General features: G+C 44.3%; 3 protein-coding genes across 4 annotated transcripts; 2 read left to right on the top strand and 1 right to left on the bottom strand.

Annotated features, from left to right (window-relative positions):
- The first annotated feature begins 61,583 nt into the window (after positions 1-61,583).
- Positions 61,584-63,305, top strand: LOC134748571 (uncharacterized). 2 transcript variants are annotated; one of them, XM_063683362.1, is made up of 3 exons: positions 61,584-61,668; positions 61,848-62,028; positions 63,154-63,305. In XM_063683362.1, exons 2-3 carry the CDS (start codon positions 61,863-61,865, stop codon positions 63,219-63,221), a joined length of 234 nt encoding a protein of 77 aa, XP_063539432.1. In that variant the 5' UTR covers positions 61,584-61,668; positions 61,848-61,862; the 3' UTR covers positions 63,222-63,305. The 2 variants fall into 2 exon arrangements, with proteins under 2 accessions (XP_063539432.1, XP_063539433.1); XM_063683363.1 differs by having other exon boundaries at positions 61,632-61,741.
- Positions 63,306-70,999: 7,694 nt separating this feature from the next.
- On the bottom strand, positions 71,000-104,267 carry LOC134748147 (bromodomain adjacent to zinc finger domain protein 1A). Its single transcript, XM_063682854.1, has 26 exons — positions 103,850-104,267; positions 103,312-103,641; positions 101,066-101,258; positions 97,575-97,800; positions 97,052-97,233; positions 96,627-96,734; positions 96,005-96,182; positions 95,357-95,492; positions 94,902-95,071; positions 91,420-91,544; positions 90,992-91,226; positions 90,752-90,874; positions 88,764-88,942; positions 88,360-88,545; positions 87,581-87,742; positions 85,628-85,760; positions 85,238-85,423; positions 84,498-84,772; positions 82,497-82,609; positions 82,076-82,291; positions 75,937-76,019; positions 74,713-74,836; positions 74,201-74,268; positions 73,629-73,765; positions 72,851-73,014; positions 71,000-71,635 (listed from the first exon to the last, which is right to left on the bottom strand). Exons 1-26 carry the CDS (start codon positions 103,960-103,962, stop codon positions 71,497-71,499), a joined length of 4,284 nt encoding a protein of 1,427 aa, XP_063538924.1. The 5' UTR covers positions 103,963-104,267; the 3' UTR covers positions 71,000-71,496.
- A 901-nt stretch (positions 104,268-105,168) lies between these two features.
- Positions 105,169-138,017, top strand: LOC134748146 (DNA-directed RNA polymerase III subunit RPC1). Its single transcript, XM_063682853.1, has 27 exons — positions 105,169-105,336; positions 105,725-105,860; positions 107,030-107,179; positions 108,181-108,522; positions 109,074-109,228; positions 109,558-109,735; positions 110,215-110,352; positions 111,607-111,804; positions 112,625-112,749; positions 113,923-114,034; positions 114,168-114,400; positions 115,469-115,569; positions 116,833-116,968; positions 117,435-117,668; positions 117,873-117,952; positions 118,662-118,775; positions 120,010-120,167; positions 126,028-126,200; positions 127,430-127,534; positions 128,467-128,656; positions 129,758-129,976; positions 130,214-130,332; positions 131,169-131,334; positions 136,271-136,317; positions 136,568-136,661; positions 137,095-137,295; positions 137,778-138,017. The coding sequence occupies exons 1-27, from the start codon at positions 105,293-105,295 to the stop codon at positions 137,988-137,990; spliced, it is 4,161 nt and encodes a 1,386-aa protein (XP_063538923.1). The 5' UTR covers positions 105,169-105,292; the 3' UTR covers positions 137,991-138,017.
- The last annotated feature ends 282 nt before the right edge of the window (positions 138,018-138,299 follow it).

Below are 138,299 nucleotides of genomic sequence, written 5' to 3'. Positions count from 1 at the left end.
ATATTTCACCGACAAAATCGCATTTTGCGGTGAGATCGCGTAATTTTTATCCATTATTAGTATTTGATTGTGTGTTGCAAGAAAGTATGTCCGATATTAGAAATCTTATAATACCTAATTAACAGATTTAATTTGATATAAGTTCTTAGTAGAACGCTAAAAGCTCTTCCGCGCGAAGCAGCGGGAAAAGCCTTGTCTTATATAAAATTGACATGGAACTAAACTAATTCATGGTCAAAACTAATAGAAATTATTATCACATTAACAATACTATCCTATACATTAACAAACCGATTAGAGACTTGTAAGTGAATTAGTACAAATGCATTAAGGTTTCAAACCTAAATATTCAACATAAATTAAAGTCAAGTCAACATAATATGTATTTTGGGGTTTTCAGAAAAAATGATACCATTAACTTTTTTCGAAAAACAAAACTTTTGTGTTATTTCGACTCAGTCACGGGGACTACTGATTGAAACAATTATTTTCCCCAGTTTTTCATACAAATTTTGAGTGTCAGTTTTGTGACGGCCCATGCAAAATGTACGTGAAAATGCGTCACAAAACTGTTTTTTTTTTAATGGGACAATTTTTTTTTTGCTTTTTAAATTGATAGTCCTCGTGATTTTGAGTAGAAATGGTTTTTCGAAAAAAAGTAAATGGTACAATTTTAAGTAAAAATTCTCATTTGTATCTTATTGTGGTTAAAATTGGCATGCGTTTTGAGGTAACTCGGTAACTGGATGGTTCATGGTAAAACGTGCAATCGTTTGACAACCAAGTTACCTCATATACTTTAAGCGGGGGCATATACTTTGACTTTGAAGTCGACGTTAAAAACAATATACGGGAAGAGACTTAAAACGGGTTTATTTCAATTGAATGGACTAGCTTGAAATTACTTAGTCAGATTTTGTATGAACATAATGCCATCTGTACTAAACCCTCTCAATCGGTTCAAACAAACAATATTAACTAACTACATTTATTACTTACTTAACAATAATTGTTCTCTGCGACCAGAGATCAAACATTTACGGAACTCGCCACGTGCAAAAATATACTTCTCCAACTTTGGGTGCTTTATACAATAAAGTCTAATGTCTGAGTCATAAGATCGAATTTACATTGAGAATGTCCTCAAATGAAAAGATAAGAAGAGTTGAGTATTATTTAGTAACTTTGACAACGTTAAGTTACAATTGGTGGCGTGAAGAGGATTTTTAACAATACTTTACATGTCTTAGAAAACAATGGAAAACCAAATCTAACAGAATTGTAATAGGGTCGTGTTTCGCTTACATATAACAACAAACACAAAGGAAGACTTGCATACGCCTTAAAGTAAATTGCACAAAATATACAGACACAACATTATATGCCTAACGAGTCTAAGAATAAAATGGAAAATATAAGTAAAATGTAATTTGGAATCAGTTTAAGGACAATCCCGGAATGATACGAAGTACGCGGTAAAGTATGCTTTGTTACTCACGCCATAAGGTCGATATCTTAACAACGGCGACCATAAAACATTTTGAATATAGAAAAACTAAGAATCTCTGTTAAATTTTACTAAAGTTAAATACGTGATTTTCTTGCGATTTTATCGATTTTACTAATTACAAAGCATACAATACCATGTCCGATCGTTCTAACATAAAACATAAAGAACACAATTCCAAATCTGACCAATCGTCATAGTGGCCTGCACATTCAAAAGTAAACCTTAACAACAGCAGCACAGATCGCATATTGGTTCAGACTTGGATACTTGGACAACAAAGTATAAATAGGAAGGCACCCGTGGTCCGCGCCATCACTGCGTCGCGCTTGCTGCTTATAATTTTCATTCGACAAAGGGGATTAATATGTCTAGTTTCAAGAACATTGGAAACGGATCATGTATGGGAATTTCTTTTCTAATTCGTTTTCATTGCTTTTGAGCGGTCATTCATGGGAGATAACGCTATCTCTATTTAAATTAATGGTGCTCGCATGGCGTATGTAACCCGCGTATGTTGAGGCATTTTTGAGATTTATTTGTATCGCATGCGCGGTCGCATCGCGGGCTACTATAAATAACATGCATAACAAGTAGTCCGCGCCAGTTAAATGCGTGATTGTACAGTCAAGGGCATAAATATATATACATTCCCAAAGTTTCAAAAATATGTGTACGCTCTTACACCTTAGACAATAAAGTCGTGTTCACATATTTTTGAGCCATTTGTCTGGATCGATATTTTTGCTTTCGACTGTATTTTCAGCCGCAAAATTATTTACTTCATGATTAAATTCGTTAGTTGAGTACGTTCGCATATGTAGCCCGCGCCGCAACATGCGCAAGTTACATGTGCAGTGTGCAAGAACCATGAACTCAGTGCTAGTCGTTACCTTGCGCAGTAAACTTTGAATAATCCCCTGTCACCTGCCGCTACCTGAGGCGGCGGTAGAGCATGTAGAGCAGCAGCAGCAGTAGCGCTAGCGCGTGCGCGAGGAGTAGCGCGAGCGCGGCGGCCCCGCGCAGCGCGCACGTGAGTAGCGCGCGCGCACAGGCGAGCTCCGCGCGCCGTCAGCCCGTGCCGCACTTGCCCGACTCGAACACGCCCTGTTCACACATTATTTATATCAGCGATTTGAAAACTTTTTTGGCGACGGAACCGTTTTGGAAAGCGAAATATTTGTTGGATCCCCAAATAAAAAATTTCGTTCGTCACTATTTAACTGCAGACCAGAGATATAAAAGAGCTGGTTATTGATTTGTTTTTGGTTTTTCTCGCGGAGCCCCCGCAGAGGCTTTGCGGAGTCCTAGGGGTCCGCGGAGCACACTTTGAGAATGGCCGATTTATATCAATGCCCCCGCCGGGCACAAATGGGAACAGGTGCGTTCGTATGGCGGTCCCGTGGGGCGAGTACAAATGGAAATACACCACATCATTACCTATGCTATGCAGTTCACATGAATACTAGCAAACTCCGGGGTACAACGCTCAAAATCCTGGCGGCACACCCCGAGCCAGGAAGAAACTCGGCTACTCATTTCTTCTCGAGTAAACCATTTAGAGGAGATATTGTATTACAAAGGCTGCGGCTTCGTTGATGTAACAAAGAACACGTCATGTAGACCACGTATACTAAAGACATAGCATAGTCCCGCTACCCCGTCTGCCACGCATAGGGTAGCTTTACTCGATAAATTTTCGAATTTCGAATCACGCCACCAATCCTACTTCAGTCGACGGACCACATGTCTTTGAACGGACCAATCACGGCACGGGACTCGCTCAGTATCGGTTTCATGAAATAATTGCTCTATACGAGTTCTTTAGAGATAGGTGTTCTGTGTGATAAAGTTACTCACCCGTCGGAAGAAGGGCGAGAAGGAGACGAGCGCATGCGGCGTGAGCGGCGCGCAGTGCAGCGGGCAGCGGCGGTCCTCCGCGCACACCGTCAGCAGCCGCCGCAGGAAGGACATGAAGTTACTCACCCGTCGGAAGAAGGGCGAGAAAGAGACGAGCGCATGCGGCGTGAGCGGCGCGCAGTGCAGCGGGCAGCGGCGGTCCTCCGCGCACACCGTCAGCAGCCGCCGCAGGAAGGACATGAAGTTACTCACCCGTCGGAAGAAGGGCGAGAAGGAGACGAGCGCATGCGGCGTGAGCGGCGCGCAGTGCAGCGGGCAGCGGCGGTCCTCCGCGCACACCGTCAGCAGCCGCCGCAGGAAGGACATGAAGTTACTCACCCGTCGGAAGAAGGGCGAGAAGGAGACGAGCGCATGCGGCGTGAGCGGCGCGCAGTGCAGCGGGCAGCGGCGGTCCTCCGCGCACACCGTCAGCAGCCGCCGCAGGAAGGACATGAAGTTACTCACCCGTCGGAAGAAGGGCGAGAAGGAGACGAGCGCATGCGGCGTGAGCGGCGCGCAGTGCAGCGGGCAGCGGCGGTCCTCCGCGCACACCGTCAGCAGCCGCCGCAGGAAGGACATGAAGTTACTCACCCGTCGGAAGAAGGGCGAGAAGGAGACGAGCGCATGCGGCGTGAGCGGCGCGCAGTGCAGCGGGCAGCGGCGGTCCTCCGCGCACACCGTCAGCAGCCGCCGCAGGAAGGACATGAAGTTACTCACCCGTCGGAAGAAGGGCGAGAAGGAGACGAGCGCATGCAGCGTGAGCGGCGCGCAGTGCAGCGGGCAGCGGCGGTCCTCCGCGCACACCGTCAGCAGCCGCCGCAGGAAGGACATGAAGTTACTCACCCGTCGGAAGAAGGGCGAGAAGGAGACGAGCGCATGCGGCGTGAGCGGCGCGCAGTGCAGCGGGCAGCGGCGGTCCTCCGCGCACACCGTCAGCAGCCGCCGCAGGAAGGACATGAAGTTACTCACCCGTCGGAAGAAGGGCGAGAAGGAGACGAGCGCATGCGGCGTGAGCGGCGCGCAGTGCAGCGGGCAGCGGCGGTCCTCCGCGCACACCGTCAGCAGCCGCCGCAGGAAGGACATGAAGTTACTCACCCGTCGGAAGAAGGGCGAGAAGGAGACGAGCGCATGCGGCGTGAGCGGCGCGCAGTGCAGCGGGCAGCGGCGGTCCTCCGCGCACACCGTCAGCAGCCGCCGCAGGAAGGACATGAAGTTACTCACCCGTCGGAAGAAGGGCGAGAAGGAGACGAGCGCATGCGGCGTGAGCGGCGCGCAGTGCAGCGGGCAGCGGCGGTCCTCCGCGCACACCGTCAGCAGCCGCCGCAGGAAGGACATGAAGTTACTCACCCGTCGGAAGAAGGGCGAGAAGGAGACGAGCGCATGCGGCGTGAGCGGCGCGCAGTGCAGCGGGCAGCGGCGGTCCTCCGCGCACACCGTCAGCAGCCGCCGCAGGAAGGACATGAAGTTACTCACCCGTCGGAAGAAGGGCGAGAAGGAGACGAGCGCATGCGGCGTGAGCGGCGCGCAGTGCAGCGGGCAGCGGCGGTCCTCCGCGCACACCGTCAGCAGCCGCCGCAGGAAGGACATGAAGTTACTCACCCGTCGGAAGAAGGGCGAGAAGGAGACGAGCGCATGCGGCGTGAGCGGCGCGCAGTGCAGCGGGCAGCGGCGGTCCTCCGCGCACACCGTCAGCAGCCGCCGCAGGAAGGACATGAAGTTACTCACCCGTCGGAAGAAGGGCGAGAAGGAGACGAGCGCATGCGGCGTGAGCGGCGCGCAGTGCAGCGGGCAGCGGCGGTCCTCCGCGCACACCGTCAGCAGCCGCCGCAGGAAGGACATGAAGTTACTCACCCGTCGGAAGAAGGGCGAGAAGGAGACGAGCGCATGCGGCGTGAGCGGCGCGCAGTGCAGCGGGCAGCGGCGGTCCTCCGCGCACACCGTCAGCAGCCGCCGCAGGAAGGACATGAAGTTACTCACCCGTCGGAAGAAGGGCGAGAAGGAGACGAGCGCATGCGGCGTGAGCGGCGCGCAGTGCAGCGGGCAGCGGCGGTCCTCCGCGCACACCGTCAGCAGCCGCCGCAGGAAGGACATGAAGTTACTCACCCGTCGGAAGAAGGGCGAGAAGGAGACGAGCGCATGCGGCGTGAGCGGCGCGCAGTGCAGCGGGCAGCGGCGGTCCTCCGCGCACACCGTCAGCAGCCGCCGCAGGAAGGACATGAAGTTACTCACCCGTCGGAAGAAGGGCGAGAAGGAGACGAGCGCATGCGGCGTGAGCGGCGCGCAGTGCAGCGGGCAGCGGCGGTCCTCCGCGCACACCGTCAGCAGCCGCCGCAGGAAGGACATGAAGTTACTCACCCGTCGGAAGAAGGGCGAGAAGGAGACGAGCGCATGCGGCGTGAGCGGCGCGCAGTGCAGCGGGCAGCGGCGGTCCTCCGCGCACACCGTCAGCAGCCGCCGCAGGAAGGACATGAAGTTACTCACCCGTCGGAAGAAGGGCGAGAAGGAGACGAGCGCATGCGGCGTGAGCGGCGCGCAGTGCAGCGGGCAGCGGCGGTCCTCCGCGCACACCGTCAGCAGCCGCCGCAGGAAGGACATGAAGTTACTCACCCGTCGGAAGAAGGGCGAGAAGGAGACGAGCGCATGCGGCGTGAGCGGCGCGCAGTGCAGCGGGCAGCGGCGGTCCTCCGCGCACACCGTCAGCAGCCGCCGCAGGGAAGGACATGAAGTTACTCACCCGTCGGAAGAAGGGCGAGAAGGAGACGAGCGCATGCGGCGTGAGCGGCGCGCAGTGCAGCGGGCAGCGGCGGTCCTCTGCGCACACCGTCAGCAGCCGCCGCAGGAAGGACATGAAGTTACTCACCCGTCGGAAGAAGGGCGAGAAGGAGACGAGCGCATGCGGCGTGAGCGGCGCGCAGTGCAGCGGGCAGCGGCGGTCCTCCGCGCACACCGTCAGCAGCCGCCGCAGGAAGGACATGAAGTTACTCACCCGTCGGAAGAAGGGCGAGAAGGAGACGAGCGCATGCGGCGTGAGCGGCGCGCAGTGCAGCGGGCAGCGGCGGTCCTCCGCGCACACCGTCAGCAGCCGCCGCAGGGAGGACATGAAGTTACTCACCCGTCGGAAGAAGGGCGAGAAGGAGACGAGCGCATGCGGCGTGAGCGGCGCGCAGTGCAGCGGGCAGCGGCGGTCCTCCGCGCACACCGTCAGCAGCCGCCGCAGGAAGGACATGAAGTTACTCACCCGTCGGAAGAAGGGCGAGAAGGAGACGAGCGCATGCGGCGTGAGCGGCGCGCAGTGCAGCGGGCAGCGGCGGTCCTCCGCGCACACCGTCAGCAGCCGCCGCAGGAAGGACATGAAGTTACTCACCCGTCGGAAGAAGGGCGAGAAGGAGACGAGCGCATGCGGCGTGAGCGGCGCGCAGTGCAGCGGGCAGCGGCGGTCCTCCGCGCACACCGTCAGCAGCCGCCGCAGGAAGGACATGAAGTTACTCACCCGTCGGAAGAAGGGCGAGAAGGAGACGAGCGCATGCGGCGTGAGCGGCGCGCAGTGCAGCGGGCAGCGGCGGTCCTCCGCGCACACCGTCAGCAGCCGCCGCAGGAAGGACATGAAGTTACTCACCCGTCGGAAGAAGGGCGAGAAGGAGACGAGCGCATGCGGCGTGAGCGGCGCGCAGTGCAGCGGGCAGCGGCGGTCCTCCGCGCACACCGTCAGCAGCCGCCGCAGGAAGGACATGAAGTTACTCACCCGTCGGAAGAAGGGCGAGAAGGAGACGAGCGCATGCGGCGTGAGCGGCGCGCAGTGCAGCGGGCAGCGGCGGTCCTCCGCGCACACCGTCAGCAGCCGCCGCAGGAAGGACATGAAGTTACTCACCCGTCGGAAGAAGGGCGAGAAGGAGACGAGCGCATGCGGCGTGAGCGGCGCGCAGTGCAGCGGGCAGCGGCGGTCCTCCGCGCACACCGTCAGCAGCCGCCGCAGGAAGGACATGAAGTTACTCACCCGTCGGAAGAAGGGCGAGAAGGAGACGAGCGCATGCGGCGTGAGCGGCGCGCAGTGCAGCGGGCAGCGGCGGTCCTCCGCGCACACCGTCAGCAGCCGCCGCAGGAAGGACATGAAGTTACTCACCCGTCGGAAGAAGGGCGAGAAGGAGACGAGCGCATGCGGCGTGAGCGGCGCGCAGTGCAGCGGGCAGCGGCGGTCCTCCGCGCACACCGTCAGCAGCCGCCGCAGGAAGGACATGAAGTTACTCACCCGTCGGAAGAAGGGCGAGAAGGAGACGAGCGCATGCGGCGTGAGCGGCGCGCAGTGCAGCGGGCAGCGGCGGTCCTCCGCGCACACCGTCAGCAGCCGCCGCAGGAAGGACATGAAGTTACTCACCCGTCGGAAGAAGGGCGAGAAGGAGACGAGCGCATGCGGCGTGAGCGGCGCGCAGTGCAGCGGGCAGCGGCGGTCCTCCGCGCACACCGTCAGCAGCCGCCGCAGGAAGGACATGAAGTTACTCACCCGTCGGAAGAAGGGCGAGAAGGAGACGAGCGCATGCGGCGTGAGCGGCGCGCAGTGCAGCGGGCAGCGGCGGTCCTCCGCGCACACCGTCAGCAGCCGCCGCAGGAAGGACATGAAGTTACTCACCCGTCGGAAGAAGGGCGAGAAGGAGACGAGCGCATGCGGCGTGAGCGGCGCGCAGTGCAGCGGGCAGCGGCGGTCCTCCGCGCACACCGTCAGCAGCCGCCGCAGGAAGGACATGAAGTTACTCACCCGTCGGAAGAAGGGCGAGAAGGAGACGAGCGCATGCGGCGTGAGCGGCGCGCAGTGCAGCGGGCAGCGGCGGTCCTCCGCGCACACCGTCAGCAGCCGCCGCAGGAAGGACATGAAGTTACTCACCCGTCGGAAGAAGGGCGAGAAGGAGACGAGCGCATGCGGCGTGAGCGGCGCGCAGTGCAGCGGGCAGCGGCGGTCCTCCGCGCACACCGTCAGCAGCCGCCGCAGGAAGGACATGAAGTTACTCACCCGTCGGAAGAAGGGCGAGAAGGAGACGAGCGCATGCGGCGTGAGCGGCGCGCAGTGCAGCGGGCAGCGGCGGTCCTCCGCGCACACCGTCAGCAGCCGCCGCAGGAAGGACATGAAGTTACTCACCCGTCGGAAGAAGGGCGAGAAGGAGACGAGCGCATGCGGCGTGAGCGGCGCGCAGTGCAGCGGGCAGCGGCGGTCCTCCGCGCACACCGTCAGCAGCCGCCGCAGGGAGGACATGAAGTTACTCACCCGTCGGAAGAAGGGCGAGAAGGAGACGAGCGCATGCGGCGTGAGCGGCGCGCAGTGCAGCGGGCAGCGGCGGTCCTCCGCGCACACCGTCAGCAGCCGCCGCAGGAAGGACATGAAGTTACTCACCCGTCGGAAGAAGGGCGAGAAGGAGACGAGCGCATGCGGCGTGAGCGGCGCGCAGTGCAGCGGGCAGCGGCGGTCCTCCGCGCACACCGTCAGCAGCCGCCGCAGGAAGGACATGAAGTTACTCACCCGTCGGAAGAAGGGCGAGAAGGAGACGAGCGCATGCGGCGTGAGCGGCGCGCAGTGCAGCGGGCAGCGGCGGTCCTCCGCGCACACCGTCAGCAGCCGCCGCAGGGAGGACATGAAGTTACTCACCCGTCGGAAGAAGGGCGAGAAGGAGACGAGCGCATGCGGCGTGAGCGGCGCGCAGTGCAGCGGGCAGCGGCGGTCCTCCGCGCACACCGTCAGCAGCCGCCGCAGGAAGGACATGAAGTTACTCACCCGTCGGAAGAAGGGCGAGAAGGAGACGAGCGCATGCGGCGTGAGCGGCGCGCAGTGCAGCGGGCAGCGGCGGTCCTCCGCGCACACCGTCAGCAGCCGCCGCAGGAAGGACATGAAGTTACTCACCCGTCGGAAGAAGGGCGAGAAGGAGACGAGCGCATGCGGCGTGAGCGGCGCGCAGTGCAGCGGGCAGCGGCGGTCCTCCGCGCACACCGTCAGCAGCCGCCGCAGGAAGGACATGAAGTTACTCACCCGTCGGAAGAAGGGCGAGAAGGAGACGAGCGCATGCGGCGTGAGCGGCGCGCAGTGCAGCGGGCAGCGGCGGTCCTCCGCGCACACCGTCAGCAGCCGCCGCAGGAAGGACTCCAGCGCCCCGCGGCGGGACCGCGCCACGGCCTCCGACTGCCACAGCTGGCGGGACGGGAACGGGATCGACGCCACCTGGACATTATGTATAAATCTCATCAGCTGAGCCACCTTCCCTTTCAATTAGTTTGTAAGCATTATCGTGTACTTTTTTTATGTACCTATGTTACAACTTCTTGAATAAACGTCTTTTATTATTATTATTATCATTACATCTGTAGTGAAACATGTTGTGATGAGTATGCAGGGGCGAGCGAGAGGAATCTAGCGTCCGGTTCAAAACCAGGGATCTTTGCCGGTATAACTTAAAATCAAAATATCACGTAGCATTCGAAATATTTCTTTGATATTGTAAAATGGTATTTAGATAAGGACGATGAGTTATCCGATCGCCTAAATGAAATGGAAAAATATACATAAATAACCGAGATACCAAAATTGAATACCGGTTTATTTGTATGAAAATTATACCGGTATTCGATCCCTGCTTAAAACGACATACAATTTACAACAAAAAAATCTAAAGCTGGTCAAGCGCGTGTCGAACGAAGAGGAGTCGAGAGAGGGAGAATACAAGCAAGCATCAGAAATTAAGCGTTTGCTCCGGTTAACGCTTTTAATGTGCCATTCTCAATCAAAAGGGTACTTATTGTCGGTTTTCAATAAGGCGCTATTTTCATATAGCTTCAATTTGAAATCAACCTTATTGAGGAGCGACACTGTGGTACCTTTTGGTTGGAAATGTCAAGTTTTCAACCGACAATAAGTACCCTTTTGGTTGAAAATGGCACAATTATTAAGAATTTCTTAACACCTAGGGTCGGGTGCACCAATCCGTCTATCACCGATAAGGCGTTCGCTAAATTTGTATGGGAAGATTCATAGTTAACTGCTGAGTGACGTCAGTCATTCCGCTAAATGTGGTTGGTGCATCTGGCCCTTAGACACAGGGCGGACACGCTATACATCAAAAATCACTTGCGTATCTATGTGTGAACGGCACGTCTGTACACGCGTCATGCGTCATAGTGTGAGTAAGTATTAAAAATAGTACTGAGCGGCCGGCAAACGGCCGTCAATCTGGTGTCGCGGGGCGAGGTCATTCGAGTCGGGGCGGGGCGGGGCGTGGCCGTTCTGTATGATAATACTATTAGTTATTCTGTGCCTTGGAGAAGGATAGCAAGCAAGTAAATGTACCTTGTGTCCGTATGTCCGGCGCATGGCCAGGTAGAGGTCCCGGAAGCGGCGGTAGCGCCGCAGCAGAGCCCAGCGGTGCGCGCCGAGGCGGATGCGCACCTCGTACTCGTGGTGCGTGGACATGTAAGCCTGTGTACGTGTGTACCTTGTGTCCGTATGTCCGGCGCATGGCCAGGTAGAGGTCCCGGAAGCGGCGGTAGCGCCGCAGCAGAGCCCAGCGGTGCGCGCCGAGGCGGATGCGCACCTCGTACTCGTGGTGCGTGGACATGTAAGCCTGTGTACGTGTGTACCTTGTGTCCGTATGTCCGGCGCATGGCCAGGTAGAGGTCCCGGAAGCGGCGGTAGCGCCGCAGCAGAGCCCAGCGGTGCGCGCCGAGGCGGATGCGCACCTCGTACTCGTGGTGCGTGGACATGTAAGCCTGTGTACGTGTGTACCTTGTGTCCGTATGTCCGGCGCATGGCCAGGTAGAGGTCCCGGAAGCGGCGGTAGCGCCGCAGCAGAGCCCAGCGGTGCGCGCCGAGGCGGATGCGCACCTCGTACTCGTGGTGCGTGGACATGTAAGCCTGTGTACGTGTGTACCTTGTGTCCGTATGTCCGGCGCATGGCCAGGTAGAGGTCCCGGAAGCGGCGGTAGCGCCGCAGCAGAGCCCAGCGGTGCGCGCCGAGGCGGATGCGCACCTCGTACTCGTGGTGCGTGGACATGTAAGCCTGTGTACGTGTGTACCTTGTGTCCGTATGTCCGGCGCATGGCCAGGTAGAGGTCCCGGAAGCGGCGGTAGCGCCGCAGCAGAGCCCAGCGGTGCGCGCCGAGGCGGATGCGCACCTCGTACTCGTGGTGCGTGGACATGTAAGCCTGTGTACGTGTGTACCTTGTGTCCGTATGTCCGGCGCATGGCCAGATAGAGGTCCCGGAAGCGGCGGTAGCGCCGCAGCAGAGCCCAGCGGTGCGCGCCGAGGCGGATGCGCACCTCGTACTCGTGGTGCGTGGACATGTAAGCCTGTGTACGTGTGTACCTTGTGTCCGTATGTCCGGCGCATGGCCAGGTAGAGGTCCCGGAAGCGGCGGTAGCGCCGCAGCAGAGCCCAGCGGTGCGCGCCGAGGCGGATGCGCACCTCGTACTCGTGGTGCGTGGACATGTAAGCCTGTGTACGTGTGTACCTTGTGTCCGTATGTCCGGCGCATGGCCAGGTAGAGGTCCCGGAAGCGGCGGTAGCGCCGCAGCAGAGCCCAGCGGTGCGCGCCGAGGCGGATGCGCACCTCGTACTCGTGGTGCGTGGACATGTAAGCCTGTGTACGTGTGTACCTTGTGTCCGTATGTCCGGCGCATGGCCAGGTAGAGGTCCCGGAAGCGGCGGTAGCGCCGCAGCAGAGCCCAGCGGTGCGCGCCGAGGCGGATGCGCACCTCGTACTCGTGGTGCGTGGACATGTAAGCCTGTGTACGTGTGTACCTTGTGTCCGTATGTCCGGCGCATGGCCAGGTAGAGGTCCCGGAAGCGGCGGTAGCGCCGCAGCAGAGCCCAGCGGTGCGCGCCGAGGCGGATGCGCACCTCGTACTCGTGGTGCGTGGACATGTAAGCCTGTGTACGTGTGTACCTTGTGTCCGTATGTCCGGCGCATGGCCAGGTAGAGGTCCCGGAAGCGGCGGTAGCGCCGCAGCAGAGCCCAGCGGTGCGCGCCGAGGCGGATGCGCACCTCGTACTCGTGGTGCGTGGACATGTAAGCCTGTGTACGTGTGTACCTTGTGTCCGTATGTCCGGCGCATGGCCAGGTAGAGGTCCCGGAAGCGGCGGTAGCGCCGCAGCAGAGCCCAGCGGTGCGCGCCGAGGCGGATGCGCACCTCGTACTCGTGGTGCGTGGACATGTAAGCCTGTGTACGTGTGTACCTTGTGTCCGTATGTCCGGCGCATGGCCAGGTAGAGGTCCCGGAAGCGGCGGTAGCGCCGCAGCAGAGCCCAGCGGTGCGCGCCGAGGCGGATGCGCACCTCGTACTCGTGGTGCGTGGACATGTAAGCCTGTGTACGTGTGTACCTTGTGTCCGTATGTCCGGCGCATGGCCAGGTAGAGGTCCCGGAAGCGGCGGTAGCGCCGCAGCAGAGCCCAGCGGTGCGCGCCGAGGCGGATGCGCACCTCGTACTCGTGGTGCGTGGACATGTAAGCCTGTGTACGTGTGTACCTTGTGTCCGTATGTCCGGCGCATGGCCAGGTAGAGGTCCCGGAAGCGGCGGTAGCGCCGCAGCAGAGCCCAGCGGTGCGCGCCGAGGCGGATGCGCACCTCGTACTCGTGGTGCGTGGACATGTAAGCCTGTGTACGTGTGTACCTTGTGTCCGTATGTCCGGCGCATGGCCAGGTAGAGGTCCCGGAAGCGGCGGTAGCGCCGCAGCAGAGCCCAGCGGTGCGCGCCGAGGCGGATGCGCACCTCGTACTCGTGGTGCGTGGACATGTAAGCCTGTGTACGTGTGTACCTTGTGTCCGTATGTCCGGCGCATGGCCAGGTAGAGGTCCCGGAAGCGGCGGTAGCGCCGCAGCAGAGCCCAGCGGTGCGCGCCGAGGCGGATGCGCACCTCGTACTCGTGGTGCGTGGACATGTAAGCCTGTGTACGTGTGTACCTTGTGTCCGTATGTCCGGCGCATGGCCAGGTAGAGGTCCCGGAAGCGGCGGTAGCGCCGCAGCAGAGCCCAGCGGTGCGCGCCGAGGCGGATGCGCACCTCGTACTCGTGGTGCGTGGACATGTAAGCCTGTGTACGTGTGTACCTTGTGTCCGTATGTCCGGCGCATGGCCAGGTAGAGGTCCCGGAAGCGGCGGTAGCGCCGCAGCAGAGCCCAGCGGTGCGCGCCGAGGCGGATGCGCACCTCGTACTCGTGGTGCGTGGACATGTAAGCCTGTGTACGTGTGTACCTTGTGTCCGTATGTCCGGCGCATGGCCAGGTAGAGGTCCCGGAAGCGGCGGTAGCGCCGCAGCAGAGCCCAGCGGTGCGCGCCGAGGCGGATGCGCACCTCGTACTCGTGGTGCGTGGACATGTAAGCCTGTGTACGTGTGTACCTTGTGTCCGTATGTCCGGCGCATGGCCAGGTAGAGGTCCCGGAAGCGGCGGTAGCGCCGCAGCAGAGCCCAGCGGTGCGCGCCGAGGCGGATGCGCACCTCGTACTCGTGGTGCGTGGACATGTAAGCCTGTGTACGTGTGTACCTTGTGTCCGTATGTCCGGCGCATGGCCAGGTAGAGGTCCCGGAAGCGGCGGTAGCGCCGCAGCAGAGCCCAGCGGTGCGCGCCGAGGCGGATGCGCACCTCGTACTCGTGGTGCGTGGACATGTAAGCCTGTGTACGTGTGTACCTTGTGTCCGTATGTCCGGCGCATGGCCAGGTAGAGGTCCCGGAAGCGGCGGTAGCGCCGCAGCAGAGCCCAGCGGTGCGCGCCGAGGCGGATGCGCACCTCGTACTCGTGGTGCGTGGACGCGCCCGCGCCGCGGGTCACCCAGCCGGGGATGCTCACCACCGAGTCTGTTTAACAACAATTGTGACGTTTTCAACCAAAAGGTACCACATTGTCGCTTGTTGATAAGGTTGATTTCTAATTGAAGCTATATGGAAATTGCGCCTTACTGACAAGCGATAATAAGTACCCTTTTGGTTGAAAATGGCACATATCATTACAAACTGTACTTTTTTCGGAAGTATTGTTGCTAGAATGGATACCACCATTGCCGACATAAAGCCCCTTAAATAGATAATATTGTCTTCGGTTACCGCGATAGTTACTCATGAAATAAAACTATGAAAAAGGATGTTTTTTTTTTTATTATTATTTATAGGTGTACCTTTTTGTAAATTCTATTTAAGGGGACGGATTATATCGCGTATATTGAATTTATAATACATCTCGACGTTTCGAACCCTTCACAGCGTTCGTGATGTCGTGTGTGAAACGTCGGGATGTATTATAAATTCAATATACGCGATATAATCTGTCCCCTTAAATAGAACTTTACTTTTCTTTACTTATTAGTAAATGTGCTGGCACTTTGGTGGTTCCTGTCACCAAATTATTTCAGCAGTCTATCAAGGAGGGAAAGGTTCCGCAAATCTGGAAAACGGCGTGGATTACACCTATACCCAAGGGTTCTATAAGCCAGGACGTGGAAAAATATAGGCCTATCTCTAAGTTGTGCCAATTCGGTAAAATATTAGAAAAAATTGTCACTGATCAATTATCATACGCTGTACGGCGTCATATCAATCCGAGTCAGCACGGGTTTTACAGGGGTCGAAGTGTGAAGAGTAATCTTTCGTCCTTTAGTGAAGTCATACGAGATGCAATGGATAATAAGCATCAAGTCGATGCAGTCTACACAGACTTCGCCAAAGCGTTCGACAAAATTTCTTACAATACGCTTCTGGTGAAACTCTGGAACCTTGGCATCCATGGGGATCTTTTTCGATGGGTGAAATCTTATATTGAAAATAGGTCCCAAAGTGTTGTACTCGGAGGTTTTTCATCGGCTTTCAAAATAACCACCTCAGGTGTCCCTCAAGGGTCCCATTTGGGTCCATTATTATTTATATTACATATAAATGATATCACGGAGTGTCTGACAAATTCGAAAGCTCTTTTATATGCTGATGATACTAAAATATTTCGAGTCATTGAAACAGACGCTGACTGTTCCCTACTGCAGGATGATCTAACTAGTTTTGAAACATTTTGTATTGAAAATAATCTGTTTTTAAATAGTGATAAATGTTCAGTTATTACTTTCACTCGGAAAAGGGATCCCATTGTATTCAGTTACCGGCTGTGCGGCAGTACTCTAACACGACAACATATTATACGTGACCTAGGGGTGTTAATGGATGCAAAACTAACGTTTAACCCTCATATAGATCATATTTTAAACAAAGCATACAAACTACTGGGTTTCGTTCTTCGTGTAGCAAAACCTTTTCGAAGACCTCTCACTTATAAACTTCTTTATAATAGTTACGTTCGCAGTAGATTGGAATTTGCTTCTGTAGTGTGGAATCCTCTCTTTAATGTCCATAAGACCCGAATTGAAAGACTCCAGAAAAAATTCGTTAAAGCACTGGAATTTCGAGTGGGTCGTAACTATGTAAATTACGCTTCCTCGGCTACACATCATAATATCCAGCCACTTTCACTTAGACGGTCCTGTACAGATTTAGCATTTTTATTTAAAATTATTAATAATGTTGTAGATGCCCCCGATTTATTACATAAAATTTGCTTTCGTGTCCCCCGTAGGAATGAACGTAGTTGTCGCAGTAAGGCATTATTTAGCATTCCTAACAGCAGAACAAAACACGCACGGCATTCGTATATTGGGCGCGCGTGTAGGCAGTACAATGAAAAGTGTATGGACGCAGATTTGTTTAGCAGTTCATTAGGCTTGTTTAAAAGAACTGTATATTCTTTATTAAAATAAGGGTGAAATGTTGCAAGCAACCCGATAGTAAGTACTTGTAATCTTAGTAATTTAAGTCTAAGTAAGTGAAAAGTGTAAGTATAAGTCTTTTCTCTTGTTTATACATTTATATGCTATTGTATTAGTTGGTATACTATTGTTTTGATTATGTACAACTACTAGGTACTACAAGTTTGCACTATTTATCATTACTTTTTAATTGTACCTCGATATGTGAATAAGGAAACTATAGGTCTATAAAAAATCAATTTGTAGCTATTAGCTAAGTTGCTTATGTTTACTTTAAGACTGTTTGTTTCTCAATAAAAAAAAAAAAAAAAGGTGCAACATAGGTACTTCATTAATTAATACGGCAAAACCAAGACTGTTGACTGCTGTTTTTCCTAAAACTTAGATATCTTTTTACAAAAATAAATGTAAAAAAAACTTACTAAAATCGATGGGGTGCATAAGACCTACTGTGGCCGTAGGGTCCTGGAACAAATGAGAAAATATATAATCAAAAATGTTCCTAATTGTTTAAACAACGTCTCAGGCCCAGAATTCCGCCTTCTCATAGTTAGACGTACAGTCTTAACTAGTGGAAAGTGGACCTTATGTCTATACAGTAAGGTGTATAGTGTAACTCACCGGTAGAGAATCATCTACTATAAGCTCGTTGCCGTTAGGCTCGGGTTCTATATGCGTCCTCGCCGCACGCCGTAGAGGGTCGTCGATGCCGTCCCGGGACCCGGGACTCTGCCGTCTCGTTGGATGTACAGCCTTGAACCTTATGTCAATGCAGCAAGGTCTATAGTGTAACTCACCGGTAGAGAATCATCTACTATAAGCTCGTTGCCGTTAGGCTCGGGTTCTATATGCGTCCTCGCCGCACGCCGTAGAGGGTCGTCGATGCCGTCCCGGGACCCGGGACTCTGCCGTCTCGTTGGATGTACAGCCTTGAACCTTATGTCAATGCAGCAAGGTCTATAGTGTAACTCACCGGTAGAGAATCATCTACTATAAGCTCGTTGCCGTTAGGCTCGGGTTCTATATGCGTCCTCGCCGCACGCCGTAGAGGGTCGTCGATGCCGTCCCGGGACCCGGGACTCTGCCGTCTCGTTGGATGTACAGCCTTGAACCTTATGTCAATGCAGCAAGGTCTATAGTGTAACTCACCGGTAGAGAATCATCTACTATAAGCTCGTTGCCGTTAGGCTCGGGTTCTATATGCGTCCTCGCCGCACGCCGTAGAGGGTCGTCGATGCCGTCCCGGGACCCGGGACTCTGCCGTCTCGTTGGATGTACAGCCTTGAACCTTATGTCAATGCAGCAAGGTCTATAGTGTAACTCACCGGTAGAGAATCATCTACTATAAGCTCGTTGCCGTTAGGCTCGGGTTCTATATGCGTCCTCGCCGCACGCCGTAGAGGGTCGTCGATGCCGTCCCGGGACCCGGGACTCTGCCGTCTCGTTGGATGTACAGCCTTGAACCTTATGTCAATGCAGCAAGGTCTATAGTGTAACTCACCGGTAGAGAATCATCTACTATAAGCTCGTTGCCGTTAGGCTCGGGTTCTATATGCGTCCGCGCCGCACGCCGTAGAGGGTCGTCGATGCCGTCCCGGGACCCGGGACTCTGCCGTCTCGTTGGATGTACAGCCTTGAACCTTATGTCAATGCAGCAAGGTCTATAGTGTAACTCACCGGTAGAGAATCATCTACTATAAGCTCGTTGCCGTTAGGCTCGGGTTCTATATGCGTCCTCGCCGCACGCCGTAGAGGGTCGTCGATGCCGTCCCGGGACCCGGGACTCTGCCGTCTCGTTGGATGTACAGCCTTGAACCTTATGTCAATGCAGCAAGGTCTATAGTGTAACTCACCGGTAGAGAATCATCTACTATAAGCTCGTTGCCGTTAGGCTCGGGTTCTATATGCGTCCTCGCCGCACGCCGTAGAGGGTCGTCGATGCCGTCCCGGGACCCGGGACTCTGCCGTCTCGTTGGATGTACAGCCTTGAACCTTATGTCAATGCAGCAAGGTCTATAGTGTAACTCACCGGTAGAGAATCATCTACTATAAGCTCGTTGCCGTTAGGCTCGGGTTCTATATGCGTCCTCGCCGCACGCCGTAGAGGGTCGTCGATGCCGTCCCGGGACCCGGGACTCTGCCGTCTCGTTGGATGTACAGCCTTGAACCTTATGTCAATGCAGCAAGGTCTATAGTGTAACTCACCGGTAGAGAATCATCTACTATAAGCTCGTTGCCGTTAGGCTCGGGTTCTATATGCGTCCGCGCCGCACGCCGTAGAGGGTCGTCGATGCCGTCCCGGGACCCGGGACTCTGCCGTCTCGTTGGATGTACAGCCTTGAACCTTATGTCAATGCAGCAAGGTCTATAGTGTAACTCACCGGTAGAGAATCATCTACTATAAGCTCGTTGCCGTTAGGCTCGGGTTCTATATGCGTCCTCGCCGCACGCCGTAGAGGGTCGTCGATGCCGTCCCGGGACCCGGGACTCTGCCGTCTCGTTGGATGTACAGCCTTGAACCTTATGTCAATGCAGCAAGGTCTATAGTGTAACTCACCGGTAGAGAATCATCTACTATAAGCTCGTTGCCGTTAGGCTCGGGTTCTATATGCGTCCTCGCCGCACGCCGTAGAGGGTCGTCGATGCCGTCCCGGGACCCGGGACTCTGCCGTCTCGTTGGATGTACAGCCTTGAACCTTATGTCAATGCAGCAAGGTCTATAGTGTAACTCACCGGTAGAGAATCATCTACTATAAGCTCGTTGCCGTTAGGCTCGGGTTCTATATGCGTCCTCGCCGCACGCCGTAGAGGGTCGTCGATGCCGTCCCGGGACCCGGGACTCTGCCGTCTCGTTGGATGTACAGCCTTGAACCTTATGTCAATGCAGCAAGGTCTATAGTGTAACTCACCGGTAGAGAATCATCTACTATAAGCTCGTTGCCGTTAGGCTCGGGTTCTATATGCGTCCGCGCCGCACGCCGTAGAGGGTCGTCGATGCCGTCCCGGGACCCGGGACTCTGCCGTCTCGTTGGATGTACAGCCTTGAACCTTATGTCAATGCAGCAAGGTCTATAGTGTAACTCACCGGTAGAGAATCATCTACTATAAGCTCGTTGCCGTTAGGCTCGGGTTCTATATGCGTCCTCGCCGCACGCCGTAGAGGGTCGTCGATGCCGTCCCGGGATCCGGGACTCTGCCGTCTCGTTGGATGTACAGCCTTGAACCTTATGTCAATGCAGCAAGGTCTATAGTGTAACTCACCGGTAGAGAATCATCTACTATAAGCTCGTTGCCGTTAGGCTCGGGTTCTATATGCGTCCTCGCCGCACGCCGTAGAGGGTCGTCGATGCCGTCCCGGGACCCGGGACTCTGCCGTCTCGTTGGATGTACAGCCTTGAACCTTATGTCAATGCAGCAAGGTCTATAGTGTAACTCACCGGTAGAGAATCATCTACTATAAGCTCGTTGCCGTTAGGCTCGGGTTCTATATGCGTCCTCGCCGCACGCCGTAGAGGGTCGTCGATGCCGTCCCGGGACCCGGGACTCTGCCGTCTCGTTGGATGTACAGCCTTGAACCTTATGTCAATGCAGCAAGGTCTATAGTGTAACTCACCGGTAGAGAATCATCTACTATAAGCTCGTTGCCGTTAGGCTCGGGTTCTATATGCGTCCTCGCCGCACGCCGTAGAGGGTCGTCGATGCCGTCCCGGGACCCGGGACTCTGCCGTCTCGTTGGATGTACAGCCTTGAACCTTATGTCAATGCAGCAAGGTCTATAGTGTAACTCACCGGTAGAGAATCATCTACTATAAGCTCGTTGCCGTTAGGCTCGGGTTCTATATGCGTCCTCGCCGCACGCCGTAGAGGGTCGTCGATGCCGTCCCGGGACCCGGGACTCTGCCGTCTCGTTGGATGTACAGCCTTGAACCTTATGTCAATGCAGCAAGGTCTATAGTGTAACTCACCGGTAGAGAATCATCTACTATAAGCTCGTTGCCGTTAGGCTCGGGTTCTATATGCGTCCTCGCCGCACGCCGTAGAGGGTCGTCGATGCCGTCCCGGGACCCGGGACTCTGCCGTCTCGTTGGATGTACAGCCTTGAACCTTATGTCAATGCAGCAAGGTCTATAGTGTAACTCACCGGTAGAGAATCATCTACTATAAGCTCGTTGCCGTTAGGCTCGGGTTCTATATGCGTCCTCGCCGCACGCCGTAGAGGGTCGTCGATGCCGTCCCGGGACCCGGGACTCTGCCGTCTCGTTGGATGTACAGCCTTGAACCTTATGTCAATGCAGCAAGGTCTATAGTGTAACTCACCGGTAGAGAATCATCTACTATAAGCTCGTTGCCGTTAGGCTCGGGTTCTATATGCGTCCTCGCCGCACGCCGTAGAGGGTCGTCGATGCCGTCCCGGGACCCGGGACTCTGCCGTCTCGTTGGATGTACAGCCTTGAACCTTATGTCAATGCAGCAAGGTCTATAGTGTAACTCACCGGTAGAGAATCATCTACTATAAGCTCGTTGCCGTTAGGCTCGGGTTCTATATGCGTCCTCGCCGCACGCCGTAGAGGGTCGTCGATGCCGTCCCGGGACCCGGGACTCTGCCGTCTCGTTGGATGTACAGCCTTGAACCTTATGTCAATGCAGCAAGGTCTATAGTGTAACTCACCGGTAGAGAATCATCTACTATAAGCTCGTTGCCGTTAGGCTCGGGTTCTATATGCGTCCTCGCCGCACGCCGTAGAGGGTCGTCGATGCCGTCCCGGGACCCGGGACTCTGCCGTCTCGTTGGATGTACAGCCTTGAACCTTATGTCAATGCAGCAAGGTCTATAGTGTAACTCACCGGTAGAGAATCATCTACTATAAGCTCGTTGCCGTTAGGCTCGGGTTCTATATGCGTCCTCGCCGCACGCCGTAGAGGGTCGTCGATGCCGTCCCAGGACTCTGCCGTTTCGTCGTTGGATGTCGACACGTTGTCGGACGCTTCGATTTCTGTGTTCGTTAACCTGGAGATAAAACATTATGTCAAGTCATTTATACACATGAAAAAGTGCTACAAGAAAAAATCTATAGGGACCGTGCGCGTTGGAGGGTCTGCCATCTTGTGGCCTAAATCGGAAACATAAACACGGCACCATCTCTAGATGGACTTTACTACCGTAATATAGACTTTATTGCCAAGTAATAAAACATATTACCTGTCGTTGGGCAGGTCGGCGAGCACATCGCTCTCGCTGAGCGTGAGTGAAGGCATCTCATCAGTCATCAGTCACCGTGGACCCTTGCTCTTACATCAGTCGCACCATCTCTAGACGGACTTTACTACCGTAATATAGACTTTATTGCCATGTAATAAAGCACATTACCTGTCGTTGGGCGGGTCGGCGAGCACATCGCTCTCGCTGAGCGTGAGTGAAGGCATCTCTTGTATGGGAGTGACCGTGGACCGTTGCTTTTACTTACTACTGTACTGATTTTACTACCGTAATATAGACTTTATTACCATGTAATATAGCACATTACCTGTCGTTGGGTGGGTCGACGAGCACATCGCTCTCGCTGAGCGTGAGTGAAGGCATCTCTTGTATGGGAGTGACCGTGGACCGTTGCTTTTACTTACTACTGTACTGATTTTACTACCGTAATATAGACTTTATTACCATGTAATATAGCACATTACCTGTCGTTGGGCGGGTCGGCGAGCACATCGCTCTGGCTGAGCGTGAGTGAAGGCATCTCTTGTATGGGAGTGACCGTGGACCGTTGCTTTTACTTACTACTGTACTGATTTTACTACCGTAATATAGACTTTATTACCATGTAATATAGCACATTACCTGTCGTTGGGCGGGTCGGCGAGCACATCGCTCTCGCTGAGCGTGAGTGAAGGCATCTCTTGTATGGGAGTGACGGTGGACCGTCCGTTGCTCTTGCCGTTGTCGAAGAACGAGTATTGTAAAGCCATCTCTAGACGGACGTACTTCTTTTGCAGGTCTTGGAGCACCTGACACAGAAAAAAGAGATTCTGAAAACCACTCTTTAACAAATGAAACGAAGGCAACTAAGAAGTATACTGCAAAATAATTCGACTTTTGTAAACTATGTCGGGAGCAAGCTACACACAACAACTGAAAGCGAAAGCAAATGTCGTGTCTTACAGGGACCTAAAGAACCTGGCCGAGGACAGAGAAAACTGGCGCATACTCCACCGACAAGAGCCATGCTCTTAAATTATGATGATGAAACTATGTCGGTGGTAAATAACCATATTGCCCGCTTGATTATCAAAGACGCTTTGCAATGCAAATCCGATCCTTAGAATTCATTCTGAATCTTTTGAACGCCAGAAGTTTGATATTGGGCTGTAGCCGCGCGCGTCATTTGACGTCTTTGGCGGTCAAAGTGTAAGGCCTGAGTGGACCATCTGTCAGTATACTCACCGCTATCTGCCGGTTGAGCTCCTCCTTGGAGCAGTCGTTCTCGAGGGAGGAGATGACGAGCATCTTCTGGGACGCTATACGAGAACACAGTCTCTGCATCGCGCGCAACGCTTCTGCCTCGGTCACCTGCCGCCGACCGGATTTGCCATCCGTCGCTAAACAGACAGAAAATAAGGTAAGTATATTAAGGCCGTTCCATCGGTTTGCCGCTGTCACTGTCACATTTCGTAAGAAAGAACGGGAAAGACCATACGCGCCAAGTGTCAATTTTGATCGAATTTTGTCGATTTTTATTTATTTTAAAAACGTTACCTTACAATATCGAAATTCGAAAGCTATGAAATTACTATTTAAGTTAAGATTGTTTTTTCTTCTTTTTTTGTTTATAGTATCACATAATAAATAACCGAAGAAAGTAGGTTTAAAAGTCCGAGTTAGAGGTTACTTTGGGAATTAATTGTATCGAGCGAAATGTCATAATTCGTGTATCGGAAGCTATGATGTTAAAGATAATATAGTCAAGAACTACATATATTTTATGTAAAGTTCTTGCTTCAGGGGATGATTCAAGCTCTCAAGTTTCCGACGAAGAAGACTTTATTTATAAGAAAATGTTCCGATTGCCGCTCTGCATATAATAATATATGTTCCGATATAGTTTAGGCTATTTGTGACGTTATCAATCAAAAGGTACCACATTGTCGCTAGTCTATAAGGTTAATTTCAAATTGAAGCTATATGGACATAGCGCCTTATTGACAACCGAAAATAACTACCCTTTTGGTTGAGAATGGCACTTTATATTCGCAGTAAAACAACTTTTAGTTTACGGTTGAAAATGAGAGTTGTTTAAGATTCTTTGAATGCATTTGTTTCTTATTTCTGAAATAATCTTCGTAGTTCCTACGAACAAAACTAGCTCTATCTTTTATAGTCTTTGATTTCCCGATACTATATTTGAATAAATCATCCTGCAATAAATAAATATTATATGGACATTCTTACACAAATTTACTAAGTCCCACGGTAAGCTCCAGAAGGCTTGTGTTGTGGGTACTCAGGCAACGGTATATATAATACTTATACAAATACTTAAATACATAGAAAACACCCAAGACTCAGGAACAAGTATCTGTGCTCGTCACACAAACAAATGCCCTTACCGGGATTCGAAACCAGGACCATCGGCTTCACAGGCAGGGTCACTACCCACTAGGCCAGACCGGTCGTCAAATACAAAGTCACCATGTTCAAGAAGTAAATAATGTGTCACTCACCAATTTTCCTCCTAATCTTCGCTCTCTGATGCCTTTCCTCTGGCGATCGTTCCACTGAGCTTGAGGACTGCCCTTCCACTATTCTGGGCTGCAATGTTACAAACGTATTACAGGATGATATAACTTATGTTCCGAAATTTACGATAAAAACTTCAAACCAGGAGACGGATCTGCAATATCTGGATAACCATACTAATATTATAAATGCGAAAGTGTGTCTGTCTGTCTGTGTGTTACCTCTTCACGCTTAAACCGCTGAACCGATTTAGTTGAAATTTGGTTTGATTCCCGGGGAAGGACATAGGGTAGTTTTTAGGGTTCCGTACCCAATGGGTAAAAATGGGACCCTATTACTAAGACTCCGCTGTCCGTCTGTCTGTCTGTCACCAGGCCGTATCTCATGAACCGTGATAGCTAGACAGTTGAAATTTTCACAGATGATGTATTTCTGTTGCCGCTATAACAACAAATACTAAAAAGTACGGTACCCTCGGTGCGCGAGTCCGACTCGCGCTTGGCCAGTTATTATTGTATTTTGTAATAGTCACCGCGTAAAAGTCACCCACTGACTATCAGTCCGCCGGACGATACCGGCCTGTCAGTTAGAACAATAATTTTACAGTTCTGACAGGCTGATGTCGTCCGGCGGACTGATAGTCAGTGGGCCCCATAAGAGGTTTCGCCCTTGGAAAAAAAATCGTCATTAATTTATTAGGTAGAGGGTGTCACCTTATGGTAGTCCTCGGTGCTCGACATATCGTCGCTGTCGTCCGGCACGGGTCCGAGGCGGAAGTTGGGCGTGGGCTCGCTGGGCAGCGTGGACACCTCCTCCGTCGTGGGGGTGTTTAGAGAGGGGGGTGGGGATGACGTCGCCGTGTGGAAGGTTTCGTCTGCGGGGAGGGAGTTGGGAGATGCTAGAGGGTCCAGGCTGAGGCTTAAGCTGGAACAAGATAGGTATTTGTAGTTAAAAAGACACTTGAGGCCCTTTTCTTCGTTATTAGACTATAAATAAATAAATATTCGATTAATATCGTTCGAAAGATGGGCCCCTGATATATCAAATAAAATTTATTTATTTATTTATTTAAACTTTATTGCACATAAAATTATAAGTACGAATGGCGGACTTAATGCCATAAGGCATAATCTACCAGTCAACCACTGGGTTAAAAAGAGATGGTTGTTAGGTGCAGGATTAATACTCGAAAAATTAAAACGATAATCGCTACCTACTATTTACAAAATAAGTATTTACAAAGTAAATACTAATTAATATACTATGAATTCATAAACTTAAACATATACTTACATAAATATCTACATATATACATACATTATACATGTACCAACTTTGAAACATTATTTATATTTCGCAGATAAATGCTTACGCAGCATGCGCTTAAAGGTAAATTTACTCTGGGCTTTCCGGATGGTTAAAATCAAAAAGCATTTATTTCGTTAAATAGTACATCATAACACTCTCATGGGTCAATATATGGAAGTAATAACAACGGAAGAGTAGGATCTGTTGTCTTAGGCAAATTTAACCTTTATTTAATTAAAATGTATTCATTTTAACTTGAATGTAAGATTTCAATTTTAGACAGGAGGCACAAAAGTGTAGCTGTAGTCAGCTGCAGAGAAAAGGTACCCCACGTCCATACCAATTTACAGAATTTTGTATGCAGGGGGGGGGGTGCCTTTTCTCTGCAGCTGACTGACTGACAGACATATTTATTTGCTACATGCTGCGTGCTGCTCGCGTATTTATTGTGTTTGGGCACAGAATAAATAATAGTACTACCGTACAGAAATGAAACTTCCTACAAAACCGAAGTTTGACAGCGGTTCAGGGACAAATCATGCTGTACCTTTCTTATGTATGGTACTATCCCGGCTATTTAGGGTTGTCAAAATTCTAGTAATTATCTTACCTGTAGTCGTACACGCAAAGAGACGTCAAGTTGTGTCAACCCTAATAATTGCTCGGAGCAATGCTGAGCCGAACGGAGCCGGGAATACCCGAAAGGAAGAGTTTCGCACCCTTGGTTTGGGTAAATCAAAAGTGCGTGTTTTGAGTGCGCGTCACAACACACTAACTCACCTGAGCCGTTTGTTTCTGAACACTTCCCTCTCGTCCGCTGACAGTGGCTCTAGGGCCTCCTCCCGCGGCGTGTGTCGCAACACCAATTCTGATTTGCTTCTTTTCACACCTTCGCCAGGAAACAACTCGTTATCTCCTTCTAGAAGTATGAAAACCAAATTAATTATTGTACTCACTATAGCGCCATCTATTTCAACTCTCCATAACTGCTCAATCGATGTCGTTGCATTTAAATTACCAATCCTTTCTTTTTCTAAGTCCAATTTTACGTTTAGAAGTTACACTACAAATATAACAAATACTCGTATCGTATCGTATTGTCATCGTTAAAGAGTTCCCTAAATTTTATTGTATGGAAAGTTTCATAGTAAACCGCCGCGGCGCGCCGGGTGACGTTGATCAGTCTGTCAAGTGCCGATGGTGCAACTGGCACTTATAAAGCCAAAATTCACAAATAATACTATGTACAGTGCAATCTACAAATGATAACTGGCACACGACTTTTCTGGACATTGTCAGTCTCTATTTATTTTCTTGCCTTTTATAGAGCCAGCACCAGCTTGGCCAGTGACAGAGTGTGGAAGCGGGATCATAAACATCAAATTAATAGGAAAATAAAAAGTTTATCGCCAGACTTTGTCATTGCAGAGTTAGCTGAGATTTGATGACAATAGGGTATGCTACATTTTTTTATGAATGGTATCAGTCAATCAGGTTTGTTTTGAGGATCAAATGTCTGTATGGGACCCATTGTCTTAAAGCAATACAAGTCACAAATGATGGTCAAAGTCTGGCGCCCGCACTTTACTGACGAAACGCTTCATAAAAAGACATTACATCGTGACGTCAGCATGTAACGTCGCTATCGCTTATAAGAGTTAGAAGCCGTAGAAAACAAGGAAATTGTGATTTTGTCGGTGAAATATTGCGTTTATGTATATTGTTGCCATACAATTTTTTTTTAAATAAAATGTAAAGTATCTAATGGTAGAATTTTTTTCCTACTTGGAAGTTTAAATTTTTTTTTAAACTGATATTTATAAACTCACCTCTCCTGTCGGTAGGACTGAGATCTGACGCCAGCGCATGTCTGAGCCCCAAGTCTTGAGTCCCTAACAGCGCTAGTTCAGCCTGTAGTCTTTCTATCTTGACACGGTGCGAGGCTACTGAAGCCACTCGACTTTGTAGTTCACCCTCCAATTCTAGAAGCTCTTTTTTCTGTTAAAAACACAATTTTCTTTATTTCATATTATGAATGCCGTTATCGACATGATAATGACCAGTATTCTCACCATGAGTTTTACGCGGCCTTAAATGTCAGTACAAGGGAGATGCAATGTGAGTCAGTTTACGCAGTCGCTAGCGAATATGTGTGTCAAACTCGTGGTTAGGATACAGAAAAATAAAGCCTTCATCTTTTTCATCGAGCGGTGTTAAGGGGCCCACTGACTATCTGTCCGCCGGAAGATATCAGCCTGTCATTTGTTCGGAACCGTCAAATTTTTGTTCTAACCGACAGGCCGATATCGTCCGGCGGACTGATAGTCAGTGGACCCCTTTAGAAGCGAATTGCAACAAAACAGTAGGAGTATAATTTCATCTTTATTACGCGCAGTCATCTTTATGATAAGTAACAATCCTGTTGATGTTATCCGGCCTGTCAGTTAGAACAAAAATTTGACAGTACCGAACAACTGACAGGCCGATATCGTCAGGCGGACTGATAGTAAGTGGGCCCCTTAGCATAAAAAGATAACTAACATTCTAAGCTCCGATTAAAGAACTTTCACCCGCTACAAAGAAGCAATTCACGTAATTGAGTTATTTTTAACGATAAAAGGGCATTGTCTCGACTGATTAAGAGCGCAAACAAGGCGATGTATTATGTCACACAGATTACAACATAACTCGTTAACATTTGCCGCACGCAACGAACGCTCGTTGACTAGAATGTTGTGAATCAACTATTCCTTGTTCATGTTCTGTTCTAGTTAGAGTTTTGAATGATTCACGGTTAGTTTCACTAGACTTATATTGGTCATTATAAGTCTAATGTTCTGTTCCGTCAGCCAGGACGCAGTAAACCCATTTGTTACAAGAAATGTAATACATTGCACCATAGAGTAACTTATACTAGAGCGGTACTGTCATAGTAAATTTTGTAACCCCAGTAAATTCACTGCCATCTGTCGACACACTTTAAAACTAAAAATAAATATTTATAAAAATACGATAAATTGTATTTAAATATGGATAAATGATTTTTTATTTGCATTAATTATTTTTATATGATTTTGACCCATGTTCTTTCACTGGTATGCGTTAAAATTATAAACAACAAACGAAACAGTTAACGCCCTCTATACGAGTGTAGGCCAACACTAGTGGCGCCATCTGATCGAGAATCAAATTTTCGTGATTTTCGAGGCACGTTTTTTCCTTAGACTGTATCCATCTATTACGGAGTTATATCTATCTTTGATTGCACTAACTAGCGTGCTTAGTGCATTATGGAATAGGCTTATAACAGTTATAACTACCCAAAAGGCATGTTTGGTGAATCTAAATCCATAAATAGTTCCGTAAATTATAGGTTTAATAGTAACCGAGAATGTGTAGTCATGGCAATGACAAATAAAATTGATCCACGTATACCGATCGATAAAAACTGCTTATTCGTAGACCTTATAATCTTGTAGTGTGTGTACTACACCTTACCCTCACACACACATTCATTGCTACTTTAGTATTTAAGGCCTTATCATGGCAGGGTCGCCATGTGATGTGGGACGTAAAGTCAAACGATTAGCTTTTTTTTTATACTACGTCGGTGGCAAACAAGCATACGGCCCGCCTGATGTTAAGCAGTCTCCGTAACCTATGTACGCCTGCAACTCCAGAGGAGTTACATGCGCGTTGCCGACCCTAACACTCCTCTCCCTCGAGCTCTGGCAACCTTACTCACCGACAGGAACACAACACTATGAGTAGGGTCTAGTGTTATTTGGCTGCGGTTTTCTGTAAGGTGGAGGTACTTCCCCAGTTGGGCTCTGCTCTAGATCTGGAATGACATCCGCTGTCCTGTGCCCTACCACACAAAGCGAGATGTCATTCGCAGTGCCCATACCTCTCTTCGCTTCGAGTATATGCGTTTAATGCATTAAATGACACGGTACAAGGCTTTAAATCATGGAGACTATATAAAGGAGCCAAATCTCTATGTATGAAAAGTGTCCATTAAAACAGTAATTAGGCGGCGCCACCGTACACCGAAATACTACCAAAAACAACCTACTTAATTTGGTAGGGTTATTTGTTGCCTTATATGGTTCATGTTATACTCATGTCCCAGAGCCTAACTAGCGCCACCGGAGAGATTAGGAACTATTACTTAAAGCTGAAAGCGGTCACTTTTGCAACAATTCTGCCATAAGACATTGGCATCCTTTCTATACCATCCATACCTTAAGTATCAAAAATCCATACTTTAAATACTAAAGTAGGTATGCATGTGTGTGAGGGTAAGGTGTAGTACACACACTACAAGACTATATCCCTAAAGAACGATTTTCTGGAAACGGGGAAAAACGCAATTACACATTATGCTGAAACGTTCGAAGTTTTTGAGCATTTTTCCGTAGCCGACAATGTAGGTAACTAGGAATTACATGTCTACTATAACTAGTATCGGAAATGTCTCAAATTACACATACGGAAGTGTCCAGAGTTATTTAAATTCTATCTATTCTATTTTAAGTCTAGCTTCAGCAATGGGAGCATTCCACGGGCATGTCCCGTATAGACGCATTTTATATTTTTGTGTTGCGACTGTTTTTTCGGCATTTAAAGCAGGCGGTTATTTTCTGTGCATATTTTTGACTATTTGTCATAGAAAAGGAAACTCTTATACCTACAAATCTTCAGAAAATTCGTAAGGGACAACGGTAGACAATTTCATGAAATGTTCCAATGTAGGTTACTAGGAAAACTTACGTGTCTGTCGACGGTGTCGCGGATAGTAGCAGCGGTAGTAGGTTCGCACTGTTGCAGCAAATGCATCAGGCTCTCGGTCGACGTTTCAGAGTCGGGTGAGACGGGACTCGAGGGACTCGGAGTTTGGCTCTGTTGGTCCATTCAAAATAAGTCAGATACTTTATAATGCGCTTATAAATGTAGATGTAAGTAAAATACTTATGTGAAGCCTTTCTTATGTGTAAAGTGTTAGATAGACATTCCAAATTGGAAATTTGAAATTTGTAATAAATCGTATAGTTTGCAATACCATTATTGTCAATATCAATAAAAAAAAACCGGCCAAGTGCGAGTCGGACTCGCGCACCGAGGGTTCCGTACTTATTAGTATTTGTTGTTATAGCGGCAACAGAAATACATCATCTGTGAAAATTTCAACTGCCTAGCTATCACGGTTCATGAGATACAGCCTGGTGACGGACAGACGGACAGCGGAGTCCTAGTAATAGGGTCCCGTTTTTACCCTTAGGGTACGGAACCCTAAAAATCTACTAATGCGTTTTTGTTCTACACAACTAGGACAGCTAGTTAGCTACATGCAATAGAGGCCATATCAGACGCCGACAAGCGATGGACAATTTACATAGGTTCACAATGCAAAGTTAAAAATAGCTTATAATAATTAATATTCGACATGCAACGATTATGTATAAATTAATAATATAACACTTTAAACTGTCGCTTTTTGCACACATATTAAAAGGTAATATAATAGAATTTAATCGCGTTAAGGACATTAAATAAATCAACAATATAAAAAGTCGACATCTAAAAGATCCCAAATCTCCCAACAAAGCTGGTGGAGAGCAGGTTATTAGTGCAGTTTTGTGGGGACTGCACCGAATTTAAACAAGAACAGCTAGGCATATACGTACAGATGTTTCCGTCAGATCTGTCTGGTGACCCTTGTGCACAGATATGTCAATGTATGGTGTAAGTTATGATGTGTCTGCAGACAGATCTCTGGCAGCGACATCTATGTTAAATTCTCGCTACACATTGACAGATTAGAGACTGATACAAAGTGTTCTTTAACCTTTAGTCAAAATGTATGAAACAGTCCGTTTTTTCACGATTTAGAGCTTGATCCAATAGCAAAAGTTGCTCAGTATGGCTTACATATTCACCTCGCAAAATATGGCTAAGGGTTGAATCAACATTTTGTATATCTGTACATATATTCCAAGCTAATTACTTTATGCCCCTACCTCAGTGATGCCCTGTGCCGCAAGTTCCATCCGAAGTACGCCTTCAAGTTCGGCGCGTTTCTCTTCGACACGTGCGCGAAGATCCGCCACATGCGAGTCCTCCTGGTCCGCCTAATGCAAATTATAATGTAAAAACGTGGTTCCGAATCGTTCAGTGGTCAATAGTTTCAAACAACAAATTTTAAATCATAAATTGAGAGAGGAGAGGATTTGGATTTGGAGAGGTTTGACTGCCAGTACTTGAATCACTTCCATATGATTCACGTACTGGTGTCCAAGCCTCTCTAAAGCTCTTATTGTTTTAGAGTAGTTTTTAATTTAATTTATTTTAATGTAATTTTAGTCTAATTTAACTTTAATTTTAATCTTAACTGTAATATAATGATTTTATGTAATATTATCCTAAGTTGATTGAAATAATAGAATTTATTTATTATTATTATTATAAATTAATTTTCTGACATTGACAAAGTGAGGACAAGAGCAAGTTTTATATTTTCATTATTTTCTTCGGTTATCGCGATAATTATTCATGTTATAAATAAATTTAAACGGATTGTATTGCGTATAATGAACTTAAATATCTTCCGAACTTTCGAGTTATTTTAAGAATCAAAACGTCGGCATGTATTTTTACTTTATTATAAGCAATATATTAAGTTTAAAGTGTTTTATTTGATTAATATTTGACTTTTTTTGCTGAAAACCTAAATGATTTCGCTATTTTTATTTCGTTTAAAAAAAGAGAAAAATTTTGAACTATGATATAAGAACGGTTTGTATTTAGTGCTTTCAAAAAAGCGCTTCATTAATAATCTATAATATTTACCATAACTTTAAGAATAGATTCTTCCAGCCTCATTTGAATATGCAATCACATATACATAAGGTATAACTCACAACCACAAAACAATTCGGAATCCCACACAGAAACAAAAAATAAAATGCACAATTATTATTGAGGCAAGACCTAAATCTACAACAAGCGATATAAAAAGTAATAAAAAACACTATAAAATCATCTACGAGTCGGTAATTAAAATAATAAGTTAGTTAATTAAAAACTAATGCATGCGGCCGATTGGCACGGCGGGCGCGAAATAGTGAGAATAATATGTATAAAAACAATCATCTCATTGTTCGTGTTAATGCGATCGGCGTTACCACTGGCTCTCGAAAGTGAAACGTGTATACAGTGAGAGAATACCGACATAAGGATACAATTTAGAGTTCTGTACTGTAAAGGGGATTACGCCTATATGGAGGATGTGTAATGGAAAGACTGTATTATAGCACTGCTGTTATGGACATCTTCTTTTATTTTTCTTTATAGATTCGCTAATTTACAACTCCGTATGACTAGCCTAGATGGCTGCCTCCCAAGGAATGGAGAACACGCGCCCTCGTTCCATTTGACAGGGCGAAACGATTCTAAATTCAAAACGTGGCTGTTGCCAGTTACTAATAAAAAGGCTGTAAAGGTTACAAACCTTTACAGTACTCGGAAGGACCTTTTAAGAAAGACGCTCAATCATCCATTGTTTCGATTCGAAGTTTCGATATTATCAAAGTTCCTCCGGTACATTCCAAGTATTCTATGGAAATTATTTTAGGTACGTGTACCTATAAGTTAATCTTTTTTTGACAAAGGGACTCAAAAATGCACAGATTAAAAACAGTGCAGAAAGGCAGCAATGTAAAAATGTTACGTATTAAGTCATATGTGCCCTCTGTTACTTATAGGTATAAATAAAGACGAAATATAATGCGGTTGTATAGGCAAGTACAAGCCGTGGAATAGGGTTACCCTCATCTGGCATAATATTGTTAGTCAGAAATACACTTTGCATAACATGTATCGCAGAGAACAGTATGCCAAAATATGGTTCTGGACTATAAAACTCTGCGAAGTGATTGTACGAGTAGCTATGCTAAATGATACTATGCGAAAGGTAATTCTGCCAAACGACATTTCTGCTAAGTAACTTTATGCAATAAAAATACGTCAAAAAACTTTCTGCAACACATCAGTGAACGCGTGGAATGCTATCTTCGACCCACTTTACAGAAAATAAATAAATAAATAAATAGCCCAGTTACAGTATCAGACGTACAATCGTATATGACATTTATTCCGGTTTGAATTAATGAAATCTTATTTATTTAAGTTGCAATTTGTATGTCTATCTTTTTGTTTTTAGCAATTAATGCATGTTAGCCATTAAGTATTAATTGTAATGCCAATTAGCACGTAAAGTTTAGCTGTTAGTGCTTATTGAATGAAAAATAAATAAATGAAATGAAATCGTACATTTCTACATTAGAGAAACATTGGTACCGCCGCAGGACTGACACATCGATCGCATGCGGTGATGCAACGACGCGGGAAACCGCCAATAATTGCGATATCAAGTTTCGATACCGATTATACTCACTTTTCGCTTGGGTGCAGTTCATTTACCAATATTTATTAACCGGCGACTGAATAACTAGCTGGTTTGATAGTTGCACTTTGTGACTATGCGCTGAAACTGGCACTGTTGATTTTTAGCTGGTTTTGAGTAGATTTAGACCGGAAGCCATCGAGAGCCACCGCACATTTAGTGGGGGGAGGGGGAGAAGTTCGACGCTGTCGCACTTCAATTACAGCCTGGTGACAGACGGACAGACAGACAGCGGAGTCTTAGTAATAGGGTCCCGTTTTTAACCTTTAGGTGCGGAACCCTAAAAATAGCAAAGTAGGAAAAATTAACATAATTTCTACGCGCTACGCGCTCACCAAGTGTAACGAAATTAGTAGAAATTGTTTTTTTTATACGTTAAATTAATAATTGACCGAGGTTAGCGAAGATCTCCCTTTCAGCTTGGGGAAAAATCTTTCGTAATTCTCAACTGACTTTCGTGAAATTATGTGAGCAGATTCCATGATTAAATAAAAAAAATTGACGATTCAGGTTTCGGATTTCTTCCTAAAATGGCGCAGCCATACATTTATTCCTTTTCCAGTTATGCTCGGAAGGTCTACAGCTCACATAGTTACTAGTTAGTTAATTTATTAACAGAGTTCGTGACAGAATATACAACATTACTATAAAAATGGAATAACTCATGCATGAAATAAGAAAAAGTCTGGGAAAGTAATTCCTAATAGCAATTTATGCTCTTCGTTGACGGGCTATCCACTGTTTTACGATATGTTTGTATCGCATCAGCGATTTTCTGCAAGTTTCAAAATTAGTCGCGTATTTCAATAACTTAAATTACTCATTAATGATGAGTGAATGAACTTAGTTCTTTATTTAGAAGTACCTACAGTAAACCCGGTCAGTTATATTAAAAATAGCATTTTAAAATCCTTGTCAAAAAGTAAATTATCCTCGGCTCAAAGTATAATAATTTATTAGCAAAACGTTAGTTCTTTTTATTATTGAGCGTTAAAAAACGAAACAGTTATGTGACAACGAAACCGTATAGTAAATAGGGAATATTATGCGAAACTCTGCGTAGGGGCGCCACTACCACAATCTGAGGGTCTATAGCAAAACAAGAATATCGAATTTTTTTCTTAAATCTCTGTCACTCTTGCATATTCGAGCGATAAAGAGGCTGATAACGAAATTTCGGATTCCCGTTTCAAGGTAGGTCCTCTGTAAACAAACCGCCTTGACGCATCAATGTCATATTTTAATATCTCTAAAAACTTGACAAAAATCCGTTAAACGTACAGTATGTATAAGTTAATTTATGGTTTACTAAAAAGGCTAGTGCTGCACTCTGGTGGCAGAACATTGCAGTAATATCCCCTATTGTAAAAATAGGTAAAACATTTAATAAACGTAGAAAAAATGCCATTTTTATAATAAAAACTAAAACTTGCGTAAAACAGTGGATTCGGTCAACTATACGTTGAACACTACAGATACATATTTTTATTTAACACATGCTTGACGTTCATTTCACTTACCTTGGAGTTTTCCGACCATTATAGTTATCATTACTGACCAATCCGTTGATCACGCTTTACTGTTTTTTTTTCCGGCCCGCAAGCCTGTTAAACTGGCCCATGAAGAGAGAATTCCAAGTCAAGAAAAAGATGCGAAGGCCTGGCCGTGGCCCTTTGTCAAAAGTTTTGGTGACTCCTGGTCTCAACGAGCTTTAAAACTATACACTAATAAAATTCGGACTGCGAAAAGGAGGCTTGGCTGTGTTGGAACCTCCTGGTCTAAAAGAGCCTTAACTTAACACTACATACCGCTCGTGTATGTGTGTCAGCCAGTGCCCTTAACCGCTCGGATCTACCGGTAAGTTCTTGTCTTCGAGATCATAATGCTCGGTGCCGATGCGTCCAACCTCTTTCTAAAGCGCGCCAGTCGCCGGATAATGCCGCTCTGTCTCTTTCTACTTATTTATCTTACCACTCACTCTATAGTCTCTATCTTCACATTTGACAGTTGTAAACACTAACCACTCGTGTGTGTGTGTCAGCCAGTGCCCACAACCGCTCGGATCCCGCAGTAAGTTCTCGTCGTCGAGAACGTAATGCTCGGCGTCGATGCGTCCAACCTCTTTCTAAAGCGCGCGAGTCGCCGGATAATGGTCGACATGCCGCTCTGTCTCTTTCGACTCATTTATCTTACCACTCACTCTCTATACTCTTACTTCACACTAGACAGTTCTAAACACACTAACCGCTCGTGTATGTGTGTCAGCCAGCGTCCGTAACCGCTCGGATCTCGCCGTGAGTTCTCGTCGTCGTGACCGTAATACTCGGCGTCGATGCGTCCAACCTCTCTCTCTACTCATTGATCTTCCTACTCACTCTCTATCTTCACACTTGACAGTCGTAAACACTAACCGCTCGTGTATGTGTGTCGGCCAGCGCCCGTAACCGCTCGGATCTCGCCGTGAGTTCTCGTCGTCGTGACCGTAATACTCGGCGTCGATGCGTCCAACCTCTCTCTCTACTCATTGATCTTCCTACTCACTCTCTATCTTCACACTTGACAGTCGTAAACACTAACCGCTCGCGTGTGTGTGTCGGCCAGCGCCCGTAACCGCTCGGATCTCGCGGTGAGTTCTCGTCGGCGTGACCGCAGCGCTCGCCGCCGATGCGTCCAGCCTCTCTCTACTCGTTGACCTTCCTACTCACTCTCTATCTTCACACTTGACAGTTGTAAACACTAACCGCTCGCGTGTGTGTGTCGGCCAGCGCCCGTAACCGCTCGGATCTCGCGGTGAGTTCTCGTCGGCGTGACCGCAGCGCTCGCCGCCGATGCGTCCAGCCTCTCTCTACTCGTTGACCTTCCTACTCACTCTCTATCTTCACACTTGACAGTTGTAAACACTAACCGCTCGCGTGTGTGTGTCGGCCAGCGCCCGTAACCGCTCGGATCTCGCGGTGAGTTCTCGTCGGCGTGACCGCAGCGCTCGCCGCCGATGCGTCCAGCCTCTCTCTACTCGTTGACCTTCCTACTCACTCTCTATCTTCACACTTGACAGTTGTAAACACTAACCGCTCGCGTGTGTGTGTCGGCCAGCGCCCGTAACCGCTCGGATCTCGCGGTGAGTTCCCGTCGCCGTGACCGCAGCGCTCGCCGCCGATGCGTCCAGCCTCTCTCTACTCGTTGACCTTCCTACTCACTCTCTATCTTCACACTTGACAGTTGTAAACACTAACCGCTCGCGTGTGTGTGTCGGCCAGCGCCCGTAACCGCTCGGATCTCGCGGTGAGTTCCCGTCGCCGTGACCGCAGCGCTCGCCGCCGATGCGTCCAGCCTCTCTCTACTCGTTGACCTTCCTACTCACTCTCTATCTTCACACTTGACAGTTGTAAACACTAACCGCTCGCGTGTGTGTGTCGGCCAGCGCCCGTAACCGCTCGGATCTCGCGGTGAGTTCCCGTCGCCGTGACCGCAGCGCTCGCCGCCGATGCGTCCAGCCTCTCTCTACTCGTTGACCTTCCTACTCACTCTCTATCTTCACACTTGACAGTTGTAAACACTAACCGCTCGCGTGTGTGTGTCGGCCAGCGCCCGTAACCGCTCGGATCTCGCGGTGAGTTCCCGTCGCCGTGACCGCAGCGCTCGCCGCCGATGCGTCCAGCCTCTCTCTACTCGTTGACCTTCCTACTCACTCTCTATCTTCACACTTGACAGTTGTAAACACTAACCGCTCGCGTGTGTGTGTCGGCCAGCGCCCGTAACCGCTCGGATCTCGCGGTGAGTTCCCGTCGCCGTGACCGCAGCGCTCGCCGCCGATGCGTCCAGCCTCTCTCTACTCGTTGACCTTCCTACTCACTCTCTATCTTCACACTTGACAGTTGTAAACACTAACCGCTCGCGTGTGTGTGTCGGCCAGCGCCCGTAACCGCTCGGATCTCGCGGTGAGTTCCCGTCGGCGTGACCGCAGCGCTCGTCGCCGATGCGTCCAGCCTCTCTCTACTCGTTGATCTTCCTACTCACTCTCTATCTTCACACTTGACAGTTGTAAACACTAACCGCTCGCGTGTGTGTGTCGGCCAGCGCCCGTAACCGCTCGGATCTCGCGGTGAGTTCCCGTCGGCGTGACCGCAGCGCTCGCCGCCGATGCGTCCAGCCTCTCTCTACTCGTTGATCTTCCTACTCACTCTCTATCTTCACACTTGACAGTTGTAAACACTAACCGCTCGCGTGTGTGTGTCGGCCAGCGCCCGTAACCGCTCGGATCTCGCGGTGAGTTCCCGTCGGCGTGACCGCAGCGCTCGCCGCCGATGCGTCCAGCCTCTCTCTACTCGTTGATCTTCCTACTCACTCTCTATCTTCACACTTGACAGTTGTAAACACTAACCGCTCGCGTGTGTGTGTCGGCCAGCGCCCGTAACCGCTCGGATCTCGCGGTGAGTTCCCGTCGGCGTGACCGCAGCGCTCGCCGCCGATGCGTCCAGCCTCTCTCTACTCGTTGATCTTCCTACTCACTCTCTATCTTCACACTTGACAGTTGTAAACACTAACCGCTCGCGTGTGTGTGTCGGCCAGCGCCCGTAACCGCTCGGATCTCGCGGTGAGTTCCCGTCGGCGTGACCGCAGCGCTCGCCGCCGATGCGTCCAGCCTCTCTCTACTCGTTGACCTTCCTACTCACTCTCTATCTTCACACTTGACAGTTGTAAACACTAACCGCTCGTGTATGTGTGTCGGACAGCGCCCGTAACCGCTCGGATCTCGCGGTGAGTTCCCGTCGGCGTGACCGCAGCGCTCGTCGCCGATGCGTCCAGCCTCTCTCTAGCGCGCGCCAGTCGCCGGACAGCCGCCGGCACGCCGCTGCGTACTCGCGCTCCATCGCTACTCGCTCCTGTGGGAATATAACGATAGTCGTTCATATCAGGGATGTTGCAAATATTCGCATCCGCATCCGCATAAAATCGATGCGGAGCTTAATGCGGATGCGGATGTGGAACAGGTAGGTACAGGAACGTCTTAGCGGCGGCGTAAGTGCTAGGTAATTTCGTCATTAGCCAATAGGAATCTCGCTTCGTTTTTGTGATTCGTCGATCGAGCACTTTAGCCTGACGGACAGCGACAAGAAGTGAATAATTTGTTTTATTCGGACTTTAATATAGTAATGCGATTGTGGGGCACCTATATTCTTGTTCAAATACTAAGACTCGTTTTTTTTTAAATAAAAATTACGAAAGTGTAATATTTGACGTTTTTTATGTGCCTAATCTTGACATCCGCATCCGCGGATGTGTGTGCCTTTAAAAACCTATACCTACTATAATTAGTACGTATAGGTTTAATTATACTAAAACGGGATCCTGCAGAAAACCTGTAAAAAACTGGACGTCAGTGGGAAACAGCTCTTACGAAACAGAGAATCCGTTTAATGACCGACGTACGTGTACCCGGTGCCTTTAAAAAAAACCGCGGTTATACAACCTAAGGAATTGCCAACTGGATTTGATACAAAAGGGCGAGCAAGGCGAGGCCGTTCATTGCCAAAGGATATGTAATTCAGTTATCTCTTGACTTTTCTTCGAAAATATGTGCGGAAATAAGACTTAAAATGAACAACAAATGTATACACATGTCATATCGATAGCATACCTCATCCAACTTCTTTTGCGCTTGAAGCAACTCCTCCCTCTCTCTATGCCAGCGTCGTTGCCGTTCCTCTTGCTGCAGAATAAACTGTTGTCTCTCTCGCTCTAACTCCGCGCGTTGAGCTTCTATCCTCTCGCAGCGGATCTCGCCTTCCAAGTCTCTGCCAAAGAATATAGTTTAAGAATCATTCATTTTTAGTCATTAGTAAAGTTTACATTTCAAAATAAACCTTATTCAATATACGATAAGATCGTATTTTGGTTCTCAACGCTGGCAGCTAGACCAGTGTGGTTCATGAGAGCAGCGACAAGCAGGAGAGAATTATGACGGACGTGTAGCAATCTGAGCCTTATCTGCTTATGATAGGGTCGTTGTTAGATTGTCAGATTTCCGCAGGGAAAGGTACATTTAACCCTTAAATGCATAATGATGTATATATGCATCGTATATTTGATAGTCCGTGGCTCAATATGCAGCTATCCAAAATATTATTCCCTCAATCTATACAACATGACACATCTATTTCAATTTATTAAAAAGTTATACAAAAAATCATGCATTTAAGGGTTAAAAATAAGTCTTAACCACTTACGATAGGGCCGTATTTAAAACTAAGCCTTACTGCACTTACTATAGGGCAGTAGTAGGCGGGAGAAGTTCATGACAGAAGCGTTTCCTTCCTGTCTCAGTATACATTGGAAAATAAACCTTATCTACTTACGATAGGGTAGTGTTTAGGTTTTCAGTGCTAGCAGCCAAGTCGGTGGTGGACCAGGAGAGCAGAGACAGGCGGTAGAGGTTCATGACAGAAGCGTTTCCTTCCTGTCTCAGTTTACATTGGAAAATAAACCTTATCTACTTACGATAGGGTAGTGTTTAGGTTTTCAGTGCTAGCAGCCAAGTCGGTGGTGGACCAGGAGAGCAGAGACAGGCGGTAGAGGTTCATGACAGAAGCGTTTCCTTCCTGTCTCAGTTTACATTGGAAAATAAACCTTATCTACTTACGATAGGGTAGTGTTTAGGTTCTCAGTGCTAGCTGCCAAGTCGGTGGTGGACCAGGAGAGCAGAGACAGGCGGGAGAGGTTCATGACAGAAGCGTTTCCTTCCTGTCTCAGTTTAGCTGCTTCGGCGGGGTCGTTGTATCGGAACATGTTGGTTCGGCCGAGGAGTAAGATGCAACCTGGATACATAATAAGAAAATTAGTAAGTTTCATTACTAGGGGTGTGTAAATAAGCAAGCGAAAGAAAGCGCATGCGCAAGCGATGTACCGTCTGTCATAAGGGACCTGTATAATATAATGCGCACAGTCAGGTGCACGTGTACGCCAGGGATGTTGCGAATATTCGCATCCGCATCCGCAACCGCGGAACTTCCGCATTATTTTCAACATCCGCATCCGCATAAAATCGATGCGGAGCTTAATGCGGATGCGACTGTGGAACAGGTAGCTACAGGAACGTCTTAGCGGCGGCGTAAGTGCTAGGTAATTTCGTCATTAGCCAATAGGAATCTCGTTTCGTTTTTGTGATTCGTCGATCGAGCACTTTAGCCTATAATTTTTTTTGTGATTTAATAACAAAACTTCCGTGAGACACAGACATATTAAACATATTAATAACGGGTCACTTTCAACTTAAAATATGTGAGTGACCCGTTATTAATATGTTTAATATGTTTTTTATGTGCCTAATCTCGACAGCCTTTAAAAATCCGCATCTGCATCCGCGTTCGCGGATGTCAATGAGTTCGCATCCGCAACATCCCTGGTGTGCACAGGCGTTAAATGCTGGAGTAAAATGCTCGTGTTATTCACGTGCCAGAATGACAGTAGACAGAATGCTTTGTAAGGAAAACCCGGAAAGACCCGGCGAAGAACAACTCCGATGCCTGTACTGGAATGAACAATTCGGCAAAATACCGTTCTTTGGTGGTCTTCATAATTTTGGAGGGCCCTAAAACTTTGGTTCCAGAAACAACAACATGGGCAATAAAATCAATTTTGTATAAACGAGTACCCTGGCTAAGCTTGGCCGCCTTGTCCAGCAGCACCGTGTTGAGCCAGCAATGCGCCGACGGCGCGGGGTGGAGTGTGGCCACGCCCTCGTGTAGAGTGATCCTGCAGTGCAGTGGCAGTACTCCGGCTCCGGAGAGGACTATGTCTGGTGTTGGGAAGTATTCTTCTGTGCCGATTACCGTTTCACCTTCCTGGGAACAAAATATAACATTAGCACAAAATAGATTATAATAAAACTATGTCGAATGGCAAAGATCAGTTGGACTAAAAAGAAAACTAAATGAGAGAATGAGAATGAGAAATTTATTGATAAAATTATGAATAATTTTACACGTCACACAGCATACACATCATTATCACAATAATACATAATAGAGTAGATTATCACAATATTAAATTATTCAGTTACTTTACATTGTTTTAATTTATTTTTGAAATTACATCAGTTTGGGACATCAGCAGTTCTGAATATTAATTCGTTTATTGTGTAACAAACTAAACAAATTAGCATTTTCTTAAGTTTGCTTACAAATATTGCCTCACTAGCTGAGTCAATGATCTCTTTGGGAAGGGTGTTATAAATCCTTCCACCCATGACACCGAGTGACTTCCGAGCCTTGGCCAGACGGCAGAGGTTTTACGTATAGTAGGAGAAAAGAGATGAGAATCAAAAACATCATAGAAGGGAAAGTTGAAGCAAAGAGGAAGGAGGGAAGACCAAGGAGAGCGTACATGCATCGAATAAAGGAAAAACTCAACGTCGTGTCGTATCAGGCTGTCAAAGAGAAGGCAGAGGACCGCGAAACATGGAAATTGCTCCACCGACAAAAGTCTTACTCTTCAATATATGATGATGAGAACTACGTACAGAATTGTCAATGTCTAACATAATCGATGTTCAAAATATTTATCAGTACGGTTTTTACTCACTATTATTTTTAGTCGCTTTTGGCGACATGTTTCGGATTCTAAGTTTCTCATGTTTAAGTGCGATAATTGATGTTTGAAAGTGATGTGATCATGTCCCATGTAAAAATATGTACCTCGAAGCCAAACTTCATCATACTACATATTATACAACAAAGTCCCCCGCCGCGTCTTTCTGTCGGTATGTATTCGTTCGCGATAAACTCAAAAACTATTGAACGGATTTTAATGCGGTTTTCACCAATCAAGAGTGATTTTTGAGGAAGGTTTAGGTGTATAGGGAGCGTGCATAAACTGTAGGGGGCAGCACAGGAGACGTCAGATTTTTGGCGCGAGGCGTAAATTTGTAGTTTATGCTTCAAAAGTAGCCCACAAGATGGCAGCACTTGCTTTGGTTTTTGCTTTGTTTATGGTTCCGATTCAGGCCACAAGATGGCAGACCCTCCAACGCGCACGGTCCCTATCCTATAATTTGTTAACGTTTTATGTAACCGAAGACGGGGCGGTACGCTAGTAGCATTCATAAGAGTTTATACGTTTGATTACCTTAAGATGGTACAGAGTAACACCAGTAGACAGTAGATTGTCATCTATCCCCACTAGATGCGGCATATCAGAGTCCAAAACCACTCCCAATCCACTCTTCCTTAGCCCCAACGCCTTCTGTTCTTGTAATATCTGTTGCGTTTCCCGCCATTTCTCTGTCCACTTCTCTGTGAGGACTTTCTCTTGGGCTTCTTTGCGTTGGAGTGTAGCGAGGACTGCTGGTTCAGCCTCGATAGGATCCTGTAACAAATGAAGAGTTAGAAATCTGTAGGAAAATAATTAACCGCGATGCTGGTGGAGATAATCAACTCTTTGATCACCAAAAACGTTAACTGAGACTGACTGAATATGAATATCTATTGAAAATATCCCGCCCAAACGAAGTGCAGGCTTGTTGCTCTAGTGTCCACGGCAACGCTTGGTTAAATTCATTATAGTACACTAGAGTGTTGTATAATGAATTATAGTCGAGTCGGGAGTTTTGAGAAAATAATGCGAGTATAGTATGGTCTTTGAAGTCCTTATTCAGGACAAGTTGTTTTTAGGGTTCCGTACCCAAAGTGTAAAAAGGGACCCTATTACTAAGACTCCGCTGTCCGTCCGTCTGTCTGTTACCAGGCTGTATCTCATGAACCGTGATAGTTAGACAGTTGAAATTTTCACAGATGATGTATTTCTTGCCGCTATAACAACAAACACTAAAAAACGGAATAAAATAAATAATCAAGGGGGCTCCCATACAACAAACGTGTTTTTTTTTGCAGTTTTTATAGATAATGGTACGAAACCCTTCGTGCGCGTAAAAACGGGACCCTATTACTAAGACTCCTCTGTCTGTCTATCCGTCTGTTTGTCACCAGACTGTATCTCATCAACCATGATAACTAGAAAGTTGAAATTTTCACAGATGATGTATTTCTGTTGCCGCTTTAACAACAAATACTAAAAAAGTATGGAACCCTCGGTAGGTGAGTCCGACTTTTTTTTTCAATAATTACCGTGTCGTGTGATATCTGCGCCCGCAGTTTCTCGATCTCCTCGCGCAGCTCTCGTATAAGTTTGACGTTGGGGTCCTCGTTGATGGTGGGTTTGTTGATGATATTCTTCGCTCGGTTAGCGTAGCGGAGAGTTGAGAGCGTCTCGCCGTAGTTACAATCAGCGGGGGATATCTAAAAAAAAGGAATTAATAAAACATACCAAGAGTAAAACCCACTCCCCCACCCCCCCACCTGCCCACTCTCCCATTATTATTTATTATTCTCTTTATTTATTCATTTTCTTATGTTAGGTTTTTTATAATATGGATATAAAAGTAAAATATAAAAACACTTACAAAACAATACAAAATACATATAAACAAATTATAAAAAACCTAACCTAGGGTGCCGCCAGCAGCGGGGCAGGGCCCAAGCTGCCGGTGGTCAGGGCCGCAGAGAGAGGAACCGGCGGACTATCCGCGCCGTGTCCAAGATCACCGCCTTCTGCATCTGACCCTTGATCCAACCACCTAGCGAGAGTCTCTCAAGGTGTTGGTCGAGACTCTTCGCTATGAGACCGTTCACTGAAACGACTATCGGGACAATGATCGTCGAATCAACATCCCACATGGCGGTTATCTCGTGAGCCAAGTCTAGGTACTTACTGGACTTGTCCTTCTCGGCTTTCACGAGATTCTCATCATAGGGGATGGTGATGTCGACGAGCACGGCCCGGCGCTGCGATCGATCTATTATCACAATGTCAGGCTTATTGGCTACAATAGTCCTGTCAGTGATGATAACCATTTATTTATTATTATTATTACAGCTTTATTTTCCACTTAACAATGTATTTTTCAATTTATACTTCATCTATAACTGTCTTTGTTATGTGACCCCTCTGAGGGTAAAAGCCTCCTCCATTCTTTTCCACCTTTCCCTGTCCTTTGCCGTATACATCCAGCTTTTTCCTGCTGTGTTTATTATGTCATCGGCCCATCTTTTCTTTGGTCTTCCCCACTTTCTTTTGCCTTTTGGGCCTAGCCATATAGTTGTTTCACGCGTCCATCTCCTATCTTCATATCTTGCCAACACTTGGCACTCTCCCATATTAGTGCGATAAAGACAAATAGTGTTTCGTTTCCTTTTCTGCAAACGATTGTGTTCTTAAGGCCCCTTAGTGGCGCGTTGATGTCTTGTTTACACAAAGCTGTACTCCCTTTTTGGCGAAAATTGTATTGCCGAATTTCACTTGGCAACCAACTTTTCGCCAGTTTCATTTGACAAACCAATCGTTACCAAATAATTATTTCGCAACCATTTCATTACCCAACCCCATAGTTGGGAAATGAAAATGAAGTACTAGGTTGGGTTAGGTTAGGTTGGATTATGTAAAGTTGCGAAATGAAATTCGGTCAAATGAAACTTTGGAGAAAAGTTGGTTGCCAAGTGAAATTCTGAAATAAAATTTTCGGCGAAAAGTAGGTAAACCTTACACAATACACATGCATTTTTGTACAGTGAGTATTGTATTATTTTTAAAATTAATTTATACATTTAAAAAGTGATCAAGATTAAGTAGACGAGAAGAAAAACGTTGTTTTTATGAACGGTATTTGTTATACCATAGAGTAACTTATACTAGAGCGGTACTGTCATAGTAAATTTTGTAACCCCAGTAAATTCACTGCCATCTGTCGACACACTTTAAAACTAAAAATGAAGAATTATAAAAATACGATAAAATGTATTTAGATGTGGATAAATGATTTTTTTTATTTGCATTATTTAATTTTATGATTTTGACCCATGTTCTTTCACTGATATGCGTTAAAATTGTTAAATAACAAACGAAACCGTCAACGTCATCTATACGACAGTAGGCCAAAGCTAGTAGCGCCCTCTGAACGAGAATCAATTTTTTTTTATTTTCGAGGCACGTTTTTTCCTTAGACTGTATCCATCTATTACGGAGTTATATCTGTCTTTGGTTATACTTACAGCAGCAATCATGATAGTCTTGGAGTTTCCTCCCAGCGAATCCTTCAGCAACCACGTCAGAACAGAGTCTCTGTATGGAATAAACACCTTCTTTGCTCCTTTTTGATTTCGATCTAAAATAAAAAAATTAAGCATATTTAATGTCAAATTTTGGATAACTTTATTTACTTCCAATCTTTTACTTAATCCATCCTTTTTATATAATGAAACAATTTTTTTACTTTATATTCGACTCTCTTGTGATTATTTATGTCTATTTATGACATAGACGACATAGTTAATAGAAAACCGTAATATAAGTTTTGATGAAGATATAGATACTCTAAACAATTCCACAGTAAATATCGATTGCAATATTTGTCAAAATATTTAGATCAGTACGGTTTCACTCACTATTGTTTTCAATTGCTTTTGGCGACATGTTTCGGATTCGTCGGGAATCCTTCCTCAGGCTCGTGCCTGCGTGCGTGTACGCGGCGGTTGTACTCGGTGCACTGATGCCTGAGGAAGGATTCCCGACGAATCCGAAACATGTCGCCAAAAGAGATTAAAAACAATAGTGAGTGAAACCGTACTGTTCTAATTATTTTGAAATATGTCTCACGATAGTTTAATTTCGGCAATATTCGTCATTCAAGAACAGACCTTAAACATATAGTAATAAAGTGGACTCACTCTCTACCGGCAGCTGGCTAGACTCCGCAAGTGCAGATATGACCGACCCCAATGTGACGAGGGATTTGTTGATGTGCGCGCCTTCTACGAGGCGCTGTCCCGTCGCGCCGGTCGCATCTGCTCGCTCACTGGAAAATGAAACTTAGATAAATATGCTGAAGGATTAAAATAGATTAAGCTTCTGTACCGTTTCCACTTTACCAATTCCAGTTTTAACCCCCTCCACCAGCGACCGCGGATTTGGTTTATTGGCGTTCTGTTTGACGGAACGTTCGGTTCACTACAAAAAAATCTTAGAAATTCTTAAATTCTTAGAATTTTTTGTGAGTACTAATTAAAAGTATTTTTTTTAAACGGTGTTACCGTTCGATTAGTAGTGACGACGATGATGAGGGGTGTCGTTTTATTGTTAGGTAAAACGCTGCTATTAAATGTGACTGGTAGTTGACTACAACTGATAAAGCGTTTCAGAAAAGCCTCCTGCAGAAAAACCGTCAGTTTCAGGCTTCATCTCTTTCACATTTTCGTAGATATTTTCTAAGAACGATGATCGGTAATAATCACACTACACTAGGCTAAAACGAAACTAGTTAGTTTTTTTCTACCAACCTGCCAGCCAAATCAACCAAATGGACTTTAGAAACTGTTTCACTGGGCATGTTGTTGTGGCGCAGATAGCTGGCCTGCACGAACGTGATGGTGAATATGGCGTGCGAGCGAGACGACACGTCGTTCATCTGTGTGGAGGCAGTTGTACGGTGAAGGTTGCCGCGGTGCATGCATTCCTAAAAAAAAAATTGTACTGCCCACCATACTCATTGAAATTCAAACCAAATTATTTGGAAATTAGTTGATTTTCCCTTGATTTCACATATTAAATAAAAAAGGAAGTTTCAGTGTAACCTCAAAGTATGCAGGCTTATCATTTGTAACTTGCTAAAAATGGAATGTCCTTTAGGAATCACAATGGGCAGGACGTGGATATGCCTAGGCTGTTTTTACACCATCTAAAATAAGTCTTACCTGTATATCATCATAGTCAGATACCAAATGCCGCGACAGATCTTGCACATATGGCCCGAGTTTCGGATGCTCGCGGACACGCAAAGAATGTCCCGCATCCGATGCTAACAAGTCCTGCAATACGAATAAATAAATGTAGATAAATTACTTCATTTTTAGACAAGTTGGAAAGTCATGTATAAAGAATATAGAATAAAGGTCCCAAGAAAAAATCCTCGGTGGAAATGTGTAGGTCCTAAGAGGGCCCCTTGAGGAACTCCAGATGGAAAAAATCATACGGTTGACTGAACATGATTTTAGATTAGGACAACTAATGACAATAGGTTCAGAGTACGACTAAACGCCATTTTCTGTTAACCATATAATGTATGTTGTCTATGCTTGCTATATAAGGATTGTTTGACAAGATCAAATGCCGTGCTAAAGTCAAACGTTGAAGATATTAGAGTTAAGGAAGTTGTGATGCCATTACGTGACGTGCAACGTGCACACGCTGCAGGAGTTGCTTCGGTAGATGATCCTCGAACGGACACATCTTGAGCAATAATCGATTAAAAGCTGTGTTGACCCAATATGTCAGTTACCTTGACGCGCTCGTTGTAGATCTCCAGGTAGCTGACCTCCGTGCGGTAGGAGGCGCCGGACTCCTTGCCCGCGGCCACACGCGAGAACAGCTGCCGGCAGATGCGGGGGATGAGGCCTTGGTACTCCTGAAAAAAAAAAGTTATGCTGACATCACACACAGTCGCATACAATAAACGCTTTCAATGGTTAAGGCGCATGCATAATAACACATTTACAAAATGTATGTATGTTTTGCTTTTAGTCCCATTAGCAAAATGCCATTTACGAATTGTAGAATGCATCATTTGAGAAAGTCCAGATAGTATTAAGAGGGCCAGGCTCTCGTTTTATAAGTAACGTTTTAGTGCCATCTTACAATCAATTTATTGTCACATGGCGGACACGCTATACATCAAAAATCACTTGCGTTTCTATGTGTGAATGGCACGTCTGTACACGCGGCATGCGTCATAGTGTGAGTAAGTTGCTTAAAAATAATACTGAGCGGCCGGCAAACGGCCGTCAATCTGCTTTCGCGGGGTGAGGTAATTCGAGACGGGGCGGGGCGGTGCGTGGCCGCTCTGTATGATAATACTATTACTCATTCTGTGGTATTGTGCCTCCTAGCCATATTTTCTGTTCATGCAAAAGCTGGATTCAGTTATACTCGTACTTGTTGCAAGGTCCATTTTATCCAAGTTCGAAAATAAGATTTGCAATACCAGGGCCAACATACTTTTAAAACTTCCCACACTAGAGTTCTGCTAAATTCGTGAGATACCTCCTTATCGGAACAATAAAAATGGTGTGTATTTTTTTACAGTGTCATTTATGAGATAATAAATGCATTGTCACATTGCCGTCACTAATGCTTCTTTAACGACTTAATGCGATAACCTTGAATAACAATTATCACCTTTTGACTCCATTTACAAAACGTATTAAGTTCCTAAAATCTTTTTTGATTTTGCATTTACATAATAATAAGAAATTTCGCGTAAATCTATGTTTCTTAGTTTTAACAACTAATATTGTTTAACGTTTGACCTGATATGTAGTTTTTACTGAAACATCAATCAGCAGAGGAATCATAAGCAGTGACGTAACTAGGCGGGAGCAGAGGAGGCAAGTGCTCCGGGCGCCATCCAAGAGGGGGCGCCAAAATGGACAAAAGGCAGCAACAGGGAAACTTTTGTCAGTCGTCAAGGGGCGCAAATTTGGTGACTGCCCCGGGCGCCATATCCTCTAGCTACGCCCCTGGTCAGGGGCGATAAGTAATATCGTTTTCGTAAATTATCGCAAATTACCTAAGTTCACATAGTATTTGAATATAATCGAAGGGAGACAATATTAGGTTGAAAAATTAATTTAGAGGAAACACTTGTCTATATTAACAGTTGTTTATTGATTAATTTCCAAACAACATTAATGACAAAATAACACGACGATTGCCTGATAAGATAACAGACTAAATAGTAGCAAATAAAAGTGAATGATGTAACGCAAAAGTACAAGCTTCAGTCACTCCCATCTCCGAAAAACTTACGGAAACGCGACTAAGGTGGTACGGCCATGTTATGCGGAGAGACGACGGCCATGTCGTGCAAAAAGCTCTAGCTCTGCCAGAAGGCAAAACAGGTAGAGGAAGGCCCCCTCTCACGTGGTGGACGAGTATGGCCAAACTATTGGAAAAAGCCCAACTACCCAACCCAACAACTCGAAGGATAAGGAGAGCCGACCCCACCTCATGTGGGATAAGGCAAAGGAAAAGAAGGTGTAACGGACAAGTAAACGATTATATGACTCATGATTGTTATCTCGGCTTTGATCGGTTAGAAGATCAAGATTTAGCAGTTAACTTCGCAATGCGGAACGATATTTCTAAGATGTAATAATGTATTAATTTCAGCATGCATGACTAGGTTTCCCTCGCGATTTCGTCGGCGCAGAAGTCGTTGCAACGTTTAATACCATTTTTAGGGTTCCGTACCTAAAGGGTAAAAAAGGAACCCTATTACATCTCCAATCAGAGGATGCATTAACACCAGCTAATCACACTTATATCACAAAGGCTGTGACTTCAGGCAAACTATGCGTTCCTAGAATTAATAACTACTACGGGGATAGAACCCTTTGGAAAAGAATTCCATATTTGCTTAATAGTTTGCCCGAAGCCATAAGATGTGAAAACAAGAAATCTAAATTTAAATCTATGTTAAAAATACACTATCTCAATACTTTGTAGTAATTGCACTACTATAAAATTAAGTACATATGTAACTAGAGACTGATGCCCCCTCAGTCAAACTCTTTATTGAGTTTTGCGGGGCTGTGATTATTGTATGAATACTCTGTATTTTATTAAATAAATAAATAATAAAAAAATAAAAATCCAGTATATACCATATACTGGATTGTGTGTACATGGAGGCGATCAGTTGAGAAAGAGGCTGGCTCAACTGAACTCGACTGGAAAGAGCTGGAAGTAGCCGTTCAAGATCGTGACAAATGGAGGATTCTTCTGCGAGCCCTATGTCCTTAATGAGGGATAACAGGTTAATCGAGTAGGTACTTACAGGAGAGCCCATCATAGTAAAAGTCTTGCCGCTGCCAGTCTGTCCGTAAGCGAACACGCACGCATTGTATCCTTCAAACGCGCTGTCGATGACGTCCAGGCCCAGGTCAGAGAACACCTGAAAAATAACAATGGTTTACTACCTAAGGATATAACCTTTGTATTTGTATTTTTAATAAAATGTTATTTGTAAACTGGAAGAAAAGGCTAACTGGAAGAGATCCCTGCAAGGGATAAGTTAGCCTTTGTACAAATGATGTGTGTTTTTCCTGTTTAATGTTTCTTTTAGTACAATAAAGAGTTTTACTACTACTAATACAATAAAAATCTTTTTAAAATAACTCGATTTCTTCACAGCAAGTTAGGATTTTTTTGTATCATTTGGTAGCAATTGTAGCAAACAGTCCGGCTGATGGTTGTGTTTGTAACTTCAGGGGCGGTACCGACTCTTAAAAAGCCTGTATAGTCCTTTGTTCAATTTATAATGTACTATTAAATAGTAAAACGGGACTTATCGCGGTAAATCTTAAAACTTAAATACGCGATTAAGTCCCGTTTTACAATTTAATAATGCGTAGAAATCGTGAAAGTTAATCAGTGTTTTGTAATGTACTGTCACTGAAAAGGACATTTTTAAAATCTGGGGGCCTACCGCCAACATCGAAAAATGTCAAATCGTTATCTGCCTCTCTATTGCTCTTGCTTATTCAAGCGACAGAGAGGCAGATAACGTTTTTAAATTTCCCGATGTTGGCGGCAGGCCCTCTGACTATATTTTGTAGACGGGACATTTTGCGAACGGCATATTTTGTAGACGGGAATAAGAGCATTTCGCGAAAGGGCCAAAAGAGCATTCTCAGGTTAGACCATTATGCGTCCCAAGTTCTAGTATTTACTTCTACTTAAATTATCAACCAGCCATTCTAGTTCAGTCGTGAATTGAATAAAAGGTTGGTATTCGCATGCTTTCACACAATGAGATGACCTTGATTGATTTAGATAAAGCGTGCAGACATGCTTTATACGCGCAGCTGAGCAATGATTACGGCTACAATATTTCATCTATTATTATAGAAACATGAAAAGTTTGCATACTCGAGAAATTGAGAATGGATATCGCCGTTACGATGTAGTCTTAAAGTCCAGGGTCAAGGCTGTTAGCCGCGTAAACTGAAGACGCCGGTCGGAATCCGGCCTCCGCCACTGGGAGAGCTTGGCCACTTTTTCTTTAGTTTTTTTATTAGCCTGTTAGTGTGTCCCACTGCTGGGCAATGGCCTCCCCCCTTTCCCGCCACTTGGCTCTGTCCAATGCACATTCCCGCCACTCCACACAAAATGTATCAAGGTCATCCCGCCATCTCCATTTGGGTCTGCTTCTGCCCCGAGATCCATCCTGTGGAATCCAGTCCGTAGCTAATTTGGCCTAGCGTTCTGGGTGCATTCGGCAGTCCAGTCCTATTTTAGCTTAGCGGCCTTCACGCCCACATCCACAACGCCAGTTTTAGTTTTTCTTTAGTTATGACATTAGTTTCAGTTTATGGAAAGTTTGTTCAACCAGAATGTAGGAAGAAGTAGTGTGTAGAAATTTAATGTAAAATTCAATCCCTGCAAATTCAATCACTCAATGCCCTGCTCAGTCCAACGGTCAGGGCATTGAGAAAACTACTAAGCATATTGTGAAGAGTACGTAAGTAAACATGGCTTACGGTATAACGCTAAGAAAAGCGAATATATGGTATTTAAGGCCGTCGGGGGCAAGCTACCGGAAAGTGTACCTGACATAAAACTTAATAATAACATACTCGAGCGCGTGTACACATTTAGATATCTTGGACACTATGTCACCGACGACCTTAAAGACCAATTAGATATAGAAAGGGAGCGCAGGGCACTGGCAGTCCGATGCAACATGCTAATAAGGAGGTTTGCACGATGTAGCCAACAGGTAAAAGTAACGTTATTTAAAGCCTATTGTCAGGTATTCTACACGTGCAGCCTCTGGACTAGTTATACGCAGAAGACCATCAGTTCCCTGCGCGTCCAATATAATAATGGTTTCAGGATGTTGTTGGGGCTGTCCCGTTTCTGCAGCGCATCGGGCATGTTTGCGCAAGCTCACACGGATGACTACTATGCCATAATACGCAAGAGAATTGCCTCGTTGCTCTGCAGAGTGCGGGCCAGCTCCAACCCCATCCTGACCACTGTTGCGGGCCGATACGACTCACCTATAATGCGGCATTTTGAATGTGTCATAACAGCTATTAGGTGAGTTGTAAGAATTTTATTGCTGTCTGTTTTTGTTTTGTCGTTTTCTGTTTTTTGTGTTCCACTAACACTTAGTTTTTTAACCTTAATTGTTACTAACCGTTATGGGCCAGTGTTGTCTTAAATAAATAAATTGAAATTGAAAATACCTGTTCCTGTGACGCATAGTGTGAGTCAGCATGGTCGAACGACCAGTACGAATGGTCGAACGTGAAATCCTTATATTTCTCGCGGTTGCCGTCATTTTGCTCTTTGCTATTCTGAAACAATGAAAAAAACATTCACATAAGCAACCTGTATTAACCCCTCGTATGCTGCCTGTCAGATTTGATAATTAAAAAAGTGACCTTAAAATTGAAAATAATAGATTAAAATTCCCACGCACGGATCCGTGATCCGTGAATCATACAATATGATCTCAAAAATACACGAGAAATTGTATTTTTGCCTCTCTGAGAACTTGCATACAATGAATATTAAAAGATAATTTTCATATTTGAAATTAACCTATGAGCATATACTAAAATACATGAATGAATGTAAAAAAATCCTTGGGTAAGGCGCCGATAAAACCCCGCCACTTCGTTATAAGCATGCCAAACTTACTTTTACAGTCAGTAATCTGGTTTTCTTTCCTTCCATCTGGACAATGAGTTTTGCGCTCATGTCCTTCTCCCTGTAACAAAAAAAAGGATATTTAAATATTACAGTTTACATAAGAACTAATATATAAAACCTTTCTAATTTCGCCTTTTTTAGGGTTCCGTACCCAAAGGGTAAAAACGGGACCCTATTACTATGACTCCGCTGTCCGTCTGTCACCAGGCTGTATCTCATGATCCGTGATAGCTAGACAGTTGAAATTTTCACAGATGATGTATTTCTGTTGCCGCTATAACAACAAATAATAAAAAGTACGGAACCCCCGGTGCGCGAGCCCGACTCTCACTTGGCCTGTTTTTTTAAAGACGGATTGATGCCAGGATAATTGTTTCATGCTATAACGTGTTCAGGAATCATCAGAAATTAATCATTATTAAATTGTAAAACGGGACTTAATCGCGTATTTAAGTTTTAAGATTGACGACGTTTCGAGGACGGCGTTGTCCCTGTAAACTTAAATACGCGATTAAGTCCCGTTTTTGCAATTTAATAATGTGAAGAAATTGTGATAGTTTAAATCAGAAGTTAATCAGGTAGAATTGGATGATAGATATTTATCACACATATAATTTAGATGGTTACATAGAATAATATGTGTCGTTTTCTAGTAAAAGGTACCAACATTGTCGCTTGCCATAAGGACGCTCTGGCAGGTTTTTCGTAAAAAGATACAAGCATTTTGGTCCTTATGGTAAGCGACAATGTGGTACGGTGGTACCTTTTGATTGAAAACGTCACATATTATGCCGGAATTCCGGAAATCATCCTCTAACAGCCCGGCCTAGGGATAACATAGGCTACTTTATTTTTGTGAATTCACAAACAAGTTAAATAGTTTTGGCGCTGGCGTAGAGATTTCGCAGCACGAAAAAACAACATCTGATATAAGCCATGATGCCGTTATTCGGCTGAATTATGACGTGACCTATAAAACCGGCCAAGTGCGAGTCGTACTCGCGCACGAAGGGTTCTGTACCATTACGTAAAAAACGGCAAAAAATCACGTTTGTTGTATGTGAGCCCTACTTAAATATTTTATTCACGCGGGATATGCTTGTTTTAACGCTTCCACGAACTTTAAGGGTGATCACTGCTATTATAAATCAATCAATTCAATCAGGACTGTTTCCTGAAGCCTGGAAGGAGGCTCTTATCAAACCTATCCCTAAAATCAGTAATCCTGTTGAATACAAAGATCTCCGACCTATCAGCATTCTGCCCTTCTTATCGAAAGTTATCGAGAAAGTGGTAAGCCAACAAGTGACTGAATTTCTTGAAGCTAACGGTATCCTGCCATCAAAGCAATCCGGTTTTAGGGCTGGGCGTAGTACGTCAACTGCCTTGCTAGACGTCATTGATGACATTTTGACAGATATTGATGCAGGAAATGGATCAATTATGGTATTGCTTGACTTCTCCCGTGCTTTTGATACTATAGATCATAATTTACTTCTTTCTAAGCTCGCCTATTATGGATTTCATAGTTCGTCTTTGAAGTGGTTCTCTAGCTATTTGAGTGGTCGCCGGCAAAGGGTACAATGGTAACTGTCAGCTTTCTGATGCCTCTCTTGTCTCCCGTGGCGTGCCCCAGGGTTCGATTTTGGGTCCGATTCTGTATATTTTGTACAGCGCGGATATTGTGAAAAGTATTCAGAACTGTGCTTATCACATGTATGCTGACGATATACAGTTGTACTTATCTTGTAAACCAAATGAAATGTCATGTGCAATAAATAAAATTAATGATGACTTAGATCGCATAACCCAGTGGTCCAACAAAAATAGCCTAGTTTTAAACCCACAAAAGTCCAAATTTCTAATATTGGGTACTGAGAAACAGAGGCGCAAGATTTTAAACTTCAACCCCACGATTGAAGTCGGCGGTCAATGTATTGAGCAGGTAGCAGAGGTAAGGAACTTGGGTGTCCTGATGGACGGTAACCTCAGATTTCACAACCATGTAGTAGAGACCTCTCGAGTATGTTTTTATAGACTCAAAATATTATATAACGTGCGTAGGTATTTGAGTACTGAAGTCAGAATATCTCTGTGTGAATCTTTGATATTGTCAAAACTCAATTATGCCGATACTGTTATAGGTGGCTGTCTGTTGTCAAAAACCAAAAAGCTAATACAGCGTGTGCAAAATGCATGTGCACGTTTTTGTTTTTACATTCCACCTCGAAGCCATGTTACTCCTTACCTAAATAATAGCGGGTTAATGAATATGGAGTCGCGACGTGCAACGCATCTCGCCTGTTTGCTTTTTGGTATTGTAAGGACAATGACGCTACAATATCTATTCGAAAAATTAACTTTTTCACAAAGGCATATTAGGGGAGCTACTCGTTTGCTTTGTCCACGGCACAGCACCGCCGCATTTCGCGGCAGCTTTAAATACACTGCCACGAAATGCTGGAATAATATACCGCCTCCTCTTAGGAACTCATTGTCAGTAAATTCGTTCAAAGTGAATTACAAAAAATACATTTTAAGTGTACAGAAAAATCGTTGTTAAGTCTGTGCTAATTATTTTTGTGTACTTATGTGTACTTAGGTGTTATGTGTTTCTGGCTTCTAAGTGGATCTAATTGTACAAATAAAAGAAGTATGACTGCTACTGTACTGGTCAATAGTTTTTATATTTTAATGTGGATCAATAGTTATAATAATTCAACTAATATTATATTTAATTTGTATAGCTGTAGTATTATATATTTATTTATTTATTTTATATTTGATTCGTATAGCTGTTGTAATTATATTTAAGTTGTATTTGTTGCGCTCTCTCGGAAGGGTTTCCACGGAAGACCAGCGTCGGGGGCCTCATAGGTTCCTTGACATGAAGCTGAGTGGAGACCATTTCAGGAACGCTTTATAACCAGCAATCTATGTCAGTGTTATTAGTTAAGTTTTAAATTAAGCGTTTTTGAATAAAGCATCTTCTATTCTATTCTATTCTATTCTATTCTGTTTTTAGTATTTTGTTATAAACTGAAATAAATAAATATGTTTTGTTATAAACTGAAATTTTTTCATAGAAAATAATTTAATTTGTTCTTAGAGTAGTATTTTGTTGTTATAGCGGTAACAGAAATAAATCATCTGTGAAAATTTCAACTGTTTAGCTATCACGGTTCATGAGATACAGCCTGATGACACACGGACAGACAGACAGATAGACAGACGGACAGCGGTCTTAGTAATAGGGTCCCGTTTTTACCCTTTGGGTACGGAACCCTATGTAACATCTGTTAACTACCATAATTCACACAAATAAATATCTTATCTTATCTTAAGCGATATTGGATGCAATTAAATAACATTTACAAACATTTTATAATGTACTAAGTGCCTTGAATGCACACTTACGTCATTCATTATGATACAAATGTTTACACAATTTTGAAGTTTGTTTACTTTTTAGATGCTATGATGTGATGTAATAATGTGGGCTATGATATGATGCCAACAATCTAGGAAAGGATATCTAGGATATGCCAATGTGATTGCCGTACAGCTATAGAATCTATAGACGCTAACAACTAACCTAATTAAGTGTTGATGGGTAACACCTGTCTTATGTTAAATATGGTCAGAAAAAAAGTATACTCGTTTTTATAATTGTTTTTTTCATTGGACTTAATAATTAAGTCCTATAAGCGGGACCGTGAGCCTTAGGTTATGGGGATCGAAATTTTCCGTTTCCAAAATGAAAGTTAATTAATTTATTATGAAATTTTCCTTAAATATTAAACTTTCCCACTTTCCTTTGTTCGGTAAGTATTTTGTGCAAAGAAATATTAAATTTAGCAGCCGACCGTAGTCTGATTGATGCTATCAGATGTCCCCGTCATTTCTTTAACCCAACTCGTTGTCGGTAGTGAAATTTAAACCACGCGATCAAAATACCCGTATATTGACCCTACATTTAAAATAGTAACTAAATGTGCCGTTTTCAACCAAAAGGGTACTTATTGTCGCTTGTCAGTAAGGCGCTATTTCCATATAGCTTCAAATAGAAATAAACCTTATCGACAAGCGACAATGTGGTACCTTTTGGTTGAAAACGTCACAAATAGTGGCCAAGCGGAGCGTGCGACTTGCAATCCGGAGCTCCCGGGTTCGAACCCCGACTCGTACCAATGATTTTTTCGGAACTTAAGTACGAAATATCATTTGATATTTACCAGTCGTTTTTCGATGTAAGAAAACATCGTGAGGAAACCGTACTAATCCCAATAAGGCCTAGTTTTCCCTCTGGGTTGGAAGGTCAGATGGCAGTCGCTTTGGTAAAAAACTAGTGCCTACGCCAATTCTTGGGATTAGTTGCCAAGCGGTCCCTAGGCTCCCATGAGCCGTGACAAATTGCCAGGACAACGCGAGGAAGAAGAAGAAACAGTCTTTGGTAATATTTGTACAAGTTAATTTATCTGCATACACTATGAGCTCTATAATTAGCTACCATACTGATAGTGTGTTTCTGTATGAGTCATGTTTCTTGATTCCACGTTTTATCGTGAATTCTTGAATCTGGCTCAGAATCAAGATCATGATGACTCACATCCTTTATGGTAGCTAAGTTTAAAGGTCATTGTAAGAATCGTTGTTTTATTTATAGGTGGGTCAACTATTTCTTGTTGTTATAATGTCCCGTTTGCCAGGAGACAATAGTGACACAGTTTGTTAGGAGAACTGTTATATTATACTACGGTTTACTCATATGCTATTCGTGATTCATATAAATGCCATTAAAGGCGCCATTCATTTATTACCCCCTTTTAACCCTTTGATTTTGACCCTCCCTCCCCTATATAAGAAAAACAGGCCGACCCCCACCCTTCTGTTTAATATTTAGTAGTTTATTACGTAAGAATCTGAAGGAAAAATGATTACACAGCTATTTAGTATTCAAGCTAGTACTTGCTTATGCTATGATATATCTAATGTATCCATATAGCTTAGCTAACTTAGCGTTTTCACTCACGTATTTTTAGTCACTCGCGCGACATGTTTCTGAGAGCCTAGGTCCCCTTTTTTAAGCACTAACAGTGCCTGAGTGCCGCTAAGTCAGCTAAGTTACCATATCATACGATAGTTTAAATTCTGTATCCAAAGTACAATTTTTTGTTATTATAATTTTACTAATTTTACACAACCTAGTAATATTTTAAGCATGATCAAATGTAATTTTATAATGACATGCACAATTCGTGACAATTCCTAGTGTCACATAATAAATTGTTTACACAGCTGTTGGTGCAAAACTTGATTACAATATACCAGAATCTGTTACATAAGTGTGTACAGTGGCCATCAATAATATGCTGTAATAACCAGGGCGCTCAAAAATATCTAAACATTATTTTTCAGACTCATTCCCAACTCAATATAAACAACCCGATATAAACTTTTTTTTTTTTGACACGGGTAAATGCATTTACGCATCTCACCCCCGGGCTGGGGAAGCACATTGGGGGGTGGTATGTGGGACTCGCTCCTCCCGTAACTTCCTCTGCTAGCCAGAGGAAGAGGAGGAGAATACCTACTAACATCCCCTGCGGCGTTTCCGTCTATGCCGTTGAGGGGGGTGCAATGGGGTCGCGAGCATGTCGACCACGGCACCCCCCCGACCCGATATAAATCTACTAAAAATATAGTCATGTGCCACCCATCAGTTAGATATTAGTTATTTACGATACAAGTGCAGAAAAGAGGAAATCACCTATTCGCATGTGTATCGTACAACGTTTTACAGTACATATGGCCCTTTAAACTTTCGACATATGCACGAAAAGTGCTCTTTACGCACTAGTGCGAGGTACCATATGTACTGTAAAATACTTTTTAGTGGATAAAGGTTTCAAGCTCAAGCTGCGGCCCCTGGTTAGGAAGACTTGCTATAACATTATGGCAATAGAGATGTATTTATATCTTCCTTAATAGGGTCAGTGCGTTAGTTTTCGTCCAGCTCTAGTTTTCGTCCACTTGACCGTCCACATCCACAAAATAAAAATCAAATATATTATTTGCTAATCTGTCAAGTGGACTAAAACTAGAGCATGGATGGAAACTAGTGCAATGACCCTAGCTCATTTGCTCAGATTTATCTGATGACTGTGTACACACACTGTATGTGTGTGTACAGTTTGTCACAAGCTTATGTTTTATATTTTTTTTTAAGGAGGCAATTGAGCAGATATGGCCTTATGGTAAGCTATTACCATCACCCATGAGAGTTGGAAGTGCATTGCTGGCATTTAAAGGGGGGCTCTTTTGTTGAAGATTTGACGGACATTCCAAGTAGATTCTCAATAAACAAGTCATCAAGCATGTCTATCAAACATATTACCTAGGTAATGCTGGTACGTTGGTACCAAACTTTCCATATATACTTTCAGTTAATGGTTTTACTCAATTCAACAGTTTGTATGCGGAGACATACATTCATGGACAAATTTAGAGGAACGTAAAAAAAAAGTTTAATTACTAATTTTGAAATTCCTTAGTGCTTTTTTTTGCATTCGTCTAAATTTGTCCAACAGTATATTAGACTTTTTATAAACTTGGCCTAAACTGCACTCAATGGTATATAAAAAAAAAGAAAAAAAAACACCTTTATCCCTAACCTTGGTTTAGATGTATTTTCTTAAAAGATTCTTATTCCAAATAAGAATCAAATCAAACCAAGTCTTAAGACAAGTTAAACAACACATACTCAAACAATTTGATGTTTTTATCTATTGTTAAACCTGTGTGACTTGGTGCACCTTATACTAGCTATAATAAATAATGTCAAATTCCTAAGAATGTTTATATTCAGGCATCCGTTACACAAACAAACAAACCCAAGTTTAGGTGCCATTATACTTTCATTTCAAACAGCTAATTATGACTATGTAGGTCGCAAGTTTTTGTGATTTCCGCAGCTTTCATCCAAACGGCTGGCGCAGGTACAGTTTCTGCTCCCAATGCAGCTGAACCGTGAAAGTCATTGCCGTTCATAGTGACATCATTGTTTTTTTTCCGTCCCCAAACCATATTAGAATACTGTCATAAAAACCTGTTCAAGAAGTAACCAGTAGCTAATAACACCGCACTGCGACCATAAATATCATAATGCTGTCAATCATCCAAGATAATGGGCGTTTCGGAAATTACATTGTCCCATACAACAATAAGAAGCAATAACATTACGAGTTTTACTTTTACTTGGATATAGACTTTACTGACCTTTGGTTGAACGGGCGAACCCTTACAGCCACTTTTACCGAAGCCATTGTCACACATTATATTGTCAATAGATTTATTATGAATTACATTTAACCACACAAATACGACACCACAAAGCTCGTTGACATTTTTTTGCAACTTCAATGAATGAAGTGACATGACATGACATGACAGCAGTGGAAAGTGTATTTTTCTGTGTTGCAGTAAAAATTCTGGCTTCACCAGTAACTGACCAATCATGGAATAAATATTTAGAACAAGCGCTTAGCATTGGCTAGTAGTTTGTGTAATTTTAAAAATAGAAGAATATGTTTTTTTTGAGCATGACGGAAAACTTTTCACGCATTTTCACATATTTTTCGAGATACATTGGAAAAAATATATAAAACTGAAAATGAAACAGAAGTGAATAATTATTTTTAATTTATCCGCACTGAGAATTGGGAAATGAAGAGAAAATTAGATGGTAGAATAATATAGTTTGTCAAAGGCCTGTCTATATACTACCATATAAATAAGAACAAAAAACTATACTCATCCTTTTCTTTTGGGTGCTAGTACTAGTGTAAGACAAAGATAGTAGGATTCTCTCTGTCTACGTTTGAAATGAGACAGTCCTTTGAAAACTATAGTTGGTCAAGCAAATCTTGTCAGTAGAAAAAGGCGAAAATTAAAATTTTCTATGGGATGATATCCCTTCGCGCCTACTTTTTTTTAAATTTGCCGCCTTTTTCTACTGACAAGCTTTGCTTGACCAGCATTAGATTAATTGATGGAACGGATAGATTGTTGGACGTTTATAAAACGGGCCCTCGTAAGACGAACTAAATTTTACATCTGGCAACATTTGTCAGCTGTCGATATTTCCTCCCGGAGTACAGGTTAGAATTTTTAAATAATTTGTATTTTTCATAATTATCCTGATATATTTAAGGAAACGGCTGTACAAACAACGTATATAATTCACATTTATTAGTATAAATAGATTATCAACAGAATCACAAATATTAATGTTCAAATTTCAGTCGATGTTTGTCACATTACATAATATTTTTTACAGCATAAACCTGCAACCATGTCTGACTCTGCGCCCAAACGCCCCATGAAGTTCCCGTATACGATGTCTGCCAAGATCGCGCAGTTCCCGTTCAAATACTACGTCGCAAACCAGTGGATCTGGAAGTACTGGATGGTTGGCATTGGTGTGTCTATCCCCATCTTCTACAAGATCCACAAATTGGGTAAGATTTTCTTTTTTCCCTAAATGTTTCTTATTGCAGCAGTGGCTTCTATCCTTTGGAACATTGTTACCCCTGTGTAATGTCTGGGAGGCTGGTTTACCCCCAATTAAAAAAAAAACCGGCCAAGTGCGAGTCGGACTCGCGCACGAAGGGTTCCCTACTATTACGCAAAAAACGGCAAAAAAATCACGTTTGTTGTATGGGAGCCCCACTTAAATATTTATTTTATTCTGTTTTTAGTATTTGTTGTTATAGCGGCAACAGAAATACATCATCTGTGAAAATTTTAACTTACTAACAGACAGACAGCAGAGTCTTAGTTATAGGGTCCCGTTTTTACCCTTTGAACCCTTTCAAAGCATTACTTACTTTTATAATTAGTCAGTCTACAGTTCTACACGATGTATGACACAGCCACGCATTGTAACTGCTAAGTAAAGTTTATTCACCATAATTTAAGTATTTTATAGCACTAACAGCACCGAACTCTTTCTTCTTACTGCCTTTATTTTATCTGTGGAATGGAATGGCATGATGCCCATTTACTTTGTAGGGGTTGCCAGTTAGCCTAACGTCATGCTGGTCAATGCAAACCTAACATAGACAATTTTTCATTTATTTATTGTTGTTAAATAAATAAAAATAAAAGCCTTTTATTTTTGGGTAAAAGGGTATAGGCCTCTTTCAAAATTTTCCACCTCTCTCGATCTTGGGCCTATACCCAGTTGGCCCCCACCACCTTAACTACGTCATCAGCTCGGCGTGCCAATGGCCATCTTCGTTTTCTTTTTTCATGTGGACCTTTCCAGGCTGTCGCTTGTAAGGTCCATCTCACGTCCTGAAGTCTGGCAACGTGGCCAGCCCTTCTCCATTTTTGTTTCTGGGCCTGGCTTAGTGCATCTATAACCTTCGTCTTGTTTCTAATTATCGAGTGCCTTTATCTTCTTGTCAGTAGAAAAAGGCGGCAAATTTAAAAAATGTAGGTGCGAAGGAAATCGTCCCATAGAAAATTTGAAATTCGCGCCTTTTTCTACTGACAAGATTTGCTTGACCAACTTTATTTTCCTTATTTTAAGCATTATTGTTGTTATCCTATATTAATTAGTGCGCCATTTTACCTTGCAGCAAACTCCCCCGAGAATGTCAGCAAGTGGGCCGAGATGAGAAGGAAGGAAGCGGCCGCTCACCATTAAACTTTTGATAGCACTTTTTCCGGGCAAATCAAGATTATGGTATATTTAAGTTAAGCGAAAGTGAATAAATCATGAGTTAGTTTACTTCGAGTTTTATTTATCAAATTTAGTAGGACACAAATATAACGGTTTTCTCTCAAAAATGGATATTTGAGTGTTTGTGCTCTGCTTAAAACCAGGGACCGGCCCGCTATCCCTTATCGGGGTTTTATAAGGGTATTGCATAAGGCTTAACTCACCATACCCTTTGGCAGACGAAACCCTTTGTTTTGCTTTTAAAAACCCTTATATAAAGCTACCACATTTGAGTAATCGGTAGCCCAAATGCCCTTACAAAACCCTTATCATCCGCTCACCAACACCTTGCATATTGCTTATAAGGGTTAGCCTTATAAAGGGCTTCCCTTTTAGCATATAAGCGTGCTAATTTAAGTCGTCTACCTTGTTCATAAAGCACACATTACTTCGAATGCGAGCGATCGTCGGCGGCGACGGCGGCGTTCTTTGACTAGGCACGTATTTTCTTTCCTTTTCATACACTACCGTAGATATATACTAATCCTGTCTCTTTCACGCAAAGGGAAACCTTTATAAAAAGCGCTTAAAGATAAGGGTAACCCTTATTAAGAGCTAGCCTTATTTTTGGTTAGCTTTTCCGTAAGGGTTAGTCAAAGGTAAGGGTATGAATGGGCTTGCAGTTCAAAAGGGAAAGTCTTTCAATGTGGTTTTATCGCGGAAAGGGTTGTCCGGTCCCTGCTTAAAACACATGTTACATTGACCTTTGCAGCACTGTAGCCCAGCAAGTGAATTCTTCAACGAACAACAGTAATATATACCTAAATTTTAATCTGCAATGTCAAAAATCTGATCGGGTGACAATGCAATATTATGGTATGGATGTATGCAAATTTGCAGCTTCATTGGAAGTTGTAAAGTGGGTCAAATTGAACTTGCAAGATCAAGATTTGACCCGTACATACATAGGTACATTGCACGTTAATAAAAAGCTTGTAAAAACGTCAATCGAATCTTAACCTTTTGGACACCAATGACGGATATATCGGCACCGCAGGTCCAACTCTCCAACTCCAAAGTGATTAATCCGTCACAGACCACAGAGCAACATAGACCTACGTGCATGTGCATAAAGTTCAATTTCCGTTTTGACACTACGGTGACTTTTGTGTATGACACGGCGTCGAAAAGGTTAATCCTTTGACCGCCAAGACCTCAACTGACACGCACGGCTACAACCCAATATCAACCTTCGTGCATTCTGGCAAGGTTCACGAAATGAGGGCTACCGCGTTTAATTCCGCCGCTAGGGGCGCTAGTGTAGATAGAGGTCTTTCAAAATGCATAGAAGTTTTCGGGGTTTCAAGCTTTTTTATCGCCTTATTCATAATTTGTGGTAAATCTTTGTCCATCTTTGATTAGTCATGGTAAACAATACATATAGTTCAATAAATGTGGTATTTTCTATAAAAAGGGACCTTATTGTTGATGGAGCTTACGCCATTATTAACGATGCTCCGATATAAATACAATGCCGCGCGACGCTGTGCGGCGTACGCGCCATCGACAATAAGGTCCCTTTTCATAGAAAATGCCCCAAATGTTAGTGGTTTAAAAAAAAGTGCCAAGTAAAATATATGCAAAATTAAACAGGTTGAAAAAATTGCACATTTAGATGCTAAAATACCTTTGTGTATATCAGAACGTATTGATTTTGTAAAAATAATATAATAACTCCACGGCCGAGTTCGGCCACGGCGACTGCTGTCAACTCCGTTGCTGTCGCTGGTGTGCTCGCAAGTGGCTGATGTAGCCGATCTTGTTTGTAAAAATAAGCATAGAAGAATTATGAGGTCTGTTTTTCTGGACCTACCTACAGTGGCGCCAACTGGTGAGCACAAAAACGGTAGCCCTCATTTCACGATAGGCGTAGCGTTCAAAAGGTTTAGTTCTTCATGTTCTCTATTTCAAACAACTTCCTTGCACCAACATTAAATGCTGAAATTTTCAGCATTTTTATGGTTTAAGTTTAATTTTGATTTTTATGGATAGTAAATAAAAGTCGCCAAGTTGTATACCTTACTGGGTGCTTTATTACTAGAAATGTAAATTATTAAAAAACTTATAAATTACATCAATAAATTAATAATCGCAAACAACCACTATTGATACAATGCACTGAAAAACCAACATATCTAACATGCTATTTTACTTATAGGAATGCATTTTGATCGCAGTATTAAAATAATTAACAATAATTTCAAATTAAAACAATTTAAACTAGCAACACTGAAAAAAAAAATAGAAATTCCGAAACAAAACAGCAGCGAAAAAAACCCTTTTTGATGCAATCTAAAGAAACCGTGTTTCTAAAATAAACTTACGATTTAAAACTAGGTCTAAATATTTATTTTAAAATATTTAAAAATAAATACTAATTGTTGTCGAACACAAGCTTTAAATAAATTAAATCACTGCCATTCCTGTGTCCGTGATCATAATATTAAAAAAATAGCAACATTTTTAACTGACAATGACAATCGGTGGACGATGGTACCTTTGGATGATTAATTGGTTTCGTAAAAAGAACCGTAAACCGGGGTGAATAGGGACAAAACTTAAAATGTGATTTACCTCACAATTCATTAAAAAATACCCACACAAATTGTATCATACAAAATCTACTATTATTTTCAATCGAATGATACAATTTGTGTAGGTATTATTTAAGAAATTGTCAGGTAAATCACATTTTCAGTTTTGTTCTTATTTACCCCAGTCATCCCTATTCACCTCGGTTGACGGTACCTATATTAATTCTACGTTATATCTAACTTAGGGTTTCACTAAAAATCGGTGGTAGGTTTTTTTTTCGTATGGCTGATGGTAGGTTGTAGGTGTCACGCTTGTTCAGTAAACTTGTGTGAGCAGACATCAACCTTAATTTGTACTATTAGATTACATACTATTGACCATTAGTAGACTTTATCACTTTGAAATAAGATGTAGGTACGGTTACGGACTTTAATTGTTAAGCCATTAGGGTTTACTTTACACTGGACATTTCATACCGTTAATATTAACAACCAAATTAGCTTGAACCGGGACTTTACATGGTGAGTGAAGTTTCAACGCTGGCACTATACTATCCGCAAACCAAGCGGACGACCAAAGTCATATCACTATCTCTCTCACTGTGGCCATGACCATGTAAGCGTGAATGAGATGTTTTACGACCCCGGACGTCAGTTTCGTTTGCGGATAGTACAACAGCAAACCCTAAAGTAAACCTTATGTCTATGCAATAAGGTATACGAATGGTCAAACTACTGTGAACGTATGCTCTACCAAGCGAGTATCGAATAACACGGACACAGGACTAAAGGGAGACAATAAATCGCTGCCCTAATATTACAGGGTTCTATGTAACATTTTCAAGATAGTTGAAATTCGACTTAATGTCACTATGATAAAGTTCAAATTTCAGTTCGATAAAAGTAATACATAGAACCCTGTAATATTGGGCAGCGAAATGCAGGCACATTTGTAGCTGTAAGACCAATTACCGCCTAGCGTCCTTGTATGGTGATACAAGAAAAATTGTCAGGCAAATTTAAATTAATGGTATAAGAAAATAGAGTTGAATTTTCTTTATATTTGATAATCGAACAAGACAAAGTAAAAACAACTGTTCAATTTGACAATGATTAAAATTTCAATGAGGGTAAGCTAATTTGTACTAGTATTAGGACATTGAACCCCAAGAGGATACAATTACAACTATTTGTGCCATTTTCAACCAAAAGGGTACTTATTGTCGCTTCTCAGTAAGGCGCTATTTCCATATAGCTTCAATTAGAAATCAACCTTATGGTACATATGGTGACAATGTGGTACCTTTTGGTTGAAAACGTCACATTTGACCAAAGAATGATAACTTTTTAAATCAAGGGGCTACCTAACTCGTATCGTTAATAGTTAGGTTTTTATACGTTCACTGCGGTATGGTTGATTGGTACAGTCGCCATCAGATATATCGGAGCGGCCAAGGCGCTCACAAATATCTAAACACGCCTCTATTGTCAAGGCGCTAGAGTGCGTGTTCAGATATTTCTGAGCACCTTGACCGCTCCGATATATCTGATGGCGACTGTACCCCATGCAAAGTACTTATGTTTAATTACGAGTTACATAAATTGCCGCTGCGAAGGTGTTAACCCTTCAATTTTTATTAGACTCCAATGAAATAGAGTTAGACCAAGATAAGACTGCAACGATTTTAATAGCACACGCAGTGCGTGTTATTCAAGTCATAATTTCATAGAACTTTGACGTTTAAAATAACACCTTGGACTGCGTGTGCTATTAAAATTGTTGCAAACTTATCTTGGTCTAACAACCATTGTTTATACATTTTATAAACAAGAAGCGAATTAAGCAGCCAAATAAACTTGACAAATCGAGGTAGTATTTGGACTTACGTTTCAAATAGCATTTAGAGCTCCAAAGCCGCGGACCGAACAGCAGCGGGCAGCGGACGCTCAAGGCCATTCATACTTGATCGGGTTCTAGACATAGTATATACAAGTAGTTATAGACGCGCCACCGAGCAACCGGGGGTAAGAGAAAGAATATTTTACTTAAGGGTAAGAGAAAGAAAATTTACTTTAATTGCACTTTTGTTTTGTTTACAATTTATCCATTTTTGTTTTATTTTCCATTCTTGTTTTATTTTTGTTAAAATGAATCTGGCAATCTGACAACTTGGAATTTCTATTTCTAGTCTAATTTAGTATTTATATAAGTCACATGGTTTTCATACTATTTTTTAGAAAACTGTAGGTCTATAAGTCTATTACCCTATATTGTAACAACTTATTAATATAAGAGACTGTTTGTTTCTAAATAAATAAAACAAAATAAAATAAATTTTATTTCTTCCCTTTCACTCTTATAAATTTCGGTATTTCGCCATCGCCTCCTACCTATGATGCCACCCGGTCAGTGATAAGGACAAAGCATGGCACTATTTTCTCTATCCTCTTATAGGAATCGCAATAAGACTATCTTTCTCTATCAAAGAGTGTCAGGTCCTTGGATTCAACGTATGAACGTCCGCTTACCCGCTGCCCGCTGGCGCCCAGTCCACGGCCTAAATAAATACTGTTGTACTGTAGCCAGTGCAAATTATATTAAACAAGGTAGGATCCAGCCTAACGTCTTTCAAGCTATATTCTCACATGTCTTTTATAAGTACAAGTGTGACGTCACAAGTAATAATCAAATGAATAAATTTAAGAAGTACAAGAACACACGGACCTTATTTCCGTAACATAAGGCTCATTCTTGTTTACTATGTATCTTCGTATGACTTTTAGAACTTAAGGGTTTGTCTATAGCATGTTTAAACAAAAATAATTCACTAAATACGTGTACAGATTACGAATTTATGTAGAACAATACAATTTCAAAATGATGTAACTAATTTTAGATTCAAAAGGTTACGTTTTAACTGTTATCACATCTAAGTTACATTAATATATTGATAGACATACATAATTTGTCAATATGATACGAAAATATTGATCAATACTTTGCAAGCGTCAACAATCATCTAAATCTCTACGAATCAGTTTTGCCGTAGCCAATATCAATATCAAACAGTCGTATCAATATTCATTACAATTGACATTACTTTTATTTCTCATTAAAGTTACGTGACTTACTCGTGACGTGGCGTATACTCTGACAAACCCACTGTCAGTAGAAAAAGGCGCGAAATTCAAATTTTTATATGGGAGGACAACCCTTAAGTTTTTTTAGACTTGCCGCCTTTTTCTACCGATGGAATGGCTTGCCAAACTATAGTTTTATTGAGCTTAAAGCGATTCACACACACCACACGCCGCAATCTGCCGTGGAGTGACGTAATTTCAATCTATGCGTCCTCATCAGTATTTTATATCCATACTAATATTATAAATGCGAAAGTCTGTCTGTCTGTGTGTTACCGCTGAACCGATTCAGTTGAAATTTGGCATAGAGATAGTTTGAGTCCCGGAGAAGGACATAGGATAGTTTTTATCCCGAAAATCATCCCTTAAGAGGGTCGAAAACAGGGTGGAATTGAAATAATGAAGTGCCTGATAATTTGTGTACATAAGCAATTTGCATGATTGCTATTACACTTTACCCAAGCGCTATTCTTACTCTAGCTGCGGTTACTGAGTCCACGCAGACGAAGTCGCGGGCAAAAGCTAGTAGGGTATATTTTAATAACAATCTGACTTACTTACTATGACACCACTTACTCGAAGTACGACTCGAGTATCGTAGATTTGGAGATTACTGAGAACTCAAACTAGAGACGAACACTTTTATTGTTTTCTTTTCGATTAACCTAGCTAGGCATTACAAGTGTTGCTTCTTCCACGGTCCACACTAGAATGTCGCAACTGGCCCGGTTCCCCCTAGTCGACTTCCCCCTTCCAATCACTAATCACCTGTCAGATGTCCACCAATCACCGATCAGTATTTTCGCGCCATTTACTATAGACGGCTGTCTGTGGTAAAATGGCGTACCGCGCATTCCATCGACTAATCCTCGATAAGTATTTATATTTACCCGCCATTTCAATATATACGGATATTGTCTATGTTGAAACGGTGTTATCGTGATTATTTTATTGAAAATAACAATCAAATTAAGGCTTCTATATGCGAACCCTAACATTACATATATTATTAAGTCGGCCGCTCTGATTTTTTACAACTGTTTTGACATTTAATAGTCATATAAATTTTATTACATGCTAATTGTTAAGCCACGTCACTAAATAGCGTAATTTACAAAGCGTTACCGTTAACGTTTTAAATATACAGACAACATGCACCAATTTTTTGACGTGTCACACAGTCAGGTATTAAAATCCACGGAGTTTGTGCTGCAAACACAACATTTATGATTTTTTTTCTACTAGTTACTACTTGCAACGGATTATTGGTAGAGTTGATAGATCTTAACTCAATTCAATAAACAAGTTTGGGAACAAATCAAATTATTATATTAAATATTTCGATTTGTGTTTTTTAAGTAGTCACACTACTATATATAAATTAAAAACTGTAATAGATGTCATATATTAAAGCCCTCCAGTGGTGAAAGCCGGATTCAAACCGGCGTCTTTAGCTATCGCGGCTAACGCCATGAACCCCTAGGCCACCTCGCCACGCCGGTACCCGTCACAATTTCTCGACTATATGCCATCTTAGTAAGACTAGGCGTCTTAGACCAGCTCTAAGGGCAAGCAGTGCGCGCTTGCACCTCCTAAGCGAACTCCTTACGGATTTTTTCAATTCAATAGTTTAAACTTGTTCAGTTAACTGTATCCTGGTAATTCCAAACTGACTGTATGACAGATGTTTGATCACTAGCACTGAATGATTGTTCACACGACGTGTCCCGATCACCATTCACTATATTATAAGTAGTTCAATCACAATCTCACTAGCCTCGGTGGGCGGACAGACTGAAAGGGTTTTAGGTGTTTCTCTGATCCTACTGGCAATATCATGCTATTACTATTTTTTATATTACAGTGTTACTTTGGTTGCTGGTGTTTCACGGTTTTTGTAAACATTGTATATTAAATTTCACGGTTTAGATACTCGTTTTAGTCACTCGCGCGACATGTTTCGGAGAGCCTAGGTCTCCTTTCTCAAGCACACACACATGTCATGTGAATATGTCGCGCGAGTGACTAAAACAAGTGAGTCTAAACCGTGAAATTATTTAATGTTAGTACGTCTCACAACAGTTTAAATTCGAACATTGTATATGGTTTAACCAATGTACGGTACAAAGGAACGTACTAAGAAGCGTTTACGCTGCGTAAATTGAAGCAAAATGTGACGGCATTTTGTGGCTTTAAGTAGATTAGTGTTGTACGGTTTAGATCTAAAACATAACTAGTGATTTTAAGCGTCAACATTTGACAATCTAGTTACTTCATAACTTATGACACGATATCTACTAACTCATTTAATTATTTTAGTATTCCTTTGTCTGTTGAAGGCAATGCACATAGTTTAACCATAGGAGCCCCCAATAAATGAGTAGGAGAGACATTTCACTCTACCAGGGGTAAATGAAACACCAGTGCAAGGTACTAGGGGGCCATAGGATGTAAAGAGAAACACCTGCCCCACGTCTGTTGCCCTAGTAGCACAGGTAGTCGCGCAGGCGCGGCGGCGGCTGCGGTCACTTCAGCCGCGGCTTCTTAGCCCCGCCCCCGCCCCCGCCCCCCCGCGCCTCCTCCACCAGGGGAGCCTCGGGGAGGGGAGGGAGGGAGAGGTCGGCGCAGCGACGCTGAATGTACTGCTCTAGGCGGACGCCAGCTCTGAAAATAAATAAAATAATTAAGTTAATGATATTTAAGGCTCAATCATTTTCTTTAATGGGACGCGTTATAGTTACGCCAATGGGTGGTTATCTTGCATAACAGGCCGTCCGGCAGTAGGCGTAATCTGCAAGACTGAAGCGAGTATAGGCGGGGGCTGATACAAAAAACATGCGCATATTACTCGCATAAGAAGCCTACGTCTACTGATCCATGCAAAAGCATGCACGAGTTAGTGATGCATCCAGCTTGTTTACTAGCTATTACGGGGTCAAAGGAATCCTGGCCAAGATGGGACACGCTGACAACACCGTCGTATGTGTGTCGAAGAGGAAGAGACAGTACACCTGATGTGTGAATGTCACGTCCTCGCCAGACAAAGAATGAAGGACTTTGGATCAGGCTATCTGGAACCAAAGGAATTCAAAACGCTACCCATGAGCTCCATCATCCGGCACATGTAGATGGTGGAAAAAGCTAGAGTAGTTGACGGATCTTTCCTAGGGATGGGTGGAAGTGTATCTGTAAGGGCCCCCGAAAACCATAAGATAAAATCCAGCTTGAACATATTATTCGCGCCGCTTGTCCTCGCCTTGCTCCAGCTACATCCGCCGTGTGCACCATCTATCTATACTAATATTATAAATGCGAAAGTGTGTCTATCTATCAGTTACCTCTTCACCCTTAAACCGCTGAACCGATTTAGTTGAAATTTGGTAAATATAAACTATTTCATCATCTTCATAAATTGTAATCTCCGATTCTGATTGTGAACATCCACGGCATCACTGCTACATTTTAGGTGCTTTCTTTCTTCTGCCGCTTGCCGGGATGCTCACAAATTACGTTGCCGGACTGTATTCCGCGTTCCAGGGTCCAAAGTTCGGGCTGCTATTTTGGGTGGAGGATCCACCGCAGCAACCCTACCACCAACACTACAGATAGTTTGATTCCCGCGGAAGGACATAGGGTAGTTGTTATCCCAGAAGTCATCCTTTAAGAGGGTGAAAAAGGGGGGGGTAGAAGTTTGTATGGGGAATCGATAAAAAGCAAATTGGATAAAAAATAAGTTACCCAAATCACAAATTTCATAAATTGTAAATTATTTTCCTAAGGTGTGGCAATAGTTTTTTTTTTTTTTTTGTAAGACATGCTCCACGCAGACGAAGTCGTTGGCAAAAGCTAGTAACAGTATAAAAGTAGAACACAACTCACTTGGCTACAGGGTGCGTGTCCTTGTTATAAGTATAACAGTTGAGGAACACGAGCGCGGCGTCGTCGAGCAGCGCCGCATCCGTCGCGTATTCGCCTCGTGACAGTTTCTCCTTGATCGTGGTGAAGTCCATGGGAGTTTTAATGACGTCTAAGTAGTCGGGGACCTGTGAAGAATATTATATTTAAATTTTAAGTCATGCCAAGCTGTGCTTATATAGTTTTGTTGTCTGTAGTGTCCCACAGCTAGGCAAAGTTTGTCTAGGATTCCTCCTTTTGCAGAGTGTATCAACGCAATAACGATAACGCGGAAGCATTTAAATTTCACTAATACGACGATATCCACGTCCATAGGCTCAATGTCTAATAAACAATCATTTATAAAACTAAGTAGAAAGAAAATTTAGAGTCGAAGTTTGCTCAAGTAAATTTGAGCTAGACACCACTCAACTCAATCCACCAATCAACCACTGAACCAAAACGAATGCAGTATTTTTTTAAATAGCCAATCGCGAACCAATTACGAAAGGATTGCTAACATGTAGCGTGTATTTCATACGGTGTGTTATGTGTAGTATACGAATAGCGATTCGCCAGATCTGCACGCATTTTTAGGCTAGGTTCACACGGCGTTAATTTTTCCCGTATACCGTATACGGGGTTTTATCGAATACCGTAATGACAGCAAAATTTGTATGGCAACGTTCACACGGCGTCTATGCGGGAAAGCCGTTTAGCAGTTTGAATACTTTTTTTCTATTCTATGTTGATATAAACGTACCATTTCCGTATCGACGGGGTCATAGAACGGCCAGCAGTCCTTGTGTTTCATGACCTCTTTAAGAAGCTGCTCCAAGCCCTCCGTATGAAGTGACGCTTCTTTATTGCTTCGTTTTCTGCCGTTTACTTGTTTTTCTTCTGCAGATTAATAAATATATTTAACCATTTTAGGGTACTTAAAATATAAATTACAATCTTCCTCTTACTAATATTGTCTTCGTTTACCGCGATAGTTACTCATGAAATAAAACTATGAAAACGGATTATATCGCGTATATTGAATTTATAATACATCCCGACGTGTAAAGAGTTCGAAACGTCGGGATGTATTATAAATTCAATATACGCGATATAATCCGTTTTCATAGTTTTATTCCTCTTACTAGTTTTCTTTTGAGAAGTTTCTTTGATACAATGAAACTATAAAAACTTAACAACTCATTTTGTAATAAAAACAAACAAAAAAAGACTATTTTCTTGTGGATTTGTTTTAATTTTAGTAGCAAAATGCTTCTATAACCCGTTAATGTTAATCAAATGACTACATTTTTGGTGGTTTGAACAAAATCTTACCGTGAACGCCATTCGTAAGAGGCGTTTTCACCTTTTTGCTCGCGCTCGTGTTGACACCGTCTTTCGATCTACAATCACAAAAAAAAACAACATTTAAATATAGTTTTTGACGGTACTATTTGATAAGATATTTAATTAGGGTTCCGTACCCAAAGGGTAAAAACGGGACCCTATTACTTCGCTGTCTGTCTGTCTGTTCGTCTGTCACCAGGCTGTATTTCATGAACCGTGATAGCTAGACAGTTGAAATTTTCACAGATGTTATTCTGTTATAAAAATAAATATTTAAGGGGGGGCTCTCATATGACAAACGTGATTTTTTTGCCGTTTTTATAGATAATGGTACGGAACCCTTCGTGTACGACTCGCACTTGGCCGGTATTTTTGGTCTAATTACTAAATAAGTATGTATATAAGTATAAAAATAAGGAATTTGTAAATAAGTCTTACAAATTGAGAGATGGACTTCACATGGCGACCACGCCCTGCCAAAGAACATGTAGAGTACTTACTTGCGAGATCTCCTATTATTAGTGGGCGTATTTCCATTGGCCAGAGGCGATGCCTCCTTGCTCTGTCGTGATCTCGTCTTCTTAAGTGCTATTAGCGATGTGTTGTCTTCACTGTCGTATGAATCTACAATACACATAAGAATTATACATTTTTGTATAATTTAAATATTGCTTTAAGGATCGGTCACACCGCCACACAAATATGTTGACGCACCGTTTACGCAGCAAAACTTAACGCGTTATACACGTCACTCTGTATAAGGTACGTAGTTTCCGTGTGATCGGTCCTTTAGATTTTTTGTTTATTAAATTATTGATTAGCTTGATTTAAAAAGCTGTAATATCATATCCGATGTTAGTTTTATAAGATTTTATAGTTCATGCTTTAAGTATCTATGTCAAATTAAGGGTTTAGATTAGAAGAACAAGAGCCTTTGACTTTTGACGGAGAAATAGGCCTTATAATATTAGCAGAAGTACTTAAAAGAGCAATATTAAAGCCCTTTACACTTATATCGAACCAAATAAAGAGAAAGTCTTGTTAGAAATTGAAGCAAATGCGTGAGGGAAATTACATCATGGAATATGTTATCTGTTAATGAAACATCAAACAACCAAAGTTTATAAAGGATAAAGTATGATGCTAAATGCAAATCAAAGAACATAACACCAATGACCAAATAAAGATGGACGATATGGGAGATCGTGAATGACCAATGACCATCTTTCGGAGGAAGCGCAATAGGTAAGTAGGGTAAAACACCATTTCATTGGCACCCGAAATACTCTTGAATGCGTTAAAAATCAAAACAGTTTACCGCCTTTCCAAAGTCATTCTATTCCGTTGGGTTTTTGAAAAAGGTGTTAAACAAAATCGTTTCCTCGAAACGCGTTTTTGATATTTCAAAGCTGAACTCCATACCACTGTAGCGACGTCATATTTGCGACTTCACAAATAAAAGCGGTAATTAATTACAGAAAGAATAAGTCAAAGATTTCAAAAATCCCATCAATTATAAAATGCGTAGATTACTTATTCTGTCGTAACCGGTGAACCGAACCCAAAAACTTTTTGTTCGAAAGCACTCGTCGCCAGAGTATAAATACGAGAGAAATGGAACATTATAATTTGGTAATTTCGGTGCCGACATGTAGGTTTACCCCACGTTCGCAAGCTACAATGAGATGAGCATGTTTATGTACGAGTAGGTGGGAACAACCAACCCTCGCTGGTGCGGCGGGCGTGCGCGTGCAGCGCGCGCGTGTAGTTGTGGATATTGTCGAGCGCGGCCGCGGCGCAGCGCCGGCTGGACGGCTCTTGAAACGATCAATGCGTTAGCTTTCATCAACTGAGCGTGTCGTAACAACTTAGGTCTAACACGTTTGGTTAAATCTTGTTCTTATTCTAATGGTATTATTCATAAATAATAAGCTCTTGATAATCGTTTATCCTTATTTGTCCTTTTGACGAGCACATCGTAAGAAATGGAGAAAATTAAACACAGGTTTGCTAACTTTGATGAATACGGGGATAAATATTAAAATAACCATATTTAATGGATGACAGACGACGCAACGTTTAAATTGTTTTAAGTCCTTTAAATTACAAACATAATTTTCAATTGTAAAGCTGCATTATGTGAGATTTTTTTGAAACTTCTAAAATACGATTGAAAGTTTCTAATCACTGATGAAATCAAGGATGGCGGCAAGTCGTGGATACAATTAAGTAGCCGGCATGGAATTAATAAACAATACAACCTTCATCGCAGTAAATATTATTAACCCAAACATGTAAAGCGGTATTACTAAGCAATAAAAAATCACACGATGTTTCAGGGCGCCCGCTAGCTAGCGCGGGTGCACCTCGCGGGCGCCCGCATGCGGGGGCCATTGTAGGTAAAATCCGTCGCACGCGTCCGCGCCAGTCAGCAACGGTCATACTATTATTATTATTACGAGCCTATTGTGTCCCACTGCTGGCCAAACGCTTCCCCTCTCTTCTTCCACTCCTCCCGGTTTTGAGCTACATGCTACATCTGGCCAGTCTCTCAAAAAGGAGCTATCCCGCCATCGCCGACAAGGTCTGCCGGACGCTCATACTATTTTTCGCTAACTCGTTCACCCGCTCCGCGCAACCGCGCCAGCTAGCGGACGTCCTCAAAATGAGGTATGCTTTTACCATAATATTTTTATTCATTTCACACATGTTTGAAAATTAGCCTTTTTTTTATTTACAAGTGCCGAAAAAATATGTTAAATCGCAGACTCACTCATTTATATCACTCTTACTAGCGATCGACTTTTGCTGAGTAAAGTCTGTTTTTTTACGGCAATGAAACCCTCACCTCTATGTCTCGAGTTGTTCGGCTGGGCGGAGGGCGGGGCCTGGCAAGCCTGGCAGACCCACCGCTTGGCCTGCCGCGAGGGCGGCGCGGCGACACACTCGGCGTGGTAGCGCGTCTCGCACGTGCGACACAGACCGAGGACCCTCACCTCTATGTCTCGAGTTTTTCGGCTGGGCGGAGGGCGGGGCCTGGCAAGCCTGGCAGACCCACCGCTTGGCCTGCCGCGAGGGCGGCGCGGCGACACACTCGGCGTGGTAGCGCGTCTCGCACGTGCGACACAGACCGAGGACCCTCACCTCTATGTCTCGAGTTGTTCGGCTGGGCGGAGGGCGGGGCCTGGCAAGCCTGGCAGACCCACCGCTTGGCCTGCCGCGAGGGCGGCGCGGCGACACACTCGGCGTGGTAGCGCGTCTCGCACGTGCGACACAGACCGAGGACCCTCACCTCTATGTCTCGAGTTGTTCGGCTGGGCGGAGGGCGGGGCCTGGCAAGCCTGGCAGACCCACCGCTTGGCCTGCCGCGAGGGCGGCGCGGCGACACACTCGGCGTGGTAGCGCGTCTCGCACGTGCGACACAGACCGAGGACCCTCACCTCTATGTCTCGAGTTGTTCGGCTGGGCGGAGGGCGGGGCCTGGCAAGCCTGGCAGACCCACCGCTTGGCCTGCCGCGAGGGCGGCGCGGCGACACACTCGGCGTGGTAGCGCGTCTCGCACGTGCGACACAGACCGAGGACCCTCACCTCTATGTCTCGAGTTATTCGGCTGGGCGGAGGGCGGGGCCTGGCAAGCCTGGCAGACCCACCGCTTGGCCTGCCGCGAGGGCGGCGCGGCGACACACTCGGCGTGGTAGCGCGTCTCGCACGTGCGACACAGACCGAGGACCCTCACCTCTATGTCTCGAGTTGTTCGGCTGGGCGGAGGGCGGGGCCTGGCAAGCCTGGCAGACCCACCGCTTGGCCTGCCGCGAGGGCGGCGCGGCGACACACTCGGCGTGGTAGCGCGTCTCGCACGTGCGACACAGACCGAGGACCCTCACCTCTGTCTCGAGTTGTTCGGCTGGGCGGAGGGCGGGGCCTGGCAAGCCTGGCAGACCCACCGCTTGGCCTGCCGCGAGGGCGGCGCGGCGACACACTCGGCGTGGTAGCGCGTCTCGCACGTGCGACACAGACCGAGGACCCTCACCTCTATGTCTCGAGTTGTTCGGCTGGGCGGAGGGCGGGGCCTGGCAAGCCTGGCAGACCCACCGCTTGGCCTGCCGCGAGGGCGGCGCGGCGACACACTCGGCGTGGTAGCGCGTCTCGCACGTGCGACACAGACCGAGGACCCTCACCTCTATGTCTCGAGTTGTTAGGCTGGGCGGAGGGCGGGGCCTGGCAAGCCTGGCAGACCCACCGCTTGGCCTGCCGCGAGGGCGGCGCGGCGACACACTCGGCGTGGTAGCGCGTCTCGCACGTGCGACACAGACCGAGGACCCTCACCTCTATGTCTCGAGTTGTTCGGCTGGGCGGAGGGCGGGGCCTGGCAAGCCTGGCAGACCCACCGCTTGGCCTGCCGCGAGGGCGGCGCGGCGACACACTCGGCGTGGTAGCGCGTCTCGCACGTGCGACACAGACCGAGGACCCTCACCTCTATGTCTCGAGTTGTTCGGCTGGGCGGAGGGCGGGGCCTGGCAAGCCTGGCAGACCCACCGCTTGGCCTGCCGCGAGGGCGGCGCGGCGACACACTCGGCGTGGTAGCGCGTCTCGCACGTGCGACACAGACCGAGGACCCTCACCTCTATGTCTCGAGTTGTTAGGCTGGGCGGAGGGCGGGGCCTGGCAAGCCTGGCAGACCCACCGCTTGGCCTGCCGCGAGGGCGGCGCGGCGACACACTCGGCGTGGTAGCGCGTCTCGCACGTGCGACACAGACCGAGGACCCTCACCTCTATGTCTCGAGTTGTTCGGCTGGGCGGAGGGCGGGGCCTGGCAAGCCTGGCAGACCCACCGCTTGGCCTGCCGCGAGGGCGGCGCGGCGACACACTCGGCGTGGTAGCGCGTCTCGCACGTGCGACAGAGACCGAGGACCCTCACCTCTATGTCTCGAGTTGTTCGGCTGGGCGGAGGGCGGGGCCTGGCAAGCCTGGCAGACCCACCGCTTGGCCTGCCGCGAGGGCGGCGCGGCGACACACTCGGCGTGGTAGCGCGTCTCGCACGTGCGACACAGACCGAGGACCCTCACCTCTATGTCTCGAGTTGTTCGGCTGGGCGGAGGGCGGGGCCTGGCAAGCCTGGCAGACCCACCGCTTGGCCTGCCGCGAGGGCGGCGCGGCGACACACTCGGCGTGGTAGCGCGTCTCGCACGTGCGACACAGACCGAGGACCCTCACCTCTGTCTCGAGTTGTTCGGCTGGGCGGAGGGCGGGGCCTGGCAAGCCTGGCAGACCCACCGCTTGGCCTGCCGCGAGGGCGGCGCGGCGACACACTCGGCGTGGTAGCGCGTCTCGCACGTGCGACACAGACCGAGGACCCTCACCTCTATGTCTCGAGTTGTTCGGCTGGGCGGAGGGCGGGGCCTGGCAAGCCTGGCAGACCCACCGCTTGGCCTGCCGCGAGGGCGGCGCGGCGACACACTCGGCGTGGTAGCGCGTCTCGCACGTGCGACACAGACCGAGGACCCTCACCTCTATGTCTCGAGTTGTTCGGCTGGGCGGAGGGCGGGGCCTGGCAAGCCTGGCAGACCCACCGCTTGGCCTGCCGCGAGGGCGGCGCGGCGACACACTCGGCGTGGTAGCGCGTCTCGCACGTGCGACACAGACCGAGGACCCTCACCTCTATGTCTCGAGTTGTTAGGCTGGGCGGAGGGCGGGGCCTGGCAAGCCTGGCAGACCCACCGCTTGGCCTGCCGCGAGGGCGGCGCGGCGACACACTCGGCGTGGTAGCGCGTCTCGCACGTGCGACACAGACCGAGGACCCTCACCTCTATGTCTCGAGTTGTTCGGCTGGGCGGAGGGCGGGGCCTGGCAAGCCTGGCAGACCCACCGCTTGGCCTGCCGCGAGGGCGGCGCGGCGACACACTCGGCGTGGTAGCGCGTCTCGCACGTGCGACAGAGACCGAGGACCCTCACCTCTATGTCTCGAGTTGTTCGGCTGGGCGGAGGGCGGGGCCTGGCAAGCCTGGCAGACCCACCGCTTGGCCTGCCGCGAGGGCGGCGCGGCGACACACTCGGCGTGGTAGCGCGTCTCGCACGTGCGACACAGACCGAGGACCCTCACCTCTATGTCTCGAGTTGTTCGGCTGGGCGGAGGGCGGGGCCTGGCAAGCCTGGCAGACCCACCGCTTGGCCTGCCGCGAGGGCGGCGCGGCGACACACTCGGCGTGGTAGCGCGTCTCGCACGTGCGACACAGACCGAGGACCCTCACCTCTATGTCTCGAGTTGTTCGGCTGGGCGGAGGGCGGGGCCTGGCAAGCCTGGCAGACCCACCGCTTGGCCTGCCGCGAGGGCGGCGCGGCGACACACTCGGCGTGGTAGCGCGTCTCGCACGTGCGACACAGACCGAGGACCCTCACCTCTATGTCTCGAGTTGTTCGGCTGGGCGGAGGGCGGGGCCTGGCAAGCCTGGCAGACCCACCGCTTGGCCTGCCGCGAGGGCGGCGCGGCGACACACTCGGCGTGGTAGCGCGTCTCGCACGTGCGACACAGACCGAGGACCCTCACCTCTATGTCTCGAGTTGTTCGGCTGGGCGGAGGGCGGGGCCTGGCAAGCCTGGCAGACCCACCGCTTGGCCTGCCGCGAGGGCGGCGCGGCGACACACTCGGCGTGGTAGCGCGTCTCGCACGTGCGACACAGACCGAGGACCCTCACCTCTATGTCTCGAGTTGTTCGGCTGGGCGGAGGGCGGGGCCTGGCAAGCCTGGCAGACCCACCGCTTGGCCTGCCGCGAGGGCGGCGCGGCGACACACTCGGCGTGGTAGCGCGTCTCGCACGTGCGACACAGACCGAGGACCCTCACCTCTATGTCTCGAGTTGTTCGGCTGGGCGGAGGGCGGGGCCTGGCAAGCCTGGCAGACCCACCGCTTGGCCTGCCGCGAGGGCGGCGCGGCGACACACTCGGCGTGGTAGCGCGTCTCGCACGTGCGACACAGACCGAGGACCCTCACCTCTATGTCTCGAGTTGTTCGGCTGGGCGGAGGGCGGGGCCTGGCAAGCCTGGCAGACCCACCGCTTGGCCTGCCGCGAGGGCGGCGCGGCGACACACTCGGCGTGGTAGCGCGTCTCGCACGTGCGACACAGACCGAGGACCCTCACCTCTATGTCTCGAGTTGTTCGGCTGGGCGGAGGGCGGGGCCTGGCAAGCCTGGCAGACCCACCGCTTGGCCTGCCGCGAGGGCGGCGCGGCGACACACTCGGCGTGGTAGCGCGTCTCGCACGTGCGACACAGACCGAGGACCCTCACCTCTATGTCTCGAGTTGTTCGGCTGGGCGGAGGGCGGGGCCTGGCAAGCCTGGCAGACCCACCGCTTGGCCTGCCGCGAGGGCGGCGCGGCGACACACTCGGCGTGGTAGCGCGTCTCGCACGTGCGACACAGACCGAGGACCCTCACCTCTATGTCTCGAGTTGTTCGGCTGGGCGGAGGGCGGGGCCTGGCAAGCCTGGCAGACCCACCGCTTGGCCTGCCGCGAGGGCGGCGCGGCGACACACTCGGCGTGGTAGCGCGTCTCGCACGTGCGACACAGACCGAGGACCCTCACCTCTATGTCTCGAGTTGTTCGGCTGGGCGGAGGGCGGGGCCTGGCAAGCCTGGCAGACCCACCGCTTGGCCTGCCGCGAGGGCGGCGCGGCGACACACTCGGCGTGGTAGCGCGTCTCGCACGTGCGACACAGACCGAGGACCCTCACCTCTATGTCTCGAGTTGTTCGGCTGGGCGGAGGGCGGGGCCTGGCAAGCCTGGCAGACCCACCGCTTGGCCTGCCGCGAGGGCGGCGCGGCGACACACTCGGCGTGGTAGCGCGTCTCGCACGTGCGACACAGACCGAGGACCCTCACCTCTATGTCTCGAGTTGTTCGGCTGGGCGGAGGGCGGGGCCTGGCAAGCCTGGCAGACCCACCGCTTGGCCTGCCGCGAGGGCGGCGCGGCGACACACTCGGCGTGGTAGCGCGTCTCGCACGTGCGACACACGGCCGCCAGCTCGCCGCCGCTGCCGCACGCGCCGCATAGCCCGAGGTCCAACTCCTCCTCCGACTCCTCGCTATAAAGATAAATAAATATCAAACATCGCCACAATTAAACATAGCCTTAATATGGTAACCGAACCTCGATATCACTGTTGCAAATTGTAAGTATCATAGTATTCAACATTTGAATGAATTTAAAATTTGGAATCAGTTTTAGCATAATATTTACAATAATAAAAAAATAAGACAAAGTTAGCAACGCACGACAAAAAGTCGCACCTTTTACTGTCACTGTCGTCGTTGATAGGTTCCTCGATGATTTTCCTCCGTTTGCGCGGCGTCCGCTCCTTCGGCCTACATTGCTCGCAGAACCAATCGTCCTCGGGTACTTTCTGTCAACAAAAACATGTTCATAACTTATTAAGTGACAAATATTTTAACGAAGATTATCATTAGATATATTGAAACATTTAAAATGGACCACTCAGATAAGGTCGAATATAACTAGAAATATTTAAACGTTATTAAAAATTCGTCAATAGGAACCTTATCTGTCACAAAATCTGTAAATTGAAAGAACTAGCGATATTTGACCTAAAGAGTAACTCGTTTTAAATATGTCAATGCTTATGTTTAATTTGCGCGATTAAATCATAAATTCACTCTAATGCTAATATAAAATCAGGCAAATAAATATTAAATAAACTGATAAAAAATATTAAATATTTAACTACCTATTTCAAAACAACATCAGCAAAATAAACAAAATTAAAACTGTTAAATATTTCAAGACAGATGACATGCCGATCGTTATATCTATCTACTGATTTATATAGTTACTCCAACTATCATCCAAACAAAAATGGAAACAAACAGTACACTAGTTACCTTACGCTGCGTCAAGTTTAGGTTCGCCTGATAGCATGAAATTCAAACAATAGTAGATTGTACAACAAGGGCATAAAGCGATCCATTGCCACGCGAGGCAATTTATAGTCGAGGATAAAAATGGACATCTGTACACTCTACTTTTCACTTCGATTGTGAGTAAAATATACAAAAATATCCAATATTGTAGGCTATTTTACCGTATTTATTCAAGACTAAAGAAAATTGTACTCGGGCCGGTCGGGGGCGCGGGGCGCGCCGGCAGTTTGTATGGCAGATTTTGGACTTTATTGCTAAGTCATTAAGTTATATGTTCTAGAACATAATAAGCAACTTTATGTCGTCTACGCACGACTTAAAGTCGAATTTTACGAGCATGAGAAGTGAAAAATCTTGTTTTAACTCGATATTTCATATTAGCTTAAATTTTTGCATTTAGCTGGAATATTTCATCAATCATTATTTAGTTGTAAAGTTACAAAAGCTTAGTGGCCTAGAGTAAGTCTAAAAATTATTCTCATCTTATTTCGTGTCCGTTTCCGATTGCCTCCTTCAGAGTCGGTAGCTTCCAGTAAAGCGGTCTCACACTTGCATCGAGTGTGATATATGTTTTATGCTTCCATGTAGTAAAGTTAGAGTGACTTTTTAACAATTTTCTGTGCAAAAAACACTCACCGTAAGTTTAGGCTTCAAGCAATACAGATGATGTCCCTTATTGCACCCCTCGCACAGCAACATATTATCCGGGTCAGCTTTCCTCCTACACAGTCTGCACTTCACATTCAATATGCTCAAGTGATACAAGAGTCGAGAGTGAAGATAGAGGACAGTTTAAATGAAGAAAAAAACACTCACCGTGAGTTTAGGCTTCAAGCAATACAGATGATGTCCCTTATTGCACCCATCACATAGCAACATATTATCCAGGTCAGTTTTCCTCCTGCACAGTCTGCAGCTCGCGTTTAATATGCTCACGTGATACAAGAGTTGAGAGTGAAGAGAGAGGACGGTTTGAATGAAGAAAAAAAACACCGTAAGTTTAGGCTTCAAGCTATACAGATGATGTCCCTTATTGCACCCATCACATAGCAACATATTATCCGGGTCAGTTTTCCTCATGCACAGTCTGCAGCTCACGTTCAATATGCTCACGTGATACAAGAGTCGAGAGTGAAGATAGAGGACGGTTTCAATGAAGAAAAAAACACTCACCGTAAGTTTAGGCTTTAAGCAATACAGATGATGTCCCTTATTGCACCCATAGCACAGCAACATATTATCCGGGTCAGTTTTCCTCCTACACAGTCTGCACCTCACATTCAATATCCTCACGCGATACAAGAGTCGAGAGTGAAGATAGAGGACGGTTTGAATGAAGAAGGAAACACTCACCGTGAGTTTAGGCTTCAAGCAATACAGATGATGTCCCTTATTACACCCATCACATAGCAACATATTGTCCGGGTCAGTTTTCCTCCTGCACAGTCTGCAGCTCGCATTCAGTATGCTAGCGGACCACGTGATGCTGGAGTCAAGAGTGAAGAGGTGTAGGACGATCTGGGCGAAGCTGCGGCACTCCATGAGGGAGACCTCCCAGCGCTCCAAAGTGTCGTTGTCGAGGGGCTTGTTTTTGGCCTCGCGCTCTTTGCGTTCCTTGTCGCTAAGGCCTGAGGAATAATAATTTAAATTAATTAGTATGTAGCAGGTTTTAAACATAAATTATGAACATCAAGATATGTTAATCATTTATGCGCAACTCCCGATTTCAAAGCATTAACTAAACATGTTTTTTGAAAGTCTAGACCGGCATTTCCTAAACTATGGGTCGCGACCCGACGGTGGGTATTTTCATTTTATTAAAAGCAACACTGTGTGATACTAGTGACCTTTTATGTTTGAAATAAATAAGGTTTACAAATTGTCAGTTTACAGTGTGCACGGTGGTAGTATGTGAGGAAGAGTAAGAACAACACTGACCCAGCGGTCTCTTGATATATTTGTGGTGTATGGCCTGCTCCACCTGCAGCAGCGCGCCGGCCAGCCCCCGGGGGGCTGCGCTGGCGACGCCGGGCTCCGCCTTGATGCCGTGTGCACGGTGGTAGTATGTGAGGAAGAGTAAGAACAACACTGACCCAGCGGTCTCTTGATATATTTGTGGTGTATGGCCTGCTCCACCTGCAGCAGCGCGCCGGCCAGCCCCCGGGGGGCTGCGCTGGCGACGCCGGGCTCCGCCTTGATGCCGTTGGGCCGCGGCTCCAGGCAGTGCCCGGGGTCCCGATATTTGTTCTCCGGTATGGTTGCTATGTCGGTTTTGTTGTCTGGAAAGTTTTATTGGAATCAGCGTGAAAATATCGTTTGCACTAGGAGTTACTGGTGCTCAAGAAAAATAATGCAAATTAAAGACAATCGGTTAACAATCGTCCAAAAAAGCGTTCGGTTAAATGAAAATTTAGCGAATAAAACATCGGACAATTTTTTTCTCATTCACGAGATTGATCTATTATAAGTATTCGTAAGTTTACCTGTGGGCACCGCCGTGACGCCGCCGGGCATGTGGTAGTCGTCCCTGTACCGTCGTGCGGGTCCCCACGAAAGATAGTCGGCCTGCTTGTCGTATCCTCGCACCATGATCGTTCCGCGCCACGCTTCGCGGTCCTGGATAACACAAATAACACGTTAAAGGATTTGACTTAAAAATTAAGAGGCCGTAGTCGATTTTGGAGCAAAAATTTTAAATTGATAGATTTAGTCGTTGAAATTATACACGTTTTGTTACGTAATATCTAAATAACAAGTATTGGTTTCTATTAGCACGTCTTCTCATCTTGCCTTTTAATAATGAGGTCGCGAGCGTGCGTCACCGGTAAAATATGAAAAGAAGAGGCAGTTTTTAAAAATTCATAAAAAAATTATGGTGGTAATTTATACAAATTGATGTATAAGAATAGTTTCAGCAGATGTTGTAGATTATTTAAGTATCAAAATTACGTTGAAATTAAGTCGATTTTCAGAGATATTGTCACTTGTTTTGAAGTAATTTCTGGAGAAAATTGATTTTGTCTAACTTTCATTTACACTACTTCAAAGTCATAATAATAAAAATGTAGTCTGATAAACGTCAAGTACAGAATATGTGTACAATACAAAATTACCATGTTTAGCAGTCCAAACTTTACGAAATTTACAAATAAGAGCGACAAAGTCAATGCTTTACGCGCGTTTACCTAAACGTCCATCAGAAAAGCAAACATTACTAATTTAGTCTGTTTTCAAAAAATTGATATGATAAAAGGTAAGATAAGAAGACGTGCTAATAGAAACCAGTACTTGTTATTTTAATTAGGTATCAAAAGGTGTACAATTTCACCGACTAAATCTATCAATTTTACATTTTTGCGACTAAAATCGACACCGGCCTCTTTAAGATGAAGGCCGAAATAGATGAGCGGCAAAATTCTTAATGATCAGCCTTAGCACCACTGTGAGCCACATCCGCTCCAACAAACGGCTGAAACATCTTATCTAACCGCAAGATAAAGATAACAGACTGAGAATATGCCGTCTACTGGGATTTTAACGAACATCCAACAACAACAACAACAACCAACACAACACCAACAACAACCATCGGATCTAACGCGACTTTATTTTGTTAACTTTATTTACCAACGTTTCGACACAGGTTTCACTGGTCGTGGTCGCGGCTAACTGACGTCTCAGCAAAATGTCAAAACAGAGACTCGACGAAAAGTGAATGAAAAAGTTTGGGATAGACATCACATTTTTAAACTACCCACTACACATGAATGTTAATTATTGTCAATAATCCGACACGCAACACTCACAACATCCACGCACACATCCGAAGATAGATCCCTTGGCTTTAACCAGGGTTGATATGATTTAAATCATTAAATTTTTACTACAACCAAATCGGCCCAAAATTGTTTAGGGAATTCCCCAGACTACTACGGCACGCACACATGTGCAACCGAGTCATAGACTAATAGTTTCGGGGAAACCCCGAAACTATAATACGAGACGCATGGTACCGAAACAGTTCCAGGATTCCCTGAAACTAAAACACGAGACGCATTTCGCTTTTCGCCCGGTCATTCGTAATTGACTAGTGAAAGAGTGAATACAACAAAAAGATGTCTGGAAGAAAAAAAGATGCTGTGTGGGTTTATTTCGATGAAAAAAAGCAAGAAAATGAAAAAAATCAAAAAAATCTGATTTTAATCAAATAAATCCGATTCAAATCAAATTTATCGGATTATTATGATTTTTTTATAAAAATCATGATTTTTATCAACAAATCTTACCTACCAACTCCGAGATGTCTAACTTACCAGATTCTAAAAACGGGCCGCATATTGGGATTTTAACCAGCCACGCGCGTCAGTTCACGTGTTTGGCAGTCAAAGAGTTAATTGATGTCAGCACTTGCATTTGGATAGAACCAGCCATGTTACCTTAACTTTGAGCACTCCTAGACAGCCATGGAAGATCTTCTCCTCCAGCTCCAAGATATGATCCCTGAGAGACAGTTCTAGGGCTTCGGAGAGCGTGCAGTCGTCTGGTACGTTGAGGGAGGGTTGGAATTTGTGCATTCGCGTCGACAGTACTGGCGGTGGCTGCAATAGAGAAAACAAGTTTACAGTTTCATATTTGTTTAGATTGTAGATGATGGACTAGATTATGAAAAGAAAGCATGTGTAAGATGAAATGACGAACGACAGGGAGGTATGTAGTGACCTCCAGGGAATGATGATTTGTTTGAATTGACATCTTTGAACTTCTATCCCTTCAAGACGATTGGATTGAATTAAATTCAATGGCATTGTTTTATTAGTCTGTCTGGTCACCAAAGTTACAAAGGTATAGGTACAAAATTTTAGTCCTATTACGAACTGGAAAATGGACCAAATGTATATAACTTGCAACATTTCTGAAAGCTGGAAATATCAGACAAAAATTTTGAGTAAACACCTTGGCGGCAGCTAAGTGTAACTCGTCATTAAGCACACTTTGCAAGGGGTCTTTCAACCCCATACAGCAGTGAACGTGTTAAAATCTAGTTCTTTGCGGGATATTATTGGTCAATGGAAAGAATAAGTTCAGGCAGAAATTAAAAGATAGCTAAGTATGAATATTAAAGTTTCTTTGGCAGTGATCCATAGTTGAGACCATAAAGACATAACACAGTGCAGATTTTAAGTACAAAAATTTATAAAATAAAATAGTAGCTCACCGCTTTAGCAGCTGGATTCAATAAATGCAGCGGACACTTCTGTATGTACTCCAGTATGTTGTCCTTGTCCAACTCAAGGTTGTGCCTTAAGTCGTTCTCTCTCAAACCTCGCTTGTTGAGTGACTGGATCAGGCCCTCGATTTGTTCTTGAGTGTGGTATACCCACCAGAAGGGCCGATTTTCGTCCTGAAAAAAAAATCAAAAGTTAATTAGGTACAGTATGTTTGGCAGACTACAAATTTGGTAGATAAATTATGATCCATGTTTTCGTATTCTGTTCCCAAAAAGTTTGACTTGAATACATTGTACCGGACCAATAGGTTTTTAGTTTACTTGTGCTACACCAGCCTCTAGTCCGTTGAGCTTGTTGGCGAGCCCGTTGATGTTGGTGAGAGGTTTCTTACCTTGCCATGTACGTTACAGGTAGGTGGATCACCCGTACACAGCATGAGTTCTTGTGCTTGTGCTACACCAGCCTCTAGTCCATTGAGCTTGTTGGCGAGCCCGTTGATGTTGGTGAGAGGCTTCTTCGGTGACCCGCCGCGGGAGTTCGCTGCTGATTCATTCTCTTTGTCGCTACCCGCTGAATAAAAAAATTGTAATTTAATTTCACTCTATAAGGCAATACATACATACATGACGACCGGTTTGGCCTAGTGGGTAGTGACCCTGCCTGTGAAGCCGATGGTCCTGGGTTCGACTCCGGGTAAGGGCATTTATTTGTGTGATGAGCACAGATATTTGTTCCTGAGTCATGGGTGTTTTCTATGTATTTAAGTATTTATATATTATATATATCGTTGCCTGAGTACCCATAACACAAGCCTCCTTAGGATATCCGTGGGACTTAGTCAATCTGTGTAAGAATGTGCTATAATATTTATTTATTTATACATATAATAATACTATAGGTAGTTCAACTTTTCATATGTGTTAAGGTATTTTATTTAGCTTAAATATTGTGCATTCAAATAACATAGCTGCTAGCCAGGTGTAACTTTTCATTTCAACTCTTCTGCCGACAGCCATAGGTACTTCAAAGTTACGTAACAAATGTGACATGTCGATACCGATTATTAAGGTGAATAGTTGCCAATATAATTGCGGTTTTCCATTAGAGAAGGGTCCCTATGCTTCATCTGCAATAACGAAGTTTCTATCACAATTTCTGTTTTTTTACTTTTGGAACATGATCAGTATAGTGCGGTACCGTATCGGGAGGTATGCCGTTCTGTAGAGCCTCAGATGCAAGGGTCTGCTACCTCGTTACCCCTGACGCCCACGTGTGAAGGAATTGGACTTGTATTATAGGACCCTTATGTGATGGAAATGAAGCCACAATGTGTAGCATGACGCTACATCTGTCGTTTTGTTTTGGAAACTACTTGCTTGTCAGTCATGTCTAGTTTGCTTGTTTGTTTAGTCGTGTCGTATAGTGTGAATTGATTCACGCAATTACGGTTAGATGGCGGTTTAAAGAAACACATGGAACCTTTTTTGGACGGTGATATTTTCGATATTGGCAGGTTACAATTGCGTTGAATTTTGAATTTCAATTCTGATTCGGAAAGAGAAATTTGTTTTCTTCGGAGTACTTCAGATGGATTTTGGGATTGACGTGTAAAGATCTGTTTGTGATATATTAGATTTTTTCCTGTTTTTTTTTGCCAAAGTTAACCTTTTAATCTAGAGGAACGTTTTCTTCTGAGGTTGCTAATAACAACTTCGAGTGCGCTTTACTTCCCGTCGTTCCGCGGCCTTGTTGGCCGCAGTTGCCTGCAACAGGACCTTTTTTAAGGCCACCGTGGAGCAGTGCTCCGGTGGTGCGTGGTGGCCGTATCAACGACAGGGCGCAGCCGCCGACGTGCAGTCGGCAGTGGATGGTCGTCGACCCCATCAGTCAGCGGTCAGGTATCAGACCCACGGAGGAGACGAGCCCGCATACTGCGTGGTTCGATAGCGTCGGTTGGCCGAACGTTTGCTTTGGAAAGGAACTAGCAGACCCACGGAGGACACTGTTATCCGTATTCCGCATTTATTTAAGGCATTTTTTTAAAATTCTAATTGCCCCTAATTGTCAGGCGAAACTAATATTCGGCAATAAATTTAGGTACCTATCACCCGTTGAAACAGCCATTATCGTCCATAATCTCCACCTCATTAATCCATTTCTTTCATTCTACAGCTAAATTTATACGCCGTTATCTTTCGCACGTACACCAGTTCACGCCAGTGCGGAAAGCGGACCGTCAGAAAAACAATTTGTTTTGGTTATATTAATCTTTTAAATTCCATGTGTAGATTTTTTTAGTAACTTTCGGAAGTGCTTATCAAATTATACGTGTTGTGCAGAAGTATTTGTTTTACTGCAAATGATACTAATTATAATGACCTCGCTCCCGGTGCAGGTCGGGCAGCTTGTCGCGACACTGGCCGCGGCTCTCGGCGCCGCTCTCCACGAACAGGCCGGCCACGTGCTGGTTCAGCCAGTAGCGGCGGAACGCGCGGTCCGAACCTGTACAACAAAAACGACTCTTAAGGGCTTAGCCATAAAGCTCATTTTTTGAAAATGTGTTCTTTTTCTTTTTCAAACTTTACTGTCCAGTCATTCCAAATTGAACCCTACACTCACCGACGTAAGACGTATAATCGAACAGCTGCACCTTCAACTCCTTGACTTTCTTCTCGTACTCCGCCTTGATTCCTTCCCCCTCCTTGTTCATCTTCTCCAAGGCCGCCTTGAGGGCTTCGTCGTGAGCTTTGGCGGCTTCGCCGGTGAGTTTATCCTCTGCTTTTTTGGCTGCGTACTCTTTTTTCAGTTCTTGGCGGGACGCTAGGAGCTGGGCCTCGCGACGACGCTCGTTTATCTGGGAAATATGAAGTCGGATGACGTTATTTAATCTGCGAATTTTAAATATGTCACTACACAATTTTACAGAGGTTTTATGATTTTAATGAATACGGCCCGCCCTGGCTTCGCACGGATAGTTCAACTAATTTACACAAAACGCTATATTTTGCCTGAAAAATATAAAAAAAAAACAACAAAATCATACATACATGGGACGACCTAAGAGCCTGCTTAGTGTTGCGCATCTCGTCCAGTTTTTCCTCGATGATGTCCCGCACCGTCGCGTAGCTGATTATCTGGTTCATGAGACACTGCAGGATCAGGAATTTGTCGCCTGTGAAATAAATAGTTTTAATAAGAAAACTATAAGAATCATTAGGAACAGGAACGGCAAACTACGGCCGAATTGTGGCAGTGGGCATGGTAAATTGCTCGCAGAACTTGGTTTAAAAAAACCGGACGAGTGCGAGTCGGACTCGACCACAGCCTGATGACAGACAGACGGACAGTAGAGTCTTAGTAATAGGGCCCCATTAATACCCTTTGGGTACGGAACCTTAAAAATGGAATGTAACCACTGTATAAAAGGTCCAAATACCTTTGACTCCAGTAATATCACAAATTAAATAATAGTAAATAAAAAATAATAATAGTACCGTACAGAAAGGAAACTTCCTACAAAATCGAAGTTTCAGCGGTTCAGGGTCGAATCATGCTATCCCTTTCTAATATATGGCACTATCCCTTTCAGCTATTTAGGGTTGTCAAAATTCAAGTTATTATCTGTGATCGTGCACGCAAAGGGACTTCAAGTTGTGCCAACCCTAATAATAGCTCGGAGCAATGCTGAGCCGAACGGAGCTGAGTTTGCCCGAAGCGAGGAGTTTCGCACCCCTGGTAATATGTAGATTAGATGTGTCGTACAGAGGGGTCTACCTACACAGAAGAATTCAGCGTGCCTCGCTCGAGGCTAATGCACGCGCGGCCGGTATCGGGCGCGTCTGCACAGAACGCAGACAGCTTCCCACGATGGGCGGATCCAGGGGGAAAGGGGGTCATGACCCTGGGGCCTGGCTCATGGGCCCCGGGTTGGGTCAAGGATAACAGTAGATATTTTTCTAAACTGGTGAAGCCTGGCTGGTGGTAGCAGGTGTATGTACTAACCTAGCGACATGTCAGCCACATGTTTGGTGAGCATGGTGCGGAGTATGTCGGGGTGCTGCAGACGGAGGCGCAGGCCGGCGTCGTCGTGGCTGCTGTAGCCGCCGCGCTGGTGGTAGCAGGTGTATGTACTAACCTAGCGACATGTCAGCCACATGTTTGGTGAGCATGGTGCGGAGTATGTCGGGGTGCTGCAGACGGAGGCGCAGGCCGGCGTCGTCGTGGCTGCTGTAGCCGCCGCGCTGGTGGTAGCAGGTGTATGTACTAACCTAGCGACATGTCAGCCACATGTTTGGTGAGCATGGTGCGGAGTATGTCGGGGTGCTGCAGACGGAGGCGCAGGCCGGCGTCGTCGTGGCTGCTGTAGCCGCCGCGCTGGTGGTAGCAGGTGTATGTACTAACCTAGCGACATGTCAGCCACATGTTTGGTGAGCATGGTGCGGAGTATGTCGGGGTGCTGCAGACGGAGGCGCAGGCCGGCGTCGTCGTGGCTGCTGTAGCCGCCGCGCTGGTGGTAGCAGGTGTATGTACTAACCCAGCGACATGTCAGCCACATGTTTGGTGAGCATGGTGCGGAGTATGTCGGGGTGCTGCAGACGGAGGCGCAGGCCGGCGTCGTCGTGGCTGCTGTAGCCGCCGCGCTGGTGGTAGCAGGTGTATGTACTAACCTAGCGACATGTCAGCCACATGTTTGGTGAGCATGGTGCGGAGTATGTCGGGGTGCTGCAGACGGAGGCGCAGGCCGGCGTCGTCGTGGCTGCTGTAGCCGCCGCGCTGATGGTAGCAGGTGTATGTACTAACCTAGCGACATGTCAGCCACATGTTTGGTGAGCATGGTGCGGAGTATGTCGGGGTGCTGCAGACGGAGGCGCAGGCCGGCGTCGTCGTGGCTGCTGTAGCCGCCGCGCTGGTGGTAGCAGGTGTATGTACTAACCTAGCGACATGTCAGCCACATGTTTGGTGAGCATGGTGCGGAGTATGTCGGGGTGCTGCAGACGGAGGCGCAGGCCGGCGTCGTCGTGGCTGCTGTAGCCGCCGCGCTGGTGGTAGCAGGTGTATGTACTAACCTAGCGACATGTCAGCCACATGTTTGGTGAGCATGGTGCGGAGTATGTCGGGGTGCTGCAGACGGAGGCGCAGGCCGGCGTCGTCGTGGCTGCTGTAGCCGCCGCGCTGGTGGTAGCAGGTGTATGTACTAACCTAGCGACATGTCAGCCACATGTTTGGTGAGCATGGTGCGGAGTATGTCGGGGTGCTGCAGACGGAGGCGCAGGCCGGCGTCGTCGTGGCTGCTGTAGCCGCCGCGCTGGTGGTAGCAGGTGTATGTACTAACCTAGCGACATGTCAGCCACATGTTTGGTGAGCATGGTGCGGAGTATGTCGGGGTGCTGCAGACGGAGGCGCAGGCCGGCGTCGTCGTGGCTGCTGTAGCCGCCGCGCTGGTGGTAGCAGGTGTATGTACTAACCTAGCGACATGTCAGCCACATGTTTGGTGAGCATGGTGCGGAGTATGTCGGGGTGCTGCAGACGGAGGCGCAGGCCGGCGTCGTCGTGGCTGCTGTAGCCGCCGCGCTGGTGGTAGCAGGTGTATGTACTAACCTAGCGACATGTCAGCCACATGTTTGGTGAGCATGGTGCGGAGTATGTCGGGGTGCTGCAGACGGAGGCGCAGGCCGGCGTCGTCGTGGCTGCTGTAGCCGCCGCGCTGGTGGTAGCAGGTGTATGTACTAACCCAGCGACATGTCAGCCACATGTTTGGTGAGCATGGTGCGGAGTATGTCGGGGTGCTGCAGACGGAGGCGCAGGCCGGCGTCGTCGTGGCTGCTGTAGCCGCCGCGCTGGTGGTAGCAGGTGTATGTACTAACCTAGCGACATGTCAGCCACATGTTTGGTGAGCATGGTGCGGAGTATGTCGGGGTGCTGCAGACGGAGGCGCAGGCCGGCGTCGTCGTGGCTGCTGTAGCCGCCGCGCTGGTGGTAGCAGGTGTATGTACTAACCTAGCGACATGTCAGCCACATGTTTGGTGAGCATGGTGCGGAGTATGTCGGGGTGCTGCAGACGGAGGCGCAGGCCGGCGTCGTCGTGGCTGCTGTAGCCGCCGCGCTGGTGGTAGCAGGTGTATGTACTAACCTAGCGACATGTCAGCCACATGTTTGGTGAGCATGGTGCGGAGTATGTCGGGGTGCTGCAGACGGAGGCGCAGGCCGGCGTCGTCGTGGCTGCTGTAGCCGCCGCGCTGGTGGTAGCAGGTGTATGTACTAACCCAGCGACATGTCAGCCACATGTTTGGTGAGCATGGTGCGGAGTATGTCGGGGTGCTGCAGACGGAGGCGCAGGCCGGCGTCGTCGTGGCTGCTGTAGCCGCCGCGCTGGTGGTAGCAGGTGTATGTACTAACCTAGCGACATGTCAGCCACATGTTTGGTGAGCATGGTGCGGAGTATGTCGGGGTGCTGCAGACGGAGGCGCAGGCCGGCGTCGTCGTGGCTGCTGTAGCCGCCGCGCTGGTGGTAGCAGGTGTATGTACTAACCTAGCGACATGTCAGCCACATGTTTGGTGAGCATGGTGCGGAGTATGTCGGGGTGCTGCAGACGGAGGCGCAGGCCGGCGTCGTCGTGGCTGCTGTAGCCGCCGCGCTGGTGGTAGCGCCACGTGGCGCAACGCGAACCTGGCGCGGCGCCCGACGATAGCAGGTGCAACCTGGAACGAAAGATTACTTGTTACATCTATAAAGTAGATGACTCTATGACGGGAAGGGTGAAAGTGTCTACCAATCAATTATTTTCTTACCCAAACAGACGTACCTGTAACGGATATAGTATAGACTTGAATGGACCTGTTTTAGGGTGGTATTCCAAATGTCAAATGTCCAATATCTTTGTCCAATGTGTGCGTGGAATACCAACCTAGACAGACAAGATAGGGGTGACGCGCTTGCGCGGTGTCCGTGTCCTTAATACAAGCAAGTCAAGCAACCCAACACACCTGAGCACTTCAGTGACTGTAGTGGGGTCGAGCGGCAGCTTGCTGAGCGGAGTGCCGAGGTAAGTCTGTGACCACTTGCTAGCCTTCGTGGCCAGCTCCACCGCCTTGTTCATGCCTCCACTCATGGGTTCGTAGTCTGAAAAAATAATTAATACCTTTTACTACATCACATCAGCAAAGTGAACCAATTTCAATTCTGAATTTAAAGTTTAAAGTTGTTTAATGGGTAAGTTACAATTTTACAGCTTGCTTGAGCAATAATGTTGGCAGGTTTAAACTTTATAAGTTGTAATCTTAAAGGGATGAGAGGATAAAAATTATTGTCTGTTTTAATTTCAGTTCTAGTCACAAGTACGTTGCTATCATTTAAATCCTCGAGTCCTAAAGCGATATTGCATCGACAGAAAAGTTACCTCGAAGCCCACGAACAGGAAGCGATATTGCAGTCGAAATTCAAAGGTCAAAAGCCCTGTGACTTACGAGGTTTTCGACGTTGTCTATCGGGAAGATGCTGGTGAGGAACATCTGCACCAGGTAGCTGAACACGCCAGCGTGCTGCTTCAAGGTCAGAGCTTTGCGAAATGTTTCCACGTCGAGGCTGTTGTGGAGGGTGCCTTTGACCTTTGAACTCGCGGTTTCCCCTCTTACCAGTGGACTCCTGTATGCCGCCGCTCTCGTTGTAGTCCTCGGCCTCGTCCTCCTGCAGCTGGAAGATGGTGGTGAGGAACATCTGCACCAGGTCGCTGAACACGCCAGCGTGCTGCTTCAAGGTCAGAGCTTTGCGGAACGTTTCCACGTCGAGGCCGTTGTGGAGGGTGTCTTTGACCTTTGGAATTAAATTTTTTAAATTTAATAAGTCATTTGAGTGTAGGAACCGTGGGAGTTGGAGGGTGTGCCTCCTGGCCTAAATCGAAAACAAAATTGTCCTTGACACTTTATACCAATAAGTTGCGCGTTTGAAGGTCTACAGGTGAAGATCGCACTAAAAAACAAGGGCCATTTACAGTTCAAACAGGCTCAATGTGTATTAGCTGTATTCAGTAAGAAAAAAAATACTTTTTTTCAGTATACTGATTTAAGCTTCTCTCGCTGACTGGTGAGACTGCTCAAGACAAAGATCGATGAAAGAGAAACAGGGAGGTCTTTCCCTAGCAGTGAAGAATTCTAGGTTCTTAAATTAAATTTAGATCTAGTAACAAAGTAATCTACCTCCTATTAGAAAAGCACTACCTCATCAACCGCCTGAGTAAAGTAGCAGAGCTGTAGATACCTTGAGCGTCTCGCCGTGGATGTGCACGAACTCGAGCACGGAGAGGAAGTCGCCGAAATGCTCGTGCGGTATGCCTTCCATGTCTATGGGGGTGCCTTTGGGGATTATCTGTAAGAACAAAAAAATCTTAGGATGATCAATTTGCACACACCATTCAAGTTGTAACAGCGAGTCATATGTTTATTGAAGTTTTCCTCTGTGTTAAGTGTCTGAAGCGAATCTTGATATAAATAAAATATCGAGATGATAACATTTCACTATTTACAATTTCTTTCTAGTACAATTATACTCCTTTTTCCATACATTAATTTCGGACTTGCAGAATAGTGTCTCATATTTTTTCTTATTGCTATAATTTGCAAGTGCAACTCCCATCCCAAATGTGTGCCATAATTATGATCCTAACAAAAAGCAATGTAACGTACCTTATGATCCTCCAGTTCCTGATCTTCTTTAACCTTCTGCCACTCCTTGAGGTACGCCTTCTTCTTGGCCTTTTCTTCTTCTTTCCGCTGCTTCATCTCCTCTTCAGCGCGACGCATCTTCGCCGCCAGTTCCTGGGCGCTCTTCTTGGCGTTCGGGTCTGATGGTGTCTTTGGTTTGGGTGCTGGTGAAAAAAAAAAACAAGTTATTAAAACATCAAGGTTACAACAGATAAGTGTGCTATGTGTCAGTCTACTCACATCAAGGGCCTGACACTCTTTAATAGAGAAAGATAGTCTTATTGCGATTCCTATAAGAGGAAAGAGAAAATAGTGCCATGCTTTGTCCTTATCATCGATCAGGTGGCATCATAGGTAGGAGGCGATGGCGAAATACCGAAATTTATAAGAGTGAAAGAGAAAAAATCCTATGCTGCCCAAATTTTATATGAATATTCTTTCTCTTACCCCTGGTCGCTCGGTGGCGCGTCTATAACTACTTGTATATACTATGTCTATGACTTACATTCATTTTTATCTGTCTTCTTAAGAAACTTGTCCATGGACTGCTGTCCCTTTTTATCCGGAGTACCCTTCTTGGCCTTCAGCTTGGTGGCGGAGCCTGGCTTGGCGGGGGCCTTGGTGGGGGGCGACTTGAGGAGTTTCTTGGAGGGGGAGAACTCGGGCGGGGAGCCGGTGAATATCTGGTCGAAGTTCACTTTGCCTATGTTGTATTTTTCTAGTGCAGATTTCTGTAAAGATAAGTTGGTTATAAAACATGTAAACTATATGATTATTTATAGAATAACTAACAAAATAGGTTTATGTCAGCCACTTGCGAGCTCATCAGCGAACGTAACGTAGTTGACAGCATTTGCCGTGGCTTAATTCGGCCATCAAGGATAGCTGCTTCGCGCGGCAATTTCCTCGCGAGGCGGCTTGTTCTGTGTGGACCCTATTTACCATGGGAAGTACCATCGTCCACACTGTTCACTGATCAGTCGTATACCTTATTGCAAATACATACGGGCCACCGATGGTCATAAATGTGTGACTATTAGTAGGTACCACGAATTAATAAACTAGTGGATGTGAAATGACTCCTATTTAGTATGAAAACCAGTGTCGCTAAACTCACACATTCATAGCCACGTTAAAATATGTCACACACTTACAAAATTGCTCTGATTCGTAGCAACTTTCCATACCAAAAGGTTATTACCGGTGGACATTTCTCGAACGAATATCAACTGTAGGCTACATGAGTGACGGTTTAAAATATAATGTCAAAGCTATATGACATACGACTCTTTCATTATCTCATTCATCTCACAAAGGCTCGCTCAACGTTCACCTAATACAACTACTCAACACCAGATGGCGTTATTTTATATAATTTTAAAATCACTTACTTATTACAGGCGAGAAAAGGGCTAAAAAACCAGTATAAGTAAGGTCTAATTACGCATGGTTTGTTACGGATCTCACGGTCACGTTACACTGGTGTTTTCGAGATCTCTACACGCCTGCGAGTAGCTAACCGTTGGAACTTCTTTCCATTCGACGATATAGGGAGGGGACAGTGTAATCGGAGTGTTTTATCGATATTTGTGTGTTCAGTTAGGTATTGATATTTCATTAAGTACCGTATGTTTTAACACATTTAGATGATACTTTATTTATGATTATAATATAGGTAGTGATAATTGTGATTGTATGAAAAATAATATGTAGTACAGTACAACAAATATCTAACTAGAAATTTGTTTCTTATTAATTGACCAACTAGGTTGTTAATGTGAACATTAAATATATCTTAAAGTCAAACAGATAAAATCATAGTTCTTTAAAGGTGGTTCTTTTAACTCGGTATTGCTGTTATTTTGTAATCACAAATCTGCAATTACTTACATAGGTAAGTATTCGTCTTTAACAATATATTTACTTGTAGCAGCATTTAAGGCTAATTTAGACGGGACAACCTGATTAAATTGTCAAATTAATTGTATGGTGTGAAAGCATACATGAAACTGGCTCATCGATCCCACTTGATTTGATTGTAAGATTGTGACCTATCAAATCAAGAAGGGGGGCGGCAAAATTCCAATATTTGACGCTAGTTTGCGTGGTACGGATCACTTTTTATTAATTTAGTGAGCCCGAATGTCACTAATAATTACTAAATTAGTAACTAAGTTTTAGGCGTGTGGACGCTACATGAGATATATGGCAATTTTATCCCCAGAAATCTTTCTCTAAGAAATGCTCCTAGCAAATGGTGCTATATTTTTGCGGAAACTAATTTTCTTGCCCAGTAGCATTGATCCATTTATTTTTAATATCGGCATCTTGTGGTAACCTACAATAATAAATAATAAAGAAATAGAAAATATAAAACGTTTATTCATGGCACATTGCATGCATTGTACGCATAAGTGCATTAAGTACCTAGTCTAATTATATTAACGATGAAAATATGATGGGTGTAAAAAACAAAAAGTATGTAAAGGAATACGAAGGTTTGAAAGGTTGCCATGAAATGACCCCGACTTAACTTAGTGCTTGATGACCAGAGCTGCCATATTTACTAAGACATTGATTATCCCAAATAATAATAAGAAACGTGTCTAAAATAATAATTTATTACCGAACCAAACATCAAACTTGAAATATCGTAACTTTAACTTTATCGATATAAATATCGACATTGCGCAGCATCTGAGTAGCGAAGTTATTTGACATTTAGGATAGCGAATATTCCAGATAAACGTAAAGAATTGTGACAAAGGATTGTGAACTCTAAGTTCTAACTGATAAAATATAGATTTACTTAACGAACATTCGTAAATAATGCAAAATAAACAGATTTTTCGTATTTATTGGATTATATTTAAATAAATAACCACCGGTGATAGGAAATACCTCCACGTGAAAGATTTTTTTAACCGCTGTGATTTCTGCAGCTTAATACTGCACAATACGGCATTTTAAATTTAATTATCAATTTTTGTTAGACGAGCGTACGTACGACGTGAATGTCATTCGAGCATGAAGTTTACACAACAACTGAGCATAGTCTGTGCATAAAGTGAGTCGGTCGCTACTAACTGTCGGATAGACGGGAACGCCCACTTGCCATCTCCATCCTACTCCGTGGTAGGTACAGTCAAGGGCATAAATATATATACATTCCCAAAGTGTCAAAAATATGTGTACGCTCTTACACCATAGACAATAAAGTCGTGTTCACATATTTATGAGCCATTTGTCTGGATCGATATTTTTGCCTTCGACTGTACTTTAATTTATGATTCAACCTACCTCATTAGCTTTTCTTTCTTCTGTGCTAACTGGCTGTCTGAAAGCAAGAACGCTATCAGCAATATTTTTTTTTTTGAAAACACTATCGCTACTTGCTTATCATCAGCGGTACCTTACCTTGATGACGATGATGCCTTTGGACTACTCAACAATCCGCTTGAGGAACATCCAGTTGTTTTAGTAACAACCTGCGACAATTCTTGATTTCAGGTTGCCATAAGCAGACCCAAGGGGACCTGAGAGATGCTAAGAGGGCGTGGCGCGAGCTCGTGAAGGCCCTTTTCACCTCTGGGGTGCCATAGGACAACAACATAAGCAGAACCCAGGCTTCTTTAGGGTGCAACTAGGAGGCTAAGAAGATTAAACTAACCTTGATGACAATGATGCCTTCACTGTTCTACGCCGGTTCATGTCTCTTGAAAAAACTCCCTTGCGCTATCGCAGGCGATCGGGGGGGCGCGAGCCCTACTTTGCCTCGGTCTTTTACAGTAAGTCTGCGGCTAGCAGTGGGACATATAAACTAACCTTGATGACAATGATGCCTTTACTGTTCTACAAACTGCTTGAGCTAAAGCCGGTTCTTGTCCCTTGAATAAACTCCCTTGCGCTATCGCAGGCGATCGGGGGGCGCGAGCCCTACTTTGCCTCGGTCTTTTACAGTAAGTCTGCGTCTAGCAGTGGGACATATAAACTAACCTTGATGACAATGATGCCTTGAGACTGTTCTACAAACTGCTTGAGGAACAGCCGGTTCTTGTCCCTCGAATAAACTCCCTTGCGTCGGCGCACCCGGTCGTGAGGTGCGAGGCCTATCTTGCCTCCCGCTGGGTTGTCCTCTTGGTACTGTTCCACTTCGTAACAGTATGATGATCCGGGGAGTACCACTTTGCTGTAATTAAATTAGCTATGTTGACTTGGCATTTTAGTTAAAACCTACCAATACTGTGTCTGCAACCCCGATATTTTGCAAAAGATCTTGATCTGAGATGATTGAAATTTAACTATGCGTGCCGGACAGGTACACCGAGCGGCGGCGAAAACCGCAGCTGCTGGCAGAGCTAACCGGCAGGACAAACCTGCTCCGTAAGGCACCTCTCAGCCGTGCCTTGCACATACTGAATCTCGTGGCCGACAAGACAGACCTTTTTTATTGCCCTATTTGGGAATTATCAAAAACATGTTTGTATGTATATATAGATAGTCCTCCTCATCGTTTTCGATGACGGCGACCCCAAATAAAAATTATGGACGTTGTCTAGCGTGAGCCCTAATGTGGCTGGCCAGGCCGAAAATGTATATGTATAAACCTATGTATCCAGAAAAAAAATTGTCGCTAATTTATTCATTATTATTCAGTAAGCAGGCAGGCAGTTGTGACAACTGATATAGCCTGTATCCAGTTATCATTGACAGGCAGATGTAGAGGTGTGCTTGGTTATTTGTTGCAGACTAAGCATAATTAGACACTATCTTACTGCTTACTTACTTACTTACTTACTAAGTAAGTAAGTAATAGTGTCTAATTATGCTTACTTACTTACTTACTAAGTAAGTAAGTAAGCATAATTAGACACTATCACTACACCATATATAAAACAATGTCCCCCGATGTCCGCGTCTGTTTGTGTGTAGTATGTATGATCGCAACAAACTCGAAAACTACTGAACGGATTTTCATGCGGTTTTCACCTATCAATGTGATTGTTGAGAAAGGTTTAGGTGTATAATTTGTTAAGGTTTTGTGTAACCCGTGCGAAGCCAAGGCGGGTCGCTAGTTCAAGATATATTTGAACTAGATATGTTTAAACTCTACTTGATAGTTGCGCAACATATGTAGTTTAAAAATTACGTGGATAGTTATATTTGCAGAATAGTTATAAATAGTGGTAGTAGTAATCACTTTATTGTACAAAACACAGGTTTACAAAAATAAATAGAATGAACTATTTAGAATCAATTTTTTTAACATGCAGATACGTCTGCGAGCAATACTCCAAATTTTTATATTAAAGGAAAAAATAGAAAAAAGTTACACTTCCGGCAGGATTTGAACCCGCAACCTCCGCAATCCGTGCGTTGCTCTTAACCAATTGAGCTACGGAAGCCTACCAGAACCTTGCCAATCCTTTCATTCCTTCCCTTATGTATACACGCCTTTGGGGTGGCGTAAAGCGACATCTACCGTAAGACGATTACATCTTATAAAAATTTGAACTATTTAGCATTTAAATTCAAGATATTTGTAAAGTTGGTGGGATATTAGGTAAAGATATGGTACAGTTAATGTATTTAAGTATACTTATCCTTATGTCTATCATGCTATCATATACTAACTGTTTTCAAATCATTTGCTTGCTTTGCTTTGTAGCAGATGTTACGTTTAATGTTTAACTTAGGGACCTTAGGGTTAAGTTGTCACGATTTGCATTTTATTTTAGCAGTAGTAGTAGTAAAATTTTTATTGTACAAAAAGAAACATAAAACAAGAAAAACACATCATTTGTACAAAGGCGAACTTATCCCTTTCAGGGATATCTTCCAGTTGACCTTTGAGCAATTGAGGGAGAATTGGAGAACAGTAGACATCAAAGCTGTACTAAACGGCATAAAAAGAAAATATTTAATTTCCTAAAAGATAGGTAAAATTTAGCATGCCAGATGCTGGTTAATGGTGTGATGCTAGACCAAACTTTGTAACATCTTATGTACCAGCTTGAAGCTAATAACATTTGTTCTATTGTATTCTAAGAAATTGAATAACTTAGTAATTTAAGTAAAGGCCACATGCAGATTTCCAAATACACTAATAATCTAATAAATAGATCAGAATCTATGAATGCTGATGAAACACTGTAAATTTATCACAACTCAATTGCATAATATTATATTTTAATAATGAAATATTTGTTATTTAAGTACATCCTTATTATTTAAGTACTAACCTTCCTGGAGGTTGTTTCTGCGCTGTGATGGAGAGAATGTGTGCCTCCTGCCAGGAGTCCCCCTCCAGACAGGCTTCCACCGTCTCCCCCACAAAGAACCTCTCCCTCACGTAGTTGAACACGTCCTCTGCCATCTCAGCAAACGAACTCCGCTTGGTCTTCGATGCCAAGTATAGAATAGGAATCCTAAGCTCCATAGGGAAGTCTTTGAGCGACTTTCTTGCAGCTTTCTCACTCTCCAGCGCCTCTGCGTACGTCAAGTTGTTCTTCCCTGTCATCTCACATGACCACACCATGGAATTAACCAATATGATCCTCTCACAGTATTCTCTGTAAACAAAATAACAACACAAACATGAATAAAGATAACGCCGCGGCCTCGCGCGACATCGACGGCGCCGAACATCGTGTCACGCTCATGTAATTACGCCGTCTCCCGCCCGTTAACAATGTCAGCGGTCTCTCTAGCCCACCAAAAACACAATTATCTATCATTGCGCCAAAAATGCGCGGGATTTTCATGATCACTAATACTCACTCATAGTCCTTGAAGATCTCGTCGGTGAGTTCGCAATGGAAGACCTCATCGTCGTCCCGCAAGTACCCGGACGCCGCGGATTTCTCAAACGCTTTTCTTTTCAACAGAGGCATGTTATGAGTTCGCGGGTCACTGCGACGGAACAAGGTATATCACACCGATTTTAAACACTCCGAGCTTAGACTTCACGCAACTTTACGTGGCGCATCGATAGTAATGTTTTTTCGTATAATACATCAAGAAATTACTTAAATTTACGGCAAAAATCGAGAGAAAATTGTTGCGTGGTTTCGATTGACAAGCCAAAAAACGGCGCGCTGAACCACAGATAAAAAATATCGCGGGACCTTTTTACAACGGCTGGGAAGAGGCGAGCGGAAATAGGTACTTGCCACACAAAACACTCGGAATCGATTTGCAAATTCGTAAAGTAAAAATAATAATATTGGATTACATCAAACATCAAACATTTATTCAGCAAATAGGCCACACAATTTTTACAATATTAACCCAAAATTTAAAAAAAAAAACAATTACATAATTATAAATGTCACATTACACAAAAAAAGCTAATAAAAAATATACAAACAACAGAAGTACTAAAATTGTTTAGATTGGATTAGCTTAACACATTCGCGGACATGAATGCTATAGCATTCGCGTAGTTTATTTGTTTTCTTTGGCCTATAAGTGGCCTATAACTATGACACATGACGTCACTAACCGTCCGCGAACGTGTTTATAGCGTATAATAGTCAAAAAACCGTACAAGTGCGGACTCGCCCACCGAGAGTTCCGTACAAGTTTAACTTATGTTTTTTTGTTTTTTTTTTTACAGATTAATAGTTTTCGGTTTTTTTCCATGTAGGAACAGTCGACGTCAAATATATAGTTTGTCAAAGGACTGTCTCATTTCAAATATAGACAGATAGAATCATACTATCTTTGTCTTACACTAGTACTAGCACCCAAAAGAAAAGGCCGAGTATGGCTTTTTTGTTCTTATTTACTGACAATTTGGTTCGACCAACTATATTACATCGAATTATAAGCGGCTTGTAAAAAATGATTCATGGCTATTGTAGCCTTCATCCTACTATTTGTATAAAATGTTACAACTATGACAAAAGTTGCATTGCATAGCTTAGCTTTAAGCTGCATTTATTATAAATAAATAGCCAATACAGAATATTTTTAAATTAGTCATTTATATTTTACTGACAATCTGACAATCGAAAATGAAATCGAGTCAGTCGACTTCAGTATTTAACAATATCGATCTTTTAAATGGAACTTAAACAGACCGGTTGCTTTGCTTATTGACAACTTTTTGACAGACATGCCTTGCTCAGTCAGATGATTTGTTAGCAGTATTTATTCAATAAATACTTTGTTTCTTAAGTAAAATATGATTTAATTTTCGTGTCTTAATGATTATTAAAGATGCCTAAAGAGCAATATCGCGAAACAGACGTCGGTAGAAAAATGTAAGTTAGGTTATGTTTACTTCAGAATGTTCTTTTTGGTTCTTAAGCTTATGGCTTTATTGTGTCATTTTCAGGTAATATTACTATATTTTTTATGTTAAGGCTTATTTAATGCATCAGCTTTAACGTGGGAATAGATTTTATAAAATAAGGCCTATATTATCAGAACATTATTGGTCCACAAACATATTGCTAACAGCCAACTCTCATACTTCATAACTTAATTTTTATTTTTACCTTATTTTTCACGCACCCGCTAATTATTTTTAATATTTAGTCAATCTGTAGTAATTTCCATCAATACTTTACTTTCTTATTGTATTTTTGACACCTTGTACAAACTAATTTTAAGAAACAAGTTAAATTCATAACAGTTTTTGTACTTCAGCTCCCATGTCACATTCAACGTGGACAGTGGGTCAGACATCCAGCAGGCGGCGCACATCCGAGTGATCACCAAGAACCTGTATGCTCAAGATGGGCAGAGAGTGCCTGCTGCTTACGGAGTGTTGGATAGGAGGATGGTATGATTTAAACCAATTGCAGATTTTGTGTAAAACTAATAAACTCTTTATTGAACAAAACATAATAATAATAATAATTGAGAAGAAAGATAAATAAAGAGATAATAATAATAATAAAATACTTTATTGTGCACTACAAAGAAAAATACATGTTACAAACAAAGACAGGACATAAGTGAGTAGGTAACAACAGGCGGACTTATCGCTAAAAAGCGATCTCTTCCAGACAACCTTCAGATAGCGATTCAGTGGCTAGAAATAAGTTAATGGGCATTGCAAAATAACAAAGTTGTAAAGTTTACAAATCAAATACCTAAGTATAAACTACAAACAATGAAAAATAAACTACATATATTATTTAAGCAACAATAATACACTACATAAACCTACACAAAATACATAAATACATAATGAGAATTCAAGCAAGAGAAGAATATTATAATATTATAATGTATGATATATCGGAAGCCATTGTCATTCAGGGATCAGCAGTTTACTCTTTATTAGCAGGGTACATACAGAGTGAGCAGACGCACTAGGCAATTGCCTCGTGCACAAAACGGCCAGTGTAGACGTGGCTATTGAATTTCAACATTTATTTTTGGGTTTATTCAAACTGTGTACATTTAAAAAAGATTACACTTAACTTTCAACTAATACCAACTGTTTTTTAACTAAAACAAGACAACAAACGAAAAAATGGTACACCATTATTTTATTTATAATGAAACAAACAGTCATGCAATGAATATGGTTACAATCTCTTTTCTTAATTAATTTTAGGCCTACAGCCTACAGTCCCCAATATTTGTATTCTATTTTGTTTGATTACTTATTAGCCTCTGCCTGAATTCGAAAATTCTAATCTAAACAAATGAATGGCTAAGACAACAGAGCAAGGTCAATGATGTTATAAAACGCGTAGCCAGTTTGAAGTGGGAATGGGCTGGTCATATAGCACCGACTACTCGAGTGGCAATCATGGGGGGAAGAGCGTCCTCAAAGTAGACCCCTGATGCATTGGGACGACGACATCAAGAGGACTGCGGGGAAGCAGTGGCTCCAAGTCGTGTGACGAATGGCGCAAAATGAAGGAGGCCTACACCTGAAGGGCAGAAAAGGACTAAAGAGAGGGAGAGAGAATCTTAATAAATTTATTTGTTCAACAGGGCACAAACCAGAAGAACGCCAACTGTGACACATGTGGCCTGGGCCTGGCGGAGTGTGTCGGCCATTTTGGCTACATCGAACTGGCTTTGCCTGTTTTCCATGTTGGCTACTTCCGGTCCATCATTACTATACTGCAGAGCATCTGCAAGGTATGTTGATAAGAAATATAAATTACTGACTTGATATTTTAATTAACTGTTATATACTATTTAAGAGGTCGTAATTGTGCATACTGTACCAAATTTTTTAAATTAAAAATATTTCTGAAAAGAGTTAACATTTACATATTTCCTGAAAGGAAAGTGTAGAATGTAGTTTACAGAATAACCACAAAGCAAGCTTTGGAAAATAAATTGTCATTGATTTCCCCATTTGTTAATTTTCCATTACAATAAAAATGTATTTCATTATTGTGACTACTTTCAAATAATACTTATCTCGTTTTGTTAATCAAAAGAAAAATGTGGTATATGTATGGGATGCATACAGAGTTACTGCGTTTTAACTTTGAGTAGCAGTGCGAGATATGAGATATTTTTTCATAGTAGTTACGATATAACGAAGTATGTAAACGGATTATAAGTTTTGCATTGATTCACGGTTAGTTTCACTAGACTCATATTGACCGGGATATAGACCGTGATTACCTTTTGTATTTTTTTTCAGCTCCCGCTATTTCGACGTAGTTACATGCATCTTTTTCACGGGTGACTGAAGCGGGTGGGTGTTAAAGTTGTGTAGACCGCGCTAAGTCTACCCTCATTCTTGGGTGTCGGCTGCGTTCGCTTTCAACGTTACCATTAGTCGCATTTACACCCGTTGGATGCATAATGCATGTAACTGCGTCGAAATATCAAGAGCTCAAAAACAATACAAAAGGTAATCACGGTATATATCCCGGTCAATATAAGTGTAGTAAACGGATTATAACGCGAATAACGTTTTAAGTGCATCCTGAAGACAAAATGTGGTATTTTCTATAAAAAGGGACCTTATTGTCGATGGCGCTTACGCCATTATAAACGATGCTCCGATATAAATACAATGTCACGCGACGCTGTGCGGTGTAAGCGCCATCGACAATAAGGTCCCTTTTCATATAAAATGCCCCAAATTAAGAATATTAGGCTAAAATCACACATCATTACAGGAATGTTCAAAAGTAATGCTCCAAGAGCACATAAAGAAGAACTTCCGCCGCAAATTCCTCAACCCCGACCTCTCCTACCTACACAAGAAAGCTCTCCGAGCAGCTGTTCTGAAGAAAGCCAAAACCTGCACCAAATGCCCTTCCTGCGAAGCCCTCAACGGCATAGTGAAGAAGAGTTCAGCGGGGATCTTGAAGATTATCCATGATAAGTATAGGACGAAGAAGCCGACGGACCCGATGGTGCAGAAGGTGTTGAAGCAGTTCCATGAGGCGAAGCAGTCGAATAAGGAGCTAGCGACTATGATACAGAGCGGGCTAATTATTGAGCTTAGCCCTTTGCAGGTGAGGAGTTTTATTCTTCTGGTTTTTTCCAGGTTTCACTTTTGGCGACAATACAATACAAGTATTGCTTTGTTTCACATCTCATAAACAAAAGAACAATAGAAAAATAAAATTAAAAACTGGTAAAACGGTAGTGTTCTTGCTAAAGAGTGATCTCTTCCAACAAACTGTCTTGCAGTTTGGCAGAATAATTAAATGTAAAGTTAGGGTTTATTTCGCCAGAATAAATTAGTTATTTATTTATTTTTCATGTGTTACCTTTGGGTAACAAAGAAAAAATACGTAGAATAAAATACAGTAGGTGGTTACAGGTAGGAGCTTAAGTTTAAAATTTAATTATTTGTATTACTTTGGCACTGTCTCATTAATAAATGACTAGAGTGGTGCAACAATCGATAGCTTTAAAGCCAACCAAAGGGGTCGCCAGTTTTTTTAAATATTGTAAATGGTGGTCTTAAATTGTCTTCGTGTATGGACTTCAGCGACTTTTCGTGATATTCTTTGGCACTTGGGGTCATAAAATAGTAGCATGACAAAATTCATATCCGCAGGTGCTGAACCTATTCCGGCGCATCCCCGACGAGGACATCCCACTCCTCGGCATGAACGCCAAGATCTCCCGCCCTGAAGACTTGATCCTGACGCGGCTGCCCGTGCCGCCGCTGTGTATCCGCCCCAGCGTGGTGTCCGACATCAAGGCGGGCACGTGAGTACCAACCAACAGGTATATTTTCAGGTACTGAACCTGTTCCGTCGCATCCCAATCCTCGGCATTGCTAAGATCTCTCCACTAAAGACTTGCTTTTGACGCTGTCCGGGCCGAGCGTGGTGTTCGACATTAAGGCGGGAACGTGAGTACCCCACACACACGAGAGTGGTCGCTCTACTCGCTTTCCACATTCATACGAGCGTGAAACCTTGGCGTGTGAGTGAATGTGGAGCGATCGCGAACTTTTGTCTGTTTTCGATTCGTGTTGGGCCGCGGTGCTGTCACTCAGTTTTTTTTATATCAAAGAATATTCCCGTTTTTGACAGGAATGAAGACGACCTAACCATGAAGCAGTCTGAGATCCTCCTGATCAACGACGTGATAGCGCGTCACATAGCCAGCGGCGGCAAGAGCGAGCTGGTGCAGGAAGACTGGGACTACCTGCAGCTGCATGCTGCGCTTTATATCAACAGCGAGATGTCCGGCATACCACTTTCTATGCAGGTATAGTTAGATTATTAAATACCGGCCAAGTGAGGGCCTCTATTTCTTATTTGTAAACTAGCCACGTCATACCCGTAGCACTTGCTAATACCATTAAACCCCATTTGGCTCATTTTACCCCATAAGGATTGAAATTCCAAAAGTATTTTCATTTGAAAAATTCATGTTTAAAATCTCAATCACCTGCTATGATTCAGGATCTGCGTTGTTTGGTCAGTTCTTTAATGCAATTATTTTATATACTCAACTTTTTCTTTAATATATCTGTTCTGTCCAAGATAAAAGTCCCACTTTGTCGCTTAGACAGGTTATTTGTGTAAAGATACAAGCAAATCTCGTCCTTATGGTAAGCGACAATGTGGGACCTTTGACTAGACTTCGACACATATGACATCTATTTTTAGTTAATGATTTTTTTTATATACTTATTTAGAAAACTCATTTTCTAGCAATTGTCCTCATATGTGCCTTTTCATCAGCCTAAAAAACCCGGTCGCGGTCTAGTGCAGCGCCTCAAAGGCAAGCAAGGGCGATTCCGAGGCAATTTGTCCGGCAAGCGCGTTGACTTCTCAAGCCGTACCGTCATCTCTCCGGACCCTAATCTGCAGATACAGGAGGTATGTATCAAAAGCAAGTCAGGATTCCGAGGCAAAGGCCTGGGAGCGGTCAAGTGAAGCGCCACAAAGGTAAGCAAGGGCGATTCCGAGGCAATTTGTCCGGCAAGCGCGTTGACTTCTCAAGCCGTACCGTCATCTCTCCGGACCCTAATCTGCAGATACAGGAGGTATGTATCAAAAGCAAGTCAGGATTCCGAGGCAAAGGCCTGGGAGCGGTCAAGTAAAGCGCCACAAAGGTAAGCAAGGGCGATTCCGAGGCAATTTGTCCGGCAAGCGCGTTGACTTCTCAAGCCGTACCGTCATCTCTCCGGACCCTAATCTGCAGATACAGGAGGTATGTATCAAAAGCAAGTCAGGATTCCGAGGCAAAGGCCTGGGAGCGGTCAAGTGAAGCGCCACAAAGGCAAGCAAGGGCGATTCCAAGGCAATTTGTCCGGCAAGCGCGTTGACTTCTCAAGCCGTACCGTCATCTCTCCGGACCCTAATCTGCAGATTTAGGAGGTATGTATCAAAAGCAAGTCAGGATTCCGAGGCAAAGGCCTGGGAGCGGTCAAGTGAAGCGCCACAAAGGTAAGCAAGGGCGATTCCGAGGCAATTTGTCCGGCAAGCGCGTTGACTTCTCAAGCCGTACCGTCATCTCTCCGGACCCGGACGGTATGTTTTGTTAAATGTGGTAACACCACATTAAACAAATAAACACTACACGATAACCTTAATAAAGGATTTAATATTTTAAAAAGGCGTATGTTATTTGAAGGCAAGTAAGAATTCTTAGACAATATGTCCGGCAAGTGCGTGAATTTATTGTTGGGAATCAGTCTTAATTCATAATTCTTTATTGCAACCATGGTACAGTATATATGTAAATTATAATATACAATGTCTCACATGGACCCTGTAAGGGCACAGCATATCAATAGCTTCTTATTAACCTTTCCAGCCAATGACGGGCGTATCCGCAGGTCCAACGCCAAAGACGGATTAATCGGTCACAGACCACAGAGCAACATAGACCTACGTATGCATAAAGTTAAATTTCAGTTTTGACACTTCGGTGACGTGGCGTCTGGATGACAGCTTTTGTGTATGACACGGTGTCGAGAAGGTTAAAGGAGTACTAAATAACGCATAAGTGGCTCCTCTGATGTTGCTTATGTCCATGGGCGGCGATGACTGCTTCCCATCAGGCGGGTCGTCTGCTCGTTTGCTTCCTATTACATAAAAAAAAAAAAACACATTACTTCTACTTTCCAGGTTGGCGTCCCAGTCCACGTAGCCAAGATCCTGACCTACCCTGAACGAGTGTTCCCGGCCAATCTCCAGTGGCTCCGTCAACTGGTCCGCAACGGGCCGGACCACCACCCCGGGGCCAATTACGTTCAACAACGAGGCCTGCCTCACAAGAAGTACCTCAAGTATGGCAACAGGGAGAAGATTGCGCAGGAACTCAAGGTTAGTAAAGGTCAAGGTTTGGTAAGGTCAAGGTCAAACTAAGCCAAGGCCAAGCGCTATAAAGGCCAGAGTCAACATTAGCCAAACTTAGTTAATTGCTTAACTAATACCAAAGTCAGTGAAGTTCAAGGTCAAGCTTAACTAAGGTCAGGCAAACTTAAAAGGAAAGGTACCCTGTCTGGCTCCGATTTGATTTATTTTTATATGTTATAGAGTAGTCTAAAGTATTTTTAGGGTAACGTACCCAAACGGTAAAAACGGGACTCTATTACTAAGACTCCACTGTCCGTCTGTATGTCTGTCTGTCTGTCTGTCCGTCTAGAATAGAATAGAATCGTTAGTTAATTACTGGTTTGATGATTATGTTGGAGAACATAAAAAGTAATGGACATGTGTTTTGTTATTTCGGCTCAAACTCATATAAAATATTAAAACCGGCCAAGTGCGAGTCGGACTCGCGCACGAAGGGTTCCGTACAAAAACGGAAAACATTACGGAAAAAAACAGCAAAAAAATCACGTTTCTTGTATGGAAGCCCCACTTAAATATTTATATTATTCTGTTTTTAGTATTTGTTGTTATAAGAAATACATCATCTGTGAAAATTTCAACTGTCTAGCTATCACGGTTCATGAGATACAACCTGGTGACAGACAGACAGACGGACAGCGGAGTCTTAGTAATAGTGTCCCGTTTTTACCCTTTGGGTACGGAACCCTAAAAAACACACACACTTTAAACTTTCATACTTCTCATCGTTTCACTGTCGTTGATGTCATAATATAAACCCTATCCCGCTCATATAAGGTTCATTTTCCAGTGCGGCGACATAGTGGAGCGACATCTAGTGGACGGCGACGTCGTGTTGTTCAACCGACAGCCCTCGCTTCATAAACTGTCCATCATGTGTCACAAAGCGAAGGTGCAGCCGCAGAGGACCTTCAGGTACGCGAATATCAACCATATTCCTACTGCATTAGGTTCAAATCACAATGATGCTCAACATGACACTTAAGACCTTTTTACCTAAACAAAACTGGAAAATTGAACTGAGATCAGACTTAATGACATTGTATTTAGAGTTCAAATTCTACGAACGCTTCATAAAGCGAAGGTGCAGCCGCAGAGGACCTTCCGGTTTGCGATTGCGAATACCAGTCTTATCAGTCAGTCTACATTAGGTTCAAATCACAATAACGCAAAAAATATACTTATACGGATACGGTATACTTGTGTTCTTGTCAGATAAAATGTTTTGATATTGGCAATATCGGATTGAGACTCTATGTCATTGTATTTAAAGTTCAAATTTTATCAACACTTCACAAACTATCCATCAAAGATAGATATAACTCCGTAATAGATGGATACAGTCTAAGGAAAAAACGTGCCTCGAAAATCAATAAATTTGATTCTCGTTTAGAGGGCGCTACTAGCTTTGGCCTACTGTCGTATAGATGCCGTTGACGGTTTCGTTTGTTATTTAACAATTTTAACGCATATCAGTGAAAGAACATGGGTCAAAATCATAAAAATAATGCAAATAAAAAATATCATTTATTCATATTTAAATACATTTTATCGTATTTTTATAAATCTTCATTTTTAGTTTTAAAGTGTGTCGACAGATGGCAGTGAATTTACTGTGGTTACAAAATTTACTATGACAGTACCACTCTAGTATAAGTTACTCTATGCTATCCATTATGTGTTATGTGTCACAAAACGAAGATGCAGCAGCAGAAGACCTTTAGGTAAATGCAAAAAAAACCGGACAAGTGCGAGTCGGACTCGCCCACCGAGGGTTCCGTACTTTTTAGTATTTGTCGTTGTAGCGGCAACAGAAATACATCATCCGTGAAAATTTCAACTGTCTAGCTATCACGGTTCATGAGATACAGCCTGATGACAGACAGACGGACAGCAGAGTCTTAGTAATAGGGTCTCGTTTTTACCCTTTGGGTACGGAACCCTAAAAATCAACCATACTTCGATTATATTAGGTTCCAATAACATTAACGCAAAAATAGTACTTGTGGCCTTTTTCCCCCTGATCAAAACATTTAAAATTTGAAATGAGACTTAGACATTGTACTTAAAGTTCAAATTCACTTGCAGGTTTAACGAGTGCGTGTGTACGCCTTACAACGCTGATTTCGACGGAGATGAGATGAACATGCATTTACCGCAGACTGAAGAAGCTAGGGCTGAAGCGCTTATTCTTATGGGGGTAAGGTTTATTTTTCCTTAGCCTTTTTCCTTAGAAAGAAAAAAAAAAAGTTAATAAATACTCATTTTTTTCAGTATTCAGTAGTTATAACAACAAATTAGATAGCTGTTTTTTTTTTTTCTTTACCAAACAGAACAAATCAAACCTCGTAACTCCACGAAACGGCGAACTTCTAATCGCAGCCACACAAGACTTCATCACAGGCGGCTACCTCATCACTCAACGCGACACTTTCTTCACGAGAGAAGAGGCTCAACAGTTAGCTGCGTGCCTACTTTCCGGGCCTGATGCTACTATGAAGATTGATATGCCTCCGCCAGCCATACTGAAGCCTAGGAGGTTATGGACTGGGAAGCAGATATTCAGGTAATCATTGGTCACAGCCTCACAAGACTTCATCACCTGAGGCTACCTCATCACTCAACGCGACACTTTCTTCACGAGAGAAGAGGCTCAACAGTTAGCTGCGTGCCTACTTTCCGGACCTGATGCTACTATGAAGATTGATATGCCTCCGCCAGCCATACTGAAGCCTAGGAGGTTATGGACTGGGAAGCAGATATTCAGGTAATCATTGGTCACAGCCTCACAAGACTTCATCACCTGAGGCTACCTCATCACTCAACGCGACACTTTCTTCACGAGAGAAGAGGCTCAACAGTTAGCTGCGTGCCTACTTTCCGGACCTGATGCTACTATGAAGATTGATATGCCTCCGCCAGCCATACTGAAGCCTAGGAGGTTATGGACTGGGAAGCAGATATTCAGGTAATCATTGGTCACAGCCACACAAGTCTTCATCACCGGCTACCTCATCACTCAACGCGACACTTTCTTCACGAGAGAAGAGGCTCAACAGTTAGCTGCGTGCCTACTTTCCGGACCTGATGCTACTATGAAGATTGATATGCCTCCGCCAGCCATACTGAAGCCTAGGAGGTTATGGACTGGAAAGCAGATATTCAGGTACGATATGTTTTATATTAGAAAAAAAGCTTAACAGTTAGCTGAGTGCCAACTGGCTGGGCCCGATACTATTAAAATGGTCTCGCCGGAAGATCAGCGCCGACTTTGGGGTCAGCATTATGCTGAGGCGAGACCATTTAAATGCTTATAGTTTTAGTTACACTTTTGTATGTAATTTTAGTTTTAAGTTTATCGCGAATAAAACATTTTGATTCTTGATATTATGAAAATAAATATGCTACCGCCAGCCATACTGAAGCTTGTATTAACCACTAGCTTCTCTCGATATTACCAACGCGTTAACGGGTCAGCAAAGGGATTAAAATATTAATTCTAGTCGTTTTTTGGCTGGCAAATTTAGAGCCTTAAATTGGGTGTTGAAGTTCAAATTAAATCATTAAAAACTAATATTATGTGTAAATAAAAGTAAAGCAGAAGTTCATCCTAAATCATCTGTTTGGTTTTTAGTTTGATCCTGAAACCCAACAAGCGCTGCGAAGTGAAAGCGAACTTAGAAACAAAAGGAAAGAACTACACCAAAAACAAGGATATGTGCGTTCAAGATTCATGTAAGTAAAATACTTCATCTTCATCTCTATGTCTGTCTATGTTACTGAACTTTACTCACAAATAATATGTTGTTAACTATAAAACTCCCGTGAGACTCAAACATATTAGATTATTTTAAACCGGGTCACTCACGTATTGTTAAGTCGAATAGCTCGACATGTTTCGGTCCAATTTACGAGGACCGTCTTCACGGAGACACGACACGTCTTAACTGGTCGAGGGCGCGGCGTGTACTGCGGGCCGGCGCACGCGCACGCGCACGCGCCCGACTCGCCCGGCCGCTCACGACAGACGGCGTCGGCGGTGCCGGCGACGTCACCGTACAGAGGATGGCTCTACCCTCCGTATTGCGTTTGTCAAATGTCGGATCGCACACAACACTCATTGAGTCACTTGCTAAAGGCCGCTCCACACTGACCACCGACGCAGTACCCAAAACCGTTTTCCAACTAGGCGGCACCGACCAGCCACTGTCACGATTGAAATTCGGATAACGACTGATCTCAATAGCTTCCCGTATTTTTCGTTGAACGAAGAACCTTTCTCGCGCCAGAACGGTTACCCTATCAAACCTAATATATTGCGTCGCGTCAGAATCCAGTACGTGTTCTGTCACTGCGGAGCTTTGGCCGTCCTCGAAAATTGGACTGAGAACATGTCGAGCTATTCGACTTAACAATACGTGAGTGACCCGGTTTAAAATAATCTAATAAAATGTAGTTATGTTAAATTTGGAATGTAGGTAGCTTTATTTGGTGAGTAACATAGTTTTGTAATTAAACTAGCGACCCGCCCCGGCTTCGCACGGGTAGTTCAAATAATTTACACAAAACCTTTACAAATAATACATATAAACCTTCCTCTTGAATCACTATCTATTAAAAAACCGCATCAAAATCCGTTGCATAGTATTAAAGATCTAAGCATACATAGGGACAGACGGACGGACAGACAGCGGAAAGCGACTTTGTTTTATACTATGTAGTGATTCGTAAAGTAGGGTAGGCATTTTATAAAAGGTGTCCAAAATAGTGGGAATCCGTATATGAAATAAAATAAAAATTATTAAATATTCGGTATCTTGTTTTGATTAGGAAAAGTTAGACATAAAAAATTTTTGACTCGAAAAATGTTTGGCCTTTGTATGGAGGGTTGCCCGACTCGGCCGAGGCACGTCTACACTGGCCCTGGCCTAAATTTCCCCGCGCGTATGCTCGCTCTGTGTGGACCCGGCTATTGATGTTTGTACCTTTTTTGCACAGACGTAATAATTCGCAACTCTGAGCTGATCTGCGGCTCGATGGATAAGAGCACATTGGGTTCTGGCACAAAAAGCAGCATCTTCTACATTCTTCTCCGGGATTGGGGCGAGGAACACGCAGTCAGAGGAATGTGGAGGTAAAACTATTCGTTTAATGTTACGGCTTAAGCTTTTTAACGTCCTAGGTCATAAAATGTCACTTATCGAAAATCGGTCTAATTAACACTCAAAAGTGTTAAATTTGAATGTTTTATAAAATATTCCTCCTAATACTTGACTTTCATTAACCGACTTCAATTTCATAAAAGGAGGATGTTCTGTATTCAGTTGTGGCTATTTTTTTATGTACGTTCACCGATTACTCCGACACCCGTGGTCCGATTTGAGTAATGTTTAGGGTTCCATACCTCAAAAGGAAAAAACTGAACCCTTATAGGATCACTCGTGCGTCTGTCTGTCTGTCTGTCTGTCCGTCCGTCTGTCACAGCTCCGAAACTGCTGGACCAATTAAGTTGAAATTTGGTATACATATGTAAGTTTGTGACCCAAAGACTAATGAATTTTAAACATTGGGGCCACTTTTGGGGGGTAATAATTTTTTAGATTGGCCCGCATGGCGTCCTACTACATGATGAACCGCGGCTTCAGTTTCGGCATAATCGACGTGACGCCGGGCCGGCGTCTCATCGAGGCCAAGAACCGCCTCCTGGAGTCCGGATACTCCAAATGCGATGCCTACATCCTGGAGATGGAGAAGGGGACGCTGCAGTGCCAACCCGGCTGTAGTATGGAGGAGACGCTTGAGGCGGTCATGCTGAGCGAGCTGAGCAGCATCAGGTATTGGAAACTGTACTGTACAGTGTTAGGAATAAAGTACATATTTAGGTGGAATTTTAGGGACCATAGGAACTGCCGCAAGGATGTCAATCAGAGCTTGGATATGTCAATTTAGCATTAGCCGCTTGAACAACTGGCATTGTAAAAAGTGCTCTCCAGCGCTGGTTATAAAGTTAACTTCTAAAAGTGATTATTTTGTTTTAGAGAGTTAGCCGCCCAAGCGTGTTTCCGCGAGTTGCATCCAACCAACGCACCGCTTATCATGGCGCAGAGCGGATCTAAAGGTAATTTACAGTTGTAATAAAGTTCTTGAAATTTGTTCCTTATAGCCAATATGTTGTCAGGTACTCCTTAGCGCCTAATTACAATTGAGTCTTATGCCGACACTGGACCGTGTCAGTCACTGGACTTAAAAGTGTGACCGATAGAGAAAACAAACTAGAAAATGGCATCTCGTTATAATCGACAATATCATTAGATAAAACGACAATCTTCTACGCGTTTACGTGGCATGGCAATATGGCTATATGTGGCGAAGACGAGTCAGATACCACCCTTGGGTTGGTTCCTCTCGCCCGGTTTTTAGGGTTCCGTACCCAACGGGTAAAAACGGGACCCTATTACTAAGACTCCGCCGTTCGTTCGTCTGTCTGTCCGTCTATCACGAGGCTGTATGCATGAACCGTGATAGACAGTTGAAATTTTCACAGATGATCTATTACCGTTGCCGCTATAACAACAAATACTAAAAACAGAATAAAATAAATATTTAAGTGGTGCTCCCATACAACAAACGTGATTTTTTTTGCAATTTTTTGTGTCATGGTACGGAATCCTTCGTGCGCGAATCCGACTCGCGCTTGACCGGTTTTTTTCTTTGTCTAGTCTTTAGTCGATTTTCACAAAATGATTAGTTAAAAGTCAGTCCTCGGTCCAGTATAAATTAAAGTTCACGAGTTAATTGCAAAACCAACCTTATTTGTATGCCAACAGGGTCCAATATCAACATATCGCAGATGATAGCCTGCGTGGGCCAACAGGCGCTGAACGGCAAGCGAGTCCCCAACGGCTTCGAAGATCGCTCGCTACCACACTTCGAGAGGCACTGTAAGTTGTAAAGACAACTCTATGCACTTGAAAATAAAGTCTAGTATAATTGTAATCCACTTGCGGCGTAATTCCCTAATAACAGCAACAGTATTTATAGATAAAATAATTTCAACTGAGCTCATGCACTTACCTGTACTAACAATAGCATTTTATTATTACAATACTATTATTTGCTTTTGTTCTCGTAGCCGCCAACCAGTTACTTACAAAATAAGTTAGAAGTGCATTGCATGCATATTGAATTTTTAAGCTTATTCCTTGTTGAATGGGGTTAAAATGGTCTAAAAAGATAATATCATTTTCAATCTTTTGTGAAATCATATCCACCTTAGCCGTTTTTCTAGAGTGCATCGTTTTGAGTGTCGACGGTTGTAAAATGAAAAAAAAGTTATGTTAGCCATTATTTAATTAGTGTATTTTGTAGACTATTGTTAAAAAAAATAGAGTCGTTAATCTATAGTAACATTTCGAGGCGGTTATAATCTGCTTTTACTACGAGGTAGTTATCCTAATTTGTGGTTTACCACTCAATGGCATTGTATTCTTGAGACTCTTTGAGTAAACAGGTAAGAGCATGAGCTCAGTTGAAATGATTTTATCTATAACTGTAGACCGAGTGTCTTTCCAATAAGTATTACGAATTGTCCGTTAACAGTGTGGGTATAGTACGAATTATCTCAAATGATTATTTTGCCCAAACCCTAAGCTGTTAAACAAAAGGCATTGTTTCTTTTGTGCGCCGCGGTGGCTACCTCATTTCTCATCAGTGAAAAGGATCACGCCCGTGTAAAAGGCAATTTTAGCGTTCTACTTTTATGGTTCAAATTCAGATAACAGCATTCGGAGTTAACACGGGACAACTGGTAAGAATATTCGGAGATAGCAAAAAGCTTTTACTTAAATTTGAGCCCTATGTGTAGCACGCTAAAATTGCCTTTAAAACGGGCGTGATCCTTTTCAATAAACAATGCATTTTGTTTAACGGCGTAGGGTTTGGGTGAATAAATTATTTGAGATAAACCATACTATAATGGTATATTACTTTGATCAAATGTTTCTCGTCATAAGAGTGACCGATTAATCCATATGCAAAATGGCCACTTGAAATCCGCCATTTTGACGCTAATGTTTGACAATCACTGCTACAATTTGTTTCCCCATGCGTTTTAATATTCCGCCTTAATACACACAAAAAATTCTAAACGATGTTAAAGATTAATTTTAATTTTAGCCAAGATCCCGGCCGCCCGTGGCTTTGTAGAGAACAGCTTCTACTCCGGCCTTACACCCACCGAGTTCTTCTTCCACACGATGGGTGGAAGAGAAGGCCTGGTGGACACGGCCGTGAAGACGGCCGAGACAGGGTATCTGCAGCGTCGTTTAGTCAAGGTACGTTTCAATATGTGTTTACAAATCGGAAGGAAGGAATGTTATGTTATTTGATGAAGATGATAGAACATCCGGCTTATAGTATGATGTTGTAAGGGTCGCCGGCAAGCTCGGTTCTCCATACAAATGTAGTTCCGCTCTCATTTTAAAACGACTAGCTTGATTGCTCTGAAACTTTGTACTTACAATAGGATAAGGTATATAATAAGTTTATGTAGCTTCAGGTATCATAGTTAAAAAATACAGCGAATTTAAGCTTTTCATACAAAACTTGTATTTGCTCTATTGCGTTTATTTTATAAACTAGAGCTATATAAATTATAAACTAATTTCAGACCTAGATATACCTCATTATTTTTATTTATTTATTTATTTATTTAATGCCCGCGCCGAGCGGGGCCCCACCACTGAGCAGCCCGCCATCGCTACAGTGCCTCAGTGACTGCGCGCCTGCGCGCGCGTCCACTTCACACACACAGGATGAGGATGCATCGAATGCGCCGATTATCGTATGCCACCAAAACATACAATCACTTAATAACAAATCGGAAAAGCTGGAAGTGTTACTTAGTGCCGACCTTAAATGCGATGTACTAGCCATTACCGAACATTGGCTCTCTGACGTAAATTTAAAGTGCATTAGTGTAGACAAATATATTCTGGTATCGTCCTTTTGTCGTAAGCAATCTATTCACGGTGGGTCATGCATATATGTCAAAAATAGTATCAAAGCAGTAAACATACCCGAAATTGTTGACTTATCTAAAGAACTAGTATGTGAACTATCAGCTGTTTATTTGTTAGATTATAATCTCATTGTGATTTGCCTATATCGGACTAATTTAATTCATACGAAAGATTTTCTGACCCACCTTGAATGTGTGCTCGAGAAAGTCATTGAATTTAATAAAAATTTTATCATTATAGGTGATATGAACATAAATTGTATCGGAGAAAAAACTGTAGACTGCAAAAATCTAGAGGATATATTGGTAGCCTATGACTGTAGGAACGAAGTTACGTTTCCCACGCGAGTTAGTTCGCACTCGTCCACGGCACTCGACCACGCATACACTAATGTGGAGGTAGGCCTGATTACAGCATCTCCTGTAGTGACTAACATCAGTGATCACTACGCAGTGCGTTTAGACGTGACAAATCAACTTAGGAAACCTGTTGTACCATTTCGTTTATTCAGAAACTACTCTGAAATGAATCGCGTCAATTTCATATCCGCGTTGGAAAGTATAAACTGGGCGAATTTTGTGTCAAATAATGGTCATACAGCCGAAGCCCTATCAGCTCAGTTGAATAATACTTTATCTAACAGAATAAATACTTGCTTCCCATTAAAAAGAAATTTCCGTTCGAAAAAGACCGAATCTTGGATCACTCAAGACATATTAAACATTCAATCTTTATTATCTGATTGCCTTAACTTGGAACGTAAGTTTCCATCTAATAACGCGTTAATAAACTACATACAAAAATTGAATATTGAATATAAACATGCGATTCAGGAACGTAAAACGCAATTTTACTCATCTCAGATGGCCGTGACACAAAATTCGTGCAGAACTATGTGGAATATAGTAAACAAAGAAAGAGGAAAAAATGTACGGCTTCCTGTAGACTTCACAGAACTCGTGGTGGATCCAAATGGCGTAAAATATAGCACAAAGAAAGAAGCGGTAGATGCTATGAACGCTAGGTTCGTGGGTGCCGCGACGGCGTGCGGAGCCCCCCGCGCTGACCTTGACCGAGTGCGCGATCAGCTGAGCACGACGAGCGCCCCTGCAGACCAGTCCATAAGACTTATTCCTTTCACCTGCGATGAAGTATACACCATAATAACGTCCCGGATACCTCATAAAACAAGTAAAGACATTTATGGCGTATCCATGGATCTGTTGAATGCGGTCGCCTGTAGTTTATCTCCGGTACTCACGCACTTGTATAATTTATGCCTTAGAGAAGGATCATACCCAAAATCTTTAAAAATAAGTAAGGTCTCTCCCCTTTTCAAAGGTAAAGGAAAAAGAGAATGTGAGGATGCGTACCGGCCAGTGTCTATTATTCCGTGCGTTGCTAAGGTACTGGAAAATGGGTTGTGTCAGAGACTGGCAGCATTCTTAAATAAGACAAATACACTGTCCGACCGACAATATGCGTACAGGTCCGGCCGCTGCACTACCGACCTAGCGCGTGAAGCCATACGCAAGGTCATGGATGCCCTGGAGAGGAAACAGCAAGTTGCGATGCTGTGCTGTGACCTTTCCAAGGCATTCGATGTGGCCGACCACAGCATCATCGCCGCCAAGTTGCTACACTACGGCATACGTGGCAAAGCTCATAGCCTCCTCACAGATGCGTTGCGTAGCCGATCCCAAGTTGTGGTGGGAGATGGAGGATTAGCTAAGTCCGATCCGCTAACTACATCTATGGGAGTGGCCCAGGGATCGTCGGTTTCGAATATTCTGTTTTCCCTGCTACTGAATGATCTGCCCGAAGCAATGACAACAGCCGACATCCTAATGTATGCAGATGATGTTGCAGGTGTTATAACGGCGCCAAATGTGGATCACTTGGAGACCTGTCTCAACGACGCCGCGAACCAGTTATCTCGGTGGTTTAGCCTAAACGGCCTAGCGCTCAATTTAACCAAGACTCATTTTATCCATTTTCAAGTCGGTGGCCGCACACCGAGACCCCTAAAGGTTCGCGCTGGCGGCGTATGTTTGCAGCAGGTAAAGTCGACCACATTCTTGGGTTTCGAAATCGACCGAAAGCTGTCCTGGGCTCCCCATATAGATAAGCTATGTGGGAAGCTAGGGGGTGCATGCTTCGCACTGCACCGCCTCGCTCGAGTCGTGCCGAGACATGTGGTGCGGACGTGCTACTTTGCAACCATCCACTCGCAACTGCAGTACGGCACAGAGCTGTGGGGGCGCGCCGCGGACTGGCTGCGCGCATTCCGACTCCAAAAAAGAGCCGTGCGCGCGGTGATGCAGCTGTCCCAAGATACCTCCGTAAGGCCCTACTTCAAGGAACTTGGTATACTAACCTTGCCGTCCCTAAGAATATTACAGATTGCCACGTACGCCTACAAAAATATGTGCCATTTTAAAAAACGCTCCGACTCAGCCCGCGTGCTTCGTCACCCGAACAGGCTGTTGCCGGTAAAGCGCCGACTAGCGAGATCGGAGAAGATAACTCACGTGATGTGCCCGACTGTATATAACAGGTTGCCAGTGTCAATCACCTCGGCTCCTTCTCTAGCTTGTTTTAAAAAGAAATTAAAAAAATGGCTTCTCGAGCACACATTTTACAGTTTCGACGAATTTTTAAAAGTTTAAATTATGAGTTATACCTAGAGTATAATTATTATAATTAATTATATTAATGATTATTGCCTATATTATTAATCAACTTTTATATTCAATATTTTTTGTAAATAACTGACATGTAATATTAATATTATACAATAAATGATTATGATTATGATTATGATTAATAAAATACAGAGTATTCATACAATAATCATAGCCCTGCAAAACTCAATAATGAGTTTGACTGTGGGGTCATCAGTCTCTAGTTACATTTGTACTTAACTTAATTTTATAGTAGTGCAATTACTACAAAACATTGAGGTAGTGTATTTTTAACATAGATCATGTCATTGTATGTGCAAAGTTTCATTACAATCCAACACATAGTTTTAAAATGAGAGCGTAACTACATTTGTATGGGAAGGTGCAATTCGGCCGAGCTTGCCGGGGGCTCTTAAATTGCCTAAGAAACTGGAAGAGCTCTTTGGGATGCACAGGATGCACTGTGTTGGCAGTGAATCGGTCGACAACGAAACAAACTTACTAAATTTTTTGACATTTTGAGAAGAGCATTTTGTATGCCATTAACTGCTCTAATTTTCATGATAACTAAGGATCAGCGTGGTCCGCATTTGTTCCTTAAACTATCAACACCCCCCCTCCTCCTCCTCCTCCTCCTCCTTCTCCTCCTCCTCCATCGTTCCCTCATTGCTGAGGATCGTGACTCCTTCGAAGAATTTTCGAGATGGCTTCTCTCCGTCGGCTTCTGTCCTCTGCCTCGTGGAGAGCCGTGCTGACGAATGACGACATCTCCAGGCTTGACGCCACCTGTCTGTCCGCCACCTGTCCAACGTTTAGGGCTCCGACCATCACCTAGAAATGGTGGAGGTTTGGGAACAGAGGCTGGCGCATCCCAGCGCAGGCCATCTGACCATTGAAGCAGTTCACCCGGTTCTCAAAAAGTGGCTAGACCGGACCCATGGCGTGATGAGTTTTCGACTGACTCAGATCCTCTCGGGACATGGATGTTTCGGGAGGTATCTAAAGGATCTGGCCAGGAGAGAAATGACCTCAGTATGCCACCACTGCGACTGCCCAGAGGACACTGCCCAGCACACACTGGAAGTATGCCCAGCCTGGGAGGAGGAACGCTGCACTTTAACTGCTGTGGTGGGCCATGACCTCTCGCTGCCCACCGTGGTCCGAAACATGGTGGAATGTGAGAGGTCGTGGCAGGCTGTGCTGGACTTCTGCGAGGCGGTCATGGTGCAGAAGGAGATGGCAGAGCGCGGCAGGGAAAACGATCCAGCTTCCCAGCCAATGCGCCGAAAGCGCGTGGGGCGGCGGCGGCTGGCATATGACCGCCGACTTCCCCCTTAAGGGTCCCTGTGGGCGACAGGTTTGGGGACGTCTGTCGCCTACACAAGGGTCCCTGGGATGGCGAGCACGCCGATAAAAAGGCGCGCTACTAGGGAGGTAGGAGGAATAAAAAATTCCCTCCAGAGTTGGGTCCGGAGTCCGGACAGCCGCTGGCGAGGCTGCGGAAGAGTGCTACCAGTGTTCCTGTGGCCTCGCCTTATAGCCCTGAGGCGGTCAAGAGGGGTTTTTAGTGGGTAAACCGTGGGTCTCATGAGCCTATACGGGAGTCCCACATAACCATCCCAGGCCCGTCCCCGTGCCTGGGTGGTATGCGAAAAGCATTTACCCCTCTATAAAAAAAAGGGCTCCGACCATGAGGCCTCTTTCCTTCTACTTTCCCAGTGACCATAAGGCATCAACACGCAGTATCTCCATAAGTCTGTAAATATTATTTTCCATAGAATTCGTTGTCGCTTACAATGGGGTTGGCCGGTCGAAATAATTAGCAGAGGGCGCCAGCATAGCTTGCCCCGTCAATCCCTAGAATTGTGTCAAATTTTAGTTTTTTTAAAGGCCCTGGATGCCAGCCCTTTAAGCCGAATCTCATAGAAAACGGGGCAAACTATGATGGCGCTATCTCTGCAAACCTTTCACAGTTGCCAATCCCATTAGGCGAGCAGCATGTTTGTCAAATTTAATATGTAATATACTTATAGGTATATTACATATTAAAATACTGTATTGATATTTCAAATTTTATGTAACCTTGACCTGTAACCTAATGTTATTAATAAATTTTCATTTTCATTGTCTTTATCGATCGTAGTTTTAAGACACCCTTAAGCTACAATGCTACCTATATACGAGATATTTTACTGTTCTTCCCTCAAAATATTTAGATCAATACGGTTCCACTCACTATTATTTTTAGTCGCTTTTGGCGACATGTTTCGGATTCTTCGGGAATCCTTCCTCAGGCGCTCGTGTCCGCGGCGGTTGTACGTCGTGCACTGCCCGCGCCGCCCGCCTCGTCGCTCGTTGCGCGCGCGCTGATGCGGCGGGGCGGGCGGGGGCGGGGGGCTAAAAATAATAGTGAGTGAAACCGTATTGATCTAAATATTTTGAAATATGTCTCACGATAGTTTAATTTCGATTGTTCTTCACTCCTTCAGTCCTTAGAAGACTTAGTCCTCCACTACGACATGACGGTCCGCAACGCGTCTGGTGAAGTCATCCAGTTCAAATACGGCAGCGACGGACTCGACCCCAGCTACATGGAGGCCAAGGGTCAACCCGTCGACCTACCGCGAGTGTTACAAGACGTCCGGGCACAGAACTTACACAGGTACAGACTAACTTCAACCTTAATACAACGAGATAAGGTCGACCAATAGTGACCGAGAGGTTCAGTTCAAATACGGCAGCGACGGACTCGACTCCAAGCTACATGGAGGCCAAGGCCCAACCCGTCGACTTACCGCGCGTGTTGCAAGACGTCCGAGCACGGAACTTACACAGGTAAGCACTAATTTTAATACCTAATGGGACGAGATAGGTTTGCAACTGGTTAAACACGGCAGTGACGGACTCGACCCCAGCTACATTGAGGTCAAGGGCCATACCGCGCATGCTGCAACACATCCGAGCAGTGCCTTTGACCTCCATGTAGCTGGGGTCGATTCCGTCGCTGCCGTGTTTAACCAGTTGTAAACCTTATTTTATTTTTATTTATTTAAACTTTATTGCACATAAAATCATAAGTACAAATGGCGGACTTAATGCCATAAGGCATTCTCTACCTCGTCCCATTAGGTATTAAAATTGCTCGGTGCATACCTGTGTAAGTTCCGTGCCCGGACGTCTTGCAGCACTCGCGGTAGGTCGACGGGTTGGCCCTTGGCCTGCATGTAGCTTCGCGAGCACTGAAACTGCATTTTAAATACTTACCACCAGGACCACAAAACTAAGTAGATGTGTTTACACTAAGTAGTAGTGGTTTTCTGTAAGGTGGCGGCTTTGGATTCAAGCGAGATAAAATTTTGCTGTGACTTATCTCTCTTGTGGTCTTAGAGTGAAGCCAGACGAGCGTAATTTTGTGAGATGTGAGCTGCGTATGTTCATCATCATCATCATCATGTCAGCCGATAGACGTCCACTGCTGGACATAGGCCTCCCCCAAGGCTCGCCACTCCGACCGATCCTGTGCCGCTCGCATCCACCGAATTCCCGCGACCTTCACCAGGTCGTCGCTCCATCTCGTTGGAGGCCTACCGGCAGTTCGTCTTCCGGTACGCGGACGCCACTCCAGAACCTTCTGGCCCCACCGGCCATCAGTTCTGCGAATGTTCCGCTGCAGAAATTATAATGTAAGTCGGCAGATATCTCTATTTTCGCCGCCGTGTGAACCAAATAGGCTTTTTGTATGGAATCGAATGCAGCAGAAATTACGCGACTCACAACTCAAAAAATTACGCTCGTCCTCGCTTCACCCTTAGACTTATGTGGTCATATTCGGGTCCATTATTCTGGAATTGACCGTTATTTTGGTATTAACTGACATGTATTGTTTGTCAGAGACGAGGAGCCTCTGGACGGTGACGGTATCGTTGTGGCGGCGGAAGAAACTTTAGCCTTGGACGACTTTAAAACGTGCACGCAGGAATTTAAGAATGAACTCTTGTAAGTATCGCAGCACGAACTAAAATTCAGATTTTCTGCAGTTATACTACTGTGTGTTTTAATTAGAGTTTACAATCTCGATCTTACTAGATCTCGAGCAAACATTCGACATTCAATCCCGTCGGCAGGATATTTCGATTCTTGGAATATTTGTTGAGATCTCGACCAATATTTTCGAGATGTACGAAAGAGAGTGCAAGCGATCTTCTTCTCGAGTGACTGCTTTAAAATTTTAATCGGTCTAGGGTAATTGCGGTTAACATTTTTTTTTGTGAAATGAAATGTGTAGTACACAGGACTTAAGGAATTTGAGTGGAGACCATTTCAGCTGAGTGGAGACAAAGATAGATATAACTCCGTAATAGATGGATACAGTCTAAGGAAAAAACGTGCCTCGAAAATCAAGAAAATTTGATTCTCGTTCAGAGGGCGCTACTAGTTTTGGCCTACAGTCGTATAGATGGCGTTGACGGTTTCGTTTGTTATTTAACAATATTAACGCATATCAGTGAAAGAACATGGGTCAAAATCATAAAAATAATTAATGCAAATAAAAAAAATCATTTATCTATATTTAAATACATTCTATCGTATTTTTATAAATCTTCATTTTTAGTTTTAAAGTGTGTCGACAGATGGCAGTGAATTTACTGGGGTTACAAAATTTACTATGACAGTACCGCTCTAGTATAAGTTACTCTATGGTGGAGACCATTTCAGCTTCACATCTTTGTCTTTATCTGTGTTTTGTACACTTCTTGTTTCACATTTTTGTTTAAATGCATTTTGTAATGTAACTTATGATGTGTTGCCTGAATAAACATTATTCTATTCTATTCTAGTACCTTAGGATATATTTTAAAAATAGTAAATACATATCAACCCCTGCATGAGAAGCAAATACATATTTGACAGTAGACTATTTTTTTCAGAACGTTCCTCAAAACCATAGCCAACAAGGTCCGATCCCTCCGCACCAAATACGCCCACTGCGGCAGCATCGTGTACCAGCTAGAGCGGCTCACTCTCACTCAGCTGGTGAAGTTCATCCGAGTCTGCCACGACAAGTACCAGCGGAGCATCATCGAGCCTGGCACCGCTGTAGGGGCACTTGCCGCACAGGTACAACTAGCATTTGCATGTTTCTCAAGGATATGGTTATGTTGTTACCAACTAGAGCGGCTCTATCACCCAGCCGGTGAAGTTCATCCGAGTTTGCCATAACAAGTTTCAGTGGAGCATCATCGAGCCTGGTACTGCTGTCGGTGCACTTGTGGCACAGGTATATGGCTAACATTTACATATTTCTCAAGGATATGGTTATGTTGTTACCAACTGAGCAGCTCTATCACCCAGCTGGTGAAGTTCATCCGAGTCTGCCACGACAAGTACCAGCGGAGCATCATCGAGCCTGGAACTGCTGTTGGTGCACTTGCCGCACAGGTATGACTAACATTTACATATTTCTCAAGGATATGGTTTTGTTCTTTTTACCCTGCGTTATGGCATTATATTCTGGGGCATACGGGCGTGGAGGTAACTTGGTGGTTAACAATAAGATAAGGCGCTACCAATTAAAAGCAAAGTAAGTAAGTGAGTATCAAAGATAGATATAACTCCGTAATAGTTACTCTATGGTGAGTATGATGGTACGCGGTTACAGTGGCCTATGAACGCATGTAACTCCAATAGTATCAGGTGTTTCTAGCCACACTCTACGAGGTACATTATATATATAGGTCAATCTGATTTTTTTTTACTTCGGGACCAACCCCGAAATCGCAAACATAACCTAGTAGAGACTACTCTAAAAGTTGAAAAAAGAACACTGATTCTAGGAATCGTCCTTATTATCATAAAACAAACTAACAGCGCTGGTCTCAACTCGGCATACGCTATTTCAATTTCAATTTATATCATTTGTTAGAATTACAATTAGATTAATCTTAATATGCTAATGTTAGTAAATACACATTAAATTAGAAATAAAAATATATATCACATTTAACTATTTACATAATGAAGACAGCCACATTCCAAACACTACTTCTGTACATGCAACAGCATCCAGTGGTGTTGGAACGGGCAGTCTAGCCTAGTCTAGTCTCGGCCAGCACACGTAACAAACTTCTGGAGCTACCGCGCAACCGCCGCATCAGTGAGGCAGTACGCTTACGCATTATGGCCTATGACCTTACTAATTGCCCTACAATTTGTCTCCAGAGTATCGGAGAGCCAGGCACCCAGATGACCCTAAAAACCTTCCACTTCGCGGGCGTCGCCTCCATGAACATCACCCAGGGCGTGCCTCGAGTCAAGGAAATCATCAACGCTTCGAAAAACATCTCTACTCCCATCATCACGGCTGAGCTGGTGCAGCCACTGGACCAAGAGTTTGCCAGACGAGTCAAGGGGAGACTAGAGAAGACGACCTTAGGAGAGGTAAAAATTAAAAAGATAGTTTATACACTATTTGTTTGAAAGAGAGAACAGAAGCCATGAACGCGACTCAGCTGTGCTGGCATGAAACTTAATTTACAATCAATTCGGGGAAAAGTAAAATTTTAACATAAAACTTTAAACGCGAAAGTTTTATGCACTAAAAGAAGTGTACTTTAGTACCATGTTAAAAAAAACATGTTGATTCGAATGGATATGGTTGTAATATCATGTTTTCAGATAACGACGTACGTCGAAGAGGTGTACCTACCCAACGAATGTTTTCTGCTCATTCGACTTGACGCGGAACGTATCCGTCTGTTGTCACTTGAAGTCAACGTTGATTCCGTAGTCTACTCGTGAGTATCTGAATTTTGTATTCAAATATTTGTATTTAGACATCATTTGATATTTATCATAATAGGTATATCAATATGGTAGTTGCTTTCATAAAAACTAGTGTATGCGCTAATTATCGCTAAAGCCATAGAGAAATAAGTAAGCAGAGAGTGCTCACTCCACACATCATTTTTGTTACCAAAACGACTATTATTTTCGTAGTCGACATCTAGTGTCAAGTAGCGGAATTATCAGTACTGCTACTCGACACTAGATGTCGCGACGAACTGAAAGTCTAATGCTTAACAATTTTCAGCTAATATTATAACCGGATTAACCGGAACTCTATTTTCAACTTCTGCTTGTAAATTGTTGAGCGATACACTTTTCGTCAATTGCGACACACGTGACATCTAGTGTCGAGTAGCAGTACTGATAATTCCGCTACTTGACGCTAGATGTCCACTACGAAAATAATAGTCGTTTTTACCAAATTGATGTAAGAGTGAGCACTCTATGCTCACTAATTTCTCTATGCCAAAGCTATCCTCGTTAGGATGCAACTAAGTAAATGTTATGATGAGAGATTGATTCTAATTATACCTCGTTTTTTTTAGCATTAGAAAAAAGGTAAACAATTTTGACATGGTTTTTTATTTATTGAAAATTACTTTTGAAAAATAAGTCACGGCAAATATGCATCAAATACGATCATTTGCCATTATTTTGCATTCATAAGTAATAGTTACTGATACTGAAATTAAAAGTCACGTCAAGATTGTTTAGCTTTTTTCTAATGCTAAAAAAACGAGGTATAACTTCTGCGTTTCGTGCTAAATAGAAAACTGTTTTGCAGCATATGCACATCGAAGTTAAAAGTGAAGCCTGGCAACATAGAAGTGGTGTCGGACTGGGCTATCAAGGTGATAGCGGAGCCGAGCAAACACGGCGGCTGGCTCAACATGGCGCTGCAACAGCTGGCGCGACTACTGCCCACTGTCGTCGTCAAGGGGCTCCCACAGGTACAAGGAAAACAAAACAATTATGCCTGCCTGTGAAGCCGATGGTCCTGGGTTCGAATCCCGGTAAGGGCATTTATTTGTGTGATGAACACAGATATTAATAATAATAATAATAATAATATATTCTTTATTGTGCATAGTTAAAACAAATTTAGATACATTATAATTAACATAGCGAACTAAGCAACAACAGGCGGTCTTATCGCTAAAAAGCGATCTCTTACAGACAACCTTCAGGTAGTAGAATTTACCGTATGGAAGAAATAAATGGGTAGAAAAATAAACGGATAACAAGAGTAGGAGAATTTTTTAAATGAAATCAGCACAGATAAATATATAACAATATACATACTATAAATAGTTAGGTACATACATATTAAAGATCATACTAATAAATATTAAAAATAAATACATATATAAATATCTATACATATACATACATATATAATATAGCAGAGATAGTAATCGAATGGTTAACAAGCTTAAGGAAGTGACAGATAGTGCATTTTAAGTTGAGCCTTAAAAATAGGAAGCGATTTAGCATGTCTTAGATCAGACGGCAGAGCATTCCACAACCGAATCGCTTGGAAGGTGAAAGAATCCTTATAGAATTTAGAAGAAGTAGTAATTTGGGCAAGCAGATAATTCTTGGAGCATCTTAAAGAAGAAAGGTATTTGAAGTGCTCTTTTAGGTACAGGGGGGTAGTGGGGTTGAAGAGTATACCATACAGGAGGGCTAGAATGTGAGAATTGCGTCGCAAACGTATGGGAAGCCACTTGAGCTGCGAACGGTAATAGGAAACATGATCATATTTTCGCAGGCCATAAATGAAACGGATGCATAAATTTTGAAGACGTTCAAGTTTATTAAGTTGTTCTTCACAAAGATCGAGATAGCTGATGTCCGCATAATCTAAAATGGGAAGGAGCAAAGCTTGAGCTAGCGCAATTTTGGTTGAGAGTGGTAAAAAGTTACGAAGCCGCCGTAGAGATCCTACAGCAGCAAACATTTTCCTACTAACCTCATTGATCTGAGGGATCCAAGACAGAGTACGGTCCATAATTATGCCTAAATTTTTGACTTGACTTGAATAGGGAATCTCTATGCCGTTAAAAAATATTTTAGGTATGTTGGAAAAATCTATTCGGGAAATTAATTTAGAACTACCTGTAATGATAGCCTGCGTTTTAGATGGATTAACGTTAAGTCCATAACGATGACTCCAATCTAAGATCGATTCTAAATCATTATTCGTAGTATTAATAACTTGTGGCAAACCATCAAGCACACCCTGCGAATAAATTTGTAGATCGTCAGCATACAAATGGTAAGAAGAGACAATATTCCTAGTAATAGAATTAATAAACACTGAAAAGAGAAGTGGGGATAGGACGCCACCCTGCGGAACGCCGGCAAGAGTGCTACACCATGAGGAATGAGAACCTTCTACCTTAATTCTTTGCCGACGGCCAACAAGGTAGCTTCTAAACCAATTGAGAACCGGAGGAGATATATTAAGTAAACACAATATTGCAACTAAAATGTCAAAATCGACGGTATTAAAGGCGTTACTGAAATCTAACAATGTTAACACTGTCACCATCCTTTTGTCCATCCCCGCTCGGATGTCATCAGTAATTTTAATAAGTGATGTGGTCGTACTATGACCGGAGCGGAAACCAGATTGGAAAGGGTTCATGAGATTATTTCTATTTAAATAAGAAGTCAGCTGTTGATGGACTAAGCGCTCAAGAACCTTGGAAAGAAAGGGAAGAATAGAAATAGGACGGTAGTCAGAAAAGGATGAAGGTTTGGACTTTTTGGGTAAAGGAATTATATATGCTTCCTTCCAAAGCGTTGGGAAAATACTAGTAGAAATTGAACTATTAAGGATGTGGGTAATGATAGGAACAAGGAGGTCAAGGAGCGGGAGGATCATATTACGGCTCACATTGTCAACGCCAACAGCATTGGAGGATATCGATAGTATGTTCTTCCTAACATCACATTCCGAGAAATCAGTAAAAGAAAATTGAGAAGAGGTAGAAGCAGTGAAGTTAGAAAGAAGGTTTAGAGTCTGAGTCTTGACTGGCCCACTGAAGGTGGCAGAAGCGGAGAAATGTTGGTTCAGTAGATCAAGGTCTACATCATTAGTAGCGGATTGCTGAGATTTCCCTACTCCTAAAGTCCTAAGAAACTTCCAAGTCTTAGAAGGTTCGCCATTTTCGATAGAACAATGAATGTGACGTCTTTGGGCGTCACGACATACTGTGCTACATCGATTACGCAACGTATGGTATTTGTCCTTGTTCCTGTCTGACGGGTTTATCCTATATTTTGCTTTAGCTAGATTTTTCTTAGCAATCAAAGATCGTATGCTGTCGGTCAGCCAGGGAGCCGGGAGATGCTTAATCTTAACGGGGCGTATTGGTGCATGAATATCATAAAGCTGTGATAAAAGAGAATTAAACAAAAGGAGCTTATCATTAATGTCACTAGCCTCAAATATCACACTCCAATCAATCTGAAGAGCATCATCACACAATCTTTCAACACTCATTCTACCAAAACTGCGCTGCAACAGGATTCTAGGCTTAGGTTTTGGCGGCCGAATTTTATAGGACAAGAGAAGCAAATCGTGGTAAGAGAATTCCACCGCCGGGTATTGCTCGTATTTAACAACATGGCTTGGAGAGGAAACAAGAGTGAGATCCAGTAAAGAAGGAGAACAGTTAGGAAAGTGGTGAGTAGGCCCAGAAGGAAGGATGGCTAGGTCGCAAGCGCGTGCTAAGGAATTCAATAAATTAGATCGGAAATCATTTTTTAACAAACAGGTGTTAAAATCGCCCATAATGATATGGTGATTGAATGAAGGCTTAAGGTCTTCGAGAAGTTTCTCAAGTGAAGAAAAGTAATTTATATGCATAGAAGGTGAATAAAAAACACCTAGAAGAACCTTTGTGTGGGATAAGGAAATATCAAGAAATAAATACTCGGCTTCGTTGGAACAAGGGGGTGACATACTATTGATAGAAAAAGGAATGTGAGATCGAAGATAGATGGCAACCCCACCACCGCCTCTACCAGAGCGGTCGTTCCGCACCAACTGAAATCCTGGCAAGGAATACGAGGTGGTCGGTAAACATGGTTTGAGCCATGACTCAGAAACAAGAATGGCATGTAAGTTATTTAAATCTAGAGTTAATAAAAGGTCATTATAATGGGCGGGAATACTCTGGGCGTTGATATGTACAACATTAAAGTTTTTAGGCACGTTATTTAGTTGTCCGTCAAGTATGTCATGAAGGGAGGGAGGGAGACTGTGAAAGCTGTCGTCGTCGCTGCCGGACGAAAATGAAATATACTCATCACTACTATCACTGTCGCAAGCTGAACTGCATAGTGTCATAAAAATAAATAGTAAAAAATAATATGTATATAATTATAATATAAAATGATAAAATACGGCTAAATAACATTCTACTACCCGCCAGCAGTACATACATTTACATTATAAGATTTACTAAAAGATTCCAACACAATGTAATACAATAAGATGACAACGGAAACGATCTAAATAAAAAAGAAACGTTATTAGTAACGAAACGTTACTTTAAGCCCTGGCAACATTATAAAACTTAATTAAAAAGAAACGTCAGTACTGTCGGTCTGTCACTGTCAAGTGTCAGGTCAAGTTCAAACAACAAGATACCTATATAGAGATATTTGTTCTTGAGTCATGAATGTTTTCTATGTATTTAAGTATTTGTATAAGCAAAGATATAACTCCGTAATAGATGGATACAGTCTAAGGAAAAAACGTGCCTCGAAAATCACGAAAATTTGATTCTCGATCAGAGGGCGCCACTAGTTTTGGCCTAGTCTCGTATAGAGGGCGTTGACGGTTTCGTTTGTTATTTATAATTTTAACGCATATCAATGAAAGAACATGGGTCAAAATCATATAAAAATAATTAATGCAAATAAAAAAATCATTTATCCATATTTAAATACATTTTAACGTATTTTTACAAATCTTCATTTTTAGTTTTAAAGTATGTCGATAGATGGCAGTGAATTTACAGCGGTTACAAAATTTACTATGACAGTACCGCTCTATCTAATTATATGCTCATTGGTATAAGTATTATATATATCGTTGTCTGAGTACCCACAACACAAGCCTTCTTGAGCTTACCGTGGGACTTAGCCAATTTGTGTAAGAATGTCCCTATAATATTTATTTAATTATAAATTAAATAAAAAACCGTATAAAGTGTGAGTTGGACTCGCGCACCTAGGGTTCCGTACTTTTTAGTATTTGTTGTTATAGCGGCAACAGAAATAAATCATCTGTGTAAATTTCAACTGTCTAGTTATCACGGTTCATGAGATGCCTGGTGTCAGACAGACGGACAGACAAACAGAAAGACAGACGGACAGAGGGGTCTTAGTAATAGGGTCCCGTTTTTACCCTTTGGGTACGGAACCCTAAAAACAATAGTGGCGGTGAAAAATGAATGGTTGAACGGTCATTAACAAAAACCCATATTATTATTTATTTATTATTATTTATTATTTCGTTTTAGACAGGCAGCTGATGCTGGTACGTCTAAATCATAGTTCACTTAGCACGATATAACAGTTTAGATAGTTTGTCTAGTCTATTTTTAAATTGATTCACACTAATCGAAATTAAACTCGTATATATTTCAAAATATTTAAATCAGTACGGTTTCACTCACCACTAGCTAAAACGAATACTACACCAGTAACTATTAACTAATAAACAACTACTAACTAATACTAACTAGAAATAATAGTGAGTGAAACCGTACTTATCTAAATATTTTGATTCACACTTGTAGAGGTTACAGTTATTTAGCGATTTTTTCATCAAATTTTATAGTCTACTAATGAAATAACTTGTTACAGGTGGCGCGATGTGTGATCGCTTGTGACGACACGGGTGGCGAGGTCAAGTAAGTAACTGTGATATTTTCCGGACTGCGTCGGTTGTCGACAAAGACGATTTTTATTAGTTGAATCTTTATGTCGGAAGCGCCTTATTGACTACCGATGGTAAGTTGTCTTTGGTTTGAAACGGCAAATGTATTTATGTATTAATTTGTGACGACTCGTAAATTATGTACTTATGTAACATTAGCAATGAAATGTTTCTCTGCAACAATAATTTAACTGTTGGTTAATTCCTTATGATGCAATTTTCAGATACAAATTGTGTGTGGAAGGTGATGGTCTGAGGGACGTAATGGCGACTTACGGCATTGATGGCAGGAAGACCACATCTAACAACATATTGGAGGTAACTGCTAGATTCCATTATATTAGTTTTTTGGGGCCTACTCGTATGATGAATCACTTCCGTGAGACACAGATATATTAAATATATTAATAAAGGGTCACTCACGTATTTTAAGTCGAAAAACGCTCGACATATCACATGTTTCACTCCGTACCGAGGAGTGTCATCAGGAGCTTGCGTTGACGGTGACGGACCGGCGCGGGCGCAGACTGCGGGCCGCAGCCCTCCGCGCCCGTGCACGAGAAACTACCCTCGTTTCACACAACCCTCGTTTGAACATCTCGAGCGTTTTTCGACTTAAAATACGTGTGACTGTTATTAATATATTTAATATGATGAATTGCAGTTTTAGATCACTACCTAAAAGTTGGAAGTTATAGAGTTTCGTGATTGGCATTCATAATTTTGCCACACATCCATTTTTAATTTTTAGGTGTATCATACGCTAGGCATCGAAGCGGCCAAGTCTACGATCATCAGTGAAATCCAAGCCGTCATGGCGGGCCACGGCATGAGCGTGGACCGACGCCATGTTGAGCTGCTGGCCGGACAGATGACGGCGCGAGGGGAAGTGCTGGGGATCACCCGCTACGGGTTAGCGAGGATGAAGGATTCAGTGCTCAATCTGGCCAGCGTAAGTAGACATAAGATAAGATTTGGTGCAGTATCTAAAACCTTTAACCTTCTCGACGCCGTGTCAAACACAAAAGCTGTCACTCGTACGCCACGCCACCGAAGTGTCAAAACTGAAATTGAACTTTATGCGAATGCACGTAGGTCTATGTTGCTCTGTGATTTGTGATGGATTAATCGGTCTTTGGCGTTGGGACCTGCGCTGCCGATATATCCGTCATTGGCGTCCAAAAGGTTATCATTATCACGGGCATTTCGACCGCTAGATTTTTGATGAAGTACTTCAACATTTTAATCATATTGCTAGCTATTTAGTAGCAGTCTAGGGTCAATCGGAAATATGATCAAAATATAAAACTATTTCTTTAAAAATGTGTAAATAACTTTGACTTCAGGGCCAGCTAATACCTTGTCCTACACCGGAAATTAAACATTTTGGATGCCTATCAATGCATGATAACATTTATTACAATTTGTCCTCAGTTCGAGAAGACTGCAGATCACCTTTTCGACGCAGCATACTACGGGCAGCAGGATTGCATCAGCGGCGTCTCTGAGTCCATCATCCTGGGCGTGCCGTGCTCCATCGGTACCGGAGTGCTGCAGCTCTTGCATTCTCCAGCTCCTGAACCGCCGAGAACACCGAGGGAGCTTCTGTTTGACCGTCCCGAGTATCATACATCCGTATGGGAATAGTCACTTCTAATAAAAGTTTTTTTTTTAAAGTTTTATATTGTGTTTTATTACATCATTACCACAAGTACAACTTCGAAATAGCGAAATACCATTAGCGTCTTTCAAACTATTAATTTGCATAAAGACTCATTGCGTCAAAAGTACCAGGCACCCATAAAGCCCATGACAGACGGAGCGATAATATAGTTAGTCAGTCAAGCAAATCTTGTCAGTAGAAAAAGGCAGCAAATTTAAAAAAATTGAATTTCGCGCCTTTTTCTACTGACAAGATTGCTTGATTGGTCAATATAGTTGGCTATATATCAACTA

The sequence above is a fragment of the Cydia strobilella genome, chromosome 16 (assembly GCF_947568885.1).
Source record: "Cydia strobilella chromosome 16, ilCydStro3.1, whole genome shotgun sequence".
NCBI classification, from domain to species: domain Eukaryota; kingdom Metazoa; phylum Arthropoda; class Insecta; order Lepidoptera; family Tortricidae; genus Cydia; species Cydia strobilella.
The sequence above is the reverse complement of the archived record's forward strand: the minus strand, read 5'-3'. Positions and strand labels throughout refer to the sequence as shown.

Bases quoted from the DNA above. Each gene is read 5' to 3' on its own strand.
- LOC134748146 (XM_063682853.1), top strand. From the start codon at position 105,293: ATGCCTAAAGAGCAATATCGCGAAACAGACGTCGGTAGAAAAAT. The intron at 114,401-115,468 runs GTAATCATTGGT...TTTGGTTTTTAG, and splicing joins ACTGGGAAGCAGATATTCAG to TTTGATCCTGAAACCCAACA. The intron at 116,969-117,434 runs GTAAAACTATTC...ATAATTTTTTAG, and splicing joins GCAGTCAGAGGAATGTGGAG to ATTGGCCCGCATGGCGTCCT.
- LOC134748571 (XM_063683362.1), top strand. From the start codon at position 61,863: ATGTCTGACTCTGCGCCCAAACGCCCCATGAAGTTCCCGTATACGATG. The intron at 62,029-63,153 runs GTAAGATTTTCT...TTTACCTTGCAG, and splicing joins CTACAAGATCCACAAATTGG to CAAACTCCCCCGAGAATGTC.
- LOC134748147 (XM_063682854.1), bottom strand. From the start codon at position 103,962: ATGCCTCTGTTGAAAAGAAAAGCGTTTGAGAAATCCGCGGCGTCCGGG. The intron at 85,761-87,580 runs GTAACATGGCTG...TGTGTTATCCAG, and splicing joins TAGGAGTGCTCAAAGTTAAG to GACCGCGAAGCGTGGCGCGG. The intron at 84,773-85,237 runs GTCAGTGTTGTT...ATTATTCCTCAG, and splicing joins ATATATCAAGAGACCGCTGG to GCCTTAGCGACAAGGAACGC.